At 42.5% G+C, this 138,549-nt stretch overlaps 11 protein-coding genes and 2 long non-coding RNA genes across 31 annotated transcripts; 6 read left to right on the top strand and 7 right to left on the bottom strand.

Moving 5' to 3' along the window:
- Window positions 1-20,259: 20,259 nt before the first annotated feature.
- On the top strand, window positions 20,260-24,268 carry LOC109639612 (retinol dehydrogenase 11-like). Its single transcript, XM_069512562.1, has 7 exons — window positions 20,260-20,430; window positions 20,992-21,107; window positions 22,145-22,300; window positions 22,386-22,490; window positions 23,286-23,495; window positions 23,614-23,806; window positions 23,900-24,268. The coding sequence occupies exons 1-7, from the start codon at window positions 20,417-20,419 to the stop codon at window positions 23,994-23,996; spliced, it is 891 nt and encodes a 296-aa protein (XP_069368663.1). The 5' UTR covers window positions 20,260-20,416; the 3' UTR covers window positions 23,997-24,268.
- Window positions 24,269-25,644: 1,376 nt separating this feature from the next.
- Window positions 25,645-33,836, top strand: fasn2 (fatty acid synthase 2). The gene is made up of 7 exons (XM_020103166.2): window positions 25,645-25,678; window positions 25,839-25,901; window positions 25,980-26,133; window positions 26,749-26,909; window positions 27,001-27,207; window positions 27,304-27,485; window positions 28,305-33,836. The coding sequence occupies exons 2-7, from the start codon at window positions 25,844-25,846 to the stop codon at window positions 33,834-33,836; spliced, it is 6,294 nt and encodes a 2,097-aa protein (XP_019958725.2). The 5' UTR covers window positions 25,645-25,678; window positions 25,839-25,843.
- LOC138405314 (uncharacterized) lies at window positions 26,974-28,242 on the bottom strand. The gene is made up of 3 exons (XR_011239034.1): window positions 27,603-28,242; window positions 27,394-27,476; window positions 26,974-27,209 (listed from the first exon to the last, which is right to left on the bottom strand). It is a non-coding gene; the product is annotated as an uncharacterized lncRNA (long non-coding RNA).
- A 1,217-nt stretch (window positions 33,837-35,053) lies between the features above and the next one.
- pks1 (polyketide synthase 1) lies at window positions 35,054-41,863 on the bottom strand. Its single transcript, XM_020103165.2, has 6 exons — window positions 41,686-41,863; window positions 41,446-41,599; window positions 41,206-41,366; window positions 40,914-41,117; window positions 40,635-40,816; window positions 35,054-40,537 (listed from the first exon to the last, which is right to left on the bottom strand). The coding sequence occupies exons 1-6, from the start codon at window positions 41,741-41,743 to the stop codon at window positions 35,054-35,056; spliced, it is 6,243 nt and encodes a 2,080-aa protein (XP_019958724.2). The 5' UTR covers window positions 41,744-41,863.
- A 435-nt stretch (window positions 41,864-42,298) lies between these two features.
- Window positions 42,299-49,217, bottom strand: LOC109639634 (ATP-dependent zinc metalloprotease YME1L1). 2 transcript variants are annotated; one of them, XM_020103210.2, is made up of 18 exons: window positions 48,834-49,217; window positions 48,126-48,245; window positions 47,480-47,648; window positions 47,244-47,345; window positions 47,033-47,142; window positions 46,794-46,944; window positions 46,561-46,668; window positions 45,916-46,089; window positions 45,639-45,791; window positions 45,419-45,551; window positions 45,255-45,317; window positions 44,945-45,057; window positions 44,547-44,702; window positions 44,206-44,357; window positions 43,991-44,117; window positions 43,584-43,657; window positions 43,266-43,352; window positions 42,299-43,183 (listed from the first exon to the last, which is right to left on the bottom strand). In XM_020103210.2, the coding sequence occupies exons 1-18, from the start codon at window positions 48,867-48,869 to the stop codon at window positions 43,043-43,045; spliced, it is 2,169 nt and encodes a 722-aa protein (XP_019958769.2). In that variant the 5' UTR covers window positions 48,870-49,217; the 3' UTR covers window positions 42,299-43,042. The 2 variants fall into 2 exon arrangements, with proteins under 2 accessions (XP_019958769.2, XP_019958770.2); XM_020103211.2 differs by having other exon boundaries at window positions 46,585-46,668.
- Window positions 49,218-49,463: 246 nt separating this feature from the next.
- Window positions 49,464-55,216, top strand: mastl (microtubule associated serine/threonine kinase-like). Of its 2 annotated transcripts, XM_069512736.1 has the most exons (13): window positions 49,464-49,736; window positions 49,823-49,960; window positions 50,068-50,207; window positions 50,313-50,401; window positions 50,487-50,593; window positions 50,695-50,854; window positions 50,959-51,107; window positions 51,236-52,273; window positions 52,516-52,657; window positions 52,793-52,813; window positions 53,573-53,686; window positions 53,826-53,927; window positions 54,386-55,216. In XM_069512736.1, exons 1-13 carry the CDS (start codon window positions 49,569-49,571, stop codon window positions 54,541-54,543), a joined length of 2,526 nt encoding a protein of 841 aa, XP_069368837.1. In that variant the 5' UTR covers window positions 49,464-49,568; the 3' UTR covers window positions 54,544-55,216. The 2 variants fall into 2 exon arrangements, with proteins under 2 accessions (XP_069368837.1, XP_019958768.2); XM_020103209.2 differs by lacking the exon at window positions 52,793-52,813 and having other exon boundaries at window positions 49,466-49,736.
- A 445-nt stretch (window positions 55,217-55,661) lies between these two features.
- Window positions 55,662-62,241, bottom strand: acbd5a (acyl-CoA binding domain containing 5a). 4 transcript variants are annotated; one of them, XM_069512560.1, is made up of 14 exons: window positions 62,104-62,241; window positions 61,640-61,767; window positions 60,412-60,532; window positions 59,760-59,832; window positions 59,535-59,652; window positions 59,410-59,442; window positions 58,894-59,151; window positions 58,600-58,803; window positions 58,247-58,341; window positions 57,944-58,160; window positions 57,620-57,822; window positions 57,208-57,267; window positions 56,969-57,078; window positions 55,662-56,887 (listed from the first exon to the last, which is right to left on the bottom strand). In XM_069512560.1, exons 2-14 carry the CDS (start codon window positions 61,740-61,742, stop codon window positions 56,875-56,877), a joined length of 1,608 nt encoding a protein of 535 aa, XP_069368661.1. In that variant the 5' UTR covers window positions 61,743-61,767; window positions 62,104-62,241; the 3' UTR covers window positions 55,662-56,874. The 4 variants fall into 4 exon arrangements, with proteins under 4 accessions (XP_069368661.1, XP_069368662.1, XP_019958747.2 ...); XM_069512561.1 differs by having other exon boundaries at window positions 62,094-62,217; XM_020103188.2 differs by lacking the exon at window positions 59,410-59,442.
- Window positions 62,242-62,474: 233 nt separating this feature from the next.
- abi1a (abl-interactor 1a) lies at window positions 62,475-100,183 on the top strand. Of its 12 annotated transcripts, XM_020103177.2 has the most exons (13): window positions 62,475-62,620; window positions 63,362-63,660; window positions 71,874-72,041; window positions 83,805-83,981; window positions 87,714-87,728; window positions 88,400-88,503; window positions 89,030-89,173; window positions 92,112-92,212; window positions 93,314-93,448; window positions 95,696-95,983; window positions 97,094-97,180; window positions 98,245-98,430; window positions 98,617-100,183. In XM_020103177.2, exons 2-13 carry the CDS (start codon window positions 63,544-63,546, stop codon window positions 98,790-98,792), a joined length of 1,698 nt encoding a protein of 565 aa, XP_019958736.2. In that variant the 5' UTR covers window positions 62,475-62,620; window positions 63,362-63,543; the 3' UTR covers window positions 98,793-100,183. The 12 variants fall into 12 exon arrangements, with proteins under 12 accessions (XP_019958736.2, XP_019958737.2, XP_019958739.2 ...); XM_020103178.2 differs by lacking the exon at window positions 87,714-87,728; XM_020103180.2 differs by lacking the exon at window positions 93,314-93,448.
- Window positions 63,114-66,073, bottom strand: LOC138405262 (uncharacterized). The gene is made up of 3 exons (XR_011238953.1): window positions 65,864-66,073; window positions 64,712-64,908; window positions 63,114-64,625 (listed from the first exon to the last, which is right to left on the bottom strand). It is a non-coding gene; the product is annotated as an uncharacterized lncRNA (long non-coding RNA).
- Window positions 100,184-100,227: 44 nt separating the features above from the next.
- pdss1 (prenyl (decaprenyl) diphosphate synthase, subunit 1) lies at window positions 100,228-104,984 on the bottom strand. The gene is made up of 11 exons (XM_020103192.2): window positions 104,754-104,984; window positions 103,726-103,790; window positions 103,501-103,633; window positions 103,165-103,295; window positions 102,848-102,989; window positions 102,649-102,760; window positions 102,442-102,551; window positions 102,257-102,337; window positions 101,812-101,925; window positions 101,625-101,705; window positions 100,228-101,352 (listed from the first exon to the last, which is right to left on the bottom strand). Exons 1-11 carry the CDS (start codon window positions 104,907-104,909, stop codon window positions 101,212-101,214), a joined length of 1,266 nt encoding a protein of 421 aa, XP_019958751.2. The 5' UTR covers window positions 104,910-104,984; the 3' UTR covers window positions 100,228-101,211.
- Window positions 104,985-104,993: 9 nt separating this feature from the next.
- Window positions 104,994-109,613, top strand: LOC109639617 (protein adenylyltransferase SelO-like). 3 transcript variants are annotated; one of them, XM_020103176.2, is made up of 19 exons: window positions 104,994-105,712; window positions 105,812-105,930; window positions 106,015-106,143; window positions 106,274-106,338; window positions 106,445-106,501; window positions 106,618-106,716; window positions 106,859-106,926; window positions 107,072-107,159; window positions 107,267-107,336; window positions 107,418-107,490; window positions 107,588-107,671; window positions 107,757-107,886; window positions 108,098-108,142; window positions 108,240-108,321; window positions 108,436-108,528; window positions 108,738-108,814; window positions 108,896-108,936; window positions 109,103-109,182; window positions 109,271-109,613. In XM_020103176.2, exons 1-19 carry the CDS (start codon window positions 105,487-105,489, stop codon window positions 109,391-109,393), a joined length of 1,749 nt encoding a protein of 582 aa, XP_019958735.2. In that variant the 5' UTR covers window positions 104,994-105,486; the 3' UTR covers window positions 109,394-109,613. The 3 variants fall into 3 exon arrangements, with proteins under 3 accessions (XP_019958735.2, XP_019958734.2, XP_069368656.1); XM_020103175.2 differs by having other exon boundaries at window positions 105,027-105,712; window positions 106,012-106,143; XM_069512555.1 differs by lacking the exon at window positions 109,271-109,613 and having other exon boundaries at window positions 105,340-105,712; window positions 106,012-106,143; window positions 109,025-109,130.
- A 226-nt stretch (window positions 109,614-109,839) lies between these two features.
- On the bottom strand, window positions 109,840-129,149 carry apbb1ip (amyloid beta (A4) precursor protein-binding, family B, member 1 interacting protein). Its single transcript, XM_020103174.2, has 14 exons — window positions 128,768-129,149; window positions 124,656-124,715; window positions 123,627-123,714; window positions 122,411-122,682; window positions 121,224-121,301; window positions 119,678-119,837; window positions 116,007-116,128; window positions 114,527-114,601; window positions 114,280-114,423; window positions 113,728-113,838; window positions 111,689-111,787; window positions 111,478-111,601; window positions 111,312-111,373; window positions 109,840-111,010 (listed from the first exon to the last, which is right to left on the bottom strand). The coding sequence occupies exons 2-14, from the start codon at window positions 124,713-124,715 to the stop codon at window positions 110,189-110,191; spliced, it is 2,217 nt and encodes a 738-aa protein (XP_019958733.2). The 5' UTR covers window positions 128,768-129,149; the 3' UTR covers window positions 109,840-110,188.
- Window positions 114,365-137,666, top strand: nell3 (NELL (neural EGFL like) family member 3). Its single transcript, XM_020103173.2, has 6 exons — window positions 114,365-114,500; window positions 132,069-132,209; window positions 132,300-133,004; window positions 133,477-134,036; window positions 134,217-134,283; window positions 134,440-137,666. The coding sequence occupies exons 3-6, from the start codon at window positions 132,329-132,331 to the stop codon at window positions 135,975-135,977; spliced, it is 2,841 nt and encodes a 946-aa protein (XP_019958732.2). The 5' UTR covers window positions 114,365-114,500; window positions 132,069-132,209; window positions 132,300-132,328; the 3' UTR covers window positions 135,978-137,666.
- Window positions 137,667-138,549: the final 883 nt, after the last annotated feature.

Raw genomic sequence — 138,549 nt, 5'->3', positions numbered from 1 at the left:
CCCCTGTTGCCGTTTCAGTGCAGCTTCCCCAGCGCTGTCTTTGTGTTGCATCGTCTCATCTCACTGGTTGTTGTGACAGCTGGAGAACTCCTGCTGGCTGCCGTCATGTAACACAGATGTGGCCACGCTTCTTTGCATGTTTTACTCCTGCAGCACATGCCTTCACAAATTAATGAGAAAATAACAAAGGACACTGGTCATTCATTCTGCAGCACGAGCGTCCGTGAAGGTCAGACAGTCCCAACACGTCTATATTAGTGAGTTTGAATGGATTTTATTGAGCATGTAAAGTGAAGGCGAACACATTTGGGCTGAATCTTTGCGGTCAGCGCGTAACACAGATTTGACACACACCACGGTCAACGTGTTACACATTTTTACCCCTCAGGCTCCTGACCAGCGCTGCAGCTCGTTGCATAATCGAGCATGTCAGGCGGGTGACATATATTAAGGCGACAGGAACCACGCACTCAGCCATTATCTGTGAGAAGACTGAGAAGACTGAGGGAGTGAGAGGAGGAGGCCGACATAACGCTCACCGCTGCAGTATGTGAAGCAACAGGACAGTGATGCAGAGTTGTAAATTTACAAGTCTGCATTTCTGTCTCAAGTATATCCTTTTAATTATTCAGATGTTTAAGATGCCTGAAAGAAAAGCACATGAAAAGAAAACATTGTGTGAATATGTGTGTTTGTGGTTAGTTCCTTGTGGCTAATCGTCAGTGTGAACTTGATCAGTGTCGTTTCCTGTTTACTTTTGTTTCTTTTAAAAACACTGATGTACAGATAAAACACAAAAGGAAATTCACTGACGTGTCATATCTGCCTCTGGTGCTAAACTCCTCGTTCAGAATTGAGTCATCGGCTCAAAGAACGTATTCAGGAAGCCGTCCACTTAGCGCCGGGCAGTTTTTAACCTGTGAGTAAGAAAGGCTCCATGTAAACACTTCAATAGAAGATTTCCTCCGTTATTTCCTGCCCTCTGTCTTCATTGGACTTTCATATAAACATCCACTTCTCAGTATGCGACAGATGTGAAGTCTGTTGTGTCAAAAGTGTGATTTAGTTTATCCTCCCTTATTGTTTGATTGGGAAATAAAAGTTTCAACACACGTGAGACGTGAGACGGATCAGATCTGAACAAATTTAATTACATGTCGGGGCCGAATCCTTTGTATGTTGTTTGTCTGTCCTCAAGACATATTGACCATCACTCACCCTGTGTATGACTCTGACTTATATACACTCACTTCCCCTGCAGACGTTTCAGTCAATAATCTAAAGCACAAAACTCATCTGGGAATAACAAACGTTTATAAGACTGTAATTATCTCCAATTAAAAATGCATAGTATAAACAGAGTGTTACGGCTGCGACTGCAGAGGAATGGATATTTGGATATTTGTCAGGATATTTGTCTCAAACATCAACAACAGTGTTTTCACATGTTAATCCATGAAAACACACTGATGATGATAAACAATGTAAAAGAAATTCAAATATTTGGGAAGTGGAGCCACTTTATTTAGTTTCTCATGAGGAGAATAAACACATTTATTTTAATCTCAAATCCAGATTTAGGCCTTAAAATTTGTCATTTCCCACATCGGTGATAAAAAATCTTCCCCACTCGACACACATGCATCTGCAGCATCTTCTCAAATTCTCAATAATATCAATAATCCACCACAGTCACAAGATCACAATTTACAAACAGGAATATAAAATATCATTAATATAATAATTCAAATCTTGTGAAGCTTCTCCTGCATCAGTGCGACGCTGCGTTTCGCGTGAAGAGTCTGACGTTCTGCAGCTCTACCTTTAATGAGCTCATGGGATAATCCCTGTTAACTGCAGGGTCAGGCTCCTGCTGAACCAATATTTACAACGATTACCCTGAGGGTCATTACAAACCGTCCACCGCCACACACGCATGTTTATCATCCGCTCATATGTCGTTGATTAATTACTCCTGATGTGGCTGATGGTCATCATCGGGGTATTCGTTCTTCAGCATGTTTTGTGAGGTCACATTGACCTTTGACCATTAAAATACAATCAGTTCATTCTTGACATTTCCAGCTGTAATGAGATTCCCTCAAAGCATTTCATATCACATGAGAGTGAGGTCACGGTGACCTGTGACCTCTGACCGTTAAATCTAATCAGCTCGTCCTCGTGTTCGTACCAAATTTGAAGATATTCCCAGAGAGTGGAATGGATGGACGGACGGATGGGGACAGAGTCCTCGTGGACATGCCTCGGCCACAGAGACATAAAACCACGCTCTCGAGTGGTACCTCTGGGTCGGTTACGCATTCCCCTGAACGGTGGGGAGCCGGTGAAGGATCGTCTTCCAGACTTTCATGAACTTTCCCCTCTCTCAATGAATCTTCTTCATGGCAGGTGAAAGGAAACATTTCCTCGTGTGGATCAGAGGAGCAACAGGATTGTCCAGTTTAGTTTGGAGGTGTGACGGTATCATGGTTCCTTCAGAGGCTGGCTGATGTGATGGCAGATGTGACTGAATCAAGATCACGTGTCATCAAGACTAGAAAATAGTTTTATAAATACAGACGATTTACTATTAGGTAAAATATATTTTTATCCATATATGTAAAAATATTGGCATTCTGAAGATCATTTGTATAATTATAAATAACTATTAGAAGAAAAAACACATAAAACTAAATGAATAGAAGCTGAATTAAGAAATGTTTAACAAATCCCAAAACTGATACAGTGAATCAGTAAAAACTAATTAAATGAAACAAACAAAAACAGTATAAATAAATGCAAATCAAACGTGTGATATATAAATCACAGCTACAGGATGTCATTAATCATTTAGTAGAGTGTAATGAGTGAGATCTTTCAGACAGAATCCTTCACGTCGTGTTTCAAGCGTCTGAGCTGTTTGGCGGCTGCTCCCTCGATATCTCCTGAATAACACGTCTGCGTGTTCGACTGATAACAGGGAGCGTGAGGGGCCGATAGACGAGGGGTGTGCCACCTCTGGGGTTCTGCCCCACGTATCTAGGTCAACTGCACAGGACCTCACCACCTCCTCCTCCTTCACCTCCTGCTGCTGCTCACACTGATAAGAATGAGTTTGAAAATCAGCCTCGTTGCGAGTGCACCAGTCATTTCTACGTAGTTTTTTCCCATTTCACTCTTTGTCCCTGACTTTTTCTCACACGGACACAAAGTTGTCGAGGTGAAGAGATGTTTCGCCTGAATGACCAACAACAGTCACTTTTTCATTCCCTCCTTCCTTTGTTGCTTCTTGTTTGCAGTCAGTCAACCTAATGAAATTCTTGTCTCCTTCTTCGTCCTCTTAAACTCTCTCTGCTGCTCTTCCTCCTTTTTCATTTTGCTCCTGAACCACAGACAAATTAAAGAAGCCGTGAGCCGGATTTGTCTCCATGCTCCTCTGCTCCCTCGCTGGCTTGCGTTACCCATGAGAGTTGGGTTTCCTGTGGAGCTGTGGGGGGTCATGTCTCTCACATTACCACCTCTGAGCTGGTGCTGGTGACGGTGCAGCAATGAAGTGACATTATTTTAATGTTTGCAGATCAGCTTATCAACATGAGTGATTTTGATTTTCCTTCTTCGATGATGCCACGGCTTTAATAATGTTTAACTTTGTGTAATAATTCAATTTAAGGTTGGACCCTGACCGCTATCAGTATTAAAAAAGGTGTGTGTGTGTTTGCTTTAGATTATATATTAAAGATCTAATGTTTGGTTAACCTGATATTCCAGATAGCAGGAGCTCTGTGACGATTACTGTAATCTACTTTTTTAATCATCATTCGCCCTTGTAAATTACGTTGGCAGCAGTTTATTTATAGATACCATGATTGCCAAGTACAATATTGTAAAGTACAAGATATAAAATCTGCCAGATGAATTCAGTGATTTATTTCTTCCTCTTTCTAAGTTGACATCTTCGGAACCTCTTTGTCATCCTCAGGTATATGTATTGAAATTCTCCTGATGTTTTCTCACGTGGACTCACTCCGACATTTGACTCAGGGGCTGGAAGGAAATCAGGGAAATGTTCGGTTTTCAGCGCAGGTCACAAAGAAATGTTGATGTTGAGGCACGAAGGAGGCACGAAAATGTAAAATGCGAGTTGCCCTCTTCAACGTACACACTGGAACATCATCAGATCTTTTCTGCGATGAAACGCTGAACATTGTTCTACGTGGAAATACAAAGATAGAAGCATCTGCCACCACTCCGTCTAAACATCGCAGCATCTGCCGATATTTCTAAAGAAACCCTATCGTCTCAAAGGCGCTCTTGTCTGGCGCCATGTGCACATGGGAAGGAAATTCCTTCAATGTAAACAGCAATGTGAGAGATCACAGCATTTGATAGTCTAACATAGTCCAAATGGTTTTCTTCAGAACTTCTCAAAGGGAAGGAAATGTGCGCTGCGAGACACGGAGGTGATGAGGTGATAAAGTGCAACAGCAGTGACCCCTCATTAGCTTTCAAACGGGCTGGAGATGGCAGAGATACTGAGAGTCCCATGACAGGTGACACACACACACACACACACACACACACACAAACAAAGCACATGTAACATTAGCTTCTATATCCAAAGCCTCAATGCAAATTCATACCCAAATAACTTTTTATGATTAATGAGCTGACCTCAGAAGCTATTACAGATATCTCAGTCTCGGACACTGTGACGTCTGATCCACTGTCACAACGTTGGATCTGTCCTGAGTAACTGAGGCGAATAAATCATTTGACTCCAGGATGAACATTTTGCATCTTTGGTTTTCTGAAATGTTGATGATGTTCATTTCCTTGTTGTGCTGATGGAACCGTTTGGGAGATATTCACTTCATACGAAGCACATGTTTAATGCTGCTGAGTTATTAATGTCAGAATGATTCCGCCCATGTTTGGATAACGTGTTCTTCAAACAGACATCGTGGTTGTTCTGTTGAGCTGTCTGACGTTTTTTATGTAGTGCACTCATTGTTTCCCACAATGCAACATAGGTAGTGTACAATCAATGCCACTAACTGAGCGATATGTTAAATACTTAAATAATGAAAACTCGCAACTGCTCATAACTTCCTCTTGTCTTTGTGCAGAAGTTGTTTCTTCATCATGAGCCACCACCTCTGTTTATCTGCAGCATCACTGAATCAACTCTGACTCACTGTAACTCATACGACACTGACATGTGAATGTCCACATGTTTTCCTTCCTGCTTCCAGAATATCTCTGTGCTGTCGGGGAAGCTGAGACGTTGTCGCACTGTCAGAGTGAGTGTGATGTGTGAGCTACGTGTTTGGATATGTGTTAAGAAACAAAAGGTCAAGTGTGTACTTGTATTAATAGAGTTATAATAATAGTCTAATAGTTCTTTTGTATGTGCATGTATTTACATATCATATAATATAATATGAATACATACACATATTGTATATATTAATTAGTAAATAATAATGCTTTTCATATTTGAGACCTGCTAATTTGCATTAGCTTTGTATTCTTGGCTATTTGTGTCACACCCTCTATTTAATAGAGGGTGTGACACAAATAATACAAAGTTGTGTCCCTGTTAGCAAATAGAGAGTATTTGCCTTCAGAACAGTGTTGTTCATAGTTAATGGTTGATCAGACTGACTGACACTCAGACTAATGTCGTGAAGTTAAAATGGAAAAGTTAAAACTGTGAGCGTCGGTTCAATACTTTGTAAATCTTTAACCTCTGTGTTGTTTTTCCAAACTGCAGAGAGATGCATCGTATCTGATGCTTCTGGGTGCGGTTGTGTTTTGTCGATTCCAGACTTCTGGCACCAAGTTGCATGTTGGTTCTCTGATAACATACAGCTCCACTGATAACACGCTGTTCTTTCAGAGACCCCCCACTCCCACAGCAACACTGAAGATCAACACACAATTATTTTGTTTGCTAAGCTACAGGAATCAAAAAGAAAAATCAACATCAGTTAGAGTACATATTACATGATATCCCTTAAGTTAATTTAATATCAAATAAAGTACCCATGGCCAATTAACACATGTTATGTTAAATAACATTATTAGTCTGATTTTTAAGTATTTTATGTGCTGGACCACAAATAAAAATCTAATTAAACTGAAATTGACATTTTCACATTTAGTTTCTCTTCAGAGCTTTCAAATATACCGGATCTCCCTCAGACAATAAAGCCCATGTGACCGCAGCCTGCACGCGTTCTTTATTTAACGTTAAAATTCATTTAACCTCCAGGCGGCTCCATGACAACTGATAAATCACCATGACGATCATGGAATAAAATCTTGGTACCAGATTGACCTGCTGGTAAATTTTAAAATTATAAATCTAAAAACACACTTCAGCCACGTTTTGACCATTTCAAACATTTTGTAGCGTCTCATCTCAACCCCACGTGCACATGACGTGATATCATTTTACTAAGTGGTTATACAAGGTCAATATTTCATCTGCACAATAAAAGCAACAGCTCTGCTCGGCTGGTTTTGCAGTTTGTGCTCATTCTACAAGAGATTCTGCAGCTTGTCTGTGCAGCCGAGCAAAAACTGAACACATCTCAAATGTCGGCGTCCACCGTCCCTCGCCTGCAGGCCCAGTGGCTGTAGGAGCGAATACGAAGCGACAGTCGTGAAGCACGACACGGGGAAAGACCTCGGGGGTCACAGCTGTTGACGCATATTGTGTATGTGTGTATGTGAATGTGAGGAAAGAGCGAGGGTTCAGACAAAGACCAAGATAGATGAGGAAATATCCGTAAAGTCCAAAGTGAGCCGTGCTTTCACGACAGCTGTTTCACCAGATGGGCAAAACATTCAAAATATTCCAAATAGATATTCTAAAAAACAGCTTTGCTAATTCTTAATGAGGAAAAATAATTTACAAACAATAATGTAAATTTGAGTAAAGCCAGAATGCACTCTTTAAAAAAAGGGTCATCTAATATTATGCAACAGCAGAAATGTGCCTTCTCTTGTCTGATCTGTGCAGATAACAATGATTGCAGTTAATTACCGTGCTGTAATAAACAGGAAGCTGGTTGCACTGGCTGCTGTTTTCTTTTCGCTGCCCCTCATGTGGGATACTGGTCGGCTGCGTGCGCCTGCTGACCTGAATTCAGCGTCTGGATGAATTTGACACGTTAAACCTTGAGGGTTCACATCAGCGACCAAAGATCAGATGTTGTGTTCCGACAGGAAACTGGTTTTATGCATTTATTGGATGTCAACACAAGGTCAATTCATTAATGGAGAGCAGACTTCTTCTGCTTGACGTTTCCCCGACGTGATGTCACCACAGTGGCCGTCTCATCAGCTCACAAACCAGATACGCACTGTGTCTGCAGTGTTGGCAAAGCAAACACGAGCCGCCTTCGGCATTTGAAGGAAAAACAGACACAGATCAGCAATCACACTTCCTCCCCAGCGAGGCGGAGCACGTGGGGGCCGGTCGTCAGGTCGTCTTATGCAACAACACACAATCTGTCTGGGATCCACCTATCAACACAAACTGGCACAAATACTGTGAAAGACGAGTTGTTCAAAGGACGATGAGCGCAGAAAAAATGTGTTTGTACATCACATAGTGCACGGAGGGGCCATCAGAGATTATGAGATGCAGACACGCACGTGTAACGTAGTTATGTGGAAAATAATAGAACATTAAACACTCACTAACCCTGAACCGCCTGATGAGGACTAATGATTTGAATTAAAGTAGATTATGATTAAAGGTCAGTTTTCACCCCCGCCGTCCATTTCTATGTTTGTCAGCAGGATTACACCAAACAAAGGAAGGAGGGGAGGAAGGAAGGAGGGAGGAAGGAAGGATCCTGGAGAAAGAAAGAACCTGTTCAGTTTTGGAACATTTCATCATTGTCATTGTTTTACCAGAGAACAATTCATGGATCTTGAATTTTTCTTGATCACCTTTGCAGGATAGGATATTTTGATATTTTCTAATTTCCCGGGTAATAATTAGTTGATCCTTAAAAAAAAAAAAATCTAATCTAAACAAAGTGCGACAGCTTCTACCCTGAACTTCGACTACAGACAAAAATATTGTGTGTGCAACTTGGTGATCTTTAAGTTTAGTTTAATATCTCAGTGTGTTTTTCTGTTGGGCTGCTGTTGGTTTGTCTTTTCATCAACCTGTCATTCCTCCTCGATGGAGATTTTAATAATGATTTTGACTGAGTGACATTCTGGTGAATAGTTTTATTGTTTTTAACATAAACAATAAAAAAAAGTCCAGTGTCGTTTGGACCTTTTTATGTGTGTTGTCATTTATAAAGCTAATGTTTATTCCAAAATCTAGAAATGCTCTTAATGTTTGCAGATAACAAGGTGTATTATTCCTCGGGGAATGTTAACATGAGCTGAAGGTCAGTCGAGCACAGTGTCAAGCAGCAGGTCAGTAAATGTATTAAAGGTATGTCAGTATAAACATAACGAACATCCAACAAATAAGGGAAATCTTGTTCTCATCACGAACAAGGTAAATATTTTGAGTCACAACAGAACTTTGTTTTCAGATTACAAAAGTCTAATTCCCTTCTGGTGCTAAAACCACCAGTTTTTTCTTTAAGTCGATTATCATGAACAAAGGTCTGTGTTTTTGAATAATTGAGGCAGCTTTAATTGTGTTAATTCAGTTTGCACCTGAGGCTTAGTTATGATTCGCAGGAATTTAACCTGATCCATCACTGCCGGATGTTTCCTGAGGAAACAATGAGAAACATTGTGTTGAGGCTCTGAGCTGCAGCGTCTCTGCCTCTCGCTTACATGTCAAGGTCTTTTCTAAGAAAGCAGATCTCATTATCTTTAACAGCTTTAATCCAAAGCCTCGCTGCACAACACAAACGGTCACAGTCAGACAGAAAAGCTCACTGACCATTTAATATGTGAGGCAGACGGGTTGAGCACGTTTCAGGCTTCACCTCAGAGCTGACGCTGCGGTTCTCTGACCTCAGAGACCGGACCGGAAACAAAGAGCTAAATGACATGAAGATGTTTGGACAGTTAAATGTTTCTGTTGTAGACTGAAGATGAACGTTGTGTGAAATTTAAACACAACATTAATGAGTCCTCAGGTTTCGAGCAGGAAGGAGAACGTATGGAAACAAAAACAATGATATCAACAGGAGAACTCCTGTTTGGTCACATCAGCTGATTCTGTCAGACACAAGGATGAATGTGTTTCTCTTTGGCTCAGAGTTAAAGTCGTTACTGTATTTTAATAGGGCTTAACTGTTAATGAATCATTAACAGCCCGTTACTTAAGCTGCTTTCAGACATGACCTGAACTCCGGCAAACCCCTGGACATTCTCCGGAGACACTCTACGTGAGAACGCAAATGTCGGAGTGAGAGAAACTCCAGAGAGGAGCTGACGTGAGAACCCAGCAAGAGATTCTCCGCAGGGTTCACAGAGAGCGAGGTGATGAGGACGGACTACTTAAGACTAGATTATTAAGATTAAGACTAATTTACGATTTCGAGACTTTTCCATCAATGCTGATTTTTTTAAGAGAGAATTTTGAAGCAGAAAAGTCAAACTAGTTTTTTTTTTTATCATATTTTGAAAATGGAAAATGTTTTTTGTTTGTTTAAATATTTAAAAGGTATTTCCTGCTGCTCCACAGTTTATCTCATCATGAATTGGTTCATCAGCCATGTTGCTGTGTGTGTGTTTGTCGCTCCACACAGATCAAAGTTCACCAGTCACCTCTGGACACGAACCAATGCAGCAACAACCGGTTTGAACATTTGCCCACAAACACGTTGAACCTTTTAACAAAAGCCTTGTTTGCCATATCAGAGGCCTCTGCTGCTACTACTACACCCAAATGAGTAACTAACAGTGGAGGATAGCGCCCTCAGTACCGAGCTCTGTGAACATAAGATAAGGTGAAACACTATGGAGCCACAGTCCCTCGGAAAAGCAGGTCACTGCACCAGCGGAGGGTTTAAGAGTCATGAGAAGATTCATGAGAAGAACATGAGACGACAAACGGACTAAATTCATTTAAATTCTTAATATAACGGTAGTTTAAACAAAACAGAGACAAACATGAGAAATGTTTGAATGTTATTAGATCGCACTTAATTGACTTCCTCAGTTAAAACCTGATTGAAATGAATTAATCGTATGTCTTGAATAGGCCAAATGGCTTCGATAAATAATTTAGTGGCAGTGATCCCAGTCATTGTCATCATTTGTGATTTGCCTCCTGCAGAGGAGTGCAACCATAGAGCTGATTATGTAAATGAGGGAAAAGGGGATAATCCATCATGTGATGGTTGCAACAATAGAACATTCCAGGAATCCGAGGGTCTGAGGTTTTCAGTGCTCGGCTCGTTTTCTCATTTCTGAGCTTCAATTTATCAGAAGTCACTTAAAAATCCATGCACCGTAAGGTGAATATTAAGAAACCCGTAATACTTGCGCCCCAAAGCTTTCATACCCAACCTCACTTAAAATATGCGATTTAATAAATTCAAAGTAGATTGGTGCAAACATTAAGATTTTCATTTTCAAACAGACGGTCGAGACAGATGGAAGCTCTCCGTCCTCATCTGAAGACCATCTGTACAAAAACGGGGTCAGAAAGCTGACGATGAATACGTCGACGTTATGTCACTTCGTTTTCCCCAATTAGTAGTTTAAGAAATCCTGAACAAGCGCACAAAAACACTCTTGTTGGTGATTTGGCTCTTGCCAGCAAACCGGAGGGACATGGGGGTTCCTGGAAGCCAGAAATGATGGTTGCAGGGGGTTCAGCCTTTGCATTGTGTTTGCCAAGTCCTCCCTCAAATAACACGGTTGTGCCTCCTGTAACTGGGAGGCCCAGAAACCAGGCCAGCTCCCCATTGTGTTCGAGAGGCTGAAGGCACAGAGGAACGTCCACAAAGCCGCAGAAGCTCTTCCACTTACTATGAATGATGACGAGATGTGAATATGGCGAGCGGAAACCCTCGAGTGTCTGTGCAGGTTCGTCTGCAGAGGACGGAATCGTTTTTCCCCTTTTTATCACCACCTGCCGTCCACTCATCGGTGGGAGTGACCGACTGCAGCAAAGATAGAACAGAACTGAGATGAACAAAGGACTTTAACATTTTCAACAGATGCATCCACCACCCCCACCCGCTCTCCATACACTGTAAAAAATATATCACGCAACCTTTAGTGCAGTTAAACATTAATAACAAAAATCATATTTTCATTTTATTTGAGGTTGTGTCACGACAATATAACACGAGGAGTTAAAGCAGCTTCATGTCTTTGTTCCATTGTTTGCTCTTGATCTGGTTAGTTTCACCTTTTGATTCAGTGAGCAGGCTGAAGACGTCCTGTCATCTCATCGTCATCCACTGATGAGTCTAAAAAAGTCTAATATTTAATTATTTCTTAGCCAAAAATATCACATACTAGGTCTTACTTACATTAGCAATCAACATTAGTTGCAGTTCTTTCTCAACAATAGAGATATTAGCACGTTGGAATAAAACTACAAAGAAGACCAACGTGGAACGGATCGTAAAACTCGAGAACTTTCACTGAGCGGCATTTGTGCATCCGGGAGCATTAACAGCAACAAGATCTTTGCAATAACGAACAAACCTGTGTGTTTCTTTTTGCCTTGTTGCATCACTAAAAGAGTAAAAGATTTAATTTGAGCAAGCAACTCATGAAAGCAGCAGAATACAAGCAGCCCTTGATCCTAAATACCAGTTTCACTCTTCTGCTGTTTGCTGCAGAGAAGCTTTAAACAGAGCAGTTTTCTTCCGTGTATTCCTGTAAAGAAAAGGGAGAAGGACCTTGTTTCTCGAGATGGTCAACAAACCTCCATGTGTTTATACAGAAGCTTCTTAGTGAATGTGTTGAAGCATCTGCTGAGGCCTGAAACTCAAACACTGCAGGACAGAGACCGAATATTAATAGTCCGTGGCCAGACCATTTTTTTCTCTTCTTTGCATGAATAGAACGACGTGTCAAGGATCTCATTATAAACCCACTTTCTTTCTCCCTCATTCAGATGCATATGAACCAGATTCTCTCTCAGCCTTTCTACTCCGGCTCCGTTTTCTTTAGAGCGTCCAGTTTTCTGTCCCTCAGGCTCCGCAGCTCATTTTCTATGAATAGCAGAGGGCTCCTCATGCTCCTTTTGTCATCGTCCACTTCGCCCCTTATGACAATGACAAAACTGTGCAAGAGGGAGACGTGATTTGCATGGAGACACTGACGTGCATTATGTATTCCAGCCTATTGATATTCTTACTCAGCATGTGGAGATTTGGATGATCCTCTGCAGAATGTGCGTAAACCTGGTGATTTATCGCCTTTTTTAAATGCTGCAGCAGTTGCTACATACTTGTCTGACAAACATGGTGCAATGTTTAACGGAACACACTGTGGTGGATTCACTGCAGGGGAGAAATATGGCAAATGTCCAGATTCTTTAAAAACAAGAACAGTGTCGCATTCATGATTCAAGATCCTCTCATGTCTCCAGTACAAGTCTGCTATCAAAATGAACATCTGATGACAATTTATTTATTTGTAAAAAAGAAAATATAATCAGATAAAATTAGGTTTTAAAAAAAGAATACTCACACATAGTATAATATACACCTTTCACTCCGAGGTTAGAGAAACAAACAGGGCCAATGTTATCTCCATCATTGCAGCAACATTCCACAGAACCATTTCCTGTTTAGCAATTAGTCGTAAAAACAGCAACAACAGTCACTTTGTTGCTGCAATGCTTCTTCTCATCGAGATGAATTATAAAGTTTTTATTTTGAAAAGTTGTGAACTCGACTGCTTTACAAGCCTCTGAAATGATCAACATACAGCTGTTCAGGAAATCATTCAAACAGACACGTGAACAGTAAAAAAGCAAATTCCTCTCATTTTTATAACTCTCCCATGCAGATAAACCAGGAAGGATGATCACAGCCTTTTCTAAGTTCTCTGCAGGTTAAGAACCGGTTCTACACCATTGCTGTGAATATAAGAAATAGATGTGCGTACTGTAACTCCGACACCCGGCTCTGCTCCGTCCGTGAGGGCTTTAAATCCACTTGATAATCTGAAATGTAGTTTAAACACAAATTGGGATTATGCGAGATCTTACATAACGTAATCCCCGAGAGGAAAAGGGACGAAATTAAAGCCGTGTCCTGGCAAACTTCATTGGAATTTCATTGAGCCCACTGTGGGAGGCTCAAACGGTTGAACTGCCTAAAAGGTTTTTCTCGACAAACACATATTACCCCCAGACAATTAACTGGCCGAGTGCACACACACTGACCAGATGTGAGACGCCTATACGTCATTGTAGAAGAGAACCCAAGAGAAAACAAAACTTTAATTTCCACTGTTTATTCACATAACATCCCTGAAGTAACACAATAACCCCCAGTGATTATTTAAAACAGTGACCCCAATCAACTTCCGCCTAATTAATCATCTGGACTCAGTTTGTGTATTTTTGGAGCTCGTCTGACGGAGAGAGGCCGGTTGGACTCAGGAAGAGAAGAGGTCACAGTCGACTGCTGCTGGAAGAACGAGCTGCACCGTCATTATTCCCCCACTCTCACGTTTTTTCCATAGTTGGTTTGATTTCATTTCTATTCAAAATCAAAGTTATTGTTCTCACTATGCAAAGTGCTTTGAGATGATGACAGCAGAGAGGCTAATGCTAAGCTAATTAACTGTCAGCCCCATTTTAAGTACTGCCTGGTGACTTAGACACCTTAGATCCACCAATCTAGAAGATATTACGTGTTTCAAATCGTCCAAAATGTGCAGTTGCGATCATTAAATGTACAATAACTAATTTGTTTTGGCCACTCGGGGGCAGCACCAACCAGCTGTGAATAAAACAAGGACACGCAGTATTATCACCATTTTAGGTTGATTGTCGTGTTTCTGGTCATCTTACAAATATTCCTCTGTTTTTGCTCCATTGTTGGTCAAAGTCAACTGCCAAGGAGAATATCTGGCTCATTAGAGACCAACAGATAATAATTCCTTTCTCGAAGCAATTAAATGCCTTTTGATTTGCTGTGAATGGAGGTGCACAGTGGTGCTTTTAATCTTCATGAGAAAGATTGCAGCTGTCACTACACTGCCACTCTGTCTACAGACCAGATACTGGTCCCTCACAGAAGACCGGAGGATTTAAAACGAACTTAAGGAAGATGTGAAAATAAAAAGAGGCAAAAATGTGATGAGAAATAGAAACTAGAAATCTAAAAATATATACCATGAATTTGCTCACTTCTTTCGTGCAGCTGAGCCAAAAGAAATATGAAGTAATGGAAAGCAACATCAAGACAGACGAATACACCCGTGCATCATTATTCACGTTGCTCATCCTTACGGGGGCCGGAGCCACAGTCCGAGGGACATTGGGCAAGAGCGCACAGCGAACAGGTCACCAGCTTACTGCAGGGCCAGCACACAGAGACAAACAAGCATTCACGCTCACATTCAAACCAATTAAGAGTCTCCAATTAACCTAACCCCAGTCTGCATGTCTTTGTTCTGTGGAAGGAAGTAAACTGGGAGAACGTGCAAGCTCCGCACAGAAAGACCCCAGCCTCACCGGCCCCTAACCCCAAATCTGAAAAATACAGGAGAAATGAGTTATCATTATTGTTGTTGTTGTTTCCCAGGATTCATTGTGCTTCAGTGACAAGCCATTTTTCAAAGAGTTAATGGCGCAGACACAGCGAGGACAGAGGACGTCATGACTGAAACAGATGTATTAATAATTTGTTTCTAAAAGTCTTTATAAACTGTGAAACAGGACAATCATTGTAAGAAATGAATCTGTTTCTGACATGTATTTGTATAATCAATGTTTTTACTTTCTTCAGGTCACAGGGGACTTTAGTCACCACTAAAGAAGTCCTGGCAGGGATCAGGTAATAAAACCTGATAATATTCAGTGTCGCTCAGTGGTGGATAAAGTTTACACATAGTAAATTAACTGCACCTGATACGTCTGCAGGAGGAGGAAGAGAGTTACACTTTAACAGAAGTAAAACACTCCGTCAGCAGTAACAGCAAAGAATATTGATGGACTTCCACAGCCGCGTACGAGGGGGCTGTGTAAAATAATAAATTAGGACCTGATGGCCGAGCGACAATATGAGAGAGCGCTGCTCCCACGCTACAGTATTTGGCAAAGGTGACATGTTGGATGATAAGGGGAGTAAATGTCTCAGGAGGCGAGGACATGTAAAGACAGATATAGATAGATACAGAAGATAGTGAAGGGTTATTAGAAAACGTGTTTTTAAAAGTTGCTGAATGATCATAAAGGAATTACACAGAAGATGAAGCATGTTAACAAACCAGTTAAATAATATTTGCTGAGGTTTGGAGGAGTTTTGGTGCCTTGAGAAAGAAATTAACTCACAAAACCAAAAGAAAAGAAAACAGGGACTAAACTTGTGACTTTATTATTTGCAGTTCAGTCGCTGCATCAACTCAGTATCAGTTAAGTCTCCTTAAAACATTGATGACATCATAATCAATGCAGTGGCAGCTCAATACATCGGTACAATCCACTAAACAACTCAAATACCAGCATGTAGTGTTCCATAGACCTGCTCCAGGAATGTCACACTGAAATATGACACTGTGCCTTGTGCTGCTATAAATGTCATAAAGCATCCACACACACTGCAGCCTAACCCTCCACAGGACAGCTCACAGCTACAGTATTGACTCCTTGAGACGACTCTATAAATAGCACCGAGCGCCTGTTTCCCGCGGCCCCTGGCGGATCCTTAATGACTGTCTCTCTCACCTTCAAAGGGCAACGCAACCTTAACTCACCACACCTCCATCTTACGTCCATCTTGAATGTTCTGTTTTGATGGACGGAGCAGAACACGTCGGCGTCGACACTGATGCTGCTTGTTTCCGTCACGTGAAGGTTCAGATGCGATGATGCACGATGCCGCTGAGATGAAACAGTGAAGATCAAAAGGTAGATGTGAAGGGAAGTGGTGAATCTGGCGTCATGGTGTTCTGGTTGTGGTTCACGTCAGGATGAATCTGATGAAATCTTATTTCCTCAATCAGGGTTTCACTATGAGTGACAGGGTTCTGGTCACTTTTTATTTCACATGAGAGACTTTTTTTATGTTTTCAGTTTGTGTTTTCGTGGATATGTCCGTGACCGAGATGTCTCGAGAACGCCTTGAGGGAATTCCTTCAGATTTGGTACAAACATTGAATTGTTCAGACTTTGAAGGTCAAAGGTCAAAGGTTGGCAGAGGCTTCCAGCCACAGTGTGGTATCTGTAGATTTTACTTCTCTAAGGCCACAGCACATTTTTTACCTCGTGAACACAAACTCTCAAGAATAACTTCTTCAAAACGTGTTACTTACATTTTGTTGGACTGAAAAGATGAACTGATATTTCTACTTTTAATTTGTCCGTGGTCTCGTTGGTTTAAGACAGGGTTATTTAGAAGTGATGCTTCTTGTGCAGTTTCAGTTCACTGCAGATGCCAGTAAATCCCTCAAAGTGAACCTTGTGCCCTTGTGCTTCATTTTCATTTGCCAGCTCCTCCCTGTTTAAAGGGACAATTCACATATTTAAGTGCAGACACTGTTCTGTGAAACACTCAGGACAGTTTCTGAAGGGAGAGGAAGCTGACTGCTGTTTTATAAATTTGGAATATTTTTGCTTGCTGCTCATACAGTAGAGACAAAAACAAGATTTGAGCCCATAATCAGGATGTGTTGTATAAGAGAAACCATCTATTTTTTGCTTTACTAACATGTTGTGTGATTTACAACCACGACTCAAAGACTAAGTCTGGTTTACAACAACCTTACTGTTTGATTTCTCCAGAGAAAACGCCAACGCTGAGAAAAAGCATTTGCGCTCAGTTATCGAGGGAGCCGGTTAGGCTGAGCTAAATGTTACAGTGTGTTTGAGTCAACAGTGCGGTGGTCAGATGAAGGGCTCTGTCATCTGGTGTACAACAGCACCGCTGATCAAAAAACAAGACTGTAATTACGATTTGTATCTCAGGGAAATGCTGTGGCAGTTGAGAAAGCCATTACACGTCGGAGATTGGATCAGCAGAGGAGAAACGACCTGAACAAAATGAATGGCAGTGTTTACGTGTTATGTAAGATGGTGACGGAGGCTAAAAGGGTGAGAAACCAAATACAGAGCCATGGCAGAGGAGGAGGAGGAGGAGGAGGAGGTGCAGCAGACAAAAAAAGAGACAGACTAAACAGAATGTGACTGATGGGTGAACCGGTGAGGACCGGTCTGCACGTCGATGAGGACGCTCGGAGATGTTTATCTTGTCCTGCAGCTTCATAACATTTGAGGTTGAGGTTTTTGTAGAAAAGAGGTTGATGGACGAGCCAGACCTGCATGAGTGTGTGTGTGTGTGTGTGTGTGTGTGTGTGTCAGGGGACGTGCCCTTGGAAAGATTGTTGTAATGTAAACATTAAGGCGGCGTGTTCTGCCAGCTTTGTGACTTGACCTGCTGCAGAGGGCATGAAAAGGAGTTTCCTTTTTTTAAACATAGTGATTCTCTAAATCACTACGTTCAGATCGAGGATTATTGAGCTCAGAGTCTGAGTCAAAGTCAGTGTTTAGAAAATCTCCTCCTCCGTATAAAATAAAAACCTTTAATTCAACTTATGACGACATTTAATTTTGACAACGGTTTTCATAGTCATCTCTCCATGGGTCACATCAGCTCTTTGCCTTAGACAGGAAGTAGATAAAGATGCTGGATAAAGATGATTTGAAATGTTAAAATAGAAAACATTATAATGCCCCATCAGATGTTCTCCTCCTGCTCTTGTTTGTTTATTTGTTTTTTTCTCCTTCCCTCTGTATAAAAATAAAAACCTGCATCCTCTCGCTCTCCATCTGCCAAAGTTAATAGTCCCATTATAGCTAATGGATTGTTCTCATAGTTTATTGAGTGCATCCTCCCGCCTCTCCATTGTCTTTGGCTTCGGGGAAGCTGCTGATGTGGCGCCGCTAACAGTTGAGGTAAACTGTTGTGTCTGATGTGTTCTTTGTCACTGATGAAAAAAATCAACAACAAACACAAAGGATAGAAATGAAATGAAAATAATAAACAACTATGGATACATAGAAACACATTGTTTGTTTGTCAGCAGCAAAACTGATTTTGTAAAGTTTGTTGAAGGATGAGATATGGGACAAGCGTGGACTGTAAATAAAGATGGATGATATGTCAGCTCCTTAACTGTGAAGCCAAATCATCTTGATCACCCCCTAGTGGCTGGCTGCAGTATAGGTACAACCCTATACTTCCTGCATGTTAGTAGCTGGGACATTGACCAAACTAGAAAGTCAAAATAAACGCTTAATATTTTTTGTCCAAAGATGGTTTCTGTCATTATCATATCACACTCATGTAAGTTCAAGTACTAAGGGCCGGATCCAGGAGTGTTTTTCATCAATTATCTCCAAGGCAACAATTCCTGGATCTTGAGGAAAAGAAAACAAACACTTAGGCGACTGATATTTAATGAAATGTGCAATTTGATCCAAATAAAAATCCGGATCTAGCAGATTTAAACGTATCATCTCCTGATCTGCATTGTTCTGATTGAGTTTAAGGGGACAGATGAATCCTAGTGGGGCTCTCACTGCACTGTAATGTGATCACACATTGTTTTATAGTGAATGAAAAATTAATCAGCTGCCAATCGTCTCCACTTTCTGCTCAAATAAACATGGAAAACTAAAGAGAGGGGGGGTCCTGCAATCAGGAGAAGTCCACACAAACTTTATTTAGATTTTTTATAACTGAGAGAGCACTGGGAACACACACACTGTATGAACACACACACGCACTCTCACACTGACTGATCCAGCAAAGGGAAGGAAATGTTTGCTTATGCACAATCAGCTGATGACCGCTGCAGTGTTTCCGGATCTAATGACCTTGTGTCCACAGCGTAAAACTACTGTAATGTCTGTGACATGTGAACGAACCGCGCACGCCGTGGTGTGACCTCTGCAGAAAGGCATGATGGGGGATTAGTCTTTCTGCGTGTCCTGCAGAATACTGAGCAGCACAGTGAGACCTCAGCCAAGGACGAGATTCACCCAAACACCAAGCAGCTGATCTGTCTACAGACAAAACACAGAAACACTGAGCTGCTGGGGTCAAAGGACAAGAGGCGCCAGAGCATTAAAGGTGGTGGGTGGTTAAAGGACGCCACCTGCTGGAGAAGCTGAGTAACTACAGTTTAACAATGTCAATAGAGGAGGAGGATTTTCATCATCAATTTATACTTAGGATGTGATTAGTAAAGTGGTTAAAGTAGATAATACACTAATAAAACAAATACCCTAAATAATATTAAGTACATGTTGGAGGCAGAGTTACACATTTATAGAATTGATTGAATTAAATGGCATTATTGTTTATTAAGGAAGAATTAATTGAATAACATTAAATTACATGATAGGTTGGTTTTGCACTGGCAAATTCTGAGGGATTTTCCCCTGTAGCTTTATAAAAAGTCTATTTACTGTTTAATCTTGACTTCTTTAAATCAGATTCTATGTTTTTGTAATTCAATCAATTCACTTCACAATAAAACCAAAAATAAGTTCATATTTAGTCAAAATTGAGTAGAGATCAGAATCTGACTCTGGCTTCAGTTTTACCTTGAAGTTAATAGTGATTATTGATTATTGTGTGTTACCATAATTTTTGATGGTTTCAGTTAAATGAATTGATCAGTTGATAAAATAAAAATAGTGCAACTACTTTGGTGATAATGTAAAACATGTCAGCATATCAATCCATTGAAAATAATAATAATACATTCCTAATAAATAGTTAAATACGAACAAACTGAACAGTTTTAATTTTAGGCTCATTTTCCTGATTGTACCATATATTTTAATCCAAAGAACATTTCTATGCAGTTGTTAGAATAATTTATTCTGAACATCATTATTAAACCTTAAACTCCTTCAAATACTTCTAATAAATACTTTTCCTACTACTAGTACTATTTCTCAAATAACAAATGAATAAATAAATTCCCCTTTTTAACATTTGACCCTATCCCAGGCATGGAGTCCCCGCCCGCCCGGCGCTGCCCGCATTCATAATCGAACACGAACTGGAGCGATGTGACCAATCGGTGTTGAGTTAACGTGACGTAATCGCAGCTGATTGGCTAAAACCCAGGCTATTCAACAGGAGTGGATTAGGTTAAATCACACTTCCGCATCGACAAGATTTCAACCTGTGGCAAGGTTTATGGTTCGATTCTCTGAAATTAAGATTCCCGGTTTGTTTTCAGTGTGTCAGCCTGAAAACAGGAAAAGATGCAAGCGATCAGGTGAGAACTGTTTTTCTCAGGTTTTTAAACTCTTTAGTTTTAGTTCGAGATAAAACAACAAATAAAACCAAATCCTGTGATCAATAGATCAAAGCCTGTTGATGACAGTCACTGTTGCTGTTGTTTATTTGGTCAAACGTGTTGTTTAACGTGTTCATGTTCAGTGTTCGTGGATTGTATGGTGGTTCTGCAGGTTGTATCACACCCATTTTGTTGAGTCACAGTTTAAAATCATTTATCAACATCATGGAAACTTTTTTTTTTTTTAATGCTTTATTGAAAAAACATTAAAATGTACAAACTCTTCCTATGTTCTCAATGCACGTGAATAAATTGTATAATAATAAAAGAAAATGAATATAACAGAAATGGGTGTATTTCCTTTATAAAGGATTATGAAAGAAACGTGTACATAAATAGATAATATGATAATAATTAAAGGAAATAAAGATAACATCAGAAATGGATTTCCTTCAGACGGGATTATGAAGATGAAATATAGCTTTCCTCTCATCAGTGTGCACGTTGACAGTTTTATTACTTGTTTTTACAACATGTTAGAAACTTCTTCCGGACGCCCTGGTCCTCTGACGTCAGGCTGGATGACAAGACTGTGGTAATCACCGGAGCCAACACAGGGATCGGTAAACAAACAGCCTTGGACCTGGCTAAAAGAGGTTAGACCCACCGAACACACAGCCCAGATTCACATGAAATCATCTGACTCGTTATCACAGCTCTTCATCTCTCTTTCTGCTGTGTCATGATGACTTTGGAAACCCCCAGTGTTTGGGAGCCTTGTGTTGTTCATTCAAAAACCTTACATGATATGTTTCTGGTCGTTTGACTTGTTCCTAATAGGATCTGGTTTCAAAATCCTCCTCCTCACCTTCACATTACAGATGTTGATCTCATCCTGATGCTAATACTGATACCTGGACTTTGCTGATCAGCTTATACCGAGTTCTGATCCGGTTTCAGTGCATATTCTAACTAGGAATAAATAAATAAAAATAGAATAAATAAATTAGCTCTGGCAAAAGCTACACAACTGGAAATCACTTCTTCTGCAACTGTAAAGTCACGAGATCGGTACATAGATTTGCACACTGGCTGATGAGCGACCTGATATTTTTGGCGGTATCTATGTCATGTCTGATGCTGGTATCAGAATATATCTACAATAAATATTAGGAATGTGACTGGAATTACGTTTTCTTTACACTTAATCATCTATAATTCGATCTGGGTGTGGAAATCATGTGAAGTTTTAGTACAAAGTCTCTCAATCAGTCCCTGAAATATTCACACAAAAAAAAAGATTCCTGAATTATTCCCTGGAAAATTGTTGAGAAATGTGAAAAAGAAAAAAAAAAGTCTGGCTCTTTAATTGGTTGTTTCTTGGCCCAGATTTTGTGTCATCCTGCTGACAAATGAAGTGATGAAGCAAAATTCCACCCACATTGTGAAACCCATTTTCTTTTTCACAAGACAAACTGTGCATCCTGTTGCGTCAGTTACTGGAAGTGACGCAAGCTGAAAGTCCAGTTGAGTAATGTCCACGTTTAGTCATGAGAGGGTGCTGTCTTCCCTTTTCTCCACAGGTCACTTTAATATCTATTGATTGTCTGGACCCTGCAGACAGACAGCTGTTATATTTATTCTGGCATCGTTTTCACTGTTGTATTTCACCGCTGTTTGTTTTTCTGTTCAGGGGCGAAGGTCATCATAGCGTGCAGGGACATGGAGAAAGCAGACGCCGCTGTTAAAGACATCATCGAAAAGTCAGGGAACAAGAATGTCCTCTGCATGAAACTGGACCTGGCAGATACAAAGTCCATCAAAGAATTCGCTGAAGCCATCAACAAAGGTAAAACTGTAGAAATCTGTTCAGATGAAAAGAATTTAAAAAGAAACAAAAACAGCAATTTTCATTTTCATGCTCTTTTCTACAGAGGAGCCGAAACTCAATATCCTCATCAACAATGCCGGCGTGATGGTGTGTCCTTATGGGCAAACAGCAGACGGCTTTGAGATGCAGATCGGTGTCAATCACATGGGTAAATAAATCCACGTTATCTGTGTGGTGAGGAGAAGATCGCTGACCCAGCACAGTTTCATCATGACATCAAAACTAACAGGGCCGGACATAAAACAAAAAGCTCTTCTTTTTCCAAATGATATCCTTAAATTTGATGCCCACGTTGTTTCCAGATAATTAACTAAAGAAAGCATTTTTAGCCTTTGTGACTAATTAGAATTGAAAAGGTCCCACTGGGAAGCTTGTGTTCTTTCTCAATAACACTGAGGTCATGCTGTTTGAACAGTTTAGACGTGTTCAGGGGGAAATTCAATCATTACAGACATTCCAAACAGCTGAACACTAATGTGTCCTCATTCACGTACTCTGTGATACTTGGCATTATATTTGGCAGTAGTATCGGTTTGCTGTGAAATATTGATTAGTGTTGATAGTACTAGTGTCCCTCGGGACAAACTTTTTCCTGCTAAAGTTCACAGACAAATGTTACCACTTAAAACTTGTGCTGGTTGGTTTGGACCTCACCACTGTGTAAAGCATTTGAACATTTTCAACAAAAGAAAATATTTTATTGGAAATAACATTGGTAAACATGGATAAATCAGTTTCCGGCTCACGTGTCTCATTAGCTCTGTGATCATTTTTTATCTGATGTGTTTCTGACCTTTGATAGGTGGATGATATACTCAACTACTACAGTGTTTGAACCTGATGACTGAATTTAGTGTGATATAAATGAGATTTCTTTTCAAAGGGAAATATTCCATTTGTGAAGTTTCCATTGAGAAGTTTATCTTTTCCTCTTCTTCTCCAGGTCACTTCCTGTTGACACATTTGTTGCTTGACCTCATGAAAAGATCGGCGCCGGCCAGAATAGTCACTGTGTCCTCCATGGCTCACTCCTGGGGCGCCATCAATCTGGACGACATCAACAGCGAGAAGAGTTACAACAAGGCGAAAGCCTACTCCCAGAGCAAGCTCGCCAACGTCCTCTTCACCCACACGCTCGCTAAAAAACTAGACGGTCAGCGCCGCACTCTTTTATCTGTGGGTTTCCATTTTATCTGAAAAGCTCCATATGGCAGCTCTGGTTTCCTTCACTTTTCTTAAAGTAACATGTTATTTACTTTCCTTTCCCTCAGGCACGGGTGTGACGACGTACTCTCTCCACCCTGGAGTCGTCCAGACAGACTTATGGCGCCACCTCAGCGGCCCCCAGCAGTTCATCATGAGGATGGTCAGTCCCTTCACCAAAGACTCTGTGCAGGGAGCTCAGACGACCATTTACTGTGCGGTGGAGCCGACGCTGGAGAAGGAGAGTGGTGGATACTACAGGTACTTTGTTTTAGACAGTACACAGCAATCCATACATTTCCTCTTAACAGAAGAACGCTATGAGATACATGATGTCTTTGTCTTTTCCAACAGTGACTGTGCTCCTGCAAACTGTTCAGCAGCTGGAAAAGACGACGACGTGGCTCAGAAGTTGTGGGACCTGAGCTGCCGTCTGCTCTCCATTACGTGAGGATGAGTCTGGATTTGAAGTGAAATCCGACAGTTTGCAGTCTGATGTGATGGTTTTTTTTACTGTTACTGTCATAGATAAATACCTATGTTTTCTTACACTTCCTGTTTGTATTTGTTTTACATACAAACATACAGTATTTTGTATTGGACTGGAAATATTTATAATAAAGAAACTATTAAGATAATTTACATTACAAAAGCACTACATCCTTCATGTCTGAAATTATTTTCTGTACAATTTCTTCTGAAATTAAACTCTCTTACACTCCATCACTTTGTTTCCGTTCTTGATGTGTATTTGTTTAAAGGACACATAAGTCTTCAATAAAGAAACATATTTTTTGGGCCATACACATGGAAAAAGTGCAAAACCACAACATGATAAAGCAGCATTATCATTTTATTGTTGTTATTGGTACAACCAGGTTTCTTCCTCATCAAGTCAGTCCTATGATTTCTTTTATTGCTTACTTCTCCTCTTACCTCAGGGTCTTTGTCATTGCTGTGACATGAAGTAATAAAGAGTTAAAACTTTAATATTGCCACATGATTCCAGTGTACCTGTGAAGGATTGATAAAGACAATAAAACCAAGGTTGCTCCGATGTTCATCAAGTTTTACAGAGGTAACTGCAGCCAAGACGACTATCGGAAAAGTAGACAAGTTCCTGGGAAGACAGCGTTCTTTAGAACTCTGTTTAAAAACCATAATAAACAAAAAAATGATGTCTTAAAATGAAATGCTGTTTTCATCAATTTCAGTGAAATCTAACTTTTATTTAGTTTTACTTTATTATTTATAGTAAATTAGTAATAATAGGAAAGTATATTTGTATTCACCTTTTACTTTTCAACAGATAGTTGGTGAAAGAAACATAAAATGCTGCAGGAAGGATAAGTTTGAGTAAAACAGTCATTTCTACATGTTTGCAGGGGCGTAGCAATAGGCAACTACCTGGGGGCCCGAGTTGAGGGGCGAGGACCCCCTGAAGTCCTGTGAAACACTCCTACATTTTTGCTCTGATTGTCCTGAGATTTAATATTATGAATATTTATTATTTGCACAAAGGTAAATTTGGATATTAGTTTTTTTTTACAGTATAGGTGTTAATACATTTATTATTATTGGATGTTTTAAAGACAAACATTTTTATTAAAAAGTTTTGATTCTGATGATTAATTTGTAAAGAAATCTTTTAGTGACGACCTTGAACTTAGCTTATTTAAACATTCGCTTAGTCTCACTCTCATTTAACACATGTAGTAAACATTATATAAAAGGTGTTGACCCATTAAGATATGGCCTAATCGTTAATAATGGCTGTTATTTAATGTAAACTTCTGTCATTTATTAATATTAATATTAGATGAATTAAGTTTGAGAGGAGAGGTTTCATGTTAAACTTAACGTCCTGATTGTTTTATTATGATACAACTGTGATAAAATGCAATGAAATGAGACCTGGAGTCACCCCCACACCCATTGTTGGATAACATATTGATTTACTTATTAAACTGGGTGTAATCATTTGCAAGGCGCCATAAATGTGTGCACTGAAGTCCTTCATCTCCATGGCCACATAAACAATTAATCATTAATCTTTTATAAAGAAAAGAGGCTGGCTATAAGAATCAGCTGCGGGTCCGGCAGTGATAGCATCACTGGGGGAAAAGACAAACGGTACGGATGTATGGGAGATCTGGTGCATGACTAAACTGGACTAAATACACACTCTCACAGTATATTAACCACTTTTATTTCTGGATGTGAGACGCCTGCAGGGACGAGTGATGTTGACATGATGGTGCAGTAAAGATTTTTGATTTTCTCTTGTGCACAGAGAGGATGGAGGAAGCTGAGGATGTAATCGCAGTTGTGGGCATTGGATGTAATTTTCCTGGAGGTAATATTTTAATAAAAAACATTTAACATTTTTGAAAAATGTTATTCTGTATAATAGAAAATGGATGTTTCCAAACAGGAGAAGGGCTTGATAATTTCTGGAAGGTTCTTGTTGATGGGAGAAACTGTTCTTTGCCAATTCCCAAAAAGAGGTTCGACTTGTCTGTGTGGTACGACCCTGACGAAAACAAAGCGGGTAAATCCCGCACAGCCAAGGCTGCTCTCATTGACGGGTATGGAGTTCAAATCTTATCATATTTAGATCTAGAAGTTTCTTTACTCTGGGTTTTGTGAATATCAGCATATAGATTTTCAGTATACTCTATAACATATCGTTTCCTCATCAGAAATAATAAAATGTTTTACCACATTTTATGTCTCAATATTATTTACTATTATTATTTTGTAATGGGTAAAAGAAACCAGGTCAATTTATTTTGATTTCATCTTTTAGATATTACTCTATGCACTGGTCTATTAAAATATTACAAAAATATTTTGGATGAAATATAATTCATATATTGAAATGAAAGAGTATAGTGTCATCTTCTCATTAATATGATCTTTGAACCTATACGTGGTCACTAAGTGACAACAATGAATATGGAAAGATTTGTGTTGCTCCTGATAAAAGTACAAATAAATAATGAAAAATTAAGAAGGAGCTATTTTCATATTAAAAACTCAGCTCTGGAACAACTGCAGATGTTGGTATTTTCCAAAACAAACCAAGAAATGTGTTAAAAGTGGCTTCTCCATATTTTAAATTAAAAATGTTATCTTATAATACTATTCAAATACTTATCTCCTAAATTGATTCAGCGGTTTCAAACTTTTCTTTTCTCCAGGTTTAATGATTTTGACCACAAGTTCTTTGGCATCAGCGACAGTGAAGTGGAACAAATGGATCCTCAACAGAAGCAGCTCCTTCAGTGTGTTTACAGAGCTTTAGAAAATGCTGGGATTCCTATGGAGAAGGCCAGCGGCACCAGGACAGGAGTGTTTTTGGGTAAGAGAATAAAACATTTCTAGCAACTATAAAACTTTTAAATAATAAGGAGGCATCTTTTGAGTTTCATGTTTCATTTATTTTTATTTAGGCCTAATGAACAGAGATTATGAAACAAATGCTGCGCACGTGCACCCGAGTGTGATCAACCACTGGACTGGCACAGGCCTCGCCATGAGCATCGCATCAAACAGAGTCTCATACATCTTCAACTTCACTGGGCCGTCACTGTCCATAGACAGCGCCTGCTCCTCGTCCCTCGTGGCTCTTCATCTCGCTTGTCAATCCATTAAACAAGGTCTGTGTGAAAAACATGTTGAACGTACTGCGGTAGCACTTCAGAGAGCAACAACATACTTTTATTACAAGGATGAAATTAGTTTTATCTTATCAGGTGATTGTGAGATGGCTGTTTGTGGAGGAGTCAACTGCATCTTTGAGCCAAGAGTGTTTGTTGCTCTGAGCAAAGCCAAGATGATTTCACCTGAAGGGACGAGCAGACCTTTCTCCAGCACAGCAGACGGCTACGGCCGAGGGGAGGGCTGCGGGGTCGTTCTTCTGAAACCACTGAAAAAGGTGAGAAATGTCACAACACTGAGTTTATGTTGGTGTCTCATTTCCTGTTCTGCCAGTTTGTACTATCACACGGGTAAAACGCAAAACCCGAAAGCACTAAAGCAAATTCAAGCTCACAATATTTAATGCAAACGGTTCGGTTCAGAGGAATCAGTCCAACAAGGTCAGAGGTATCAAAATCAAAAGGTAAAACTTTACTGGTCACACACATAAGAACAAAACTGAACGCTGAGCAGGAACTAGACAAACTGGCAACAAGGAGGGAAACAGAGACTAAATACTAAAGAGGGGACAAGACACAGGTGAGACACATTAACGCAGGTGTGAGTCATCAGAGGTGAACCTGAACAGAGATGAGAGTTTCAAAATAAAACTTGAAATGAGACAAAACATGAGGAAAGGAAAAAACTTAAATAAACTCAGGGATACTTTTTTATCAACATCAGACCAGTGTCAATTATTAACTGACTAATCATTTTCTTCTTTTAATCATTAACCGGACAAATTACCATGAAAGGTATATTAGTCTCTAACTTTCTGTAAACCCTGTTTGGCTCCAAAACAATTTAAATACAATCTTATTTCTAAAGCCCATATTCACCGAGGAGGAAAAACTACTAAAAAAAACAGTTTTAACATGGAAATTAACTGAGCACATCAACGAAATTCCAGTATTTAAAACATTCATGAGTAAAGCATTAAAGTACAGTGTATCAATGTTTAATCCTTAATGAGAGAAGGAAATGTCTGACATTCAAAACAAGTTAAAGATTAACATCACTGCAATGGTTTCATTTTTGCTTCATTTTCACTCTGCAGGCGTTAGAAGACCATGACCATATCTGGGGCATCATCAGCAAAACAGCCGTCAACCAAGATGGACGCTCAGTCACTCCGATCACCAAACCCTCCATGACGCAGCAAGAGGAGCTGCTGCGAGGAATCTACTCAGAGTCCGACCTTGCCAATGTTCAGTACATAGAGGCACATGGGACTGGAACCCCGGTTGGAGACCCAACAGAGGCAGGAAGCATCTCAAACGTCATCGCTAAGGCCAAACCTCCTGGTTCAGAGACACTGCGGATTGGCTCGGTGAAGAGCAACATCGGACATACAGAATCTGCAGCTGGAGTGGCCGGACTCATTAAGGTTCTCCTAATGATGAAGCACGAGACCATTGTTCCCTCCGTTTTCTACTCTGAAGAAACTGCCAGTGTTGATGCCAAAGCCCTGAACATTAAAGTTCCTCAGGAAGCAGAAAAGTGGGAAGCCTCTGGTGCACGAATTGCAGGGGTGAACAACTTTGGCTTTGGGGGTACAAATGCACATGTTGTTGTCAAACAGTACAAACAGTCTCCCATCAGACAACCGCATGATGAGACACAACCAAAGTACTTTGTCATGTCAGCAAATTCAATAAAATCTCTCTCTCTCATGATGGAAGACACCATCACACAGCTTGAGGCAGATCGTGAAGTGGATCTAGATTCTCTCTTGTACACGTCAGCTTGCAGAAGGAGCCATCTCAAACATAGATACCGAAAAGCCATCATGTTATCATCTGTAGTCGATCTTAAAGATAAGTTAAGGGCTGCTGTTGGCAAAGATATAAGCCAAGCCTACTCCGATCCAAGGTTAGTGTTTGTCTTCTGTGGAAATGGCGTCACTTACCATGGCATGTGCAAGCAGCTCCTCAAACACGAACCTGTCTTCAGAGATAAAATCATAGAGATTACACAACTTTTTAAAAGGCTGAGTGGGCTGAACATCCTGGACATGCTTGACAGTGAGTTTGAGAGTAGTGACTTTAAAAACCCAGAGGTTGTCCAACCACTGCTCTTTGCCATCCAGGTTGGCATTACCACCCTACTCAGACATTGGGGTGTCAAGCCAGATGCGATACTTGGACACTCTGTGGGTGAGGTTGCAGCCGCTCACTGCTCTGGCCTCTTGTCTCTTGAGGATGCGATAAAAGTCATCTATTTCCGCAGCACGCTCCAGAGCAAAGTCACCGGCGGGATGATGCTTGTGATCAGCAACATGGCTGTATCGGAGGTAACTGCTCTTCTCCCTTGTTACTCTGGTAGAGTTTGCCTTGCTGCTTTCAACAGTCCACAGTCTTGCACCCTGTCAGGGGATGCAGATGCAATTAAGAGCCTCCATACAGAGCTAAGTGCCTCAGCCAAAGGTCAGAATCTGTTCCTGCGTCTCCTGAATGTCCCTGCCGCTTACCACAGCCACATGATGGATCCAATTCTGACAGAAATCAAGGAAACAATTGGCCTCTTACAGGTGAACGATCTTGACACAGAGTTGTTCTCAACAGTGACAGGCAAGGAGGTCCAGCAGGGAGATTTCTGCACAGGTGAATACTGGGCTAGAAACATCCGTGAGCCAGTCGCCTTCGAGCAGACAGTGAGGTTGGCAGTGAAAGGAAAGAACACAGTCTTTGTAGAGATAGGGCCAAGAAGGGCTCTGCAGCGAAACATCATTGAATCTCTGGATAGTGACACAACTGTTCTTCCCTCAGTGCAGCCAGGGAAAGACCATGAAACAATCATGTCAGTAGTTTCTAAGCTGTTTGAACTGGGGGTTCAGGTTGATTGGAACACCTTCTATAAAGGATATGAGCAAATACCGTTGCCTTTCCCAAAATACAAGTTTGATTGCTCTGACAGAGACGTGATTATTGGAGCAGCACAAACAAACACAGCAAGTAATCATCCTGTGCTCTGTCAGACAGGAAGTGATAGCAACATATTCAGCCTAGATCTGAGGTCAGATTCTTCTTTCTACCTAAAAGAGCACAAACACAACAATATACCCATCATCCCTGGCGCCTTCTATGCCGAGTTGGGTTTAGCAGCAGTCATGGCCAGTGCCAAACCAAAAGTACCACTCAACTCACTACAGCTCAGTGTCAATTTCCACAGCCCATGTATTTTAACACTGAATTCACCTGAAATTAAGGTGAAACTGGAACAAACCAAGACAGAAACCAGTTTTACGGTGTTCTCTTCATCTGCATTGTATGCATCAGGCACAGTTGTCTCCCAAAGAGAGAGGATGATTGAGGAGCAGTCTCTTTCACTGAGCGCCATCTTCAAAAGATGCAAATCTGTTGTGAGCTCTCAGGAGTTCTATGGTCATTTGTCTCAAGGAGGCTTTCAGTATGGAGATGTCTTCAAGAATAAGGGGAATGTGCACTATGGAGAAGATCTCAAGGAGGCTTTTGTAGTTGTATCAGTTCCAGAGGAACTTCGACCACAGTTGCATGACTACTGCATCCACCCTGTTGTGTTGGATTTTCTGATGCAGCTTCTCCCAGTCACAGTAGAACACATCTTTGCTGGTAGACCAGGCTTTCCTGCCAAAATTGGAAGTTTGACCGTGTTTGAACCTCTGCAAGATGAGATGATTGTGTATTTGAGAGCAATGACTGTGGGTACTGATCACTTTGAGGTTTGTGGCTGTTTTACAGATAGAAACGGCAGAGTGTTGGTTGAGGTTAAGCATGTGCTATTGAAGTATCTTGGCAGTCACTCTCATGTGGTTGAGGAGTACTTCTACCATAACTCCTTCAGTGTCATCCCTGAAACTATCTCATCTGCTCCTCCTCCAAAGGCCTTGGTCTTCTGTGATGACATGGGGATCTCTAATGGCCTGGAACAACATTTGGACTCAGGATCTCAGTACATATCAGTCACACATGCAAAGGATATTTTGAGAAATGGCTTCCCCTCTCTCTTGGCAAAATTCAATATCCATGATAGCCAGGAAAAGTTTGATGAGGTGTTGTTTTTGTGGGGCAAAGAAAACCTCACTTCACAGGCAGCTGATGTTGCTCTGCAGAAACTTGTGAACTGCTGTGAGATTTTCCGTCAAATAGTCCTTGAGCTTAAGCGACTTAACTTTCCAGCCTCTATTAGAGCAGTAACCTACCGTTCATCTGATGTCACAGTAGACCACATAAATCCAGGTTTTGCAATCGCTGGCATGACCAGATCATTTGCTGCAGAGATACCAGATCTTTCATTTCAACTCATTGACATAGATACTGTATCTGCTAAGGACATTGCAGCTCTGTCTGAGGTCCTACTATCATTTCCTTGCAGCAAGTACCCAGAGGTGGTGGTAAAAGATGGACTGATTTTAAAACCTTCCATTGTCCGTACTCCGCCCGAAATAGATGACGCTTCAGCATGCAGTTTTACCTCAACAATGTCCGAGCCTTGCGTCCTTCAAACAGCCGATGCACATGAGATTACTCAAGTGAGTGCCATTCACTTTGAAGAGGGAGACCTGCCAATCAGTGACACATCAGTTGAAATCCGTCCCAGCACGATATGTGTCCATTCATCTGATTTCTTCCCCGTCAGTGCCTCACACTTGAAATTTGGCCAGACAATGTACTGGAATAAACATTCCTCCCAAAGTCACAAGCTGCTGGCTCTTGATTTCAGCGGTACTGTTACCGCAGTTGGAAAAGATGTGAGAAAACTGAAGGCGGGAGATCACGTTGCTTCCTGCTATCCTGTGTTGGCAGCCAGCAAGGTCAGGGTCCCAGAGGATGTGTGCTACAGCACAAAACAATTCCCATTCCTTCAAAAAACACCCTGTGTTTCCTACTATGTGCTGGCATGGGAAATACTGCATCGAGCCTTACCCAAAGCCAAAAATCATCTAGGAATCATATCCCCTGTTCCTGAGTCTGCTCTGACAAAAGTCTTGGCACTTACTTCCTACAAATCTGGCTGGAATGTGGTCATTGGAACGCAGTGTAATGGTTCTTTTGTACGTGTCGAACAAATTGATGCATTTGTTGTCCTGCCCCCATTTGAAGAATCCCTGATTGACAAAATTTGCAGTTTCCCAAGGGTCCAACATGTTGTCATCATCTGTGAATCTCAGATGCAATGTTTGCTTGCTCAGGACATGTTCCACAGTGTAAAGGAAAGTATTCACGTGCAGACGATTCTGATCCCAGCCATTTTGCAAAAGGGATCTTTGAGTGTGCAAAGGCCACATATTTATCACTGGCTCAAATCCTTGAAGTTGAGCAGGAAATGTGCTGTAAAAAACTTTACCTTTCAGAATGTGAAGTCTGACAAGAAACCAAAGTCGTACTTCAACTCAAAGAAACTGGCTGTTGTTGCTCTGGAAGAAGACAATGGCAGTGCTCTGTCGGAGATCCCACTGCTACCAACAAAAAAACTGCTCTTCCGAAAGAAAGCGGTGTACATAGTGACAGGTGGTCTTTCTGGTCTGGGCTTTGAAACTGTCAAGTTCATCTCCCAAAGAGGGGGGGGGGTTGTTGTCATACTATCCCGGAGCAAGCCCATACCAGAGCTGCAGGAAGAGATGCAGAACATAGAGAAACAGTGTGGAAACTGCATCACGAGCATGGAGTGTGACGTGTCTGTCTCTGAGCATGTGCACCAGGTTATTAGTGCCATTGGCCAGAAGTTCCCTGGTTGTCCAGTTAGAGGAGTGTTTCACAGTGCCGTTGTCTTGCATGATGGGCTGATTGAGACCCTTGACAGATCTCTGTATGAGAAAGTTCTCAAACCAAAAGTAAAGGGTGTATTAAATTTGCATCACGCAACACTGCACTGCCAGTTACACTATTTTGTGTGTTATTCCTCCATCTCAGCTTTTCTGGGAAATGCATCACAAACAAACTATGCAGCAGCCAACTCGTTCCTCGACATGTTCTGTCATTACAGACGCAAACTCGGGCTGTCTGGACAGTCCATCAACTGGGGAGCGCTGAACCTTGGTCTCCTCTTGAACAAGGAGCATTTCCAGCAATTTCTGGAGGCAAAGGGGATGATGGTGTTGGATGTTGATGAAATTCATAGAAGCTTAGAGCAGTGCCTCCTGCTCAATCAACCCCAACAGGCTGTTTGCAGGTTTCACTTCAGAAACATCAGGTTCAACATCCTCTCTCAAAATATATCCTTGACGATGCGCCTGTCCAAGTTAGTTGAAGAGGCTTTGAAAAAATCAGATGAAACAGATGCTCAAGCAAAACAAGCTAAAAGTGTCTCGCCAAAAGAGTACGTGACCTCTCTCCTCACCACAACCATCGGCATGGATCAGAGTGAGCTGAAAGATGACTCACTTCTCTCGTCTTTGGGCATCGACTCCATGCAGGCCATGACTCTGCAGAACGTGATCTTTCAGGAGAGAGGAGTGAACATACCTCTGGTGAAACTGTTGGACCCCAGCGCCACATTATCAACAGTGGTAGCTGTGCTGAGTGAAGGAGCCGAAGGTGACAATGTCAGTGATGACGCAGAGACGAGTAACTCCACAAATGAAATGGAGGATCTTTCAACCAGATTGTAAAAATGACAAATGCATTTATATGATATGTAAATACGTATGCAGAAAGATTTATACAGAAGTGTTTGTGTCGTCTGTCTTTTGTAACTTTTGTTAATTGTTAAGTGCTGCCCATAGATGCACTGTATGAATGTGTGTGTGAATGGGTGAATGGCAAAACTGTTCTGTAAAGTGCTTTGTGTGGTCATTCAGACTAGGAAAGTACAATATAAATACAAACCCTTTACCATTTTTGTAAATATGTATTTTCATTTTGAAATTGCAATTTTAAATAGTTTATATTGATGTGACCATGTACAATATTTTACCCACTTTTCAGCAGATGTGCCCCATTTTGAGTGTTTTCCACCAGTTTTATTAATTCACCTTTTTTATTTATTCATGTGAAAATATGAACAGAATTTAAAACAAAATGTACAATGTAATGCATTCAGTGTTTACAATTGATGTTGAGTATGTACATTATTTTTCATTTCATCAAAATGTAATCTTTCAAGTCTGTGATGGGATCAGACTGATATCAACTTACTCTTATCTGCCTGTTTTACAATCACTCGACGGGTCATGGTCTGTTCTTATCACCGATTGTCTTTAAAATGATGATGGAAAAAAAAAATCATGCGATACAGTATTCTGACACATCCTGTACATTTTTGATAAGCATGTGTGATCTCTGAGGCTTTTGCTATTTTAATTTATAATTTATTATCATGTAGACAAATAAAATGAGAGCAGATACAGAAACCTGTGAAAAGCCTTTACACCTCTGTTTTTATATTAAAGAAAAGTTACATTACAAGTAAAGAATGTATTACTCCTCTTAATTAATGATTTTACTATTCTGAGGTGTATTTACATTAACATTTCTGATGGATACTAAATAAATTTAACATCATAACAAACGTTAATGGTCATTGTTGGAGTTTGTGACAGTGAATAATAACATGTGTCTTTGGTGTTTTTATGACATTATAAATGAAGCTGCCAAATTCTCTGTGTACTTGATAAGGCTTGTTTATTTATTGATATTATTTAATGCAGGTTACACAATCTCACATTCATCAATAGCGTCAGAGGTCATTTCAGTATCAGGGAGTGATTGGTGCCGAAAAGCATATTAAAAACCAGATTTATGAGAAAGATAACGTATCAGTAGAACAGCAGCTGCTGTTCATATTAAATCCAAGCATTTTCATCATTCAAGGGATTCTGTGATGAAATTATCCATTATTCATTATGATAGTTGCTAAAGTGACCAGTGTACTGTTCGGGTCCAGTATTCTTACTAAAGGTACATTCACTCCTGTCTCCTGGAAAATCTTGTTTTGAAGAGTCATGGCCAACATTGAGTCAATACCCAGAGCACACAGAGCCGACTCATCATCCAGCTCATCTACACTAACGCTGCTTATGTCACTGACAATTTTTCTCACACTTTCATTTGTGGAATGCAAATGATGAACTCTGGGTTCACTGCTTATATCGTCTTTAAGCTCCATTCCCACTAAAGCTGACAGTCGTTCTCTGAGAGATGAATTTTGTGAAAGTACGTGAATGTTAAGGTTTTTGAAGTTGAACTTGCAGATGACTTGTTGAGGTTTGTTCATCAACAGACACTTTTCAAGTGCTTCGTGAATCTCGCACACGCTCAAGATCATCATCCCTTTTGTCTCTAGGAACTTCTGGAAATGGTCTCTGTTCAGCAAGAGACCAAGATTCAAAGGCCCCCAGTTGATGGACTGTCCAGCAAGTCCAAGGTTTCTCCGGTAGTGACAGAATACGTCCAGGAAAGAATTGGCTGCTGCGTAGTTACACTGGGAGGCGTTGCCAATGAATGACGAGATTGAAGAGTAGCACACAAAGTAATCAAGTTTGTTGTGAAGTGTTGCACAGTGAAGATTTAGAGCCCCGCTCACTTTGGGCTGCAGAACTTTTCGGAAGAGAGACTCATCAAGGTTTTCAATCAGTGCGTCGTGTAATACAGCAGCACTGTGAAACACTCCTTTGATTGGACGAGGAGAGAATCTTTGTTTAATTTCTGAGATCGCATCCACGACCTGCGTCAACACAGAAACATCACACTGGACATGAATGACACGAACACCATATCTTCTCTTGAGGAGTTCCATTTCAAACTGCGTCTCATTTGTTGGAACTCTCCTGGACAGTGTTGCAATACAACCGCCACCATTATGGGCGATGAACTTCACAGTCTCAACTCCCAAACCAGAAAGGCCTCCAGTTACAATATAAACACAGGTTTGTTGAAATAGTCGTGCAGGCCTGGTGAGCACAGGGACATCAGACACTGGACAATGAGAACCTCCATTATCGAAAACCACCTGCTGAACTGTTTTTGCAGTGAAATAAGATTCGATCTTAGGCTCTTTTGTTCTTGATGATTGAAATATCTCTCTTTTCAAAGGTAGGGATGTTATATCAAAGCCTAATAACTGTAGCCAATTAAAGAAATCCCTGCTCTGACCCTGCAGAGTGGCTCTCTGGAGAACTTCAGCCACATCAAGTTTATGTATGTGCATGTTTTCACTCTTTGATGCAAACATGTTTGCAGAGAGTGAGGATGACATGTGGCTGCTACATACAAAGATAACGTGTCTCTCGAGGTCACGTCTGTATTGGATTTCCTGCCAAGATTCATCAAATGGAGGCAGAAACACAAATGCATGACTCTGATCAAAATGTGAAGGTGTGCTTCTGAAATGTGGCCTCGAGGAAACGTTCCAGCCTGAGCGGTTTGCTGTCAGAGCTAAAACTTTAATCAGAGCAGAGGCGAGGTTAGAGGAGACAATGGTCAGCTTTCTGTGTTGCTGTTTTACTTTAGGCAGCATCCTCTGCAGGATCTGCCATGCCAGTATGAAGTAAGACACACATGGAGTCTCTTTCAGAAATGGGAGCCTCTTTGTACTGTAGCACACAGCTTCAGGAACTCTCATCTTACCCGTGGCTGGAATTGGGTAACATGAAGCAATGTGATCTCCCACTCTCACGTTTTGAACATCTTTCCCAACGGCTGTGACAATGCCACTAAAATCTAAAAGCAGAAGTCTGTGATTCTGCAAGGTGTGTTGATCCCAATACATCGTCTTGCCGAAATTTAAAAGCGGTGTGGTGACAGGAAAGTAATCAGACGAATGGACGCATCCGTTGGTGAGCTGGATCTCAACTGACGTCTCTTGGAGAGGTTTTACGTTTGTGTCGCAGGGACTGACAGACAAGCAAACCATTCTGTATAAGTCAGATGTCTGCAGTACAAAGTCGCTCAGATACACTGACTGCACATCACCTTCACATAAAGACTCGTACTTCAGTGGGGTGCGTGCTATTCTCGTTGCTGATGCCTGCCCTTTGCTGATCATGACCTCTTGTTGTTTGCAGGTGTTGATTACATGAACCAGCATTTGAACGTCTTCACTTGTCACAGAAGCGAGGTCAATCAGCTGAAAAGACGGACTCTCCATCTCTGCGGCACAAGCCCTTGTCATACCAGACAGAACAAATCCTGGACTGACATGGTCCACAGTCATTTCTGTTGACCTGTAGGTTATCACGTGGACTGTGCAAGATGGTCTTTTCTCTTTTAAGGCTAATAAAATCTGGCGAAATTGCTCACAGCAAGTAACCAAGGCCTCCAACGTCTGCTCAGGTGACAACTGACTGAGGTTCTCCACACCCCAAATAAAGAGAACATTTTCTAAGTCCATATCAGCGTTAAGTGAGTGAAACACAACATCTCGAAGTTGGTTTGACCTCCAGTTGTCTCTGACCTTCACAATGACAGACTCTGGGAGTAAGTACGGCCGAAGTCTTTTGGTAATGCAGAGTTTGTCTTCAAAAACTAGTGCTTTTATTTTACAACTTTGAGAATCTGGCTTGTCGTGGATTGTAATTATTTCATTGTGAAAGAACAGCGACTGAAGAACATTTGAGCAATCTCCCAAAAGTGAGATCTTGACTTTCTTGAGTTCCACAAGTACTCCCCCCTCAGTGGTGCAAAAGGAACCACACACTTCAAGGAAGTCTGGGGTTTCTTGAGTCGCTCGTAAATACATGACCATTCTCTCTTGTAGTGGAGCTGAAATAGTGACACAGCCTATAGCTGAGGGGAATCCCTGCTTGGCTGTTAGTCGTCCAATAGCTACCACTGCAGTCATCTGGAGGAAATAGTCCAGTAACACAGGGTGGATGAAATAGTCGTGAAGGTGTTTCAGAAGTTCTACGGGGACTTGAATTGTTGTCACAGCTTCTTTAAATTCATCCCCAAAATGCACATCATCGAGCTGTTTGAAGACAAAGCCGTATTCAAATCCTGCTTGAGAGAGAATTGAATAAATCTCTTTTTTCTTCATAACCAATCTGCACCGTTGATAGATCAAGTTGAGACTAATTCTGGGTTCCTCTAAGAGTGGTTGGCTACTTGCACTCATGTATGTCCCAGAGGCATGTGTTGCAACAGCAGACTGTATTTTAAAAGTTGCCTCATTATCCACATGCTCAAGTATTACTTTCAACTGATGGCAGTTTGAGCTGAGTGTAAACAGACTCTCAAATCTGACACTGAGCTGGAGCAGAGAAGCTGGTGTCTTTGGGTTTAAGCTTGCCATCACAGAGGCATAAGCTAGTTCAACATAAACTGCACCTGGTACAATGGAAACCCCGTTGTTCTTATGCTCCCACAGATAAGGTGCACTCTCCAGTGAGATGTTGCACACGTACTGTTTGTTATCCAGCTTTATTTTGGATATGAGTGGATGTGGAGAAAAAGCTGATGATTCATTCCCCTTTCTCACTTCTTCAAAATTCATATCTTTCTTTAAGCAGTCGAACTGATAGATTGGAAGAGTTGTGGGCAATGTTTCATAACCTCTGTAGACTTCATGCCAGTCCACGTTAAGGCCCAGTTCAAATACTTTTGCCACGGTAGACAAGATTGTGGCGTAATCTTTCTCTGGATGGACAGAAGAAAGAACTATGGTGTCATTTCCCAGAGCCTCACATATGTTTCTCTGAAGAGCCCTACGAGGTCCAATCTCCACAAAGACCATGTTTCTCCTTGTCTGCTTGTCTTTAGCAGCAGCATGCAGCGTTTGTTCAAATAAAACAGGCTCACGGATGTTCTTTGCCCAGTACCTGCCAGTGCAGAAGTCACCTCCTGAACACCTGTCTGCAGTCACTGTCGAAAACAGTTTGCATTCCATGCTATTGGCATCTAAATGATCTATGCTTCTCTCAATGTCTTCTAATATAGGATCCATCATATGGCTATGATATGCCGCCGGGACATCCAAGAAATGGAGGAAGAGGTTTTTATCTGTAAACATAGTCTTCAGCCTTTCATGGAGGATGTTTATCGTGTCCGAATCCCCCGACAGTGTGCAGGACCGAGGGCTGTTGACAGCTGCAACAGAAATTTTGCCAGAGAAGACGTCAAGCATTTCTAAAACCTTTTCTACAGCCACATTACTGACTACGAGCATTTTCCCTCCTGTGACCTTGCTCTGAAGAGAACTGCGGTGGTACAACACTTTCACAGCATCTTCAAGAGACAAGAGTCCGGAGCAGTGAGCTGCAGCGACCTCTCCAACAGAGTGTCCAAGCACAGCATCAGGTTTGACGCCCCAGTGCTTAAGGAGAGTGGCAATGCCAATCTGGAGTGCAAAAAGAACAGGTTGGGCAAAATCGGGTTTTCTGAAATCATCATTATCATATTCACCAGTGAGCCATTGACTGATGCTTAAGCTTTTATGACTCTGGAAGAGAATTTCAACTTCTCTGACCTTGTCTCTGAAAACAGGAACCTCTCTCATGAGCTGCCGGCACATGCCCCTGTAGGTAACGCCATTTCCACAAAACACAAACACAACCTGGATGTCGGACTTTGTTGACTCAACCTTTGATTTGAGTGCAGATGTCAGCTTGTGTTGTAAATCTGAGAGGGAAGTTGTGAGGAAGGCTTTCTTATATTTGTGTCTGCCATGACTCCTTCCACACGCTGAGGTATAAGACAACTCCTGCAAATCAACTGCATGAGCACTGCTAAGCCTCTGATGGGTGTCAGCGATTGTTAGGATCAGTGATTTTTCAGTGGCTGCAGATATCACAAAGAGTTTCGGACAACCTTTTGTGATCTGTCTGGGAACAGTGGTCTTTCCATACTCCCTTAAAATCGCATGTGCATTTGTGCCTCCAAACCCAAAGCTATTGATCCCAGCTACTCTCTGTAACGACCCATTTGTCTCCCACCTCTCAGCTTTAGATGGAATATTAACATTCAGAGCTTTGACATCTATACTTGAACTGTTTTCAGAGTAGAAAACGGAGGGAACAATGGTCTCGTGCTTCATCATTAGGAGAACCTTAATGAGTCCGGCCACTCCAGCTGCAGATTCTGTATGTCCGATGTTGCTCTTCACCGAGCCAATCCGCAGTGTCTCTGAACCAGGAGGTTTGGCCTTAGCGATGACGTTTGAGATGCTTCCTGCCTCTGTTGGGTCTCCAACCGGGGTTCCAGTCCCATGTGCCTCTATGTACTGAACATTGGCAAGGTCGGACTCTGAGTAGATTCCTCGCAGCAGCTCCTCTTGCTGCGTCATGGAGGGTTTGGTGATCGGAGTGACCGAGCGTCCATCTTGGTTGACGGCTGTTTTGCTGATGATGCCCCAGATTTTGTTGCAGTCTTTTACAGCCTTTATACATAAAGTCAAACCATTAGAAAAGTAGCTAGTATCCCCTATGTGATATGAAATGACTGCAACAAAACAAAAAAAACAAAGATGTTCTTACATTTTTCAGAGGCTTCAGGAGAACGACCCCGCAGCCCTCACCTCTGCCGTAGCCGTCTGCCCGACTGGAGAAAGGTTTGCTGGTCCCCTCAGGTGAGATCATCTTTGCCTTGGTGAGAGCAACAAACACTCTTGGCTCAATGATGCAGCTGACACCTCCACACAAAGCCATCTCACAGTCTCCTGGTTGAAAGAAAGAATGAAAATGGAATATTTAAAAGCAATTCCATGATAAACCCACTTAAGGAATGGCATTTGTAGGGAAAATAAAACCATGCACCTTGCTTTAGAGCCTGCGAGGCTAAATGTAAAGCCACCAAAGATGAGGAACAGGCACTGTCGACGGCGAATGAAGGGCCAGTGAGATTGAAGGTGAAGGAAATTCTATTGGCAGCCACACTCATGGCCGTCCCGGTGCCGTTATAGTGGGTGATTGCATTGGGATTATTACTTCGGAGCATCTCGTAATCCCTGTTCATTAGACCTGCAACACCACAATCAAAGTTGAGTCGGTTACAATTTCTGTATTATAAGATTGTGCTTAAAATGATTCATGGAATAATAGCAGTCACCGATGTAAACTCCAGTTCTGCTTCCGCTGATGCTCTCCATAGCCATTCCTGCGTCTTCTAATGCCCTGTATGTGCACTGGAGGAGGAGTTTCTGCTGAGGGTCCATGAAATCACTCTCTGCTTCAGTGATGCCAAAAAACTTGTGATCAAACTTGTTAAATCTGGGAATAATATACAAATGACAGATCTGTCAAAATCCAAACATCTAAGGATGAATCTGTTCATCAGTAAAACACTTACCCTTCTATCAGAGCTGCTCTGGTTGTTTGTGTCTTTCCGGGTTTGCAGTCGTCTGCATCAAACCAGAACGTGGTGTCGAACCTTTCTGCTGGAATATCTGCTGCACAGTTCTTTCCTTCCAACAGGACCCTCCAGAAATTATCCAACCCCTCGCCTGAAATAAAAACATCACAATACCAGTGATTCAGACAGATAAGAAATGTCTAAATAAATCCTTGCAACAGCATAATGACGTCATACCTCCAGGGAAATTGCACCCAATCCCAACGACAGCTATTTCCTCATCTGGGTCGTCCATTGTTCCTTTGAGATGAGAGTAGATTTGTTGCTTTATTCCAAAAGACAAAGAGAAATTTTCAGCCTCTCCATAGTGAAGCTTAATGTTTAGTCCTGGTCTGTGGTCAGAGCCAGAGCTGCTCTACCCTTTATAGATATTTAGTCAGGCTTCAGTGGAACAGCAAGAGGACACAACAGTGCGCTGTCTTGTTGGCTTCATCTGGAACTAAATGCACTAATCGCAGGTTAAGACGAGGCAGCATTCAGAACTCTTTTGTTCTGAGCAGGTTGACAAAAGAGTGTGTGTACCAAGAATGCAGTACTTGTAAGTCCTCTGATTGGCCTGCGTCTCTAAAAGGAAACAGAGCCAGCTCCCTGTTTTCATAACTCACACCTGCACATTATGATTTCATCAATTTCTTTATGTTTGTTTTAGTGTTTGTCTTATTCAAGTGAGTGCAGAGACAGATCGCTGATTAATCTTGATACAGTGCCAAAACAAAAAATGTTTTCTATCCTATTTTACATCTGAATCTAAAGTTACTAAAAGAAACCAAACAAATTTATGAAACTTGTGTGTTGTTTAAGTAAGAGTAATCTTTATTTGAGCTTCAAGGCCATTGTCTAAAGGAACAAACAGAAGCACAAAGCCAATCCTTGTACACTCTTACAGTATATATATATACATTTCCCCTCATTTACACAGGTGAGTTCAGAATAGGACATGATGGTTTATCACTACTTCCAGAAACAGAGGACACACCTTTGGGCACTTAAATAAATAAGAACATACAGTAGATAAATGCAAATAAAACAAATCATTTTGAGAGAAATTATAATATGGAGAATTAACCAATGAACAATCATCTGTATCTTGCAATAACTAAATGGGACATTATATTTTGAGGTACTTTATGGTCTCATGGTGATCACCAATCTGTACAGTTTTAAAATGAGACATATGATCTGTGTCCCAATATGACTCTGATGTATAAAACTACTACAGATATCATTGGCCTTCACAGAAAAGTATAAGCCCTTAATGCAACCTCAAATATTTGCTAATCATGTGAAGAACATGTTCATTTTTAACCAATTTGACTGAAGGGCTTTAACCATCACTGTGGAACTCAAAAATCCTCTCTACAGGAAATTAAAAATGACTATGAGGGGGTGAAACAATTCATTTCAGTGTCAACTTCACATTGATAATAAGAAGAATACAAACAAATGAAATAGAGAGGCCTCCAAAAGGCCCGTGCTCGATTTGCACAGCTTCATATATACATGATACAAGAGTCTAAAATGTCTATTGAGGTATCTAGTGGTCCAGTGATTTGCCCTCCAGCACCAGCTGAATCTCTTTGGCATCCAGAGTTTCGTGTGTTAGCAGGGCATCAGCGAGCTTCTTGTGCTCCATGTTGTAAGTCTTCAGGATGTTTTTAGCACGTTCATATGAGTCCTGGATGCAAGAGAAGAATTGGTGAATGAGAAATCAATGAAGAAGTTATTGATATTAAAGTTTGAGTTTTGGCGAAACTCACCTTCAGTAAAACCCTGACTTCCTGTTCGATGGCAGCTTGTGTCTCAGGGCTCTGCTTGGTTATGTCTCCGTATGTCATGACACCGAGCTACAACAAAATGACATCCTCGGGTTAAATGAACGTTGGAACTTCTCAAGAGTTTATAGAGGACAAGAGTTAGACAGAGCTTTCCATCGTCTCTGGTGTAATTAGGTGTAATTAGTCCTAATAAGTGTGGGACAGTACAAATAGTTTTAAGTCTTGATAAGGTCTTTGTTCTATGTGAGTGTAAAGGACCAAATCTTTGAGTCATCAGTCAAAGAAAACTTTAAGTTTTACCTTGTCACTCATGCCGAACCTGGTCACCATCATTTTTGCAATTTTGGTTGCACCATCAAAGTCACTGGAGGCTCCTGAAATGAACAATTACAAGAAGAGTGATATTAAAATAATGTCTGAAACAACCACATACAGCATTATCAGATATATAAACTGCATTATGTAAACAACGTCAAAGATCCTGTTTCATTCAAGGAATTTTACTTGATAAAAATGGAAATTATGCATTTATGCTCAGGACCACACAAACTCATACGAACAGCACAACAGCACAGATTTGTCTTTGCAGTAAAACACAGGTTAAGGAACTTTTTAAATAAGAATAAATACAAATACAAGCTGTTGTGTTGCAGGTACAATAGAATTGACAGACACATTAACTAAATCAATTCCTCTTAATTTCATACCGGTGGTAATGTAGTCATCTCCAAAAATGAGCTCCTCTGCTACTCGACCACCCATGCTGACGTCCATCTGAGCCAGCAGCTGCGCTCTGGTTTCACTCCAGCGGTCGTTCTCTGGCAGCATTGAGACCTGGACGACAGAAACAGACAACGTGGAGTTTGTTTTGGGATTGGCGAGGATGACTGGACATGCTGGTAAGGGACAGAAAGAAGCTCACATGGCCTAGAGTTGGTCCCCGTGGCATGATCGTGGCCTTATTGATGGGCATCGCATCTTTGGTGTAATAGGCCACGATGGCATGGCCGGACTCATGGTATGCAGTGATGGTCTTATTCTTCTTGTCGATATCAATGCTCCTCCTCTCAGGGCCTGGTATGAAAGAGAAACAATAGAAGGATTAGAGCTGTTTCAAACTTTTTTTTTTTTTTCTTCGCTTCCATTCATGTTATCTTATACTGACATTCTTCCTGTCTCTTAACCAGAGTGTGTCTCCGTAATCTGTCTCATGTGACGTGATGCGAGTGCTGCGGAGCAGATCTAAACGCTGTGTGTACTGACCCATGAGGATTTTGTCCTTAGCAAACTCCAGCTCCTTCATTGAGACCACCTCTTTCCCGTCCACTGCTGCCTTCAGGGCAGCCTGGTTGACAAGGTTCTCAAGCTCCGCACCAGTGAATCCCACTGTGCCCCGGGCAATGACTTCTGCATCCATGACTAAAACAGAAAAGAAATGCCTTCTTCATAAGGGTGATCAGAAGACAATGGTGTCCTTTACAGAAAGGGTGAACAAAAGTGTCCTCTCAGGTTTACAGCTTTGAATACTTTAAAAACGGTTTCAGTTGATGGGCTATTGTTTCTCCAGATGTGTGTGATATTGTCAGAAGTTGCCAAGATGAAAGTGGGAAAGATCTGCTTTCTTACATATTAGTGTTTCAGTATTAAAAGATGAAACATACCACTGTCCACTTTAATCTTGGACAGGTACAAGTTGAGAATTTCAGTGCGTCCTTTCACATCTGGACGAGGGACCGTCACCTGCAAGTCGAACCTCCCCGGCCTTACCAGAGCACTGAAAAGTAGTAACAAAGTTGTATTGATTAACACTTGAGTATTTGTAATCTTCCGTTAATATTAAATGTCGAAACCTTACTGTGTCAAGACTCAAATGCAAGTGAGACAACTGGGATGCTCCTTTTTTTTGTTCTAAGATTTGATTCAACAGTGATTTACTGAAAGTAAGTTTAGTTATTTGAAATGAAAACATACTTATCCAGAGCCTCAGCAAAGTTTGTAGCACCAATAACGATGACTCCTTCATTGGGTTTAAACCTGTAAGAGAACAAAACATTAACTGTACGGTTATAAAAACTCTCAACTGCAATATTTTATTCACAGTATAAGGTTTAAAATATCATTACTATAGTACTGACCCATCCATTTCAGCCAGCAGCTGGTTGATTGTTTGTCTGGAGTAAGGATGCATAGGAGACTCGATCCTCTTCCCTCCAACACTGTCCAACTCATCAATGAAGATTACACAGGGAGCATTTGCTTTTGCCTCCTCTGCAAAATGGGAAAAAAAAAGGTGAATTGTAGAGGGCCTTCATCCTTAACTGGTTCATCACATTTTCTCACATCCAGAAAACTTACTGAAAAGGTTCCTGATGCGGCCCGCACCCACACCCACGAACATCTCATCAAACTCTGATCCAGAGGCATAGTAGAAAGGCACATCAGCCTCTCCGGCTACGGCTCGAGCTAAGAGAGTCTTGCCAGTACCTGGTGGACCAATGAGGAGGATCCCTGTGACGGAAACAGAGGAAACAAGTGAACAAAAACCACACTACATTAAAAAACTGTAGAAAGATTGATGGATAATAAAAATCAGACAAAATAGATAATGTGGGGAATGTTAAGTTCCTTATACCTTTAGGCAGTTTTCCACCCAGAGCAGTGAACTTCTGTGGGTGCTTGAGAAACTCCACAACTTCTTGTAATTCGTTCTTTGCCTCCTCGACTCCTTTGACTTGCTCAAACGTCACATTCTTCATCTGGATGGGGTCGACGGCTGAGTCCAGACCAGATGTGGTGCGGAACCTCACTGTGACATCCCAAAACAACTAAGTCAGTACATTTCGATTTTAGAAAAACTTATCACCTATTTACAGCTTCTCACAATGATTACAAGTTGGTTGGTTAAAATATGCTCACTGCGACACACATGTAAATACGATGACCCGAATGTACGCTGCTCTTCCACATTTATTGGACTAGTTCCAGCACATCGACATGAACACATAACACACATTGGATGGATGGTTAAGTATTAGTACACTGTGGTATTCAGCAGATTTATCACTCACACCCTAAATGCACACCATCGAAGAGATACAGGGATCATGTCTTATTGACCTGGTGGTAAACACCACACATCAAATATCTAAGATGCCAGAGCATCCCATCTTTATTATACAAGCTTGGAGATGCTAACAAGCTCTATCTTATTTGTACTGTGCATGTAGGGTTGTGAGTCGATTTGCAAGAATAGGAAAGAAGGAAAACGGAAACAAACCAGCGTCAGAAAAGGAGCCTTTACCCGAGAGAAACGGGGTCCTGGATAGACCATAAATACCAACAAGTAGGAGGACCAACAGGATCAACCTGGTTCTCCTCAGCGAGTCTGTCAAAACAGCAGAGAAAAAGTTAGAGTCCTGTAACTCATTACTCAACATCCCACAAAAATTAATTATTTTATTCCTAGATGATAACTGTGGTGCCTGAAGGCTAAGAGAGTGAGCCACATGCCTTGTGTTCTCTGTGTATATGCCTGGGACCTCATGAACCCATCAGTGAAACCTGTCTTGAAAGCCTCCTGCTGGTTTATTGGAAGGTTCTTTTCTTTTACCACTTGGTCCAGCGATTGCACCTCTGGTCCCTTTTCCCTCGAGAGCAAACCCTGTGAGGGAAACACACGAAGAGTTGGTTGGTGACCTTCAGTTGTACAATATGATAAGACTTCTGGAACTGTGCAGTAACATGCCGACCTTCATGAAGGCTGGAGTGTAGGTCTCAGACTCCACTGGACCATCGTAACTGGACTCCGTTCGTCGAGATTTTGTTCTAAATGTCTTGAAACCTCGACTCTGCACCCAGACTGTAAACAGACACATGGAACAACAAAAATCTTCAATCACTACCCCAAGTGTCAAGTCCTTAATACACACAAAAATCTAATATTCAAATTGAATTTCTTACCAGGCAAGAATTGTAGCTGTGAGCAAGCTTCTTTTAGAGGACTGTGGTATTGTCTGTGGAATATTGGTGAGCCAAATACCCCCAAGCTCCTGTGCGAAATCCCTGTGAGACAAAAAGTGTAAAAAGGGTTTCACTTTACATTGTATTACACTGTTAAGTGAGTTATGTGTAAAATTAGTTTTTATTAAATAACAACGTTGTCCAAACAAAACCTTTCAGCTCAACACCACTCTCACCATGCTTGTTGTGAAAGAAGCTGTCTGTAGAAACATGACTCGTCTTCCATATTGAAGGAACAGTGGGGAGTTCTTCTGGTCCTAGTGGAGGCAGTAACCTGCCGACCAGCTCATCCAGCTGATTCACACTGATGTCCGAGAGGCCAAGATCCCTCAGACTCACAGTGGGCTATGAAGAAAGGAAAACCAAAGTAGGTTCATTTACACCTTTTAGAGGACAAATACTGAAGTGAAAAAAAACCATGAGTGTGGCATCCAGAGTGACTGATCGCTCTTTCACTCACTTTTCTAAACAGATATAGAGAGAAACCCTTTTATAATGTGTGGACAATTGGGTCTGGTCCTGGCCCCAATTGCCAAACTTCTAGAATCTCGTCAACATCTTCTACATGTGCTTTTTCATCGTGAGATATTTGTATTCTACTTGTTTTTTTCCAGTTTTGCGTTTGTTGCGTGTTAAAAATGTCATCAACACACAGAGAATGTCTGGAGTACAGTGCAGGTTAAAAGCAGCACTGTTGATCTATTTAAAGTGTGTGTGTGTTAAGATATTCATGTTCAGATCAAAGTCATTGATGATTACGAAGCGTTAACTCATGAACACAGTTGGAGAATGCATACATCACATCCCTGGTACCGAACTCACCTCTTTGAGAAAAGAACTGTGCTCTGGAGTGAAGTCTTTGTGCAGAGTCTGGACTGAAGCTGTGGCTGAGTTCTTCAGAGAGTGGAGGGCATTGATGAGCTGGCTGAGGGGCACTATCATCTGGCACATACATGACAACAGGGGAGGAGGGTGAGGAACAGGCTCCCAACGAGTGATGCTTCACACAATCTTACATTTAAAACACGCACAGAAACTCAGACAGCAGCATTCAAACACTGGTCATGGCTTCACGTGGATGTTCCAGACGGGGCAGGACTGTTACATCAGTGTTCATCAGAGGGCAGCATGGGCCACACACGTCAGAAGTACGAGTTATGTAAACTCGGCTCTTTAAAGAATAACTCAATACCCTTCCATTAACCTTAAACCCGGCTCTGCCCCACGTGTCATTAACTCATCACAGTGACCGCACGTTCGTGATCTTCTCCACGTGAGATTTCCCCGGGACGCAACGTGACGCCGCACCGATCACGAAGTAAGCTAGCCTCGGCTTGTTGACGCTAACGTTAGCCTAGCTAGCTTGTCATTGACAGCGAGAGGGCTAAAAGGCAAACGCAAGGACGAGCGGAGGCTGTCACGGTTACAACTCGCACACATTGCGGCTTAAATACAGAAAGTGGCGCAGTGACGTTAGCTAGCTAAGCGGTGGTGGTGGGGGGGGGGGGGGGGTTTACCCGGTATCTTTACCTGCTGAGGCTGAAACGACGTCGACAGCGAAAACATGTTTTTAACCGAACGGCGGCTGGAAACAAGAAGGTGCAGGGCGGATGTAGCAGGACGAGCCCTCTGTGGCTGCCGTGGAGAGATGGAGGACACTGTCGGGAGCGTCGCCCCTTTGTTTTGCTTCTTACTCAACTTCCAGCAGCTTAGCTAACAACAGCAAATGGATCCTCCGGCGTCCGAGGTCAAGTGGACTACAAAATGACGTCAGAGCGGGTTACAGTGGCGTGTTCGTTACATCACCCGAGGAACAAAAAAAATAAAAAAAATACGCATTTATAAAATTTGTTTAAAAATCATAAACACGAATTAGAGAAGGATGATGTCAGTGAATGTAGTTTGTTGTTCTGTGGGGAAATAAATAAATGTTATCATAAAACCTGACGACCCATGGGTGTTCTTTACTGCCTGATCAATAATATCGTTAAAAGCTCCGATTCAGACACCTGTTTTGTTTTATAAATCAATATGATGCGATTGTTGATTTAAAACCACAGTATAACTTCTATATCTTTTGTTTTTGTCTCATATTTCGGGCGTCTGTCATGATTTGCGCACAGGCAGTGGATTTGGCCCCAGCCAGAGGACCCCCCCCGCGGACGAAGGGCGGAAATTTTTCAAATTTTCAAAACAAACCGGAGACAGTTGTTTCTGCGATGTGAGTGTCTGTGGAGGACGCACAGCCCGGACACGAGCTGCACGATGGACGCGGGGGAAAAACACGGAACCGGCCGACGTGAGAAAAAGGTGGACGCTCCCAAAGCGCCCTCCATCGAGGACTTCGTGGTTCTGAAGCCCGTCAGCCGCGGAGCCTTCGGGAAAGTCTACCTCGCACGGAAGAAGTGCAATGCGCGGTTATACGCCATTAAGGTGAGCGTGTGTTGGGCCTCCAGCAGAACCGACGCACCGACCGAACCCTGTGCTCTTGTTCCTAACTGTCCGTGATTCCTCCTCAGGTGATGAAGAAAGCGGACATGGTGGATAAAAACATGACGGGCCAGATGAAGGCGGAGAGAGACGCGCTGGCTCTGAGCAAAAGCCCCTTCGTCGTTCACCTGTTTTATTCCCTTCAGACCTCCACCAAGATCTATCTGGTGAAACCCAACGACACAACACAGCCCGAGGAACTTTACTGCTGAACTTTACTGCTGAACCACTTCGACTTCAAGTGATTTAATCTGTATTCCCTCGTTAACTACAGGTGATGGAGTACCTCATTGGTGGAGATGTCAAATCTCTGCTTCACATCTACGGATATTTCGACCAGGACATGGCTGTTAAGTACATTTCCGAGGTGGCTCTGGCTTTAGATTACCTTCACCGACATGGTATCATCCACAGGTACTCTCATTTTATGTTCAATGTTTTTGGGCTCGTAAAATGAGTGTAACACTTACTGATGAGTCTTCTGTTGACATTTATTGTATCTGTCAATTCTCTTTTCAGGGACTTGAAGCCAGAGAATATGCTCATATCCAATGAAGGTCACATCAAACTCACAGACTTTGGTCTCTCTAAAGTCAAGCATGACAGAGGTGTGATGTATAATCATCTTAGATAAATTGTGATCATTGCTGCTACTTATTTGATTAATATTTAAAACTTTTGTCTATATTTCAGAGCTGAGTATTACGGACATCCTAACCACCCCATCATTGGCTAAACCAAAAAAAGATTATTTCCGCACGCCGGGTCAAGTCCTGTCCTTGATCAGCTCCCTTGGATTTGTAAGTTTTTTTTTTTTTTTTAATAAGGTGATGGCCAGTTTACATGCAGTGCGCATTGTTTGTATTGAAAAATAACTCTTTCTTTATCTTTCTAAATTCAGAATACACCTACAGGGGAGGGAAAGCGTCACTGCAGCGCATCTGCTGCGTCCAGTCCCATTTCCTGTGGCAGAGTAAGACACAAGAATAACTCTCTTGGTTCTCCCTTGATGAAGAAAAAAGATCAGATCTTCTCCCCTGCTCAGTACCCTTGGAAGCTGGGTATGTTGAAGTATTACAAACCTTCTGGAATGACTGATGTGTAAACTTCTAAAAAGCTGCATGTCTGATCGAAATTTTCTTTGTATTTGCATAATCTCCATTAGGACCTAACAACAGTGTGTTTAGTCCTCACAATCTGGCAAAAAATCTGACTCCCACGCTCCTGAAGACCAGAAAAAGGTTTGAGACGATGAGTGCAGGCAGCTCCACCGACACTGAAGGTGGCATCAGTCCACTGTGGGAGTTTGAAGAGGTCAGTGATCATGGAGCTTTGACTGTGTAAAATTACCTAATCATCTTATTTTGGGGGTGTCCAACTTTGTTTCCCCAAAACTTTGTTTTTTACTTTAGTATTATTTTACTTTTCCCTCTCTTCTTCAGAAAGAAAATGAACAAACCAGGAGAGGAGCTAAACAGGACTTTGCATCCACAAAACTGAGAACCGTCTTGCTCTCTGCTAAGTCCAGCAACAATCTGCCCAAAAAGTCAAATCCAGACCAACTTGATGAAAAAGGTTCTCATACCAACAAACTGCAGTCGGTTTTTGGTTCCACGGCTCAGGAGGATATTTGTCTTTCAGCAACAGGTGACAGTCAAACTGTGGTTCCCTCGTCTGTGAAGAGAACATTTTCAGATATAGAGAAGAGTCCGGAGCCCTCAGAAATCCAAGCCAAGAAGAGTAACGCAGACTACAGAAGATGCTATGATATTCCAGGAGAGACCACAAGGGTTCACAGCGGCCTGACAGGAACATTTTCCACTTTTCAAATAGGCGACTTCATGGCCTCCACAGAGGGGATTGAGTTATCTGATCAACGAGTCCCAAAGCGCTCCAGTCCCATCGCTGTGGCCAAAACCTTGTTCTGTGAACTGGAAGAGCCGGCAGAGGACTTGTTTGAAGATGGAGCCAAAGACTTGTCGCATTCAAGCTTCACGTCACCACTTTGTGGAAACAACGACATTTGCAGGAGCTTGAGTCTGGACTCTGACGGGTCAATGCACGAAACCTCTCTCACGATGGAGAGCCACTCATCTCTCAAACTGAGCATGTGCTCCAAAATCAGGAACTCGATATTATTTGAGGGTCAAGAGGAAAACCCAGACTCGTCCATCACTGAATCACTTCTGCACACTCCCTCTGCTGTTTCTACCGAAACACTCAAACTCAGTCATTTCAACCAGCTCTCGGATCTCGCCTGCCGTGCGGCGCAGTCTCCCTCGTTCCTCAAGCCTCGAAACGTTGTGGTTTTTCGTAGTTACTGTAGCTCCATCAACCGCTCCAACTTGTCTGGTGTTTCCAGACTTAGTGTTGGGTCTGTGGACGCCATGGACTTGTCCACATCAGCCTCTTATCACTTGGCCTGTGGCTCTGCAACACCAGTGCAGAACAGAGGCAGCTCCAACAGCTCTCACTGTCAGGTACGAACAGATTAAAGTTAGAATTAAGAAGATTCAAATTGAATAGACTCATAGTAACACTACATTTTCTGATTCTTAAAATGTTGTAGGTATTGATTTAACATGGGTAGATTCTGAGGACATAATTGACTCACAAATTATGGTTAAAAGAAAGACAATCAGTAAGATTGTCATTATTAGGTTAATTGATAATGACAAAAATAGTTTTGTTTGTGATCTTTGTGTTTCCTTCTTCTCATCAGACGCCTCAGGCCATGTCAACCTCCCACACCCCCTTCAGGACGCCAAAGAGTGTCCGCAGGGGCGCGCTGCCTGCGGAGGGCGCGCCCATCTTAGGGACCCCTGACTATTTGGCTCCAGAGCTTCTTCTGGGGAAACCACACGGTAAGAGAGGGACACTGTGAAAGGGCAGATATAACAAAGAAACGATTCATTATTATTAGAAAGAGCCACACAGTCTTGTGGTATTGACAGTTAATGCTTTATGTTGTAGCCCTTGTGACAGGCTCTCTCTTTTAGTTTCAGGAAGTGGTCAGTGTGGTAAGTTTGTAATGAAGGTGGCTGTTTTGTTGCAAGCGTCTTAGTTGCATGTTTGGCCCCCGGCTGCTAATACGCTACAGGAAATGAGCTGATTTCCCTGTTTTTCCATCTATTCCTGTTTCTACCTTTTGTTTTGGTGAACAAACTCTGGGCCTGATCTGAGGGAAGGGGACAACGTTTTCAAGTGTTTGGTCACAAAGGCAAAAAAAAAAAAAAAAAAATAAGAAGAGGGTTAACAATCAGCTAACATCACTGGTAACAGGCGGGTAATGAGGTTTTCTGAGGCTGAGATGCTTTTGACTGGGCGGGTTTGGCTGCTCTTGGTTCTGGTGTAATACGTTGTGCTGTGGCTCTGGATTGTCACCTGTCACACCCTGAGGGCAGTGTGCCCTGCCGGTTTTGCTGCTTTTGAATTCATGACCAGTCAAACTGCAACATGAATGATCCTGTTTGGCAGCTTTTAATCGTCTCAACCTGATTAGAGCTGCGGTAGATAATTTGTGGTAGATAATATTCACGGCCAGGCTCCAAGTAGAATTTGTTTCAAAATGTTATCCACCTGTTAAATCCACATGTGAATGAAATGTATTCAGAGTTAAAGTCCAGAAACTGACTCCCTCCACCCAAAAACTAACGCTGACCCTGCTTGTGCCACCGCAGTACTCTTAGTGAACACGTAGTGAACCCTCTAACAGGAATCACAGGGAGAACTGTGGCAGTCAGCAGCTGGATGAAACTTTTTCTTTCCCCCTCACCCAGACTGCATGGTGGACTGGTGGGCGCTGGGCGTGTGCCTCTTCGAGTTCCTCACAGGTGTTCCGCCTTTTAACGACGAGACGCCACAGCTGGTCTTCCAGAATATTCTCAACAGAGGTGGGTTCTCAAGATCGTGATCTTTCACGACGATTAAAACCTCAACCACAAAACAATGAATTTTGATTTGGTGAAGAAATGAGTTCGTTCGCATCCTGACGCTTTTGTTGTATCTTTTACTACCTCGACATAATGTCAGACATCCCGTGGCCCGAGGACGAAGAGGAATTGTCTGAAAATTCAAGAAATGCCATTGAAATACTTCTGATGATGGACATGACGAAACGGGCGGGTCTGAAGGGTGAGGACAACTTTTTAATTCAAAATGCACCTGATTGATTTAGCTTCTCAACCGATTGACAGCCTGGTTCTTTATATGGACGATAGAACCGACTTCAGATCTCTGGATTGACCCTCAGTTATTTTTAATAAAATAAGTTTGAGGCCGAAGCCAGAAAACAGTTTCTGGAATGTTTCTCAAAGATTTTCTGTTATTGATTATATGTAAATGTAGCTGGAGGACAAGGCCGTCTTTCTAATAACAAGTGTTAAAAAAAAATTACACAGGAATTGGTTGAGTAGTTTTTTTGTGTTATCCTATTCAAAAAGAAAGAAGCGTAGACAGAAACAAACTCCTCTGTGAGTTAACAAAGACTTCCTCATCATACTGGCAATTAACCTCTTGATTTATGACAAAACAATAGTTTCAGCTCTTCTCATCAGACAGACGAGAAATGAATTTGTTTTCACATCCACCAGAACTCAAGCGTCACCCCCTGTTTGACGGCCTGGACTGGGACAACCTGCCGAACCAGCCCATGCCTTTCATACCTCAGCCCGAGGACGAGACAGACACCTCGTACTTTGAGGCAAGAAACAACGCTCAGCACATTGCAGTGTCTGGCTTCAGTTTATAGAGATGCCAACACCGCGCGAGGTTTATGAAAACACAAACCCATCATACAATTAAACACCATCTTCATGTGGATTCTGCAAACGTTTTTAAAACATTTTAAATATGTGCAATCACTGGTCATGAGAATCAAATAAAAGCTTAATCTAACGTGTTGTATATTATACACAGCTCTTGAATACGGTTCTTTTAGCATAGTCCAGTTTGCTTTAGCTCACTACAGGCTTCGATTTCTGTGTTGTTATAGTTAATTAAACACAAAATAACTAAGTAAATTAATTGAAATGTCTTCCTGCCTGACGGTGAATTGAACTTTCCGTGCAGATACACTTCATTTGTTCGTTCTGTTCGTTCTGTAACGTTTCCCCTGCTGTCAGTGGACTGGGTGGGCGGGGCCCCTGTATTAAGTTTAGTACTGCTGAAGAGAAACATCTTAATATATTCATGAATAGTGTATTTTATTTGTAAATCTTGTGAATAGCATTTAGTTTTGTTTTAAGACAGGATTCTAACTGCTTTTATGTCACCTGTAATGTTGATGTGATCTCATTCGTCACTGTCCATTTGCCACACTACTGTTTTTTTTTTTTTTTTTTTTAATAAGTTCATTCAGACATTTTTATCTTGTTCACTTTAAGAAAAAAGGAAAATACAAATAAAATGTGTTTGTAACATGATGGACTTTGTTTCTTCTTCTGGAAAATAACTAAACCGGACAATTCTTAAAATCTCAGGTGTTATGATTGGTGTTGTTTTTCGTGCCCAACTTAATTCCAACTCATTACCACAGGTTCTACACTTTCTTTTGTGTGTTGTCTGGAAACTCTGGTCTTTATTTGTGAAGAACGTAATTTGGAACCATCTGTTATTTTTAGGATGATGGGAAAGAAACCTTGAAGAAGAAACAGGTCAAAGGTTTAAAAAACATTTGCAGATGATTCCTAAGATGTCGTTATCAAACCTTTACGAGGAAACGTAAGTCAGGCTTTATATTGTAGTTTAACCATATATTTTTAAAATTAGATTTTATTATAATGAATATGTAGAGCTTGAATTAATTATTTACTGTTGAGACATTAAAGTCTCGTCAATTGACAGTTTCAGAGAATCAGGACAAACTCAAACACTTTATGAAAACTTTATTTTAGGCTTGTTAGATGATCACATGCAGACACCGCTCTATCCACAGGCAGAGAGGGTGAGGAAGCCTTCGCACATTTCAGTAGAAAGTTAAACTTACTTTTATTAAAACACAGAGGCTCTGCAGACTGATGCTGCTGCAGATTCAAACCTTTGTAAATATGATATTATATTCTATGTTAATAATACACAGGGATGCAATCAAAATATTGCATTTGAATCATTTTAACTGTACAGCTATAGTATACAATTTGTACAGATCTTAATGCTTTGCTTCAACTCGATAAATCTTTCCACAATATTCATACAAACACATCACACATTTAAATTAGACAACAGACAGAACATGGCGGCATGAACAACACGGACAGTGACAAGTGTTAATAATCAGATATCTGGGCTCAGGGCTCACTAGGTAGTTTGATTAAAGTTAATTTGGTCCGGAAATACAAACAGACAATATGAGAATGTCTAAAATCATAATGCCACCGATGAATGTACCTGTGATGTTGAGGCACTTTTTCTATTTGGAAACAGATTGATATGCTGAAGGACGGGTGATGAAAACCACATGTAGCGTTCACTTTAAACATAAACCCACGCGGCGGGAATCTGGCCAGCGACGCCTTCTCTTCTTCTATCATTTGTCTAGAGGCAATAAATAACTTGTTCTCACAATTAAAAAGAATCTCACACATCAATATATTATTACATTCAATCCTCCCTTCTAAACTACAGTTATATTATAGCAGCATTTCCTGGGCAACTAATAAAAGTGAACAGTTAAAACGTATTTCACCACACCAAGCGCTATGCTCACAACAGCACAAAGTATCAGGCCTCTCTTTGTGCAGCAAAGCCTTGAGTTACGGGAATAACGGAGAAGCTGCTGCAGTTGGTGTCCGGACACGCAGACAATATCCCGACTGTGCCATCGTCCCTCGCGACACAAACCGTTTCTTTTACTTACAGAGAAAGAGATTCTAGTACGAGTGGCGTCAGGTTGTATGATCAAAGGCTCAGAGGCCGCACATTCACGTTTCATTTTCTTCCACTTCCACAGTGCAACTCACTCGAGAGACATCTTCCTCCCACTCGTTACTCTAGGTGCATTCTTCATAGTGCAAAAGCAAATTACTGTGCTGTGGGTCGAAGCAGGGGGGGGGGGGGGCGGGCGGTTTCCATGGAGGCAGCTTCAGTTGATTCGTCTGTTAAAGAAGAAAAACAAGGAGTTGATTGTGTGTTCGATTTCGTGGTCGTGTTTTTTATATTATTCTGTAGAATGTTACCTTCTCCTCCTCTGCAGGAAGAGGCGGATGAGCCACTGCACCACAAACGGCCAAATCACAGCGAAGGCCAAACTGGTTGGAGAAATGTCAAAAGGCCACCAGGATGGCTTCTGGGTAAAAAAAAAAGAAGAGAAAAGAATAAACATTATCTCAATGAAACTATCTCATCGAAGTTTTAATGAGTTAATGCTGGTGATCATTAAACATTAAGTTAGCCGAGGACATGACATGCAGTTTACCTGACTCCTCTTGTTCACTGGGGATGATGGGTAAGTTGGAGACAGAGCCACTGATCGCGCCTGAAGAAAGAAAAGAAAAAGGACATTTTATCAAGGTTTGTGAAAAAGCACAACATCAACATCAGAGCTTCAGTGGTAATCAGTCGTCTGAGCGTTGTACAGGAAGACAAAGTGCATTTTCCTTATCTGCCCTCGTCTACACAGCGACAACAACTCAACTGAGCCGGATCTGTTAATTTGTTACTTCGTTTATTCTCTTGACTGTGTGTTGTTAAACAGTAACATCTCAGATTCAAACATGACAGATCGAAAATCAAGGTTGCTGACGTGGGTTTTCTGAAGCAGCTTCGAGACAAAAGAAATGTGTTTTTCGACGTCTTTTGCTGATGGTGTGATGACACATCGTCCTGACCTGACTGGCAGATAGAGCCTCCAGCGTGTGGAGCCTCTCCAGGACGCTCTGCATGTCCTCCTGCAGTCTGGCCAGCGCCACGACGATCTGCTCATTCAGGTTCACTCCAGGTGTTCCTGCTCCTCCCCAGCGGCCCCGGTCCCCATCTCCACCACTGTGCGTGGGCATCAGAGCTCCAGAGCTGCGGCGTGGAGACCTGGAGCCTAACAACCAAAGAGAAGATTTATCATTCATATATTTGTAAACATCATTTACAAAAAGATATTTCTAATGCATTTCATACATTGTCGCAGTCGCCTCTGAAATTATTTAGATTTTCCGTACCCTGTCCTCCTCTGACCACTGAACTGTCTGACATGTCTGAATCCAGTTTCTGTCCCTGTGACATCGTCCCACCGGGTTCTCCGTCCTCTCCTCCACATCTGATGGCCTTTGGTGGTCCCTGAGAATCCTCCTGGACTCCCTGTGCTGCCTCCAGCGGCTGCAGCGCATGTGTCTCCTCTTGATCCAGGTCATCCAGAGAGTGGTTATGGTCGGGGTTCTGGAGAAGATGCACATTCAATGTATTAATTTACTATCGAAACATGAAGGATCTATATCTGTGGGTTTTTTTCTTGGGTTACTTGCCTCTTCTTGGCCAAACTGATCCACAGAGTCGCAGTAGACTTCACTGTCTGAGTCACTGGCCACGTGATGGGGACCAGACACGTCGGCTCTGGGATCTGAGACGAGCACAAAGGGACAGGAAACGGGAACAAAAAGCTCAGAGTCTCTCTGCATTGTACTGTGAATCAAACCTTCAGTAATTAACAGGGTCACATGGGGCTGAAAGCAGCGTTCACAATTCAGGATTAATTTACTCCATTGAAACCTCAGCAGGTGATGTGAGCGAAGATTTAGTGTCACATGATGCACACGTGGACAAACAGAGTCCAAACAGAACGGGACCATTTCGAAAAGCACAGCGAAGTTTTTCTTACCTGCATGGTGACCGTTGAGCAGAGGCTCGCTGGCTGGAGCCCCTGGGGAGTGGACACCGTTCAGAGCGACCTTGGGATGACTCCCATTGGTCAGATGGGCGACTCCGTTCGCCACTTTACCATTTGACAGCGGCGCCTTGTGTCTCCTGGCTGAACTCTTCTTCTTTGGCTGAGAAGCTGCTGGATTTTTGTCTGAAATAAAATCTGACACACGCCGACCCGCAAAGTCAGAGTTAAAGATTTAATCCTGACACACTTTGAAACTAGGTTGTTTTTAAAAAATAACTTTATTACCTTTTCTAACCTCCCTTATTCCTTCCTCCTCCTCCTCATCATCATCGTCGTCATCCTCCTCCTCCTCCTCCTCCTCATCATCATCATCATCATCCTCATCCTCATCCTCCTCCTGTTCTTCTTCCTCGGCCCTCTCCTTCACCTGCTTTGGTTTGAGCCTGGCAGGCCGAGTCTCCAGAGTGCCGTTCATTTCCATGGTTCTGACGATGCTCTTTGCGAAGCTCTTCGATGGCATTGAATTCAGCATCGTACCAATCCCTGCGCAACACAAGGGAACTTTTTACGAGGCTGAAAAACTAGAGGACAATAACCCTTCAAATTAAAGCAACCTGTTCAGAGGTGACATGAGGTTAAGGAACCACAGATTGAAAGTCAAACAAGCTGATGCTGAACAGTACTGCTGACTACAAATGGGTAACATGACTGCAAATAAGCACTAAAAGCATCTGAGCTACAACATCACGTGTACTAAAACTAAACCACCAGACTGGAGCACTGTCAGAGTCGTGTACTTGCCTTCCAGCTGCCTAGCAAACAGTGTCAAACGGGCTGAGCATATGACAGGAGGCAAATTAAAAAAAGATTAAGCACCACTTGCTGTCACAGAAATCGCAGACAAAGTGAACGAGAGAAGATCATACCTGTGCTCAGGTCTGAAATCTGCGTGATCTTTTTCTTCTCTTCAACCAGCTCGTAGAACGGACCGAGGACACGGAGGAGCTCCTCCACCTCGTCTGTCATGGGCATGCCCTCCAGGATCTACCCATCCAACACAGAAACAAAATGAAGAAAGGTTTAACTTTAAGATCATGTCAACAGTGTAAAATAAAATTAGATTGTCTATAAGAGAAAGTTGGAAAACAAACCAGTTTCATTTCATCGACATAGGCGACCATTGCTTCCTCTTTTGACATATTTCCAAGAGAATCCCAAGCGTCCCTGTTTAATGAAAATACAAATTATTATTATCAAAGAGATTTTCACCCTGAAAATAAAAGTCCTGCTTGGTGCAAAGTCTGTTTCAATTTGAATTTGTTTTGTGCCAGTTTTCCACTTTGTAAACAAGGTCAGGTTATTTTTGGAAAGCGTGCCAGTTGTTAACTGTGGGTCAAAGAGTTCACAGACGAGAATAGAGCTCTGCCCAACAGATTGGACACTTCTCTTGTAAAGTTGCAAAAAAACAAAACAATGATAGCATGAGGAAAACCACCCAGCCTTGTGGGTGCAAGGTCGCATTCCAAGTATGTCAAAGAGTCCAAAGATCAACAAACACGACCTGAGCCTGAATATGTGGAGGATTGCCAGGTCAGAAAACCCAGCGGAGGGGGTCTCTGTCGTGTTGTGCACAGGGAGGTCAAAGTGGGTAAAAAGCCAAATGTTACGCAACGTGCACAAGGCGAAATCTCCAGAATTTGATCCATGACTGTGCAACTTGTGCACATCATCTCGCTCTTAAGGGAAAACTATTATTCAACGTGACACCATGAAAAAAAAAGAAGCACATTGACTGATTGATACCATTTTGCTTTGCCAACCGCGTCCCAGAAGCCAGGCCGGGGTGTACTGCACACGCCCACGGTTGCTTGTTTATAATAACTGTAGAACTTCAGCATCATGTCATTAGACGGCTGGAAGGGACCTGAAAAACAGGAATTTCAGTTATAAACGGCAACATGTGCAACATAATCAATCTCTTACATGCCTGTCAAGCTTCTAGGGGAATGCTATGCTGATGCATTGAGTTGCAGACTGCTGGAAGAAAGTGTCTGCACGCTACGCTGAGAGTTAAGTGGATTAAACCTTTTAAATCGCAGGAGATCTCAGGCACACCAAGCTGTTGCTCTGCACCTGACTACAGTCAGAAACCATGCGTTTCAATTCCGGGTTGAACTTGTTAAACTGGCCTGAGGGCGTGTGGTGTAAACTTTGTTTATTTATTTTCATTTATGAATCTATTGCCTTATTTATATTTATGTTCTCCTGTCTACCTCGCTCTGAGCTGCCTGCTGCTGTAACAACTGGATGTCCCACGTGTTTGAATCAATAAAGTTTTATCTTATCCATGTTATTTTATAAAACCTATTTTGGTAAGAATAACTGGAAGTGCACTTTGAGAGCACAGAGCTCCTCTTGAGTTACCGCCACACGTCATCATGTTAAAGGGAGTTAAGAAAAATCCCTGATCTGCATGTTTACCCGGATCCTCTTCAAAATTTCAGTTCAGTAATATTTGTGCTGAGAAACAGACAAACAGCAAAATCAACACAACATAACCTGCTTTACAGAGGGGATTACTTAAGCCTGAAGAGAAACGAGTCAGAGTTCAATAAATGTGTCTAAATAAACTGAGAACTGTTCATTCAGTCACACACATTTTGTTATTAGTATTATAAAAAGCTTTTTTGTGATGCTGCTTTTACACTTTGCCATGTCCGTGTTGTTCAATAATAAACTTGTCTTTTAACTAGTTTCTATTATATATTATTAGACACATGATGAATAAGTTGTGCACTCAGAGTAAATATCCAACTTTCTCAAGTGTTATGATAGAAAAACACAATCCTTCTTTGTATGTGCAACAAATGAATCCTGTCATCGTCTGTGTGCAGGAACAAGAATCTCACTGCAGGTGAAAATCAAAGTAGGTCAGAGGAATAGAATCGTGTTGTTGTGATCGTAGGTGACGGACGATAATAAACAGAGATCGGTGGTGGAGGAGATGAACCGCTGCCGTCTTGGCACTCACCATCCGGGGGTAAACTCTTGATCACTCTCACGGCGGCTTCGAACCTCCGCAGGATCAGACGCGGCTCATCCTCCAGCTCCATCCTGGCGGTCCGCACCTCCATCGAGACGCCCGGAGTCAAAACAAACCTGGACACGGAAGACAAGTGACAACACACGCTAACACATGCTAACGGCTGACTTAGCCTCCGTGCTAGCTCCAGGTGGGGAATTTAAACCACACTTTTCTCAACGATTAGCTCAAGTGGTAGATTAGCTCCAGCGTGTTGTCAGCGCCGGTGGGAGGAGGAGGAGGAGGGAGGAGGAAGGAGGAGGAGGAGGAGCAGGAGGAGGAATCTGGGTTTTAATCTGGGACATGAACCTTAATGCGACACAGCTCCGGCTACATCGACATTTATCTTCACCTTCGTGGTTTTTCTAAACACGCGTGGACGGACAAGGCCTCAAAGACACACCGGCGCTCACCGTGATGTTCCCCGGGATCAGTTCGTCGGGAGGCGGCCTGCGTCCAACCCGCGACCAGACGCCATCAACAGGAGTGCAGCCAGGCTCCGGTGGAGGCTGGGGCTTGTAGTTTCCCACCCCCCTGCGGGGAATTCCACGACTTTCCTACAACACCCACAAGCCTCCGCTTCCGGCGGAGAGATGCAGTTTCGGGTCGACGCGAAGTTGAGAGAAAGACTCGCGAAGGAAACAAAGAAGAAAATGTCGAGTTGTGTTTGAGATGTTTTGTTTTTGTTTCCGCCGATTTAAAACGATCGTTGTGCGCCATGCTAACTGGGTACGAGTAGCACTACATGTCCCGGCATGCTCTACTCTGCTTTCAAGTTAGAACCGTGATAGGCGGGAGAGGCAGAAGAGCGAGAGGTCTCACTCTGTTTTTTTCCCTGCCAGATTTGATGAGATGAGCTGGATCATTTTATTTATTGATAAATTAACTTGAGTTAAAAGTTCAAGGAGAGTTTTCTCTCTTCTAAAAAGAGTGAGTAACATTATGAGTTCTATGAAACTTCTTTTTCATGAGATTATAACTTCATTCTTGAAATGTGATGACTTTTGTTTTTCCTTTTCCACATCATTACATCATGTTTTTATTATAGTAATACAAAAGCTTTATTCTCATTTATTTACAGCTTCATTCTTGTGATATTATCCTTTCTCTTTTTTCCTAAATTAAAACGTTTGTCTTTTTGTTTCACGACTATCTTCCTCATTCAATTACGACGTTATTCTTGTTATATTGTAACTTCATTCCTGTAATGCTTTAACCTTTGCTCATTAAATTATAAACGTGATCCTGTAATATCTTTTACTTTCTTCTCATTTCATTACAACTTCATTCTTCTATTACAACTTTTGTCTTTTAATGTTATCACTTTCTTCCTCATTAGACTATTATTCATTAATCTGGTAATATTAAAACCTTTCTGAATTTATTCTTCTCAATGAAAACTTTTTTCTAACGATGTTACAAATTTACTCTTGTACCATTACAACTTTATTACAGTCATGTCAGAGTTTCCTCTTTTACAATATGACCATAATACTCTGTTACAGTCTGAGATATTAGCATCAATAGAAATAAAACAGAAATATAACAGTGTAACGTCGTCTGCTTAGTGTTAACCACAATACAATAAACATATAAATGAATGTTCGGAAAATATATAAGATATAAAACACAACAACAAAGCAAAAATGTCTCCTGATATTCGGTTTGCAGGTTGAGACGCGGTCCCGCGTGTCGCAGTGACTCCTCCCCACGAACACACACGATCTCCGGTGTGAGCTCACACAGGAAGAGGAGCAGCGGGATCGAGGCTCAGATCCGCGGAGCTGGAGGCGGCTTCAGTCCGAGGAGGCAGCGGGAACACAGGCTCTGCTGCGGGGGGAAGACATGTAAAGATGGCAGAGCTACAAATGCTGTTAGAGGAGGAGATCCCCGCCGGGAAACGGGCGCTGGTGGAGAGTTACCAGAACCTCACCAGGGTCGCGGACTACTGCGAGAACAACTATGTCCAGGTACGTGAGCGCTGTGCCGGGCTGCTGCTCCTCCCTCAGCCGCCTTTTGTCGCCCCGAGCTCGGGTTGAGTGGTTGTGTGGGGGCAGGAAATGTGGATAAAGGAACCGGGGGAGTCGCCTGTTCCGCCCGGAGCTGGGACACACACACACACACACGCACACACACACCAGCCCGGTGCCGGAGCTCTCTCCACCGCGGTACATCCACGCACCCCGGGGTGTGTTGATCACATTTATCCGCTCACACATCGGGTGTGTCTACTTTTTTTTTTTAAATTATTTTTATTATCATGATGTTTTCCAAGAGCGAGGCCTGAGTGTGTTTTAACGGGAGGTCAGTGAACACATCTCAGCTGCTGGACAACAATAAAAGAAAAACAAGTCAACAATTAAAAGTAGTGAATCATCCAAACGTCCCAATGTAACAGTGTTTTATCACCTCCCATTGAACTCAAGCATTTAATATATATATATATACAGAACTGGATTATTCCCCTTGTGGGGCACTGCAGGAATATTCCACTGAGCTGCATTATAACCACTCAATGCATGGGCCAAAAATGCCAGTGCATGACTTTTACACTTTAATTTAACCATTAAACACTAAAAAAACGCCACTTTAACACGTAATATCTGCAGGGGAATGAGAGGAAAGCAGCTTTTCTAAAATAACTTTATACATAAATGAGCGTATTCAGTTGTGTTTGCAGGCTGTGAGACAGAGAGAGGAATGCAAATCCATTGTTAGTTGGAGGTATTGATTTTCTTTTTCCTCTCCTCCTCTTCATGTTCTTCGTGTGTGCTGGACTATATGGTCCATGGTTCAGTCTCTTGAGTGTTTTTAAACCTCGCTCTCGTGTAAATGTGGCCCACGAAGAACCGATCATCACAGTGCAACTTCACAGCACAGCCTGAAGACCACACTGTTTGAATTTCAGCACAGTGACGTCTGCGGGGAGCCGCTCCTTAACCAGAAAAAGGGACAAATTAAGTGACAGACAAACAGCGGCGGTGAGAAAACATTTCTTCTCTCAGCAGGAAGTCGACCCACCGTATCAGCTGCAGAGGGTGTGTCCGTTCCAGCTGTACTCCCACAGGACTCCCTGTAATTTTTGTTTTCTTCCTTTCGTCCTGCGATGATCTGGCATCGTGAGGCCTCGGCTCCTGAAGCTTTGTGCCAGCTACAGCCCACACGTGCACACCAGGACAGAGTTTAACCGTCTCTGACCCGTTGAAACTTCTCTCCAGCTGTAACATGAGATAGAAACTGGTTTCCTACGGCTTCGTATCAAACGTAAACATGAAGTGAAATGTGAGAATCGGGCTGGAAGCTGCCACTGAACGTCAGACATCAGTTTGTTCTTGAATTAACTCATCGTTTTCCTGACTTTATTCTATTTCATTGAGACTTGGTCACTGGAACTAATAAACCGGATCATATCTAATTTCTTGTTGCCCATATTTTCCAGTTTTTTTTAAAGGGATGGATACAGGATGTAAATATTGACAATAAAAACGAGTATTGAAACAGTGATGCCCGGTCAGATTTGTCGTTTCATCTTGTAAAAACTTCCTCTTGACTTGTAGTTCCAGACTTGAATCTTAATTTTTAGACTTTAAAGTACTCGTACACCTGCTTTTATTTAGAGAACATGATATAGCTCTTTGACTTTTTGTGGTCTAAAGAAAATTGTCAGTATTCCTCCAGTGCTGCTGCATGTTGGCATCAGCTGCCACGTCCGATTTGTTGTCCTGGATTTTTTTTGATTTACTCTTGAGTCAGATTATTTCACATTTGCTGTGATTTTCATGCAGTTGTGGATAAAGAGCACAGTGTTGATGGATGCTGTTGACAAGTCATGTGGAGAACTTGATTTAAAGTTTGTTCTAACTTTATTTAAATCCTGTGATACGTTCCGTTTCATGTGTCTGACGTGTTTGTGAGTCTGTCCTGGTGTTGTTGCCGAGCACTTTGTTTAAGGCACTGACGCGAAACAAAAAAAAAGAAGCAGGATTTGAGGCTTTTCGTACGTTAGCTCCGTGTGAAGTGGGAGTCAGACATCGGTGCACTCTTTCATAAGCCCTCTCTCTGTTTGCTGCAGATATTCAGTGTCTCTAGGAAACTCACACACACACATGAAAACTGTGCGCTCCCGCCCGAACCTTTCACATATCAACATGTCTCAGCTCGTATCAGCCCAACCTTTCTGCACGCCTTCACATTTCCATCCCTGCTCTCTCTCTCTCTCTCTCTGTGTTCTTGTAAGGGAGCCTCAGTGTGCGCTGTAGTGCAGCTCAGCAGGCAGAAGCAGATGGTGAAAGCTCTGTTCAACCAAGGACACGTCACTTTCTCAACTCGATAGTGACTTTGGTTCATGCCTGTGTGTGTCTGTGGTGTATATGACACACTGACAGGTCAGAGTTATGTTTCCTGTTTGCTCTGCTGACTCCAAAGTTTGGCCCCCCCTCCTCTCCGTGTGGCAGGAAGCAGCTTAATAATAGACCCCTCCACCCCTCCAAAAGAAAACAGCCTCTCACATTAAGACACAGTCTATTCGGATTAATATCAGATATCAATATAGTTTGGAATTTATTCTGCTCACATTTATTTTACATTTCATTGCCCCTGAGAAGCCTGTTTTTCTTAAACCTGTGTGACAAGGGCACACGTCCTGTATGCAAAGTGGGCCACCTGGCCATGTTGGCAGGACACACTGATGTCTGCTTCCCGAACGAGCTGCTCGTGGCTCTGCTGAATTATACCTTCACTCAGGTGTTACTGTTGGGTTTAGCTTTTGTTGAAGGACTCTCCCCTGTCCAATCAATTATTAATATCAATGATAATTTACTATAAAGTTATTATAATAATAATAATGTTATAATTGACAAAAGCAAAGCAGCAAATCCTCGCATGTTAACTGACTTTTAACTTCATTTCTTGATTTAGTTAATTAATACAATTTTATTTCCAATTAATCGATTAATGAACCATTTCTGTCTGAACCAGAATACTGTCCGTAGTGCGACAAGGTTTTTGTAAACACAAAAAAGGAGCAGTTCATCATCATTCCACTACCAGAGAAGTGATAATGCATATTACTGTGGGATTTTAACATGCGCTCTAAATGGTGTCTGAAACAGGTAGTTTGACTGAAAGCTAATGTTTTTACACTGATATTTATACATTTTGAATGAAATCTGGTGTCTCTGACCGTAAACAGACACGGGAATAGGGAAACAAAAGTGAGATGTGGTAAATCAAGATGTCCTAAGTGTTGTAAGCTCCAGACATGTGACAGGACGCACACTGGTACTTTTTCTATTTCGAATGGAAAAGTCCAAGCTGCCCCTAAATTAGCTGTTTTGAAATGTTGGCTGTTGTAATCACAGAGTGTGTTTAAAGATGGGCGACATGGCAGCAACAAAAAGGGAAGTCAAAACATCTCGCCCACTCCCTGGTGGCTGGCTCCAGGATAGGTAAACCCCGCCTTCTCCATGTTAGCATATTGGACATGAAGCACAATAATTACATGACTTCTTTGTCAGAGGGCAGTGCCCATATTCCAGGATAGTTTGGCTCAATGTTTGTACAGTGGAGACATGTCGTCCATCTCTATTGTAATCCATGCAGGAGTTTGACATAGAGAGAGGGATGTGCTCTTCATAGTTCTGGTTGTTTAACCTTCCTGTACCTGCCCGAAGCTGTTTTATTACTCATGTGAACATTTCCTCTAGAAGAAAGCCAACTTCACCTCTCTTTCTCTTTCTCTCCCTCTCTCTGGGTTTGTCCTGAGTCCTTGTTTCCTGTCCGTCTTTCTCCAACTCCCTGCTTCTCTCTCTGTCTCTCTGTCCCTCTCTATGTGTAGTGGCCTGGTTTTGCTCGCAGCGTGGCGAGGCCTAGCGGCTCTCAGCTTACCAGCCAGGCCCATTCATCCTTTTGACCACCTGTCACTCTTCCCCCTCAGCTGGCAGGAGTTGGTATGATCCAGACTATTGAACTGATCTGCTCCAAGCTGGTCAGAACGTGGGAGTCGGGGCTTGTTTATTGAGAAAAATGTTAAATATCTACTTTTATGTGAGGCAGCAAGCTGAAGCATCCAACACTGAGAAACACATCAGTTCACATGGGTGTTCTCAGCCACAGAGCAATGACTTTCTACCTTGATGAACCGAGTCACTCGAAGGTTAATGGCTCTCCTCCGTATGCAAACCTCCCCTTGGTGTCTCTGTGTGACACATTGAAGGCTTTTTCAGTTGTATGCTGGTGGTTCTTCAAGGTCAGGTGGACCTTATGGCCTTTCAGTCAGCCTCCATGTGTCGCACTGGAGGGAGAGCAATTATGAATTCATGTATCGTACAGCTGACTGTTTTCTTTTTTAAGACCCGGTTCAAGGAAGGACTGAAGCTTGTGTCGTCTGCAAGTTCTTTGTATTCCTCACACGATCCGGTGTCACTACCTTTTCTTTCTTCTCAGGTGGCTTGTGCTGGTGTTCACTTTCCCAAAGTTTCATAAATTTAACTGGTGGATATTTCCTCCTGTAGCCCATTAAGGATTAATAGATGTATGATGAGGTACCTGTCATTTTTTGAAATGATCAATACCTGATACCAGTGTTAAAAGATTTTCAAAAACTTAAATAAGCTGCATGGTATAGGTCTTGCCTACGGTTCACGTTGCTGTTTTACTTGTGAGAGTTTAATGTGTGAAATTTTGCCTAATTTGATGAAATTCAAGCTAGCTCTGGTAAACATCATTAATGATTAATATTCTTTAACGACCATCAGCATATTTATTTTCATTTGTTCTGTCTCACTTCCAATCAGCTGAATGTGAGACAGCCACATCAATACAACAACCCACTGAGCGTCAGCTCTCAGCTGCCTCCTGTCTTACTTATCTCACCGTGTCCGATCTGCAGTAATCAGCGGTCGATACATCACACGGACTGAAGTGCCATGTGAGCTCTACGACCCTCGAGTTGGATTTACAGTACAGTCATTCTGCTCTGGGTCGTAGGTTTCATTCCTGCTGAGGTTCCAGTTTACAGAAGAGAAAAATAAACCCATGGCAGCTCCCTTTCAGTGTTTGTTTTTTTTTTTCCTTCCTCTGAGTTCGTCCCTGACACTTTCGGTCCGTGGCTTAGCTCTTCAACAACACTTGGAAGTTTTGAGAGACGTATGACATCTCCCAGAATTCCACACATTCCTGAAAGTTGTTTTTCTTTTTTGTTCCGAGTGCATTTCCCCTGCGGACAAGTGGGAGCACATAAACTCAGCTGTACGAATGCAGGGGCAGACTGTAGAACTGCAGAAACACAGTTGTTTTATACAGACTCTTTATTTTAAGCTTGTCATGTTCCAGACTTTGATCGCACGGCTTGGTGAAAACCCCTCATGAGTCGTTAGATATTTTTACTACCTATATTTTCTATGACTCATGTCATGCAGTCAGGAGGAATACTCATTTTGTCCATTTCCTAGTTTTGCCCATGCAGGCTTCTGGGTGGAGGGGAAGCTACACCTCCTCTGACCCCTGAACAGCTTCTATCCTCTGGGAGGAAGTCTGGACTTTTCCTTCCTACTGTCTCAAAGACGCCTGACAGTAAAGCAGTGCACCACCTTGTTTTAAAAAACAAAAAGCCCTTTGGTGGCAGTTGTTGGCCGTTATCTTGCCAGACTGGATGGGTGACTGTGTGAGATTAGAGTATTAATCCAGTTTTGCACCTCAGGAGATTCAAAAACATCCCAACAAACGGATCCATTCTTGTGGCTGCCACTCCCTTATTGCTCCAGACTTTATATATTCCTCGATACACCCTTTATAAACCCAGCCAAGGTGTTGACAGCCTGTCTTCCACTGCCTAGATATTCTGTAGACTATTTCACTCAGTCATTACTCAGCCCAGAAATATGAGATAAAGTGCCCCAGGAGCGTTGAAGGGATTTCACCTCATTTTCTGCATCCCCTGCCGCAGAGTACACTCAGCTCTGCCGTGCTGTCATCTACCTTTTTGTATTGAGCAAGCACTCGCTTTGTTCCTTTCTTGGCAAACGTCTCAAACACCTGTTTGCTTTCATTCCTCCAAATATCCACTGTAACGTTTTCTCGCTGTAGCTGGACGTCATGGCGAGTGCAGATTCTTGGGTAACTGAACAACAAATCTGGTTAATCTGAGGATTTGTGCATAGCCGACCTCTGATGCGTGAAACAAGCAAAGGCTCTAAGATGCAGCACTGGCAATGCAATCAAGCGTCACATCTGTCCTCCCAGCGCTCATCGCTGGCCCCACGTCACAGCTAATGCAGTTTGGATCAGTTCATCTAGAAGTACAAACATTTCAATCTGCCATTCAACTGTTGCTGAATCAGTTTATTTCTTCCCCTATGTGTCATGCAACAGATTTACAGTTGTATAATTTAAGAGGATGCTAAAAATCAGCCGTAACCCGTTCCATTCAATATATGTATGTTCACTACTTAATTGTTGCAGCCACTGCTTCTTTGGGAAAAGTCTGGTTCACAAATTTTAAGGCCTGGTTTTACAGCTTTAGATTTGTAAACTGGAATGACACTCAGTAGAGAACAAGACCCAACCGCCCCCTTAAAGTCAATGAAGCTGCACCAAATTGATAGATTCATAGATATCAGATTTATTTTTGTGCAGCAGCATCTTGTAGTGGGTGCGAGACAAAATGTTCCCTACTGGATGTCAGGACTGTCCCCTTTTCAATGTTTTCTACAAAATCAATTTTCTAGGATCTTGAATGGATTTGGCCGTAGAAATAAAATCGTAATGCTAAAAAATCTCTGTGCTTTGCGTGAAATAACCACTGTCTCTGACTCGCAGCTTGATAGTAAATCTAGGCCAGTGGTTCTGCACAGGCAAGCATATGTTGCTCAGTAATCTGGCTGAAGTCTCATATCCCAACAAGAACTGCATCCTCCTGCAATTTAAAAAAAACGAATGCCATCATGGCTTCTTTTGTTTGTTTGTTTTTGTCGTCTTCACATATTCTCCCACATTGCATGTTGCCATGTCATTAGAAGGTGTCTGTGTGTGCAAACATTCAACAGATGGCCTTTTGCTCCAAGCCCTCTGGAGGAATCTCTCCTCCTTCCTCCCTCCTGAGGCTGTTATCACACAACACATCTGCTGCTCTGATTCCTGCTAAAAGAAACACCACCAACACTGTCACCTCCTCACCCGGCCGGAGTTTACCAGTAGAGCTTTTAGCTGAATGTATCGCTACTGGATTAAATACATGCTGTCATGGGGGATCAGTAATGAGGCATGCAGTGACATGGTCGCTCGCATGTCTTTCATCCATTCCTCCCATCTTCTGGTAACTTCCACCGCCAGTAATCATCTCCTCCACCATGTTCCCCATGCCACAGCAGCCTGTTATCAAACCCCAGTGTCCCCCCTCCAGGCACCGCTCTTTGGGAAGAGCCCACCAAGATCAAACGTGGTGGTCTCAGTTTGTAGCTCAGCTCCCGGCCTCAGTCTGTTTGATGTGATGTGAGGTGGCGTTCGACAACATGTCAATACCACAGTTTGTGCGGTTTGGTCACTTCCTGAACTTCAGTCTTTGAATGCAGTGGAAACGTGTTGGACAGGTCATTGTAAGAACATGTCCTCCGCAGGTTTTTATTCATGCTGTTCCATCACCTATGACTATGAATGAAAAAAAAAGATATTAGCCTTGTTTTGACATTTATTTTTCGAGCTCCCATTCAAGGGGGAGTTTAATACAACACTTTTTTGGTTTGGTTGTTTTCTATCTGGAGTGAAGACCAAATGTGTGAGACTATAATATTAAAGGTCTGCATTGTCTGGAGTTCTGGATAATTTAACGGTCCAAATGGTCAGTGGAGAAATTCATAATTTTATTGATGAATACATCAATAATGTATAATTATGTGGAGCTTTTAAGAAGTGCAGTTAGCCGCTCACTCAGTACTTCCAATATGGCTGCAGCAGGAGGTGTTACATCATCCAAAATCCCTCCAGACAGAGCATAGTATCAGGAGAAAGAGTTGTTGGGGAGTGAAGGTCTTGGCTGCTCTATTGGCCCGAATCCACCACAAACCTGACCTGGATCTGCAGCTCAAAGATGGATGAAGCTGTTACATGATATTTACAGTAATTGGGTTCTTCTTAAACCAGCGGTTTTTTTCATCTGTTTCCCTCTCTAATCCCTTTTTGTGCACAGGCCCAGGACAAGAGAAAAGCTCTGGAGGAGACCAAAGCCTACACCACCCAGTCCCTGGCCAGCGTAGCCTACCAGATCAATGCCTTAGCCAACAATGTACTGCAGCTGCTGGACATCCAGGCTTCGCAGCTGCGGCGCATGGAGTCCTCCATCAACCACATTTCCCAGGTCAGAGAACCACACACACACACAGATACACACACCACAAACCATACAGCTGTGAAGAATGGTGCCTCCCCATTTGCCACTTCTCCTCTCACTTTCACACTGACTCGGTTATTTTCAAACACACAGCGAGGCCTTCTGTAATATCCATGGGTCCTTTTATTAGCTTATCACTCTTGTCCAACTGCTGACTGGCTGTGTGTTTGGCTGAATGACTGGTTTTCTATGTGGCTATGTTTCTATGTTACTGTCCACAAACAAACACACTGCACAACTCTGTAGTAACCACAAAGTTTGGACATTCTGAATTTGTAATTATCAAAGCCTTGACACAGTAGGAACACAGTTGTTTTATGTGCATGTGTGTGTGATTAATTTACATTTTCGAACCTGTGCCTGTATTTTGTTTTTTATTTTTCAAGGTTTTGCTTCAGACACATCTTACCATGTCAGAATGTGTGTTGAAGCAGCAGCAGCAGTAGTAGTTGTAGTGGTAAAAGGACAATTTAATATTCTCGTCTTTAACCACTGCTCCAAGTTATTTTTGTCTTTAAAAGATTGTGATGTCAAGCAACAGGCAAAGTTTAAATCGTGTTGGATCACACTAGAACTCTCATCATGCCTCTGTGATAAACATCTATAGTGAAAAAGGGTTTTAACCCAGTACCACGTCACTCCAATGACTCCAATATTGTGGAATAAATCTCTTTCATTTCCCAACCTTTTCCCCTGTATAGCATGAGGCTTCTGCCATGTGCAGGTAAATCCAACTGCTCATCCAATGAAGGCATTAAGAGCTCAGACAAATCAAACAAAAAGCTCCAGCCATGTGGCATCACATAGATTAGATTCACAAAACCTGGATCCCACAGAAGACACTCCTGATTGAATCCAATCATTAAAAATTATTGTAAAAAAAAGCTATGTGGTGTAATGGTGGTATTGGTTTTAGCTGCTTTGGTTTCGTCTTTTCCTGTGCCCGCTATCTGTGTTTTTCCTCTGACAGAGCTTTCCCAGAAATCCTTTCAGGGAGCACTGAAGGTCAGATTTTCAGTCTAATGGAAGGAAAGAGAACTTGTCAGACTTGAGGGCTTGAAAGAGAGAGAGCGAGAGAGAGAGAGCGAGAGAGACAGAGACCTGGCAAATCAGAGAGAGGGAACTGCAGAGTGAAATGGAAGATGGATCATGACAAGCAAAGAAAAGGAAGAGCAGGCATATTTACACTTGTTCAGGTTTTGAGTCAATATCCTGACAAATAACATTCAGGCGATACCAAGGTCACCATGACGCCACCGCCTGTCTCAGTCACCATGACAACCCCTGTGGGCTACCTCAGAAAAGCCTTTGAAAGACAGTTAGATTCGGTGCTTTACGTCAGTCAGTAAAGCTGTTCCTTTCCAGTGAATTCCTTGGTTTAGGTTATGTTGTCTTACTTCTGTTGTTTTGATATGCGGACGTCCCTGTCTCTTGTCCAGCGCCTGGGAAATTCCATTCTTCCCATATTCCAGCCCATGCTTGTGCAGTTTTTTTGTCGCCATGGTGAACTAGATTGTGCTAAGTTGGGTCAGCTGGTGGTCACGAAGAAGTGTGCGCCCTCTTTTTTGGTTTGAGGAAATGCAGGACAGTAAATTTAATCTAATGATTTAATCTGAGGACGTCTCCGTGGATCCCAGTTTATCTCTGGGAAATATGAGTGATTTCATTCGGAACATCTTCATCACCGTCTCGTTGTTGTTTTATGCATCAGCGAGGGCTGAGGTCCTTGCCGTAATGAAGCGTATCTCTGTTTTAATAATAAAGAGGCAGGCTTGTCAGCTCTGCAGGCTGTGGGTGTGTTTTATTGCTCTCCACTGTCCTGTTCAGAGGTGGATCATTATCGTGTTGCTCTCACTGCTCATGGACATGAGATTAGCGTTGGCCCTCGAGGTCGGTGTTGCATTCTGCCGAACGGGTGAGGGAGAGGAAACTCTGCAGCGCGCAGGGTTCATGTTATTTTTATAGCGGAGAGGAAAGGAATGAAAGTTCTCCCGTGGCAGTTCAAATATGATAAATCCTCCCTAGCATGAATAAACACACTTCAGAATTCACTGGCTATACATAATCATACTGTATTCAAATCCTTTTTCTAGTTTCTTGTACCCGTCCATGCCTGAAGCTGGAGATGCCTCAGGATGCAGCTCGCTTACATTCACGTGTCAGTGAGTCAGCGGGGAGACGTTGTCTTGCGTCAGGCTGTTTCCATTGGTCTGCCCACACTGACGTGGGTGTCACTCTGGTCAGGGTGTGTCTGCATGGTGGTGGCCTTTCTCCGACTGAAACTGATGCATCCCGCTGGGTTGAATACCAAGTGTTATGTCGTGTAATACAACACGTCTTGTCTTGTATTTTACTTGTGCTGGTAGGAGAGACTGATGATTGGGTACAGGGAAGTGCTCAGGGACTCAAAGGGAACAAATGAGATGCAAAAGTTGGCTCAGTTATTGGTCGTAAGAGCACTTTAATTAATCATTAATCATTGATGAACCTCTTCAACCTCTGTCTGCTTTTATATAGTTTTGTTTAAAAAATGCATTTAAATAACTGTCAGGCGTGAACTAATGATTTATCCTGTTTGTCAATATATGTTTCTCTTTTTTGATTATTGCTTAATTGCTGGTTTCATATAATGTTCTCCAAGAACCCAAAGTGACATCTTCAAATTATTAACAGTGTAAAGCGAAATATGAATTAATTGCAATCATGTAAAAAACACAATATAAACATAATTAACAGCTTTGATGATTTACTGACTTTAAATATTGTCGTCAGTTAATTGACTGGCTGTGACCAGTTCAACCAATGGGGATTGTCGTCTCTCGTTTTATTATCCCAAAGAGTTTCACAGGTATGAAATTAACAACACCCACAAATAAGTAATTATATCTTCCTGCCCTTTTAACCTGTTAATCATTCATGACCCCTGAGAGTTCTCTGGTGGCCCCTCGGTGGGGGGGGTCTAACCCTCATGTTGGGAACCTGTAGGATAAATCAACTAATTATTTGAATTTTAATCACGAGCAGAAATGATTAAGCTTTATTTTTAATGAAGCCATTCAAAACTTTGAATCATATGTGTTATGATAAAAGTGCATTCGAACATATCATTTAAAGATATTGATATTCAGTGGGTGTGGGGGTCGTGCTACAGTCTCGCTGAGCAGCTTCAATGCATTTTCTTGTGTGTCGTCACTGATGCACAGATTTTGGAGCGTTTGCTGTCAGGTATTTGTTTACGTGTCTCCTCCCCTGCTGTCCGGCCATTCACAATCCAGAGTCTCTCTGCAGCGTTGAGGCAGAAAGGGCTGATGGGAGAATAGAGTGGCTCGCGGGGCTTCCACCTTGTGCTGCGTGTGAAGTGGCTGCTAAGCGGCTGCGAACAGGGAGCGCTTTGTCTGTCCGGCGGAAGAAAATGCCTCACATTGAGAACCTCTCTGTGATACCCTCGAATAGAGGAAAGACGGGGGAGAATACTGTGTGTGTGCGTGCGTGCGTGCGTGCCCAGTGTTCATTCTGCAGCTCCAGTGTCCTGATTATGAATGCCCCCCCCCCCCCTTTACAGAGCTCTGAGGTTTCGTGGAGTAGCAGTTTCCTCAAATGAGATCTGCACCACAAAGAGTTTTTTTTTTTGTGATAAAAACTAAACTCAGGGGTATAAATGTGCAAACCAGAAATAGTTATTGTTGTCATGACAACAAGTAGCAGTCGTTCACCTGAGACAGTCACATTATTGGAGCCTGGGACAGTTTCATCCAGATGGTGATGGCGTGAATGAGACATGACAGTGGAATAAAAGCAAAATGGACAAAATACGTTAGAAACTACCGAGTCACTTTCCGGCCACAACTGATCAGTGAAACCTCAAGTGAGAGTGACACGATGCATCAGCAGAAAAATACCACAACTGAAATCTAATGACCGTAGACAGTTAATGACAGTAAATGACTCCACAATTTGATAATTCACTGATTATCACTCAAGTGGACATTTAAATGCGCTGATGATGTGATAAAACAACTGTTGGATAAATGGGTGTGGCTGCATTTCACAACAATGCATTTGTGTTTACACTGATGTCAGTGGCTTAGATTTGGAGCAGGCCAGTGTGCTGATTAGACCCAGTGACCACAGGGACGAAGCTGCACAACAACGGGCTGGATGCACAAAGCAGCTCACACACAAACACACACACACACACATGCACACTGCCAGTTTGTTCCCACAGCTGTGTGCTTCACTAAGAAGCATTTACTACAATTACACAATATTCTTATCTGATCACATGAATCGTGCGTGTGCGTGTAAAATGGGGATTCAGTTTGTGTTTGTCAGGCTGGCACATGCGTGAGTTTTTTTTTTTTTTTCCATTTCATTTCTCATTGCTTGGAGGTACAGCTGCATGCCATTACACTCGTGTGCGTGCGTGTGTGTGTGCGCAGTACAGTGCTGTGATGAAAACACACACAAGCAAAGACTGTTGGGGTTGCCTCTGTGTGCTGCAGTGGCTGCTTTTTGACCTCCCGTCGAGGAAGAATGGCTCTCATCCAAACAGGAAATGAAGCCTTGTAGCTCTGTCTCTTTTGCCCTTTCTCTCTCTCTTTGTGTGTGTGTGTGTGTGTTTGTCCTGTGTGTGTGTTTCCTGCTGATCCCCCTGCTTGTCTGTGTATTTCAGTCTCTCTCTCTCTCCTGCCTCCCCTGGTGGTCTCTCTCCCACTTGCCTGTAGTTTGTCAGTATATATTTTTTATTCACCGTTGAATACTTACACTTATTCTACACACGTCTTCCTTTTTCGTTGGATTATAGCGACATGTCTTTCTGTGCAGCCGGGTCTCTGTGTGGTCTGTTGCCTCCGGACAACTGTCGTTCAAAGGCTCATGTTTGATGTTGGAAAGTTTGGATTCAGTCTCTGAGAAATATGGATTGCATGAATGAAAGATAAAATGTACAATGTTGTGATGATTTGATGGTAACAGAATCATAAAACAGACACAATCTGATTTAAAAACAAGATTAAAAAGATTTAAATTAAATTAGATTTAAAATTATTGATAGTGGGGTGAGACCTGATGCATTTAGGGTGAAAATATTGTCTGGTATAGTTTCCAAAAGACCAATTTAAGAGAAATACAAGAACAAAACAGAGATGGAAACAGAATGTCAGTTTTACTAAATATATTATTTAGATAATAAGTGACCTGTCAAAATTGGACTCTGTCTCTCGATCATTTGATTCTTCGTCTATGACATTCAGGATTATTACTCTTTAAGGCCACTGTTTTTATTTGTTCGTTCATCTGTTGAAATGCCTTGAATGTGTCGTGTGGCGGTGCACGTACATCCATCACAACTCGGCCCTGCATGAGTAGAGTTTAAATTGGATTGAGTGATGGTGGTGACAGATGTTTTTCAGTAAATCATCAGTCGTCCGCTCGGCAGCTACTTCCTCTCCTGCTTTTGCTTCTCCGACATCTTCCCAGCATCATCATCATCATCATCATCACCACCCTCACCACCACCAGTGCAATCTGTCCCTCTTAACAACACTCTGCAATTACATCTAATCAATACACCTCTGTTCTGCTGATTTTCCTTGTATAAGAATAATCTAGGCAGTTATTTGACGGCTCCTTGTAAACACGGCTGATGAGGAGAAGAGTTTGCAGCTGTGACTTTAGTGTTTGTTATCTCCATTGTTCTTAATCTGGCTTCTCTCTCAGCTTCTATGTAAACTACATAGATCAGTCAGAATGCTGCTTTGGCCACAGCCCAAAGTTAAATTGCCAAAAGTCAGCCGAGGTGTTTCCATATGTGCTGTGTTAGCAAACAAAGTGTCGACCTTGGCGTGCAGTCTTGTTTTTTTTCTCCCCTGGGAGAGTGGGAGAGAGACAATATTGCCAAGGTTTCACACTTGTCCAATCGTCACAACCTCTGCTCCAGGCTCAGCCATGACACACACGGGCTGTTAGATTTACCAGAGGAATCCAGCTTTTTTGTGGAACGCTAAACAAGAAGCTGCCAAACAGGGAACTCCCCACAGGGCGTTTGACCTCCCGCACTCTGGCTTCGAGTGCAAATGGAAGCTCCAACATGCTCCGTGTTGCACTTACAGCTCCGAGAAGCAGCCCCACTGAAAGGCCTCTTGACAACTGTTTGACTCTGCAGATGAAGGGCTTCGGTGGTAATGGCTGTAATCACGCTGAGAAACAGACCAGACAAAGAGGAATTCGCTCCAACAGCCGCTTTGCCTCAGTCTGGAGTGTTGGATTGCACTGCTCGTAGAGACGAGGCCGGCCACGGTCAGAACAAGCAGCTCAAGAAACATGCATGTGACTGGAAGAGTCTTTGTTGAAATGTAGAACAAGGTGCCCTCGAGCTGTGGTTCCTGGGGGTTGGGCTTCCCAGTGGGTCACAAGATTGAGCTGAGGGGTCACGGGTTGATTTACAGCAAAGAAGAAGAAACAAATGTTCATTTCAGGAAATAAACAAAAGGCCAAGGCCCAACAGTCTCCTTGTATTCAGCCACATCAAGTTTTACACACTTTTTTCTTGAGATATTAAATGTTGATTTTCATTTCCTGCAGACACCAACTCTATTTTTCAAAGACAACCAGAACTTCAATGTGCCATGTTTCAGTAATCGCCTCATTTTCGTTTCCATCGACCAGTCATACAGTCCAATGTAACCAAAGGAAGAGATGCCAACTTCTCCGCCAAGAACCTCAATACACTATGATGCAACACAGCCACAAGATGTCGTCTGAGTGATCACAACTCAAGCTTTTTATTGCCGCGCGTTTCCAGATCCCGCAAACGCAACGTGTTTAGGGCCAGCTCTGAAAAAGTTATTTCAGGAAATGTAGGAAATAAGTAGGAGCAGACCAGGCCAGGATGACATAAAGTAGTTTCAGCAGAAAAAAGCGCACTACAGCACTCGTAGCACTTCATCATAAAACAACTGCTGGAACACATCGAGCATCGCAAATTGTTCAAATCCGCTCTCAGGGGTGAGCAGGGTAATGGTGTGAGAGCGAAGCAGGGCTTTGCCAGAAAAGGAAAAATAACACTTTTAAGGTTTGTGTCCGCATCAGGCTGTCCTCACCTGTTAGCGGCTCTGACCATTGTGATAAATCCTCTTGCATAGTGAGCCGTTTGAGTTTCAAACGTGTTTAACAGACATGTGCTTCACAGTTTTTATCTCCTTGTAATCCCACAGAACGAGGATGTCCAATTCCTCGACTCCTGTAACGACAAGCTTATTTTAGCTCTCGGCCAGGAATAACGACCTTTTAATAAGAGCCATGTCGTATCTCAAAATCAAGTGTATAATCTGAAAAATTGTCCGTGTACTTGGACAGCGATACTGGAATGAATATTTTTTGGTGTTGTGTGTGTGTGTGTGTGTGTGGGGGCGGGGATCTCAGAGGAGCACGATGAAGACGTCTTGCTGCCAGTTTGTGGAAACTTTTTTTTTTTTTCAAATCTTGTAATCATCTACAGTGGAGCTCTGTCATTAACCATTGGCACATGTGTCTGGTCTGAGTAGCCGCACATGCACACTGACACGTTGGTATTTAGGGTGTTGTCTAGTAATAGGCTTTCCCCCTGTGTTGCGGGTGAGCACTCAGTTCAACCCTACTATGCCTACAGTACATGCTGTGCAGCTTCTCTGTTTGTTTGTGCATAGCTGGCATTTTATTGAGGGAACCATCCAGTGGCCAGTCTGCCAAAGTGCTGAAAAAGCTGTTTTCTTCTCTCCAACATGTGCTGAAGTGAAACCGGCTGTCTCTTCTTTGCAGTCTCCGCTTACCTCACTTTTCAAAACAGTGTGTGTCTGTGTGTTTCTCTGTTGGGAACTTACGTTTGCGCAAGGCTTCGAAATTCCATCCCTGACCCCTTGATTGGCTGACTCCCCCCCCCCGGGTCAAAGAGGATCAGTGGGGAAAGAATCCCAGCCCTGCTGCCGTAGGTCTGAAAAGATAGTGTCCGTGAATGGAAACAGAAACCTTTACTCCATACACCTAGTTTATTGTCTAACCTTTCAATCCAATTTTACATCTTGATAAAATAATTTTGTGGAGAGATCGATGAAATAACCAATCAGGAAAAGCTGTATTTAGCAAATTCAGTGAATAAAATACCTGACAAATTTAAATACTTGATCATATTGACATTTATATCAGGTAAAAAGCCAGTGTTGTCATAAATACAGATACTTAGAGCAACTGACAGAGACAGAAGAATTTTGGTACCACAAATAGCAAGATAATAGATTATCAATTTGATAAATCACTATTGAAAACCACAGAGCTACACACCATCAGCACAGAACTACATCACAACACTACCTTTGTCTCAGGTTTATCTAGTACCCGAACATTTTTCTAACTTAAGTTTGTTTATCAGTATATTCCCTTCTAGATCCCATTAAGGAAATAGACACATTTCCTCCTTAACTGAAACAATCTTTCTGCAAACTATAGCAGGATAGAATTACTTCCTTTGCCTCTGAATTTCAGGAATATAGCAGATAGAAAGCTGAGACCAAACACATTAAGAAACACTAGATCACATGCCACCATCTCTTCCGTTAGAGCAATCACTGACTGTCCAGGGTGGTAAACACGTCAATGGTTCACCAAGACACATATCACTTCTTTAGATTCCTGCGTGTTGAAGTCCAAACATTTAAAGTCGTTGATCCCCAATTGGGATTTACGTACTGTCTTAAGTACTGTCTCAACTAAAATAGCAACAGTCTGGGCTATAAAGAACGTAAATAAATCACACAACCGTAGGCACTTGTTGCCAGCACAACAATCTATCATTGTGGCAACCGCTGCTCACTTATGTCCTAAAATGGGAAGAACTCTCGAAGTTCAAAGTGATCTCTATGACTGGACTTTTCTCTCTCTGGTTACAACGTTTCAGTGACGCTGGTGGTGTTGGCACAAGTTTAAAAGTATGACCTAGATCCTCAGAATAGTCATATAGGTGGGTAACTCCTCTCTGGGTGTGGGATGTAGAAACCACTTCACTAAAAAGAATGTAATAACACAATCAAGCGGAGGGTGAATGCAATAAGTTAAAAGGGGTGTCCAATCACCAGAAGGCAGGAAGAAGAGGAGGAGAAGCGACCCTGTAAAGAAACGTCACAAACAGGAATATTGTTTCCTGTAGCAATGGGAATTTTAAAACTGTAAAATACCGGAAGTGGAACAGGAGGAGAATGCTGCCTCGCCCAATGGCAGGCTTATGCCCGCAGGCCATGTCTGATGTGTCAGATTAGTAAATCCTAAAAGCTTATAGCTGATGGAGAAGCCAAACTCCAGAGCCCAAAACTGCTCAGTGTTCTGGGAAACCGCTGCAGGCATCAAACATATGAGTGGCAGTGGTTGAGAACATATGTGAATCATCCACATTTCAGTTTGGCAACATGTATTCAGAGTTCAGTCTCTGTCCACCTAACAGACAGTTGGGATCAAGTAAACACCTTTTAGTGCCAGTTAAAAAAAATCACTAGAAGCATCCAAGGGAAAAAGCTATTGCCAAGATTAAAGTTCTTCATGAGGTCCGTCCAACGGGGTCTAACCAGAATTGACTTTTCTACGAAGACCTTTGCCTTTCTGTCAGATGCATTTAACGTTTTCTGGGTTTTGTTTTCTGACATCAGCCTGTGCTGTTACTATTTTTTGGCATACAGGAAGGAGATGAGCTCACACAGCACATTGCTCTCTCACTTCCCCTCTTTGCCCGCAGCTGTGATGTTTGTCCACACTCTGATAAAGGGAGTATGCTCAGCCAAGGCCAGATGCTTCACCAGTTTAGCCACATTTCAACCACAGTTCTCTTGTTTTGGAGGAGTTTTTTGTCTGAATTCTAGTGAAACATTTTCTTTTTGTTTTGGCTGTTAACACCCACTTCCTCATGATATCTTAGAACAATGCACATGACATAACGATGATCTGTATTCCTGAAGAAGTCTTCATGTTGGGGTCGTGGTGAAATCTTTCTCAGGATCTCACAAAGCCAATATTTCACCAGAATGGAAGCCAAATAGACTGAATAGATTTTGGCCGAGCTGTTTTCCAGATTATCATGATTTCTGACAGTGAAATTCGAGGTTTATTAGCTGAAAACCAGTCCCAGCGAAGCTCTTACTCACTGGAGATTGAAGAGCTGCTCTAACCTGCTCAGGTTAAAACTGATGACTGCAGCCTGCGCTTTCCCTTTTAAATTTGAAGTCTCAGTGGGAGCAAGAATGTACGAAAAGCTTTGCCTGTTGTGAAATATGAATTCCTCTTTTTCTGTCATTTTGAAAACTGCACCCATTCAGTAGTTAGCATATCGACACTGCTGCCTGCCTGTATCATCAAAAGCTCGTCTTTCCAAGGTGACATCTTCGTCAGCGTCTTTTACCTGTGACACACATGGCACCTATTTTTCTGTTTCTGTTTATTTTTATGTTCTTTTTTCAGTTAGTGTTTTAGAAACGTCACTTTTTTACTCCTTTACTGACAGGACGAGTTAAATAAAATGTCCTCAGCAACTGACTCTGACATTTGCAATCTCATAAACATCCCCTCTGGAAAACCTCAGGAAAATGTAGTTCAGTGCAAGCAGCTCAAGTTCTCAGCTCTCAGGTCTACGCCTCAAAAATGTCACAGCCCAGAGATTTCAGCTTGACCGCACAGTTTGACTGCATACAAGAGTGTTACTGGGGCACTCGACTGTGGGTTGAGTGACACTTGGATACTAAGTCGCCCATACAGTGGAACAGTGCAGCATAAAAAGACAGATCTCAGTCCAGCTCCAGATCCCTGCGATATGAAAGGAGTCCTCTGTTGGCGCCGGTCACTCACTCCTTCCCCCGTGTGAGAGACCATCGTTTTACTGCTCGGCCCTCCGCAGACATTGCAGCCTTTCATCTCTCAGAGGAAGGGCAGCTGCTCCTGAGCTCGGCTCGGCGGGAGAGAGAGATCGAAGCAGGGGACGTAAATGCAGTGGTTTGTGGGACATTCTAAAATGATGGTCAACATGCAGGAGCCGCATCGACTGTCATGGATTTGAAGCTGAAAAAAATTACAGTACTAACCAGTCTACTGGCAGGAAATTACCCGTCAGTTATTTTGATCATCAACCAATGTTTTCATTCATTTATGAAGCGAAATATTCTTTGGTCTATTTATGTCAAATGTGAGCATTTGATGCAGTTCTGAGGAACTGAATTTATCTGTGTCTGTTTGTTTTCCAGGCAAAAGCATCTTAAAGATGTTTCCTTGGACTGTAGAAAATTGGGATTGGCATTTTTTTTCTGACATCAAACCTTTATTAAAAAAGGAAAAGTCACATCATTTGATAATAGAAATAATGATTTGATTTAGAACTACACTGATAACTCAGTTGGGCCGTTTTAGATTTTGGGTCCCGTCCTCATTCATATCAATTACATTTTTAATTTCAGAAATGTTCAGTTAAACATGGTTTGGTCATGATTCAGTCCAGGATCTGGTTTGCACCGTGATCGATTTTTATTAGTGTGCACTGGCTGCTGTAAAAAGATTAAGACCCCAGTGATGAAAAGCACAACCTCATGATTTAATTAAATCTTCTCAAGCTGCTGCATGACAAGTTCATTCACTCCGAGAGGTCCCTGTTGGACTGGACGTCTCTTGTGTTGCCACTGTTGCAATCAATCACACCCCTTCTTCTGTCCTCGCTGTCATTCACAGACTGTAGACATCCATAAAGAGAAGGTAGCCAGAAGGGAGATCGGGATCCTGACCACCAACAAGAACACGACGAGGACTCATAAAATCATAGCACCAGCTAACATGGAGCGGCCAGTCAGGTACATCAGGAAGCCTATTGACTACACTGTACTGGACGATGTCGGCCATGGTGTCAAGGTGAGAAGGTTCCTCCTGTTTTTGTTCTCTAATCATTCAATCTCTGCTCTTTCACTTTGTTGTTCTGCTATATCTTGTTTTCTTCCCTTCCCCCTCAGCTCTGTCTTGCCAGAGGGATTCGTATCTCCCCCTTCTCCTCTCTCTCCCACTTTGACTCGTTCTCTCGCTCCATCTTTCGTGCTTTCTCTTTCATCTTCAGAAAGCACCCCCATCTGACCCTACAGGAATACGTTGCAGTGTGGGTTGGTGGGAAGGGGGCGGGGGAGTGGGAAAAGATGAACGAAAAAAAAACGATTACATCATGTAGCTTTCAGAAAACGTCTCTATTCTTGGAGCGTTGTGAAAGATGTTAAGACGTTTTTAAAAGCACTTAGGCCCCATCCGCTCTCGTAATCTTGTTCTCTAAAGTATCTCCAAACCTTAACAGAGGAATGATGTTGTTACAATTGGATTTATAGTTTATTTTCACATCTGAAAAGCCAAAAGCTGATTTTGATGTGATGATCCAACGGCGAGGTTTTCCCAGCCTCCCTGCCATTAGGGGCTCACTTTAGGGGTCACCGGGTCGTCCTGACAGTGGAGGTAATGACATCATTTCCTGATGGCTGCAGGCATTTTTTGCGATCCCCATCCTCTCCCCTGAGCTCCATCAGTCAGCCAATCAATTGCATCTGTCAAACAGATTGGATTAGAGCCCCGTCATTACCATCCAGAAGTGTTACAGGCATCAACGAGGCCGGATAAAAGCCATTGTGCCTCTTTCAATCTATTGTGTGGGGAATTATATAAACCTGTTCCTTCATGGTGAAGTGGTGTGATGCATTTTAATTTCCCACCAAAGATTTGTGCATATTATTATGAACATTATATACTTTTTTTAAACTTAAAAGTGTATCTTATTTTCCAGACTGAGGCGAGAAAGAACACACATATCTGATATCTGCATGCTATCTGTTTGTTTGAATCCAAAATCATCCAACAGCTGATTTTGGAAATAAGTAAATTGTATAAAATAATCATCGATTGTTTTTCTTTTATGTGTTTCTAAGCAACCAAAAGCTGGTTGAAGAGACTTCCTTTCTGCTTAAACATTGTTAAAGCATGTAGCTCACCATGAAAGTATTTGATGATTATATATGTTGTATAAATATTAATTTGCAGAAAGCAACAAAGCATACATTTAGAATCATGACATTCTTCTTATTATTATTATTCTCATACATACATGGGGATATTTATTACATTTTAAATGCTAAATATGATCATTTTTTAAATGATCATATGGCAAAAAACTAATACTCAACATAACTTAGTAATGTTGGTATTTGGAAGGTACGTTTTGTGGAATCGTGGAGCAGAAACTGAGGACCTGTGATGCAGGTATATGTAAATAATCCAGAATCCTGATTCCTGTGTCAAATTGAATAAAGAGCTTCCAGTGTTTAGGCTTCCAGAATGTGGTGTCAAATGAGTGAAATCACCGAGCTTCATGGCTGCTCAGTCTGTTTGATGTGTCTATTTTAAGAACATGAGGTATCACTCTGCGCCTAATCTCCGTGGATTTTCTCCTGCGTTTTAGACGTGCAGCGGTTACATTTGTTAGTGAATGTGTGTACGTGTGTAGTAAATACACACGTACACACAGAAGCCCCTGCACCAGACCTACATCACTCACACCCTATCACATGCATGTCACAGCCCAAAGAGGCGATCGATATTCACCGTCAATACTCCATATTAATTCATATACTATGCTGTGATGGCTCTGCTCAGATACCGGCTTGTATGGAATATCTATAGCCATGGTTTACTTACTGACCAGAATCAATAATTTAATGGGAGTTTAAATCAAGTCGACTGGCTCCAGTTAACTGTGAAGCTCACTGCCTGTGCACGCTTGTATTGGCCTGAATGTTGAACTGGTTTTATAGCCTTGTGCAGTGTTTGTGTAGTTAAACACCACACTGTGAGCAGCAGTAATAAAGAGAATAAACATCATGTAGCCCTCACATGCATTATTTAATAGGAGCTGTTCTCGGATCAGATCAGAGCGAAAAAGCTAAATAAACAGGAATCCAGAGAAATCAGAAGGTGAAATTCATCCAGCTAGATAATCGGATTCTTCTCTGGACACCTGCTCTGTTATGCCAGTAAATCAGCCGGCCACATCTGGGATCTCGCCGCCGACAGATCAGGGTGTTCCTCACAAGGCGTACTGACGGTGACATGATGCTTTTTAGCATTAATACGAGAGATGAGATTTATTCTTCCAGTCAGCTGATGCCTAATCTTGTCAGTGGGGCTTTCGGGAACCCAGGGATGATGATGTCAGGGGTTTGGATTGCGCTCATAAATATTGTGTCAGTTATGAGTTTGCGAGCTTGACTTTCAAACTCTTTTCTTGAAGCTGTAATTCTTTAGTTTTCATGATTGCATTGGTTGATACTACAGCAACAAGAAACGTTTGGTTTGTTCTGATACAGCGTAAAGAAAATGAACAATAGGAAATGAGGCTGATATCAATGGTATCTAATTAGCTAATTAATGAACTCACCAATCACATAATTTAGGAGCTAATTGTAAAGCAACCAAGCTGATTTTATGTTCCTGGAAACGTAAAACACAAGATAATTACACAGAAAAGGCTGTTATCTTGTACTGTATTCTGCACTTATAATAATAACTAGTAACTACGTTAGCTGTTTCTTTCCCCTGATGAAAAATACAAACTCAGGAAGTGTCTGTACCTTTCATACTGGATAATGCAGCGCTCATCTTTGAGCCCTCTGCTCCACATGAGAAGCCTCTTTGGACTTGACAATGATCTGTTTGTCCATAATTCGACTTGGACGTTGCAAAAGCATTTCCACACTGACGGTCTGGTTTGTGGAGCAAAAACAGAGATACGGCCGCTGCCAGGAAGATAAGGAAGGGCTGGAGCAGGCCTCAGCACTTCCAGTATGACCTAGATTGTGGATTGAATCTCATCTAGCTCTGATAACACAGGGAGTCCGGAAAATTTGGACATGAAATTTGCTCAGCTACACTGAAGGTGTTTTTTAAAAAGGGCAGAGGTCCCTTTATTTTTACCTGGGCTGTGAATTTCTCTCTGTGTTTTGATGCTACAATGCTTTCTGCAAAGCCCATTGGGGACTCTGCATTATAGATGAGCCACTTGACTCTGCAGTTTGACAACTGCAGATTAACCCCACTGCGAACTCGGCTCTATATTCTCTTTGACATTGGCCCATACGAGCACCAGGGTGTTTTTTTTTTTTTATAGTGGCCAGGAATTAAATAATCTCGATATGGCAAAAACAATATAAAGCAAATGATCACAAGTTTTCTCGGTAGAATTATAAATGCATTTTTCTGAGGCGGATTTTTTATGTCTTAATAACAGACCGTCTCAGACACCCTGTAGAGATAATTCCACTTGTGCACAATAGCTCTTCCCTCAGATCCCACAGATTTCCTTCCAGTCTGACTCTGCACCGGGTGTGGTTCTGTAGGTCTGAGTAATGGCAGCAGCAGTCGAAGCCACAGTGTTTTTCTCCTGCCGACCTGCCCAGGTCTTGCTAAATGTTAACCCAGTGTAAATACAGTGAGGAATCAGTTATCTCCAGCTCGCTTGTACTTTGACCTCCACTGATTCGTTCAGACATTTTGACATGCCCTCTTTCTGTCTCTCTCTCTCTCTCTCTTTCTTCTCTCCCCATTGCCCACACTAAGTGGTTAAAAGCCAAGGTAAGTCTGGTTTGTCACATGACCCATTTTGCTGTAATGTATTATTGATAGATGCAGTAAACCCCTTCTACATGTGATTATTGTCGCCATTTCCCACCTTATTTCCCATTAACCGACTCGTAGTCCTTTTAGTAAAAGAATCAGTTACCCTCTGTGTACATGTTGTCATCCTATTTGTGTGTCCCCATAATTGTTCTGTATTTCATTTAGAATATTTATAGGCTTCCCAGACAGCTCATTTATGTTATCATATAAATATACCGGGATTTACAATAATGCAAATCCAGATTGCTTCAAAAGCTTTTTGTGGTTCCCGGTGTTAAGACACCTTATGTTATTAACATGCCAGAGGTTTCAACTCTGCAAAGCTGCTATCAACCAACAATCATAACATTTGGTCCATGTCCAATCTGCTAACATGGAGGAGGCTGGGTTTATGACCTAGCCAGCCTCCAGGGGGCGATTGAGACACTTGGACTGTCGGGGAGCAGTCGTGTCTTCCATCTTTATCTACAGTCTATAAGTGTGGCATTATATAACTCTGCATCTCTCATCTGGGCAGCCTGTAACATATATAAATAATCTAATTCCTGTCACACATGTCGTCCTATTTCCCCGTGTCTCAAGTGATTAGTCTGTTTGAATAAAAACGTTTCTTCTTCTAACCACAGCAACATGGAAACAATCAGGCAATCAGAGGAGGAACCCTATCGAGGACCAACCCGCCGACACAGAAGCCGCCGAGCCCGCCCATGTCAGGGCGTGGCACACTCGGGTAAGATTTCCATTTTAGTGAGCATGGAAGAAAATGACTCCTGTAATTATCATAATGAATGGAGGAAAAAAAGACACGACTCTTGTGGGGGTTATTTTAAAGAAAATAATTGTTTGGTATCTGAACTTTTTTTGCTAAATAAATGTTTGGTGAGGAAAGTGAACAAGCCCCTCCCACTGAGCTCAGAGGTGTCGTCGTGATGCAGCTTTGTTGTTGCAGTGGAAAAGAAATGGAGTCTGGGAACTTACCTGAACTTTAATCTGATAATGTGAGAAATGTTTCACGCCCTGACAGTGATCATCTGATGCACAGCAGCAGTCTGTGACACTAATCGGATATTAATTCCAAGAGTAAACTGATGTGATGAGCTCACACACAGTCTGCGGCTCCCAGCATCCAGCTGTGTAAACTGATAGGATTTATGACGCTCCAGTGAATTCTCCCTCTCAGTTGTGATGGTTGGATATACACTGAATTAGCATCATTTTTGTCTTTTGATTTGCTTTTTGTTTTCCATCCGCTGCAGACGCAACACGTCCTACAAGACCCTGGAGCCGGTGAAGCCGCCCACAGTGCCCAACGACTACATGACCAGCCCTGCCCGAATAGGCGGCCAGCAGCACAGCCCCGGACGCACGGCATCTCTCAACCAGAGGCAACGCACACACAGGTAGAAAAGTCATTCACACAAAAGCCTCTCGCTGTTTTTCTCCTTTTTTACGACTGTAAATTCACTGCCTAACAATGTTCAGATAGACCACAGCACCGAGTGAAGAAATACAGGCGCCTCATTAATTTTAATGAGATCACTGCATTGTCGCCTCAGAGGGCAAAAGAAACGCAGCCTCATCCGGCAGAAAGAGGAAAGATTATAGCTCGATATTTTTCTTTAAAAATCAATGATTGCAAAGGAACAATGTCATCCAGCATCCAGCACTGCACCAGCCAGACAAATACTTAAAAGACGATCTTGTAGAGCTCAGAACATGAAGTAGTTGTCACAGTGAGGACAATCCACAGCTGTGGTTTATCAGACATATTGATCTTGAACTCAAACTGGTTCTCCTGGATCATTAAATAACACGTCTCAACTGCACGGTGCCCTGAAGACATTACCTGATGATATCCAATTTAAATTGATTAGTAGGTAATTATAATAAAACAACAATAGTTGCAGCCCTGATACACAAAGAAACATTCCCTCTTGTAAAATAAAAGACACAATCACATCATCATCAGAGTTACAAGTTTACAGGGACACCCGAACAATACCTGTTTTTCCTCTAAAACAGACGAGTTACTTTTCAAATAAAGTGTACATCTAATAATTAAGCTAATGATGATATAAAAGTGAGCAGATAATATGGAGTCAGGATTGGCCTCATAATATCAATTAGATCTAAGTCAAACACTGTTGCCCCCCTGCTGACACTATAGTGATGAAGTCATCCTCTTGCAGAACTCATTTAAAGTGCAGATGATGCAAGTTAGGAGAAAGTAAAATTATTATTCCAACTGCACCTTATAATTGAACGCTGTTAAAAAACAGCATTTCTCTAACAATTGCTCAGTGCTGGAAACTTCGAATCTGTCTACTTAACCCAGTAGCTTAGTTAACGCCGCTCTCTCTCCTCCACTTCGCTAAATTCACAGTTTGTCTGACAAGGCTCAGAGAGTCTCTCACCGCCGCCTGAGTCACTGATATTAATATCTGTAAAAGCCCCTGATATAAAGTGCTGTTTCTAAAAAAAACTCCAAAGTCAACTTCAGCATTCAAACACAACTCGGACTCGAGGTTTGTTTTCGCCCCAAAGAAAAATTCTCAACGTGCTGAAAGCAAAGAGCGTTCGTCAAACGTGAGTTACGAGTGAGTGAAGTCGCCTAATCAGCTAAAGAGCTTATTATGCTGACTGTGATGCTCATAAATATTACATAACTTTTTTTTATTTTTTCCTCCCTCAGCCCGACTTCTCCTGCAAACTCATGTATGTTTGCACAAAGCTGCTCATTCACACGGTTTCTGGTTTATCAATTCAAACCAAACTCCAGGTCTTTTGTGTTGTTGTAGCTCTGCAGCCTTAACACAAACAAAGACACCGGTTACACAAACAGCATCACTGTTACTCATCCGTGCTTTAAAGCCACTCTAATGTCCCTTTAACAAACAGATGCCATCCTCAGAGTCAGACTGCTCCTGCCCTGCTGCAGCTAATACTGCTGTGGCATCACTATTTGATTATACACTTGGCCGTTGCTTATTCAGCTCATCAGTCTCTGCCATCCTCAATTGAGGCTTAAATTCAATAACAGTGTCTCTGTGTTCCCGCTGCTCGATGCCTTATTGTTATGATCTAATCTCTTTCTGTAGGAGAGGTTTCATTGTCACATGCAGGTATCATTGTTTTTAGAGCGTGTGCTCACTGCAGCGTCCTGGTAATAAAATCTGTTCTCAAACGGTCTGTGTGAGGTTGAACATCCTATTCTCCCTCTTCTGTCAAGTCATAACATTTCTTAACACATTTAACTCTTTTTATTTTATGACACGCTTTGTTTTTTTTTTGCTTCTTTGACCCTTTTAACAGAGACTTTACTCATTAGCTGCAAGGACATTTCTCTGCTGTGAATAATTGAGCTGGAACTTTCTTCCTGTGTAGTTAATTTGTAAACGACTTGGAACTGGAGCTTCTTTAATTCCGCAGCGAGCATTTTGAAACAAACAAAAAGCAAAAGCTGTGAAAGTTATCAAGGGATTAGAATGGATAAATCCAAAACATGCAGGAGGGGGTTGAATTAAGACGCTGCAGTGTGATATTGTTTGGCCTCTATCCCTAAAGATACTTTGCTTCCATTGCCACCAACATCCTTCAGAGGGGTAACCCCTGCTGTGTGTGCCTGGAGACCCCCAGGGATCCACTGACATGGATCACAGAGGAGAAGGGAGGAAAGGGGGATGATGAGAAAAGGGATAAAGAGATGTGGAGGAGGGGGGGGGGGGGGGAGCGCGGGTTCAGTGAGATGGAAGGAATCAGAGGAGACGGGGGTGAGGGGTTTGGGAGTCGAACAGGGGAATCACTTTACAGCCGATGAGGAGATAAGAGGACGAGGTCGAAGCTCGGTGAGAGGGAGGCAGGAGGATCAATGGAAGAGCAGGGATGAAAGAGGCAGAAAAGAGGAGAGGTGGGGCTGGAGTGTAAATGAGGATCGAGGCCAGAGAGAGAGAGCGAGCGGGAGGTGGGTGAGATTTAGTCGGTCAGGCCATTGATCTACACGCCCTCGGGTCAAATACAGGGTGAAACAGCGCTCACACAGGCCACTGACACACATGCAACATCCACATGTTCTACATCATATGGACAAAATCCAATATTTCCAATATGCTCAATAGAGTCAATGGCATTTGTAGTAAGCTGATTGATTTATTGATGTTCTTTAATAGTACATTTATGTTAACTGGCGTTACACAATTATACAAAAAAATAGTTAGTTTTACAGTCGTATCCTCTAAATAGGACAGAAACTCAGAAGCAGTGGAGTCGATGCTTCTGTAGTTTTACCTCTGAGCAGGTTTGCCCTAAATAAAGCCATGTCCTCTTTCTCTCCTCCTTCAGTGGAAGCAGCGGGGGCAGCAGTAGCAGGGAGAACAGCGGCAGCAGCGGGATTGGCATTCCCATCGCAGTGCCTACACCCTCCATTCCCAGTTCTGGACCAGGTGAGCGTTGATAACTGCACAGCGAGCAGCCACAGCCACTGTGTCTCTCTTCCTACTCTTATAAGGTCGGAACAGGATTGTTGCTCAAACAGCTTCAGGCATTTTGAAAAGCCTGCAATAAAAATCCAGCCCCTCCCTGACTCACACAGCCACACAAATTAGGTTTCTGAGTTATTTTTCTATCCTGTCCAAGGCTCCAAACACTGTTTTAAAATTCTGATGCGAGAAATATTCTGAAAGTTAAACCTGTTTTCGCCCTCAGAAACTCATATCAGTTGAATTCTGGTGGCTTTGACCTGAGGAGAACGAGATAACACTCTTTAAACACTGATAGGCAGAAATGACAACATGGGTCTGTGCTGTTTGCACAATGCAAGTAAACCACTATGACTATGTAACATCACATTCTGCAGCTACACATTTTTAACTTTTTAATCTAAAATGCATGTCTGTATCTACATTCATAAAAGATATTACTGAAAAGAATCCACTTAAATCTGCAGCACCAATGTTTATGTGTTTAAAAATATAATATGCATGGGTATATTCGAATGGCATGCACTACGAGACAAGGTGTAAATTTAATGGCGTATTTGCAGATTTTGAGACGACTCTACACAAAGCCTATGTTTACCAGACAGGGATTATGCTGGCCCATTGTGTTCTAAGCACAGCTGATTCTCTAGCCGACTGTGTAAATAGGCCAAGCTGTGTTAGGTCTGCTGCTTTACAGTGGTAACAGTAAGACACACACACACACACACACACACACACACACACACACACACACACACACTGCAACACAAATTACTGCATTACACACACGCTGGTGCTGTGAGGAAATATTTTAGTTTGTACGAGCAGTTTTGCCTCAGTAACAAGGAGCAGGCCTGCAACACTTGGAGACTTACAATGGCTCTCCATTACAAGCTGGTCGCCATGGAAACACTGGATTCATACCACAGAGAAGTGTGTCAAAGTCGAAGTGCTCCCCGAGCTCCGCAGGGTTCTCGAGCAGAGCGATGTTATGTAACGGTGTAGAGGTGCGGCAAGAGGCGGCCGAGCTTCAGTATCAAACTAATGTAAACACACTCCTTCCAGTCCCTCCCATGTTCGCTCCCCCCCCACCCCCTCCTCCTCCTCCTCCTCCTGTACCTCCACCTGCTCCTCCCATGGCCGGGTTTGCCCCCCCAGCACCTCCACCACCTCCTCCACCACCACCACCAGCACCCATAGGTGAGACTCCTCGAACCTCGAGGCCACTCCCGTCGTCTCTGCTGCTTGGCGGGTGGAGAAATCAGCACGTCTGTTATGAACAGCTCATGGCAGAGAGGGCACGAATGAGGGGGTTGTGGGTATTGATTGGTGTCTGTTTGTACGCACTGCGAGCAAGGAGACTCTATACAGAAGCCATCTTTGAGAAAAATGTATGTACTTTTTGTTGAACTTGAAGTTTATGACCTATACTGCAGCCAGCCACCAGGGGGCAATATAGATGTCTTGGCTTCACTTTAACGGAGCCGTCACACCGTCCATCTTTATATACAGTCAATGGTAGAAACTACTTTAAATCTGGTTTCTACTAAAGTACTTTAAATTGATAAGGAGACACAGTTGCTAAAAAGCATTAATTAAGTATTGGAGAAAAAAAACTTTTGCTTGTTTGGCAAATGCAAATAAATGAAGTAAAACAACATTATTAAGGAAACGAGGACGGATTCTCAGCCAGTGAACTTGTTGACCTGAACTCAGGGGCCAAGATTTCCTGTTGTTCAGCTCCGTGGCGTCTTGCAGTGTGAACAAACTGTGCAAATGCTTCTGGCCCAGTTGAACTATTCCGTGGGTTTTTATAAAGAAAGCTTTGGCTTTTATTTTTTCTCTGTTCGGGTCAGTTTTTTTTTTTCCTTATCCTCAGTGGTGATGGTTCTGAGCTTAATTCTTCATTTGTCTTATATCTGCTAATAATGAAGTCTCATATCACCTGAGGTCTGTCTAAAGTTAATTACTGCCTGCAGAACCTTAAACCTCATTAATTTACATTTGATCCCAAGCTGCTGAATATCTCATAAAATACCCAAACCTCATCCATCACATTTACAATGTTTACAATCTTAAAATTCAAGAATTCAAATAAAAAGTTAGTTCACCTTCATGGGCTATGAGACTTTTTTAGCACAGGTAAAGTCATTTGATTTCTTTTATTGCTTTACTTTTATTTTGTATTTGAATCTATGAGAATTAGTCACATGTGGAACACAGATTCAATCAATATGGAAGCTTCTTTCACACATGCACTGAGATCTGGGCATTTTCCTGAGGGGCAGTTTGAGAGAGCAAATATCCGAGTCAGCTGCTCGCCAGACATTTTGTGGAACTTCCTGCCACCCCCGTAGTAATATGTCTGGAAAATGTCCAGAAAATTGGGTCTGGAGTTCCATGTGTGAAAACCATTTTGCATGTGACTAATTCAAATTATCTATAATTTCTTTTTCAAGTAAGGTGACCGAGGTTAAAGCTGCATCAGGAAGAACTTTCATTCCATTCCAGTTGAGATTACAACCAGGGATGTGACAGAAAAGAACCCAGACGCATGACTCAGCTGTCAATTTCACGACCAATAGCTGATGTCACGTGATTTCTGGGTAATGGATTTCCAGAACATCCAATATCCCCTGATGCAGCTTTGATCTTCATGTTGCATTGACTCTCGGTCGCAGAGTGGAAGCTGCTGCTCTTTTCTCACCGACTCCGGTGAACTTTAAATTCTCCAGCAGGTCGATCACTTGAAAGTCGGCAGATTCTTCCACAGGACATCGATTCACGCTGCAGCTGTAATTACCTCGGCCGAATCTTCACTTCCTCTGGTTCCACCCATCCCTATCTGAGAGCAGGGCCTCCCAGGAGACGCTGTGTGATATCTAGAAATATGAACAGGAAATACGCCGACAGGCCCAGAGTTTAACCCCTTCTGCCCCTCACGCTGCCTTTCGTAATCTTTTGTCGTTTGCTTCACGTGAACTCTCCCTGCACGAGTAGACGTTTTTTAATCGTGTCCATGAAAAGAGTGTGAAAAGTTATTCTGCTGAAACCTGGAGGATTAGTGAGTTCTGCTGCTGCTCTGATCTTTTCCCTGCTCCCTCACCTCCTCTGCTACATCTCTAAAGAACCTTCAAGTGCAGGATTTATTCTTATAACCTCTCGGGAATCTGTGTTTTCCATTTTACCCTCATGAGATATCTGAGGAACGGTTTTACCAATTAACAATCGGTGTTGCTCCCTCTGATTCGTTATCGATTGTGTCTTCTCCGAAGGTGCGGGGCTCTAATCAGTGTTTAAAAGCTCTTGTTATCCTTTAGCTGTTGATGATTCATGTTTTCGGTGCTTTTTTTTCTCCCTCCCTCTCTCCCCCCCTCTCCGTCTCCTCTGTCTAATCCCCCCTTCCCTCCTCGGTTCTTCCTCTCTTTCTTCCCTGGGTGTTTCTAGTGGTGGCCCCTGGGCCTGGTCTGGGCCCCGCTCCCATGTCCCAGTTTGGAACCATCTCGCGGCAGATCTCGCGGCACAACCCCTCCAACTCCTCTGTCTCTATGGTTTCGGCCACGGGCACCTACCGCCGGGCGCCGTCGGTCACTTCCCAGTTCTCCTTGCAGCAGCAGCAGCAGCTACAACAGCAGCAACTACAGCAGCAGCAGCAGCAGCAGCAGCAGCAACTTCAACAGCAGCAGCAGCAGCCTCATATAAACGGAGGCACTCCTGGCTACGGTCAGAACTCAAGTAAGGCCCTTCTGTCTCCAGTCCCAGCCTGATTCACACAGTCCTCCAAATTATACACCGTCACAAACCAAGGACAGATAACGTCTGTAGCCACGGAACAAGTTTTCTGAAGGTCAACCTTGAATTATTGACGTTTCCCGTCACTCTGAAAGTGCAGGTTAAGGCCTTTTCTATCTAACCGAGGGAACGTTTAGTATTCATGCAGAACGCCCGTCGCCTCGTCCTGGAATTCCAGAGTAGATAAAATGAAGACAATCGACGTTAAAGTTTCACGTATAGATGTATTTCACTCAAGATACAACAAACTGCAATCTTTTTATTAGAGACCGATCGATGAGGCCGATACTAATGTAAACTGTCGTTATCAAACTCTTATGACAAAGAGAACGTAATTGAGGACAAGACTCTCTGCTGACACTAATTTGCTGCTTGAGATAACTGAAAGATTAAACTCGCAGGAGGTTTTTATTTTCCTCAAGGATTTAGTCTCGCTGTATAAATCACATTTGCACCTGGTTGAGATCAGATCACAGACAACGTCCAGATGTGGACGATCACGTTCAGATAATCGTGAGTTCATTGAGTATTTGCACCTTGAATTTCTCCCAAACCAGATGTGGGTCAGATACAGAGCGCACGTCAAATTCTCGGCTTTTTGAATGTGGCTTGTCTGCACAGCAAGACGAACATTAGTCAAATGATCTGGGAAAGTGAAAGCAAATGGAGATGAGCAGCAAACAGTGCCCCCTTCTGGCTGTTGTCTTTACTTGCTGATTTCAAAGCCACGGTGACAGAAAGCAAACATAATCCGCGGTTGATCCTCCGACCTCAGTGATCCCAGATACTGTGTGAAAGCTCGTCAAGTTTCAGGCGTACAACACTTCAGAGACGCTGCAGCTGCAGACGTGTGACTGGATTCATGTTTTAGTCATTATTTCTATAACGAGCGCTCGTTTCCTCGGTGTGTTTCTTTAGTGTCTGTGTTTGCTTGGGATCGTGGGTTCACCTTTAACTGTCTTCTGTACGATCTTGGTGACTGATGGGCTTTCTCTCTCTTTATTTTTTTTTATCCTTTCTTTCTCTGTCTCTTCTTCTCTCGCCGGCTTTCAGTGTCTATCGCTCCTCCTCCTCCCCCCATGCCCCAGCTGACTCCACAGATACCTCTGACTGGCTTTGTGGCCAGGATGCAGGAGAGCAGTAAGTGAAGAGGAACTGAGACGTACTTTCCTTTTATCTGCGCCAGCGATTCCCAGCACCCAGCATGCATTGTGTCTCTCCGTCCTTTCCCCCTCTTGTCTGTTTAGATCAATGACGGCAGACCTCAGCTGCAGATGAACAGACTGTATTTATTTTTAACAATGACACTGAATAGTGAATCTGAATGAGGGACTTTTTTTAAATATATATATTTTTATGTAGATATTTAGATCATCTAGTTTATGTCTTATTATCTAGAGCTCATTGCTCCGCCAAGGCCCAACAGTCCAGAGATCCAGATTTTTATTTGGCTCACACACTCGTAGATGACGACAGATGAAATCATTTGTTCATCCAGATTCAGGAAAATGTCTAAAATCTCAATGTTCCAGAAAGTGAACAGAACATTCCTGCATCTGCCCCCTGATCTGGATCGATACCAACATTTTATGAGTTTGTCCGTTAACTAAGCCACATCCTTCTACCGAGGTTTGTGTGAATCTGTCCAGTAATTTCTGCTGAATTCTGCAACAGAGACAAAAAAAACACAGAGGAAAGGTCAGTGCAGGGCAGGGCAGGAGACGACTGGACACTTGGGCTCCCCCTGCTGGTTCGAACCGTGAAATACATTCATGTTTCAAATCAGCAGGTTTAGGATGTCGGGGGGGACATTTATTAACAGATTAGGTTTAAGGATTTATAATTTTAGACAAAACTCAATAATACAACAGTAAAGCCACCTGTTTTTCTCCTAATACACCACATAGCATGACTATGCATGTAAGATGAATGAAGTGTTAACAAATCAATTGTAATTCGCACGTTCTGTGTACGTGTGCTGTTATAGATTCGGAGCCACAAGAAGAAAAGCACAGTCATCATTTCATTTAGCGATCGAGGACCTAACAGTGATGCAGCCGCTCGACCGATTTAATCTTCAGGAAATGCATGTTTTGTTAATTCTGCATGAATCAGCCGCCGCCCTCTCCATCGCAGGCTCACGCTGAAGTGACCTCAAACAGGAAACTCCTCCGTCGTCTCACTTTCCGTTTCTGTCCAACCAGTTGCAGATACTCCTACTCCTCCCCCCCCTCCACCTCCGGATGACCTGCCCCTGTTCGACGACTCCCCTCCCCCTCCGCCGCCTCCGCCAGTGGATTATGAGGAGGAGGACGCTGCTGTGGTGCACTACAATGACCCCTACGCTGATGGAGACCCACAGTGGGCACCCAAGAACTACGTGGAGAAAGGTTGGTTCCTCCGCTGAGGCCCAGCAGTCCCCTCATGACGCCACATTCAAATCCACCAGATCCTGATTTTTATTTGAATCTGCATCGTAAATATCAGTCCCCTAAATGTGCCTGATTGTTTTCATCCTGATCCAAAACTTATTCTCTTCCATTAGTTTCTCAACACAAACGTTTTTCTCTTTTCAGTTGTTGCCATCTACGACTACTGCCAGGACAAGGGCGACGAGCTGAGCTTCATGGAGGGAGCGATTATCTACGTCATCAAGAAGAACGACGACGGCTGGTACGAGGGCGTCAGCAACGGCGTCACCGGCCTGTTCCCCGGCAACTACGTGGAGTCCATCATGCACTACGCCGACTGAAGGGACCCGGCAGCGACAGTACAGTCTATTTATTCAGTCATATCATAATCCACCGAGAGACAGACAGCAGCGACCCCTCCCCCCCCCCCCCCCCCTGACTCCTGAGACGCTTAGACGTAACTGTATGATTCCCCCTTTTTTGATATGACAGAATGTTCTTTCCCTGAATGATTGCAAATAAAATTTAAAGTAATATCTATTTAGTTTATTTTGGTGTTATATGGGCGGGTGGGGGACATTAACGGAATATGTAAAGAAAAAAAAACAGCGACAAGAAAAAGGTTTGGACTGCACGTGCTCTCGTAGGCTGAACTAACAAAGACGAAGCTGAAGGATGTACACTCTGCCCGGACAAAGATTCTGTGTTTTAGGTTTTTAACAGAGCAAATGTTAATGTCATGTACGCACCCTCGGGTTGAAGTGTTGGTTGTATATAACGTGAGCTGCAGCCACTTCCTGTAATGTAAATTCAGTGAATGTCGATTATATAACTTTTCGCCCCGAGGCCCATTTGTACGGGAAACGAACACAGACGCCGTGTCGATAATTTACAAATTTAAATACTGTAGAGAAAAACAAAATGACTCCTCCTGGCGTTACAGCATGCTGAATTTAAAGAGATATAATGTAATCTTAACTTTGTTGCCATTATGCTTCCATTATATTGTAAGTGTATTCACCTTTTTTTTTGTTTTTTTATTCCACTGTTGTTGTCACTGAACTTTTTGGACCCTGAAGTGAATTTCAGGTCGAATCTCACCTCTTTAAAATGCTCGTTTGCATTTGAAGCTAAAAGTGAAATTGAGTTTTGCTCTGACGCACATTTAGATCCAATCAAGAAAACACATTCCGCAGTTTCTTTATGTCACATCACTGTCATTAATTAAAAACTAATCACAAGTCTGTGCGATCCTTTGGTGACTGGCAACAACAAGCGCCGGCTCTGATGAGACAGCGGGTGGCGTGCGGGGGGAGGGGGGTGGAAAGGAAGGGGTGAGATTGTCGTGCCTAACACTGCCATGTGACAATTCAGACCAATAAACAACTCTAATACCTCCTCCGTCTTCTCTAAGCAACGACCCGCTCAGGGTTCGCCACAGGTTTACACATTTAACACTCAAGTCAAATCAGCCAATCAGCAGTAGGTTTCACTCAGGTCTCTGAATCATCTTGATGACATCGTTCTTCTCCTGTTTGCCCGCCCACACTCATCTAACATGATCTCGCAGCTGAAGCCTTCATGTTTTACCCATTTGTGTTATTTCCAATTATTAAAGTGTTCCGGCTCAATTTCATGGGTAGAAATATTGAGATCTCTGTCTGCCCTTGTACATACGAAATGATTGAAAAATTAATGTACAGTCTTTTATAATAAACAATTCTATGTACGACATGCACGTGTGGTCACTCGGAGGAATCGAGACAGAGCGACGGGTTAAATAAAAAACAAAAACTGTTGGTTTTTATTGAGCACACGGTCGTTCCAGAAGTTAAGGCCTGGGTTGGAAAACGGCACTTTGCTTTACAGAAGTTTCCTCAGAACACTTAAGTCAAAAAAACTAGATGTGACTTTGGCCTTCACGGTGCGGACGGATCCGGACGAACTCCCGCTGACGATTATGCATCTTATTTGGAATTAAACAGAATTAAACAGAATCTGCAGCAACCCCACACTGAGGCGTGGGAGGCGGCCGCAGGTACAGTACTGTGATGCGGTGGCATCCGGTGATTTAAAGCAACACTATGAAACTTTACCTTAAAACAGCAGCTTCAGAAGGAATTTGATGTTTCATTAATTTTTGAAAATTGAGAATTTTTCCTCTTTCATTCGCTCAACTCACCCTGGACGTCTGTTCTATGTAACCGTGGTGAGTGGGTACGTTTCCCTGTGAGGAGTGTGGAACTGACTTCAATTGTCAGAATCAGGTCCAGCAATGAACTGGAGATCAGTTAAAAACACTTTATCGTGTGTGGCTGCAGGGGGCGCTGTACTTCAGTCAGTTACATAGTGTTGCTTTCAGCTTAATTTCAAAACCATCTCTTTGATTCCACCTGAAATCTAAAGGATGTGCACGTGTGTATTTATATGACAAAGCATTACGAGGTGACTCACCCTCGTGTGTATATTATCAGAGTTTATGTCGAGTCATGAAACGACAGGTGTCAGTTCAGACAAGACCCCCGAGTGCCGTTCTGATCCCGTGATTCTGATCAACTGCTCGGAAACAATCGAGCTCACTGCCATTTTCATTTGGCACAAAAACCAGCAGCAGGGGTCCCTCTGAACCAAATGTCCATCGCTTCTCTCTTTCTCTCTCTCTTGCCGTCTTCGTCCCAGCCTGTGCAGACTCACGGGGGTGGGGGTGAGTTTGCTTTTCCGCAGGTAGCTGCCTGAAGTGAAGCCCCGGGCACAGGAGGTTCATTTGTCTCTGGTGAGCACCATCTCAGTGAGCCTGATGAGGGCGTCTCTCTCTGGGGACGGCCGGAGCATACGGACGTGTCTGATGGCTTCTTGACCGTAGCGCCGGGCCAGGAAGTTGGTCTGTTCCACGCCGTCACTCTAAGACAGACAGAGAAGAAGATGGGGCATAAAGTGTCTTGACATTTTCACCAGTTTCCCAGGGAATGAGTGACGGTGAAAAAGAATCTGGTGTTGTCTGACTGAGTTATTTGGCTCAAGTGAATTTAGGATGATTGTTGGGCGGAGGACTGAGCTCGGCCTTTGTAGTTTGAGGATTTAACCATCTGTGACTAAAAAATTAGTAGAAATGTTTGGAACGTCTTTAATCTGCATTTTAAAAAATAAACTTGTTTAACTTTTACACTTTTTACCTGAAGGACGTATTTCCAGGCTCGATCTACATCTCCATCAGAGCTGAACCGTCTCATGATCATCGCATGAAGCTCAGGAAACTGAAAACAGGAACATACACTGTGGGTAAAGACGCTCATACATGATGTATGTTACATGATTTCGATGTTCAGGTTCAGTGAAAACCAGTTTAAAATGATCGCTGACCTGCTGACAGGCGAACAGAACTGGTCCAGTGGCTAAACCCAGTTTGAGATCTGCGGCTGAAGGTTTCCCCAGCTGACTGGCTCCTGATGTGAAGTCCAACACGTCGTCCACGAGCTGCCGGACACACAGAGAAACTCACAACTCTGTAACACTGACATCTAATTTCATTCAACTGGGTTTACATCTTAAAAACAATTAAAACAATGAGAAGCTACTTCAAAATAATATTGAATTATTAAATTAAAATGTTGAATAATAAGTAAACTTTTTAAAAGTTGGTCATAGGTTTGATGATTTGATGTTATTTTCCACCTGAGAAGATTCTGTTGTTTCTCATTTGAAGATGTTTAATACAGATTAAATAAATGATATATAGCTGATGTGATTTATCAGGTAGAGACAGAACAGAAATAAACAGTCAAGCTGCTACGACATCGGAACGTACCTGAAATGCGATGCCGACATTCTTGCCGAACTGGAAGGCGATTTCATGAACTTCAGGATCAGGGTTTACCAGAATGGAAACCTTAAAAAAAGATCAGGACAGGCAGTCAACAAAAATAATTACATGCAGAAACTGAGTCTTCACTCCATGTCTGTTTTATTTGTGTGGAGACAGAACGTACATACTGCTTTACAACTGTTTGCAATGAGACTCGCCGTCTTCTTGAAAGTTTTCTCGAGGTAGTGCTTGAATCGCTCGTTCTCGTTCTCTTTGGAGCCCAGCTGCATGAATTCCCCTGGAAGCAGGACGGGTTTTGACAATATATTTCTTAATGTACATAAATGGTTTATACAGTTGTTAAATCTTTCAGTAATTTGAGTTCTTTACTTTACCTCTGACCAAGTCTTCTATGACTTGCGACAGAACTTTAACCACAGTGATGTTACCAATACGAGCCAACGCCATGGAGGCGGCTGAGAGGATGAAATCTCCAGCCAAGATCGCCTGGAAGAGAGGACACATACTCATATATGCACATCTTCAAATAAAAACAAGTGTTATTTTGAGCTGGTTTCATTTCACACCAGTTACCTTTCTTTCACCCCACACATCATTGATCGTTCCCTTTCCACGGCGCTTATCTGACCCGTCTATGACGTCGTCGTGCACCAGACTGGCAGTGTGAATCATTTCTGAGATCATGGCGATGGCCCTCTGCCCCGGGAGCAGATCTCTGCAGGGGACACGACAGATTCCAGGAAGTGAGACGAAATAAAACCCTGGATGATTCATACTTAACAATTTAAAAGATCCTTTAACAAGGTGTGGTGCATCTTCACGGTATCAAAGGTCAGTTGTGGGTGAGTTGGTGAAAACACTAAACATATTGTGTTGAAATAAAATCTCACCCTGCTCGGTCGCTGTGGATGTTGAGAGCCCGCGCCATCAGAACTACAATCATGGGTCGGATTGCTTTTCCTTTTCCATCGAAGTAGTAATCACATAGAAACTTCAGCTCTTCTTTAGACACAAACAGCTCCTGTAAACAGAAGTCGTGAAAATGTCTGATATAAACATCTGCCAAACACCATGTGACAGTGAAATGACTCCAGGTCATTTTTTAACCAGCGTCTGTTTCAACACAAACTCAATCACTGTCTGTTATTGAACTGTCACTGCAGCTGCACGGTCAAATCAAATGCAAATTTGACTGATCGATACTTTTAGCTGAAAAACAAACACACCTTCTTGATATCGTCATATAAACTCGTCAGGTCTTTCTGGGCTAACGTGAACGGGTCCTTGACCTTTGCGTCGCTGTGTATCGTTCTGCTGCAGCACAGATGTAGTGTGGGACACAGCAACCGTGACTTGTGTCTGAAGAGAGAGACACAAAGATGTTAAAATACACTGAATCATACACATCAGAATATATCATGTAAGAATCAAGGCTTCTGGTCACAACTCACCTGTTCAGAGATGAGGTAAAGTTGAATATTTTCAGGTTTGTCTGTGTGGATGACGACGGCTGTGCCTGAAAGTAAAAAGAGCAAAGAGACGAATAAATTCAGGAACCGGCTGCAAATCAAACAAATGCTAATTAGTAATAATTTAATATACTAATCTGTCAAACTGAGATCATGTCATCAATTTTAGAAACATAACTTATATTCTATAGATGACAACTTGCACACATGTGTATTGTATGGACCAATTTTAAGAATTAAGTTCCCGGCAGCTTTCATATATAAAAAGAAAACATATTTTCTATTATTAACTTTTGCTTCTGAATTCCATACGATTCTGTCTATTTTATGCTTTTGTCTGTTTTAGTATATTTTTGTGTATCGAGGTTTTTTTTTTAATTACGTGAACAGTAGCCTGCTATAATACAACTTGAACAATCTGAATAATTTAAACAATATCTGCATCAAGTTTTGGTTATTTTTCTTCAATAATTATTATTGATATTAATATTATCAGTAGTATTAGACATATATTTATGTTGTGCATATGTGAACCAAGTCTGAAATGTTTAGATTTATTAGAATTTTCTCAAATTCAGTGTTTTGTTGTGGAAGTCTGGAACAGCACACACATGGATGAATGAATGAATGAATGAATGAATGAATGTTGGGATAGAAACGTCTAAATAAAACGTGAACTCGCTCAGGCCCTGGTGAGAGTGTGTTGGTCAGCTGACTGGAGGTCAGATCTCAGTGAAGGATCTCAGGTTCGGATCTTGACCTTTAGCAGAAGTTCAACATGTTCTCACTCAACAAGTCACGACTCATTCCAGGAAACGTCTCGTAACACGGGAAACAAGAACACACGCACTTATGAAATCGGTTGTTGCGAAACGGACACTGGAGCAGAAGCGGATTAAAGCACCGGTCACCGGAACCCGCCGGAGCCTCGGTTGCATGTTTGACCTTCCCGAGTTTGACAGCCACTCTCTCCCCGCCCCGGTGTCCTCCCGCCCGGCCGCTACACTCACCTCGCTCCCGAGCCCGGAGCTCCAGCACGCCGGCCCCGGGGAGGACGCGCCGAGAGCCGCAGACCTGCCGCTCGCACGCCGCAGGGTTTCTATCACACCCGCCCTCGTACAGTTTGTGCCCAAGCTCCGACAGCGGATCCACCACGGACCCGCCATGACACCCGCTGCCGCAGCGCACGCGTCCGCTTCGGGTGACACCTCCGAGCGGAACCGGAAGCTGAACAGCGGGCGCCGGTTGATGACGCCGCGTAACACGGAAGTAGCGTTAGCGGCGTTAGTGAACACGGCGGTCTGATGGCGACAGACGAGTTAAAACATGATTCATTTCCTTAAAAAATATTTATCTGAAATCAGAAACCCGGCAGTAGATTCACATGATAGTTGTTTCCACCAGAAAACATCCAACTGGTTGTGTCTGGGATCAGGCTAACAGCTGTTAGCTAACATTTAACAGAACTACTAGCCGCAAGTGTTTTCAGAACAGCTAACTTTTATTTATTGGGACATTTTCACGAATTAATCGACTAAACTACTTAATTTACTCAGTATAACTGTGATACTTTATGTTTTACTTTAGTTTTTATCTTAAGTGAACTTAGGTTCATGAATTGTTTACATTAAATAGTTAAGTACGTTTACTCAAGTACTATTGTAGGTGCGTGTACTTTTCCTGAGTACTGACATTTATTGGTATTTAACACTAACTCTGACAAGTACTGCACTTCCTTTGGACATGTGGAGTATCTACAGACTTCTAGTCTTTGCTGCAGCATCAGGTTTCACACCTGTACATGTGCTGGAGTTCTGTCACAGCGATGGACCAGACTGTCTCAGTGATGGAGACGCAGCATCAAACAGTCGGTCGTCCCAACGCTCTGTCAAATCCAGGTGGAACGCAACTGTTTCAAACCTCATTCAGGACCTGGACCAGTTCCGAGTGTCCTGTAAGAAGATAATCGGTAAACCTCATTCTGGGTTTTGTAGGTCAGTGCAAAAAAAAAAAAAAAAAAAAAAGGCACAGAACCGAAATAATGTCATTTTTCATGTCCCCTCTGCAGAAGCATTCCCAATTGAGGAGGTCAGCGGAGACTTTGTTCACACTGTGAAGAACTGCATATTTTCCAAATCCATCCCAACTCCTCTGAAAGGGCCGCTGAGACTGGCAGCAGTTTCTAAGGTGGTGATGTAGTGTCATCAGCCGCATCCCAAATTTCACCATAAAATAATATAAATGAATTTATATCGGTTATTGTCTCAGCAGGATGTCATCGAGGGGAACTTAGATTTAGATGTGGCTGTAACGCAGTCCGATGATTTCCTGCTTTATGCCAGTGGGGGCCGGCTGCTGTCAGGATCCGTGCCTCTCGCACACAGATACGGGGGTCATCAGGTAAACGTTCATTGAAATCTTTTCTCCTGAGAATAAACTCATCAGCAGCTGTGTATGATCTGAGGTTAAATCTGACCACAGTTGGTGTCCCTGAGATTTGTATGGTTTTTTCCTTTTCCCTCCCCAACAGTTTGGTTACTGGGCAGGTCAGCTGGGGGATGGTCGGGCACACTTCCTTGGTCAGTATTCCAACAGGTGAGAAGGTTTTTGAATTATGCTTCAAGTACTGATGTTCAAGTTGCGTTGCCAGTTAAAACTTTTACATGTTTTATTTTCCTTATGACATTTTTCCATTTAATAGTAAGGGAGAAAAATGGGAACTGCAGCTTAAAGGCTCTGGAAAATCTCCATACTCAAGGTTTCTTTTCCTAATTTTTCCTCTGTACATTTTCATTTACCGTATATTAACTCAGATGTAAAATACAAAAATCGTGCAGCTATCATAAGAAATTTCATTTTTGAATGTTTCTCCAGGTCAGGAGATGGTCGAGCTGTGATCCGCTCTTCTGTCAGAGAGTTCCTGTGCAGCGAGGCGATGCATTTCCTGGGTGTTCCCACCAGCAGAGCTGCCAGGTAAGATCAACACTGATGAATGAAACAGGCAGTGCTTCATTATTTTTGATTCCTGTGAAATAGCAGAAAAAATCAGAATCCTTGAAACACAGAGTAGAAATGTTTCCTGTTGTGAATCTGATAGCTTCTTGCTTTATTTCAGTCTGATTGTGAGCGAGGAGCCGGTGATAAGGGATCAGTTCTACAATGGCAACATGAAGACAGAGAGAGGTACAGACAAGATATGCAAAACCTAGATTTCACTCAGTATAAGCTTCCTTTAATTTCTCATTACATGCTTTACATTGTGATATTTTACGCTGTTCTTTCCAAAATGTTTTGAATTATAAGTTCCACATTTTGTGTTTGACTCCAGGAGCTGTCGTTCTGCGGTTAGCAAAGTCGTGGTTTCGGATTGGATCGTTAGAAATTTTGTCTCAAAGTGGAGAGATGGCTCTTCTGAGGTGATACTGGTCACATGATATAATATAAACATAAGTGTTATCTGATCTTTATCTTTCTATTCCAGTTTACTGCAGAATAACAATCTTTAATTGTCTGTTGGTTTCAGGAAGCTGCTGAACTTTGTGATTGATGAACATTTTCCCTCAGTCAGTTCAAATGACCCTGATAAATATTTGGTGAGTAACATGAATACAGTTTCTCTCAGTACACCCATGTACATGTATAATGACGTACTGTGGAATTCTGTGTATTTGTAGGTGTTTTATTCCACGGCTGTAAATGAAACAGCACATCTGATTGCCCAGTGGATGTCTGTTGGGTTTGCACATGGTAAGAATCTGTTCTGGCTGAACATTTTACCACAATGTTTGTATTTACATTTACTCATATATATATATATATATATATATCATGTGCCTTTTAACAGGTGTGTGCAACACAGACAACTTCAGTCTCCTGTCTATCACCATCGACTATGGACCGTTTGGCTTCATGGAGTCGTATGACCCCAGTGTGTTTCATATATTTCAGTTTTCATTCAAACATCTCACTGCCTCGGTTTTTCACAAAATTCAAAAAGACCTGTAACGTTGCAGATTTCATCCCAAACACGTCTGATGATGAGGGCAGGTACAGAATAGGAGCTCAGGCCGACGTCGGACTGTTCAACCTGGAGAAGCTCCTCAGTGCTCTCAGTCCTGTGTTTACACATAAACAGCAGGAAGAGTAAGAAAACTTGTGATGGGCAGTTAATTTGCTTTATGGATGCTTTAAGTGACTTATATTGATCTCCATTAGCCAACAGTGGAAAAAAACATGCACATCTTTTCTGCTTTATTTGTTCTGTAAAATAAAGGTTTTCACATCTGCATGTTTTCAAAGAACAAGTTTCTCTCATACAATTGAATTGCTAACCTCCATCCCTTTCTGTTTTCAGGGCTAAAATCATCTTAAAAGGATTTGCGGATATTTACCAGATGAGGTGAGCTCCATGTGAATCTGTCTGTTCCACATGTTCATCCTCATCCTCAACCCATGGCACTTATAATAATGTTATTTATTTAAACTTATTTGTTCAGGATTCACCAGATATTTAAAGCGAAACTGGGGCTTCTTGGTGAAGAGGAAGAAGATACTTACCTTATTCCCTTCCTGCTTCAGGCGAGTAGTTTGCAAAGTCAATTTAAATTCATTGTTTGGTAACTGCTTCTGTGCAAATGGTGTTTCCCCCCCCCCCCCCCCAACTCTCAATATAATTTGTGTTGGTCTTCCCAGATGATGGAGGACACAGAGTCAGACTTCACCATGACCTTCAGACAACTTAGTGAAGTTTCACACCTGCAGCTTCACAATAAGAACTTCACACAGGTAGAAGCTGAAGTGTTAAAATTCTGCTTCTAGATTTCATTTTAGAGTTGTGACAAATAAGAGACGTTAGAATATTTGCCCCTCCAGGACACCCCAGAAATTAATATTACATTTAATATAACATGATTTACGTAAAGAGTTGATAATAATTTCTGTTTTTGGATATCACACAAAAAGCCAATGTTTTGATTTTGGTGTGTTTGCATTAGATGTGGGCTCTTAATGATTTATCAAGGCATCAGCACTTCTCTGATTGGCTCAACATGTACCTCCTCCGCATCAGCAGGTGAGCACAAAGAGGTCAGACCGTGTGTTAGTTTGGAAATAAAGGTTTCACTGAAGGCTTGGTCTCTCTCTCTTTCCTCAGACAAAGTGATGGTGATGTGAATCGTCAAAACAGAATGAGAAGTAAGACACAGAATCTTCAAATTAATGTTGATGAAAGATTACGTCTATGTGTGGAGTCACGGCACCAGAATAAGGAATTCACTTTTAGAATATCTGACATGTTACGATGCTGAGACTTGAAGAACCTGGAAGATCAACATCTCGTCCTGTAAAACCTCTCAAACAGATGTAAACCCCAGATACGTGCTGAGGAACTGGATGGCGGAGTCGGCCATAAGAAAAGCTGAGATGAATGATTTCTCTGAGGTACATAGATCAGTGATGACACGTTTTTTTTTTAAACGTTGCTACAGTTTATTTACTCTAACCGGCTGTGACGTTAAACTCCCACTAGGTAGAGCTGCTGCACCACATCCTGTCCTTTCCCTTTGTTACACAAGAGACTGCAGAGGAGGCGGGCTATGCAGCAAGACCTCCGCCGTGGGCTCAGAGGTTAAAGGTCAGCTGCTCCTCATGAGTGGATGAAGCAAAACACTGAAATGAAGGCGTCACAACTTTCCCTGATGTTTCGTGCGTTAGGTTAGTGGAACATATTTCCTCCAAAATGTCTGCGGAGAAAAACCCACTGTGTGTGTGGATACAGTGACCAACAGAGATCAGATTATTTTAGCTGATGATATTGTATCCATCCCTTTTGTCTATTTGACACCGAAATAAAGAGGAAGATGCTGCTTTGAGAGGCTGTTCTGTTGCATTCTTATGGATCTAGGCTCATCTACAGTGTAGTTCCACTGTATTCACACACAGCAGAGGTACAACATGGAAACTAGGTCCTGTACTTTAGTTCTGTTCAGTTATCACGATAAGAAAAGATTTTAAAGAGGTCAGTCAAGTCCAAAGATTCAGTCCAGTCAGAGACAATGTTCAGTTTGTCTTTTTCTTATGCCACCAGGAATCAGAAGATATTTGTTCAGGAGTTTTTATTTAGATGACAGTCATTTGAAAAATAACAACACTCTGTATTCTACCAGGTAAACATGACAATATATACAACTCTATAAAAAAACTATGATGACAGCAGCAAGATTGAATGTTTTCTTACAGCTGTCACTGATTTCTAACCAAGTTTAAAACAGTTACCAGGCTGGACTACAGATGAATCACCACAATGCTCTGGATAAGTGGATCAATGTGTGTATTGATCTCCAGATGTGACATTAGAACAGCTGCGGATGGAAAATGCAGATTAAGTTTTAAATTACTCTTCGTTCGACAGAGTTCTTATTTATTCTCCACAAATGACCTGCTCAGACTAATGGTCGCCGCGCTTCTTCTGCATGGCTAACATCAGTTCTGACATCAAGTCCCCACCTCCTCCTCCTCCTCCTTCTCCATGCAGCGATGGTGTAGTCCTCTTTGGTGGAGGAGGAGGCCTCTTCTTCAATGATCCAGAAGACTGCGCTGCTCCTCTTGGGGCAGCGGTAGGAGCAGAGGGTGGAGGAGGAGGAGGTGGTGGAGGAGGAGGAGCCCCAGCCCCTGTGAACACTGGCTGAGGTGGAGGAGGTGGTAAAAAGCTTGGGTCGGGTGGTGGAGGAGGCATAGACTGGTCCATGCCCCTGAAACAGGGTGGTGACGGTGAGAGTGATTTCATTGACGCAGGAGGAGGAGGTGGCAATGAACCAAAGGACCGAGGAGGGGATGGGAGGGATTTCGCTGACAGAGGAGGAGGTGGCAATGAACCAAAGGACCGAGGAGGGGATGGGAGGGATTTCGCTGACAGAGGAGGAGGAGGAAGTGGCATTGAACCAGAGGATGGAGGAGGAGGTGGCATTGAACCAAAGGATGGATGAGGAGATGGGAGGGATTTCACTGACATTGGAGGAGGAGGAGGTGGGAGGAAGTCTGGTGGTGCCTCTGAGGAGTCGTCGACAGGCGGAGGCAGGGGCGGAGGAGGAAGGTCCATTGCAGGTGGAGGTGGAGGGAAGTTGGTTGGTAGTTGTCGCTGGGGCAGGGCGGGTTTCGAGGCAGCTAAAGGAGGCGGTGGAGGAGGGAATGATGGGTCCAGAGGTGGCGGAGGAAAAAACCCGCCTGATGGTGGAGGAAGAGGAGGTGGAGGTGGGATGCTTCCAAAGTCCTGAGGATAAATGTGAGATTATTTTTCAATTAAACGTTTATCGTGTAAATTGACAAGGTGACAGAAAAACAGCAAATACATTTGCAAAGCTGAAACCAGAAAATATTGATTATCATACACACACACATTATATATATATATTTATATATATATATATATATATATAAATCAAATGATTGAAACAATTAAATTAGCAAAATAAAATTGCCAAAATCGAATGACTTCTTTCACGTCCCAGCCTTCCACCAAGTTTCAGGTTGAAAACACAACCTCCTTAATGAGGTAACGAGGAGTGGCTCACCTCGGATGCAGGTCCTGGTTCGGGTTTGGGAGCGTGACCGTTTGCCTGACTCTGTGACTTGGCTGGAAGAAGAGAATTTTGCACGAGTGAACGTAATGAACAAGAAAAAAACATAGCAGTGTTACTAACACATCTGGGTCGTGTCACTGATCGCGTGTCGCTCTACCTCTGATGGTGGGCGAGGGCGTCGATGGATTGGAGCTGGAGGGAGTGCTGCGGTTCATCCACACAGAGTTGACAGCTGCCTTCTTCTCTGCCGTTTTAAAGTTCTCATACAGAGACTTGCCGTACTGGAAGTGTGAGGAACACAGATCGTGACCTTCGTGACTTCTGCTTGAGTTTATGTTGTTATTGAAAGCACGGTTGTTCAAGTTTACCTTTGCAATCCGTATTCCAGTCACCCACAGATTCATGCTCCAGGCGTCATCGCAGCACAGGTACTTGATGTACTGAGAGTCCTTCTGGATCTGAGGATGCTACACAGACAAATCCACACAACAAACATGGTAAAGAACAAGTTTACCATTTTAAAACAGCAGCTTTTTGATACTCATGTGTCTGACTGCAACTATTTGCTGCCGTTTGTCAGTCTGATGATCGTCAACTGAACATATTTGGAGTTTTCACTGTTATCGGGACAAGACAAGCAATTTAAAGATGTCACCTTGGCCTGTGGGAATATGTGACAGTCTGTCAGGCGGCGAATTATCTCTATTTACTGACACTTGATGGACGAAACGATTAATCCTGAAAATGATTACTACTTGCAGCCACAGCAGAGTTATGTATAGGATACATTACGTGTATTCTGTTATCATGATTTAATATGTTTTAATTAAGGATTGCTTTGACCTGTTTTTACATTTTGGAGATAGAGATGAAATGTATGTATTTATTTACATATTTTCCACAGATCCCTCCAGAAGTATTTAATCTAACAAAGCCACATGATACATTTACATCCTTCTATCAAAGTATGAAACACCAAAGTAGCGTCTGGGGGGACAAAAAGTATTATGACACCATTGTACAGTTTCAAAACTGCACTGTACCATATTCAGTTTAAGACGCAATGTGTTGTATTTCATTAGTGCACAGGGAAACAAAATCTATTGACTCTGCCTAAGGGCTTAAACCAACTCAATAAAATGTTTTTAATTATTCTATTACTCCTCGATGATCTTAAGGATATCACAAGGTGCCACAAGGGGGCAGAGTGAGTCTAGAGTCAAGAGTGTTAAATAGATTTTAATTTCCTGTTATTTGAAATAATCCAGTCAGTATCAGTGAAGACAAACAGAGAGGGAGAGGCAGAAAACAGAATCTCACACAGTCGTATCTTCACGTGCACTTTTATCTTGCTTGCATCAGGAGCAATAAGAGTTTTGAGTTTTTCTGCTCACGTCATCTTTGTTGGTTTTATCCGAGAAAAGTGATTCCAAAAGTATTTCTTCTATGTCGTGGACTTTAAAAGGACTTAGAGTCAAATGTTGAATTCCCTCATGACGTCAGGATATCAGTTGTAGATAATGAGGACGGTTTCTCAGTATAACTGTTAAATGCTGAAGCTTAAATTGCAGCAGTTTCCGTCAGCTCGTAAACACCACCCATGTAATGTCTCCAAACGCCCTAACACCCTAATTTAACATCAGTTATCATCATATCACATTCATACAGTCTGCAGTTTGTTCTGTACGAGGCCTGAACTGTGAGGACAAGAACCCGCGTGAAACCTATAGTTTTCCAACACGTCCACGCCGACAGTCCCTTGTTCCTTTGCCCTTGGACAAACAGCACCTTTTCCTCCTCCCTCCGTCTAAAACCTTGAGGGCTGTTTCTTTCACCGGTGGGCAATTCAGTTTCTTTGCCTCTCTAAGCTCTTTTCACTTTGATCCTCACCATCTACTCTAATGGTATCTGCTGATTCTAGTGTTTCCCAGATGAGATAGGGGAAAGGAAAGAAGGCAGACTTTCACATCCCTTTAAAACTGACCCACCAACCCATCTAATTCTTTCCTTTATTTCCACATCAGCACTTCTCACTCTCAAACGAGCGCTGTACGTCCCATCGTTGTTAATATTCTCAGTTTTGAAGTACTCTTAATTAAATGCAAAGTGCTTTTACTGTAACTTTTTTTTACATTAAATCTCATCTAGCTCACCACTTCTTCACTCAACTCTTTTCACTTCTTCAAACTAAACTATTTATTGCTTTTCACGTTTCCAGTATAGCATTACCATCTTCTGCTTCGTTATTCTGTGTTAACCATCGTAGCAGGGACCAGTGAACCAGTAATAAACCACGGTTTGTGTTTGATAGCAGAGTTTAGGGAAGTTGCTGCTTCTCTGTAAAATAATTCCACAGTGAAACGTGTGACTGGTTTTGACTAATGGATAAAACATATTTTCAGCTTACCTTCAGAACAAAGCAGAAGTCCGTTGGGGCCTTGTATTTGGTCTTGAAGTCTTTGCCGTAGTAGACATTTATGTTGTCAAACTGTTGAAAGCAAACAAGGTCACGGGACGACTGAAAAAGAAATAAAAAGAAGGATCGCATTACATCAGGGATCTGTAGCATCTCTGGGTTTGGTTTTCGTGTCGACTGAATTGAATATCTGCAGTACAGATGCAGTAGTAATACACTGTGTGGAGGTGTGTATGGGAGTAGTAGCTGCTAAGACATCTGAGATATACAGCGAGTGAATGTACTATCCAGCAGGGAGTACAAGATGTAGTTATATTCAGCCGTGCATGAAGCGAGAGCGGGGTTGATAAAGTAGAAATACAAAACTCTACATCTTCGTAGGACAATGAATGAACAAACTGCTCTTACATTTCATCAGTGTTTCATTTGAAATTGCAAAAAAAAAAAATGTCCACATGTGCAGGATTTCGATCTCCATCATGAATGAATGTTTCAGAGAACCAGTGGATGTGGTGTTTGGTCTTTTGTCTTTTGACCCCTGACCTTGGTCTTCCCTTTGGGCACATAATAAATCCCAGAGGCCCTCAGCTGGAAGAGCCGCTGCTTCCAGGACTTCTTTCCATCCTCTCTGAGGTGCAGCACCCCCTCCAGGTCGGGCACGATGATGGACGTCCTGCAGAAATTCTCCTGTGGACGTGAAGATGGGATGAAAGAGGAGGTGAAGAGGAGAAAATTAGCACCCCCTGGGAAGACTGCCTTCACCGGTGAGTTTGTGTGCATGTTTCTTTACCTCTATTAATATCTCCTTGTCTTTGTCCTTTATTTCTTTGAGGGCTTTCTTATCCTTTTTCCAAAGATAAAAGTTCTGCAGGAGTAAAACGTAAAGTACATAAATGAGTGCGACTGATGGCTATTAGAAGTTTTTAACATGTCAGCATTAGAAACTGGAGCATATCTTTTTGTGAGAAATGTTTAAACAGCTATTGAACACAAACGTTGGTGCACATATTCAAATCCTCCTGAAGAGGAACTGTGTTACCGTCAGCCTCCGCTTCACTGTGTATGGTGTAAACATCGACATTTTTAAAGTGTTATAGTAAAGTCACTTTAGTTAAAAGAGCTAAACGCCAAAGTGACTTCTAAACTACTGGAGCAGGTTCACTTGAGCATTTAACTCAAAGAGGTAAACGCTCTCTAGCTCAAGTTGCCAAAATGTAATTACGGAAACATGTTCACATTAACATTTAGCACAAACAGCTGCTGTGCCTCAGTGCAGACTCATGGTTTTGCACATTAGAATATCTGTGTTCCTTCACACAGTCATTGAAATACCCGATTTTTGTGAATCACTGACAACCACTGACACAAATCGACAACAGAACAACACAAACCATGGGATTTATAAACATTAACAGACATATTAAACAAAGTTAAACTCTCTGGTTGAGACACAGTGAAACCAGCATCCTCACGCTGGAAGCCTGAGCCTGACGCAGCAGCTTTTAAAGGCACCTCAGTTCCCTGGTCAGGTGCAGCTCATGATGCCTGATTGGTTGAACGAGAGAGGAGCGACAGGGGAGAGGAGATAAAGACACAAACGGGGGACGCATACAGGGACACATAACAAGCACTTGGCTTCAGAAGTTGTAGCTGGTGAGAACAGCACATATTTGAAACTCAGTGCTTCCAAACCCTGATTCTTTGTCCCTGTGTTACTCTGCGAGTTTGATTTCAAATCAGTTTGGGCCTAAATCTTTCCATCGCCAAAGTTGAAGCTGTAAATTGAAAGGGACATTCTGTATAAAATAGATCTGTCTTGTGTTGGAGGATGTGGAAGACATGATGGAGTGTTTTAAATATGAGAATGTCTCACCAGGTTTCCAGACCGGTTATTTGTCTCTGCCAACAGACCAAGTCCATTAAATACCCTGAGATTATTAATGGATCCGTTATATCAACAAACATGACGGAATCTCTCCGTCTTTTCCCAGAAGCTGTTTTGTCTGATATATTATAGCGAGGACATAAATGTAAGAGGTCATCCTGCGTGGAGCAAACACATCTCATAATAAACAAGCAGTGAAAAGAGCCAGACGGCGCTGAGCTGAAACAACGTGGAGAGAGATTTGCACAAATCAAGGCCAAGAATAATGAACTAGCCAGTGCTATACTTTAGAGATATCACATGCACATCCCCTCCGATCACTCAGTACGCAAGCTACAATATGTAATGACCTGAAAGTGTTGATATGTGCAATAAGGGGACAAACCTGTGGGTTTTTGAAAACCTCAAATTTTTCCCCACGCTCTTTGAAGAGGATTTTGTTTTCGGTGTCCCTCGCCCATGCTAGGAGCGGGTCCACGAGGTTCTCATGGTCTTCAAATGTCCGTTCTGCAAAAAGAAATCAAACTAAATGTCAGTAAAGTCATTATGATAGGATCCGTATCATTGCCTTGACGCCATATTGTTTAAAACCTATATGAATATCACATATTTTAAATTAACCTAATTGCACATGTGTTAGTCGACAGAGAAAATGATCCAATAGAAATGTTTGCAATCCAGTGTCAGTGTAATTGTTGATGGTTCCATTAATGCTAAACATATAGGCTGCAAGCGGCTGTGTCGAAGTACTCGTGTAGAAATACAAGTTTTATTAGTATTTTTAAGTATCTTTAGGTGTTGGCGTTGTTTTTATCAATGTAGTATAAGTTTTGTGTAAAACTTCTGCAAAGTGATATTCAGTAACACTGTCAACAAGTCACATCTTCACTACAGGACAAAAAACTCTTCAAATAAGAATTTTGTCATTAAATGATTTAGTTTCTCCATCAACACTCGTAGTGCACGTGACGATTTTATTGTGAGACAACTGGATTTCTGCTTTGGAAGCAGTTTGTGCCCGATAGGAAAATAAAAGAATTTGGTTGAGGTTCAGGAACTGCAGCAATACTGTAGTTCTGCTTTTGTTCCTGAGAAATGACAAGCCTCATTCGCATGACCATGAATGATCACTTGTTTGAGTGATGATAACAAAAGTTATTTCAGACGCCATAAAGACAAAAGACCAGTGGTGTCACTGTCACGGCCGAGGGTCTTAAAGTGGGAATACTCGAATGAAGTACATCTAAATTTGACTTTGCACGTACGTTCAGTACTGTACTGCCTGTATTCGCTCTGTGATCAGCCGTAAAAAACTTTTTTCTGCAAGATAAAACACGACTTCCTCTACTCTGACATTTGGAAAAATACAAATACCTCCAGTTTGTCTCAGAATGAGTCAAAATAGTTGAAACCAGAATCTCTTTAATCTCACTTGACATTCTCTGTTTTAGCTTTGCACTGCGTGTGGACATACTTCACTCTGCCACAAAATCTTTAACTCAGCTGAGCCTGGTTCCAAGTCACAGCTGTGGAATTGTCCATTTCAAATGGGCCGAATTAAGGAAGGGATCGATAAAATACAACCCTCCCCATTTGCTGGAAGAACTTTAAATGGCACCGAAGCTCGAAAACACATTAAAAGTACTTTCCATCTCCTCCTCTGCCCACCCACACAATCGGTGCCATAGATCTCAATCGTGTACCGGGCATTTGACTGGAGTTTAGCCACGCTCCCCAATTACAGGTTTCCAGCCGAGGCAGAGGTAGGCATTAAATAAATTGCTGCCAGTGTTCCAGTTCATAGTTTGACTATTACAATCATTAAATGGATGGTGTGACTTTTCTGCTGGAGTGAGTTATTAGGGGTAAAACTCCCTTTGAAGTCCATTAACCACACAGTGTGTCGCGGCGCTGGAGTGGATGGCGAACACGTGGCTGGATCAAGATTTGTTTGATGCTGTCGAGGTCCGTGGGTGTTTACTACGCTCCGAGAGCCCTGGACTTTTTTTTTTTATTGATTAAAACACACATTGAACGATGAATGAACAGTTTCCATTGTGAAGCTGCTCAGTTAGTCAGAGATGACCCTGTCCGTGATGCCTCTGAGTCAAGTTACACACACAAAAGGATTTAAAGTTAGATCTGTGTCTCGGACATTATTCGTTTAAAAATAAACCGTGTTGACTAGAGGGAAACACTCATTTCCTCATTTGTTTTTGCACAGGCAGCTTTGAGATCTATCTACAGCACTGATTGGACTCCTACAGTGTTTAATTGTGCATTCACACTCTCGTCGGAAGGTCCCATTTCCCAAACTGTAAAGTCGGTGTTCCGACTATACGTTGTGTTCATGCGCCCAATGAGGAAAAATCCTGGATACTTTACACAAAAGGTTTTTGTTTGTGTAATAGAATTCATATACATCCACGCCTCTTAATAATATTTGCTTGTTTTATTAGTTGAGGCGGAACTTCAAGTGAATTTTCGTCTGATTATTCAGACACCGTGAGGATACAGCACAGGAGCCCTCTGTCATAAACAGTATTACAGACTCAGTCCATCCAAAAGGTAAATCTGTAAATGTTTTCTGTGAAAAGATATTTAATCAGACAGATAATCTATGTTATTGTCATAATAACCAAAACTGTCAATGTATTTATCCGCTACTGAAAATAACAAATATGAAAACTGAGTCAGAGCTCAGATGTTTTAGGAAATGAAACTTATAGCACGTAACTGTGAATTTATTTCTACTTTCATTGGAGTCGTGCACAGACAGATTAGGGAAGTTTTGCAAAATGAATTAACGCATTCCTTGGTTTTAGTCAGATTTAGTTAAAATAAGAAAAAAGCCCAATATTTCTTGGCTTATCCTCTAATTTAGTGCGTCACAGTTTAACTTAGCTGCATATAAAATTACTTGAATATAATTTTTAAGCAAAACAACATTGGCTTAAGTTCTGTCGCTCGCAAAGGTTAATGATTTTACCACCAGTGTTTCATTAAAACCCTTTCACCATGGAGCACAATGACCCCTTGTCTGTGACATATAAGACTGTTTCTTTAAAAAAAAGAAATGAATTCAGCTCTGCAACAATTTGATGAAGTTGTTAGAAAACAGAGAAACCAGATGGTAATGAACGGCTGCAGAATCTGAGGCCGGCAGCTGAAGTAAATATAGCACCGAGCGCTCAGACAGAGGATTGAGATCATAAGGCTCCCATTTCCACATGACAGGGAGGATGACTGACAGTGTCCGACGCAACAAATTAAACCCACCTGTCTACACTGTACGCATGTGTGTGTGTGACAGAGGGAGTGATAGAGAGACTGCAGGAAAGAGAGGAGGGGGGAGATGAATGGGAGAAAGATCAGTGTTTCATTGTGAGCTCGCTGCAGTGTGGCCGTCATGCCAATAAAAACACAGTCCATCATCTGGACCAGGATGAAAAATCCCCGCCTGTACATTCAGTGTGTGTGTGTGTGTGTGTGTGTGTGTGTGTGTGTGTGTGTGTGTGTGTGTGTGTGTGTGTGTGTGTGTGTGTGTGTGTGTGTGTGTGTGTGTGTGTGTGTGTGTTAGCTGACAGTTCAGATAAAAACACATTGAGGGCTTATGTTGTTAAAGCTGAAATCTACCGCTGCTGTGTTTTTCTTGTTCTGTTGATATATCTGCTGCTCAGTTAGTGCTTATTGCTGTAGCGCTCCTGCACTATATTACCCAGAAATCACTTCCCATCAAAGCAGTGTCCCCGGTCTGAAGACATCTTTCCGTCAGTAAAATAATGTTGGTAGTTCTGAGCAGATTTATCTCAAACTAATCCTGGAATTGCATCACGTTCTGTTCCTCTTTTATTTCCTCACCTGAAAATATTTAACCACAGAATGAGTCTGGTGCTACATCAGCCGGTGGCAGCACGTTTACAGCCGTGGTGATTGTTGATAGATTTATCATTGGTCATAAAGCCTCCTCAGCCTGTGTGCTATTGTTACCTCCCAGGTTAAAAACCCAGTCGTGCCCCTGCACAGAATCACTATATATTTACTGCGGTAACTCACCGAGCTGCAGTTCGGGGTTTGTCTCGCACAAGCTCCAGTCCACGTTACAGTCGCAGTGAGTCTTCTCAAACATGTTGTCCAGAACCTCCCTGACGGTCTGCCGTTCATCCACCATCAGGGTTTTAGAGCTGCCGTCGTTCATCAGCACCTTCACCACCAACTGTCCGGAAAACATTTGAATTCAAACAAATGCAATATTAGAAATTGCTCATATAATGGCTATTTATTCATATGTATATTTATCAATCAATATAACAATCACATCATTTGTATTTATTAACATGTGCATTTAGGTTCCTTATTTATTTTCTTACTGATCTTAAATTCCCCTTTCTTTTGGTTCCTACCTGCTCTTGTTTACGGGGACGATTGTGAAGTGTCAGAGATAATTAATAAGAAAGTTCCAGTCACAACATGAGGTTTTGTGTGTCTGTGTGAGTGCAGTTAAAAGTTGTGTGTGCAGCAGCAGCAGCAGCAGTTCTCTCTGCAGTGACGCATCGAATCCACACACATGCAACTTGTTTATTTTCCAGTTAAATTACAGGATACAAACACTAAATAGCTGTTTCTGCCTGTTAATGTTAGTTCCACCGGAGGAGGCCGACCACTGCCACTTGTGTCTCAATGGCACTTTCGTACTTCCAGCTCCTCCCAAGCTGAAATTAATTTTGCTCTGGAGCAGACCAGCGCTTTCCTCACGGGCTCATATGGCTTCACACTTCCTCTCATCTGGAGACAAATCCAGATTTGGAGGGTTTAGCAGTTTCACAGAACCAAGGTCAGCCAGTCGCTCGCATTGTGCCAAAAAAATGTGAGTTTTCAGAGATGTTATCGCAGGAGGGTTTAGAGCGTTAGCCCACATGTTCCTCCGTCTCGACCTCGCCTTCAACACAATATGGTTTTGGAGTTTGGTTGAATAAACTTTCACTGGATGGCAAATTATTCTTTACCGTACTTCCTCATGCAAGGTATCTTCAAAAATACATGAGCCATGGGAAACCAGTGGTTTCCCTGAAACTTGAAAAAATAACGTTCTGCCCAAACCACCGAGAGTGCACCTTGCTCTTCTGTGTCAAACAGCTGGGACAGATGTTCCTCTGAAAGCTGCAGGTTTTTTTTGCCGTTTCCGTTTAGATTTTATATAATTTATATCTTTCCTTATATCTTAAGGAAACAGGCCACTAGGATGGTTCCACCTGCACCAAGAGAGGAAGTCTAAAACACCTTATCTATCATAACATCCATGAAAAAATACAGACCCTGAGGTGAAGCTTTGCATTTTAAAACATGTTTCCATTTTTGTGTGCTGCTTTGAAAATTTGAGAGTGACCACATATCACCCACAGAGGAAACTGTGCAGTTCAGCAAGACATTGGTTCCTTGAACGTCGTCACCATTTACTGCGATTTATGGTTTGTTTTCAAAAGCACAAACAGCCGAGCTATGTTTGAACATTACGTCTTTTACAGTGAAGTCCTCGTAGCCGTAAGTCAAAATCTCTTTTAAGTTTATTGTTGGCAGCGGATGTTGATATTGGTCATCTTACCTTTTTCACTTTAGCCTCCTTGAGCTTCTCGAGAGCGAGTTTGATTTTGTCTGCTTTCATCTGCGCCTCGATTTCCTCCTAAATAAGACAATAGCATTTAATGAGACAGATGAATTATAGTGAAGAATAGATTTTCAATTGCATTTCCTCCAATCTAAGATTGCCTTACATTAGCTGGTAGATGCATTTTGTTTTGGGACTCAAGCCATGCTTAGCTCTTTATGCTAAGCTAACCACATTGCTTGCTTATACCTTTACATTTATTGCACAGACGTATCAGTCTTCTCATCTAACTCTCAGTAGTAAAATTAATGAGAATTATTTGCAAATTTGGAAGTACTGCTTTGAATCCATAAAAAGTGTTTCGGGTAAACGAGGAGCAAAATCTGGCGTCTCCATTTCTGTGGCCGTAGCATCTCAGTCCTGCTCAGGAGACGCTTCCCATTCTCATTAGTTTCATTCAAGAATTTAATTTGTAAATTCACAATAACTGGATTAAGCAGGGACCACACGTCAGGTGTGGTTTTAGATTTTAAAAAATCCTGCCCACAGCGCAGTTTAAATGAAGTTGTACGGCTCGACCTAACAATGACGCATTCACTGCCTCAGCACAGCTGGTGCTTTTACTTCAGGAGGATGAGGTAACAAATCTCTGCTAAAGCAATAAGCTCCTGTCTGGTTTCACCCCCCTGAACACTTCCACATCTTACCTCCCCTATTCCAACCTGAGGTATTGATCCTGTTTCTCTTTCCTGCCTCGTGTTTGATCTGTTCCAGACGGTTTCACCTCAGATACTAACTGTAACAGATGCCTCAGCCCAGGAACAACTTCGTCATGATCTCACCGCCCAACTGCTGTAAGAGCAATACCACTCTTAGCGGTTCCACAAAGATGAAAAGGACCAGAAATATATACGCTGGGTTTTGTAATACTGTCTTGTCACGAATGGCTTAGACAGCACTTCGTCATCAGTAACTATTCCCTCTTCCTCATATAAGCAGTATAGCAACGCAGAGAAGTTTTCTTTTTTCAGATTTGTTCTGAAATACTTTTATTATTATGAAAAACCTTGATAAAACTCTCACTTCCTAAATGTTTGACCAGCTACAGGCTGTATAGAGGTTAAAATATATTAACAGAAGTTACTGTTATCACGCTGAAAGACTGTGACCGCACCGACACACACCTTTGTAGGCTTTGCAGCCTGAGGGGGCGGAGGTGGTAGAGGGGAGGTGGCCGAGGTGCTAACATTGCTGCTTGTGCTGCTCGCTGGAGATGCTGGTGAAACTGGCGACGCATGAGAGCTCAGGCCTTTGAGCGGCAGATCCGCTGGTTGCGGCGACGGCACCGTCAGACCTTGTATCTCTGCTGCGAGTTTCTCTTCTGTCGCATTGAGATCAGCGACCAAATCAGCCATCAGCGCATCCAGATCATTATCCTCCAGTTCATGGAGAGACTCTGGTGTTAGAAGCAGAAACAGTTTAGTAAAAAAAAAAACTCAAGTGTGTATATTTAAGAACAAAGAATACTTCTGCTGTTACAGTAACAGTTTTAGGTGTAATTGGGTTTCTTCTAAACACTTAGAACTTTCTTTTTCATTTACAAGTTCCTTTTTTTGTTTTGTTTTGATGAAGTAATGCAATAACTCCATTACGCATTCATCTTCCCTTGTCTTCTGTTTGCAATAAACGTTGCTGGTACTATTAGGCAGAGCTAAACAATTGCTGTGCTTATTCATTGAGTGAATTACTAACTAACCATGATTAAACCAGAATTTATAATTTGGTGATCCCGTAACATTTCATCTACATCATTATAAACCACATTCTCAGTTTCCTGTTTTATTTTGTGAGTCTGTAGCTTTATTTCCTGTCTTTGTCCTGTTTCCCTCCCTCGTTATTGTCTGCACCTGCTCCTCATGTGTTTCACCTGTGTTCAATCATCCCTGTGGATATAAGTCTCTGTGCTTCGGTTTGTCTTTTGCTGTCGTGTTCCCAGAGTCTTTGTTTCTAATGTTCTTTTCAGTTTAGCTGTTCTGCAGTTGTTTCTGGTTTCTAGTGTTTTTCTGTTGACTTTGTTTTCTTTTGTTTTTTGTTCTTTTGTTCTTTTGTAGTTTATGCTTTATTTTACTGGCTCCTCTGTTTGGGTCTGACACGTACAGCATTGTTTAAAGTGATGCCCGACTCTGCAGCAACAGTCACTCTGAGTTTTTACACTTATTACGCTCTCAGATGGGCCTTTTTCATAGTAGTGACCTTCATTTTCAACTTCCTAAAACTGATATTAGATATGTGATAGATCCTCATACAATGAGTGGGTGTTATAGGAAACGTGTTGCAGAAGTACAACACCCTGCTCTTTGTGGTGTTTCTTCACTCATGGCGGACAAAGTGTTAAGTCACCATTCAGGTCGGTGAAGCCGATTGAGAAGTTGACTTCCTTGTTAGTGGGGGGGGGAGGCTCGGGAGGTCCTGCCTCCTGTTCCAGGCTCTGCAGGAAACAATGAACAAGGCGGTGTGTTTATAAGAGTATGAATATAATGTCTGTACAACACGCACTGGACCCCGAGAGGCTCAGAGAGTTAATGCACAACACATTCTGAGTTCACTGAAACATAAACAGTCCCCAAATATCATACGAGAAAGTACAACATTTACACTTTTAATGTTACATCTGTTTCCAGGTATGACACCTAACGGGGCTTCTGTGTGATATGAACTGGACCTCATCCCCCGGGGAAGTGATTTTAAAATGACTGGTGGCCCGGAAAACAACATCAAAGTGATCAGCAGGGCTTTCCACTCAGAAAGAAATGTGTAATCTCGTGCTGGCTCATGCGTTTGCCATTTGACCTCCCCTCTAAAAGAAAATGTAATTTATGGTTGTTAGATGACCACAAAGAGTTCCCCCCCGCTGTGTCTGTTGTGCTTGCCAGTCTAGAGTGTCCCGGTGATCGATGGTGGGTTTTAGTGGGTTTGTCATATGTCTTTGAGGGAGAAAAGTCTATTTAAGGTATTGGAATTAACCCTGGGAAGTCTGCAGAAAATGTGCAGCAGTTAAGATGTGGCCCTGTATAATTCCTTTCAGGCACAAATTGTATTTTAGTTGTTCAAACAAAGAGCATCTGATGCACTTAGCAAAAAAAAAGGGGGTTTTCTTTGCAGAAGAAATGCTGAAATTCTGCCTGAAATATTTGAATAACATATTTCTGACAGGAAGTGATACTGAAAAAGTAAATGTACGTTCCCGCCAAAAGTAAATATAGGATTCTGAATCATCTATTCTGTAATATTCACTTTAAATTAATGAGTTCTATTTTCTATTTAATTCAAATAAAAAATGTAAATGTATTTAACAGTAAGTCATGATAAATACTAAACATGTTAGATAAATAAGATTACACAGTTGTCATGGGAACTGGTTGAGCTTACCTGAGTGAGGAGGTCCATCTCCCCCAGCAGGTCACTGAACATGGCGTCAATGTCGTCCATCTGGTCGAAGCAACAACAGAAATGTCAGACACAGAAAAAGCTCAGAGATCAGACTCTTTTCTCATGCAGCTATTAGAGCACAGTGTTTATCAATAGACTGTAGCGATTGGTGCAATTGATTGGATTCGGTTGTCGTGACAAGTGATGGTGAAGGAATGTATGGAATGAAGAGGTGAATCCATTTGCATGGAGACGTGAATGTTAAAAATGCAGCGGGTGGCTTGTGGTAGAAACACAGTACTGCTGCTGCTTTACTTTGAAATGCGTGCGATTGTAATCTGTGCCCCGAGGCTCTGCTTTCCTGAAACATCTCCAGCCAAGATCGAACGGAGAAAACTTTGAATGCATAACTTGCAGGCGTGTGTTTTTTTTTTTTCTTCTGTTTTGCTGGATCTTGTCACATCTTGTAAGCTGAACTGGGGAAGGGAATATTATTTCATTTTCTCAGAGCGTCAGGAATAAAATGTACAGTATTATTTATGGATCTGGGCCTATTTCTGTAGTTGTCTTCATCAAACCATCGTACTAATTGAATTTTGACATCTTCTAACCTTCCCTCTTCTGAATGCTGCAAGTTACAGGTTATTTTAAGCCACACATTGAGTCCCATGATGACATTAACATGCTGAATGTTTGCACAAACACTGCATAATTACAATTATTGCATTAAATCTAACAAAACGAATTATTTTCTAAAGCTTAATGCAACAATAAAATTCAAAACTCAGACATGTGAGGGTAATATCAGCATCATCAAGGTTCATTATTTCAATTTGGCGGCACAACACACTGAGGGACAACAATAGTAGCCGTGTTATCTCTGAAAACAACTCCTGGAGATTCACTCAAGGTTTCCTTCTTAGATTATGTGAGTAATCTGTCTCTCATGTAACATTTGAAGCCTCATTTCTCAAAGCAAATGTTATGATGGGCGAGAATATGCAGTCAAAACAGAGTCCCTGTTTTCTTACAGTGGAACATAAGCAGTAGTAGTCGGGAGCGTGACTTCAGTGAAGGTGTGAGCGGGAGTTCAGTCAGTGTCAGTATTAGATGGGGAGCAACTGTGCACGCTCCACCTTCATCATCCTCCTGTAGGATTGTGATGGTGAGTTTACGCAGAGCAGGTAAAGACAACTGCCCGGTGAACATGAAGGTCTCACCTTGTACCGGTGCTTCTGCAGCTGTTACTGGACTTTACTGGACAACTTTTGATTCACGATCGTACAAAAATCAATTTCCTTCTGATTGACTTTGCTAACTTGGACCTGTCAGAACCAAAATAACTTTGGAACTACAAAAGAAAATTTAGTTTTTTGTATAGTACCTCTCAACAACAAGGTTATTCAATGCAGTACAATACATATGAAAAGTGGAAGGTTGGCACACTGATTTAACATTCATGTGTTCATATGCTTTATGAAATTGAACAGAGTTGCGTTCAGGTTTGTTTTGGAAAGAGTTTTTTTTTGTAATGCTGTTCATGCTCGTTCAGACATGTTTGAATAACTCTTCACGTTTTGTTTTTTTTTTGCTGCTATGATACATTAGATATGAAAAATATTATCTTTAACAAAGTGGCTGCACATGATTCTCAGTGTGGACTCATGTGCAGTAAACTGTAAGATCCAGCAACAGAAGAGAGAGAAACGCTTTGCAAGAATTTAATCAAAAGACACCCGAGGCAAAAACCTTCGGTCACAGTGTGGAGACGAGTGTGACTGAAGCTGTTCCAGGCCAGAGCTCAGAGGCTGTTGTGACATGATGTTTCCCATTTGAATGTGAAATGGATCAATATTGTTCCGACTAACAGATGACGTCTGCATGTGTGGTTGAATGTGATGATATAACACAACTCTGTGATGTGTACGAACGTCTTGGTGTCAAGCCTTAATTTCCATGTGACATATTCATGAGTGGGTTTCGTACTCTTTGAGCTTGTGCGCCTCCACCCTTTTTACACAGATGCTTTACACTTTGGGAGGAAGTGGTGAAGCGTAAACTTCCTGCCAATGTGCTATGTTGAAATCGAGCAGGAAATGATGACATGAGCCACTTCCAAACTTAACGTAAGGGTTTTACCTAACTGGTATAACGTCACATTTTAATTTAACTGGTTTAATTGTGGTTCATAGATTGATCAAGGAATGTTTCTCTTTTCAGAGAAGGAGAAAAATGCCTGTATGCTTTTAGAGTCCAAATACATTAAACTGAGCTCTTTCAACCCTCATGTGGCAAAGAGAAGTCGGAGGGGATCAGTATTTCATTTGGTCAGATCTTGAAAACTGCCTCATCTCATCTCGTCACCGAACTCTCAGCAAGAGAGAGAGGGAACAAGCTAATTTCTCCAAAAGTCCGACCATGTTCATAAAAACATGAATAAAACTCTTCAACATCTTTGGCACAAGAAATCGGGTTTGACAGAGATCTGTTGCAAAATCATTCAAAAGATTCTTATCAGGAACTTCGGAGAACGTCTTAGTTGGAAGTGGAACACTGGCATGACTAATGCTATCTGACAGAAATATATTGATGCATCCAGTTCTCTAAAGGGCCACACTTTGTTGGACAGGATTTTCTAGCAATAGCTGCAGTGCACAACAATTTTCATGGACGTGAACTTATGATTCACATTATTTTTGGATGAAGAAATACTTTCACTAAAGAGTTTCACTGCCTTTTTGCAGAAACGGCCCTGAGAATATGTGATTTGTCAGCATTTTTAAATATTATTGGAAACACTCAGGCATGAATACTGGCAACTCTCCAGACTCGCACGACGCATTGTGAGAACACACCACATACTTCTGGTATTCGCTGAAATTAAAGTCTGGACATATACAGTATATATATATATGCAAGTGCATTCCTCCAGAAAACAGTTTCCCCTCCTCCCTCCTAAATAAGCTCAAATATATGTCTCGGCCTTTTTTTATAAGCCTGCACATGCATAAGTCAAGAAAATGGAAACCAGACAATAACACAAGGCAAAGAGTGTTTGACATAATGTAGTGAAACTCCTTCTTTCACTCAGATTGAGAAACTGTACTCTCATGCAGATGTGTTTACAGAACTGGTCGAACGCTACCGTGAAGAAGAGAAGTCAGGGACTCTGAAACAAAGTGCTGGAGGGGATAAAAATCCTCAAATCATAACTGGCATTTAACAATACACAAGATCATATCTGAGATTGCTGAAGAGGGTTTGTCTTAGAATCAAACTGGGCCGTTAAAAACACAAGACCTACAGTAACTGAGTAACAGGGATATGTACTTTTTTTAGTGCAAATGAGTCAAATAGTCCATAGGAGTCATTGGACAGTGTGTATAAACATGTACTGAGGTGTTTTATTGCTTGACGACGCTCCAAAACAAGAAAAAAACACCATCAACTAAGTGGTTTTAAGTCCATCCTTTGAATCAGACATGTTCTGTGATACACCATGTAAGTGATTCAGTGTGTTCCTCTGTGATTACGTCTCATCTCAGAAGCCAAATGTACAAAATGTTCCAATCATCAGTGACAAACTGACAGCACTGCGAGCTTTAAAAATAAGAGGCCAGGCCTATCGGTTTCTCGTGGTCATTGAGTCATGTCGCAGTCTGACATTAGAGCTGGCTCCACCCTGTTGGACCGTAGACAGGAACACAGATGAACTAACACCCGTCTTGTCATCTTGAAATACGCCTAATGTATTTTTTATTTGTGGTACAGCAAACTAATTTAGATTTATCTCACCAGAACAAAAAGATCGTAGAAAACTACCATGACAGTTTTTGGACATTTTTTTGATCCTGGTTTGACAACTTTTTTTTGAAAAAGGAAGCTTTAGAATCATTAAATCTGACAGAATGCCTCGGATGTTCAGCCACAACAAACACTAACTGACATATCTGCATATCTGCTGTGACTGAGGCAGGGAAACAAATGCTCTGTTTGACAGCGCCATCAACTGAAAACAACAAACCATCGTACACAGAGTAGTCAGAGTCAGGAAAGCAGCTCTGGGTGTTCACCGTTAACTGAAGGTACAGATTAACAGAGCCGGGACTCACCTCTGCAGATTGTTTTAATCCTTGTTACTCCAGTTAGTTTCAAGATAACCGCTTCATGGACCGAATATTACCCTGTGATGAAGCTCTACACCAGTAAAAAGCAGTTACATGCAGGGTGTGCTGATTTGGATTGCATCTGGCTCTCTGACTGTTGATTTTCTTCCTGCTCAATGCGGAAGTTCAGGTCTAGACCTGTCACTGCATTCTTGCAAAGAGCCTCCACACTTTCACAACAGTCTTGTCAGGGCAGCGCTAGGCTGCCACCCCCCCCCCCCCCCACCTCACAGTGCTTCTTATCTGCACTGCAACTGTTTCAGTCTCACCAGGAGAAAACTCTCATTCACGACCATGTCGGTGATTGACAACCGCTTGAGCAGATGATTGAGTGTGTGGAGAGAAATGAAATAGTATTGGTGAGATTTGAAGGGAACGCTGACTCAGCACGGAGAATGTGACGGGCCTCGGTTAATAATTCACCTCATAGAAACTGATTTACTGCAGGTCTGTGGACAGGAGTGGTCATGTGGCACGTCACAGCGCTGACGGATACCAGAGCAGAAATAAAGCACACATCTTCCGTGCAATTAAAAAATGTACAACCTTCTGGTCTTGAAATCAGGAAGGAATATCTTAAGACACTGGTGTGGTGCAACAAGGTCATTTATCTTCAAGGGGGGGGGGGGGGCCAAGGAAAGTCAAGCTGTCAAGGTATGAATAGCCTCCAGCTCTTATCTGGCCATGCAGACACAGATAGCTGTATTTATTTGCATTTCTCCTTGAGTCAACCTGGGAGGCCAAGAATCAAGATTTCACATCTCTTTGTGATCTTCCTTCAGCTCACAGGGCCTTGGTGTGCAGCTCAAATCAACAACATGTCAAAATATTAGGAAACTGAGGGAATAATTAGCATTATGATGCCCTATGATGCTGATTCCGTCATTTTCCAGGAAAACATTAGTCTCTGTCTGCATTATTTCACTATTAATAGCACTTCTGTGTCCTATTTTGCCTCAAGACACCCTCAGCTCCGAGGGGAAAGGCCGACCACTCTCTCTCTGTGTTGAAATCCTGTCATCATACAGCGAAGTTGAGCTCCATGGGGGGGAAACCAAATAACCTTGAATGCGTTGGAGAGCCTTTCATGACTCGTGATGCATTAAACAAACACTCCATGTGTCCCGACCGCCCTCATTTCCTCCCTCTCTCAGGGGTTGACAAACACATGGACACCAAAAGGATCAGAGACCAGAGAATCTCCCAAACACGAGCACGCTGGTGCCTCAGAGAACATTTCTCAAGTGCGGGGTGATTTTCTTTTTTTTTTTTTTCCGCTTTGTTGTGTCTTTGCAGCCGCGCTTCACTGCATCTGAGGGTGGTCCAACAGAGGGGCACTGATGTTGTTATCCAACATGTGTCACAGCACACAGTCAAGAAACTGAGTGTTATTTTTAGTCACCTTAATACAACGAAGTAGGAACTGGTTGCAAAGCCAAGACCTTTCTTAACAAAGAGCAGTCTGTTAGATTTAAGAAAAAAATTACAAACCCCAGATGTTAAGGTGAGAGATGTACCAGAGGGCATATTTTTAAATCATTATTCTCTGTCATGTTGAATCTGAGCGCTCCAACACACCCTCTAAACACCTTCCCTGGGCTCGGGCACAGAGAAGAAAATGGGGTGATAATGACAAAACCAGTGGGCACCTTGCAAAACGATAGAGCGTTAGGTAAATGTAATACTGCAGAGGACAAACTGTCACTCTGATGATGTGAAAAGTGGGAGTGTTGCAGTGCCCTCTGTTTGTACTCTGCTGTACTGTACATGCCAAACACCATTGAACTCTATGGGTGGTGTGGAGCAGCTCAGACCGGCCGCAGTGCTTTTTTTATTTTTTTTTTTTGCGGTGAAATAATCCACGCTGCTCTTTTGCACCAGAAGAATAACGACCAATTAACTGGATGTTTTTGTACGTATGCAGCTGATTCCTCAGAGCCCCTCCGCTCTCTTTGGCAGCACTTATTTACCAACAGTTTCCAGAAAACAAGAAAACTGAGGTTTGTTTTGTTTAACAGGAGTGAAACTTCAATGTGGAAAAGAAAGTTAATGGAAATAATGAGAGATCATAAAATGTCAACATTAAGGGAAATCCACGTCAAATACAATGAGTCAAAGTTCAAATTGTGAGATAAGAAATGTCAAAGCTCTGAGATTCAAAACAAGATGAATCATGTTTTTGATATTATGATGAAACGAGTTTGTAAAAGTTGGAGGATAATCAAAGTAAATGGGAGGAAATAGATGTCATCATTTCAACTTTTCTGTACTTGGCAGTAATTGACTCCCTACCTGACCTCCACATTTTCAAACAGACATTTACAACATAATCTGCCAAACTACCCCACACATCAGCCTCAGATAACCCCCCCACCGGACCTGAGGTTGGAAACACTGAGATGAGATTTATTAGGAGAAAGCAGCTGCGGATTTCACATTCCTGACTTCTGCCACAAGTCCCTTCAACAAAAGTTTGACCTTTGTTGGCTTTGTCTATAACGAGGGCAGCTCGGTGTTGACAAGGCCTGTATAACATGGAGAATACAGGGTTGAGGACCAGCAGCTGTCTCAACAATCACTTTCTTTTTGGGAGGAAGGAGAGTCAACAGTGAGGGAAATGAAAAGTGACAGTCAGGAAAGTACGGAAGAGAATTAGAGCAAAAGTGAAGAGTGGTGGGCGTAAGAAACTAAATGACAAGAAAATTAAGGTGAAATGTTGAGAATAAACTTGAAATTTCAAAGAAAAAAAATGAATTTTATCAATAATTCAATGTTTTTTATTCAATTATTTAGAAAACACCAAAGTTTTTGGACGTTTTTCTTGACATTTAGAATTTATTCTTTGACATTTAGAATTAATTCTTTGACATTTCCACTTCCTTCATTTTTGGCATCACAACTTTATTTACAACATACAAGAAAATCTCCCCCTCCTGCAGTTGGATGTTTCTTCTATATGCTTCAATATTTCCAAAAAATGATGTCATTCTCAAACTGTTGACTTTATTCTGGAAATGCAAAAGAAAAATAAATCTGCCTCATTTATTCTTAGCATGACTCCAAAACTCTGCCATAAAGCATGACACTTTGAAAAGAGAACAGAGGGATCATTTGAAATAAATAAGTGTATTCTGTCTTTCTGTCTTCATGGGGAGGTCCTGTGTGGAGATGCAGGGAAGCTGAAGGGTTAATTCGGGGCTGGGGAAACCTGATGCTAATTAAGCTTTGGAATTCCTCATCCTGACAGTGCAGGAGCTCAGAGGCTCAGGAGGCAGCAGCAGTAATGTCCAATGTGTTTATTCCTCACTGACACTCAGGGAAGTCAGTCTCACCAAACCTGCAGCTGGAGGTGATGTCGTGTCAGGAGCTGCACATCAACTGAGATAAAGTTTGTTTTTTTATGATTAACTTCAGCTTTTTCCCAGATTTTCCATTTGGTTAACCAATAAGCTTAAACGTGCATTTTCTGCTTTTGCAGGTAGAGAAGGATTTTTTTCTCATGCAAACATGGTTTTACTAACATCAGTGCTGCTGCTCTCCTGGGTTTCGCTGCACAACACCGCGCAAGCTGCAGCAGATTTTTGCCGGGGGACGCACTGCTTCGGCGGGGACGCGAGCGATCCGAGACCGTGCACCGGAGAGCACTGTCCGGGGGGCAGATCCTCCAGGCAGCCGCGGCAATTCAACCCCACCACGCAGGGGAGAGCGGCGCAGATAGTGGCCAGCCAACATCACGCGTACCCGGGTTCTCCGAGAGCTGCGTCGCAAGCCTACCCGGCCGCGCAGCCTCTACGCGGGCGACACGGAAACATCAGCGGCGGAGGAGGAGGAGGTGGAGGCGCACGGATGAGAGCGCCCGAGGTCCTCCCTCTACCTGCAGGGTGCACGGACGCGGGCTGCGCCGCTCCTGTCAAGCAATTTCAACCCACTAACGACACCCGAGACTGCAGAGGGATCGAGTGCAGACTGCCCCCGAGGATCCGGCCAAAAGCTCGGGCGAAGTCCTGTGTGGGTGAGGGCTGTCTGGCCGCTTCAGAGGAGAGCGTCTCCAGCCAGCGTCCTCCCGTGCATCTGTCCGACAGAGCCGCGCAGTTCCTGGGAGACTTCCCGGAGTTTGGATATTCTTCGTCGGAACTTGGCGGCGCGCCTCTGGGTGTCCAGCTCACATGTGACATCAAGCCAGGTCTGCTATCTCCATCATCAGCATCATCTGTTGTGTGTAGACGATCTCAGGCTGATTTACTTTTTCCAAATGTCCAAAGAGGACACAAAGGAGTCAATCATCCAAAAAGTATTATTTTCACTGAATTTCCTTTAAATTCACCTCCTGCACTTTATTGGCTTTAACCTCCTCCACCTGTGATCAGCCGTGGGGGTTGTAAACCAAGGTAGGACTCTGTCGACCTTTAGAAGTCAATGTTATCTGCGGGGCATCTAGAGCAGCTCAACTGGAACAATGTCTCAAAGTCAATTGTCCAGAAAAGCTCTAGTTCTTTCATGTCGGCGGGGTCACTGGGTGTTCACACACTGGGGGCCAGCACCTCACTGAAATCAGACTTCTGCTACAGACTTAATCTCATTTAATCATTTCCTCCAGTTCACTGTTTAACAGCAAGTGTGTTCCCGTCTTTCACTCTGCATTATTTTCATCGCAGGCGAGAATGAAGTCCCCTCAGAGGACGCCCTCATCCTGCACCTCCAGCTGGCCAAGGGGCAGGAGAAGCTGGTGGAGGCCCTGCGCGCCCAGCAGGTGGTCATCCGCGACCTGCAGCAGAAGCTCGTGGACCAACAGGACGCCCTTCTGTCCCAGCAGCGCGAAATCCTGGAGCAGCAGCGGCGCATGTACGAGCAGATGGACGTGGTGAAGGCCCAGTACAGCCTCCTCTCGGACACCGTCAAACAGGTGTCCTTCCAGGGCCTGCAGGGCGAGCTGCAGAGCTACTTTGAGAGCCACTTGGCGGGGCTGCAGAGCCAGGCCCGCAGCCACCTGCAGAAGTCCTACGCCGTCCACAAAGTGGACATGGACACGAAGGTGATGGACGTGGTCGGGGAGGCGAATTTCCCTCAACCTCTGCTGGGATGCCCTTCGCCCTGCGGACCAGAGGAGTTCTGTGATTTTCAGAGGGACCCGCCTCAGTGTGAGAAATGCACTATGTGTCCACCTGGCTTCTTCCTCATCTCACAGTGCTCATCCACTGCAGACCGCATGTGCCAGGTACTGACCTCTCAGAGACTGAATGATTGATCCTTGTCTTCAATTTCAAACACAAACACAGAATGTCTACTTACAGCTTCAGAACTTAAGCAGATATTGGTATTGCAGGTTTTTGGAAAAGATTTTTTATTAATATCAGAATGTTTTCATGAAGATAAAATGAATCTGTATGAATTACAGGACAGAGACGAATGCCTTGAGCTACCAAACATTTGTGGGGAGCGAGTGAAGTGCCTGAACACCCCAGGTGAGTTTAAAACATGGCGCTGATGACAAACACAAGTTATTCTACGATCATGGACAGATTTTATCTTAGAATCCATTCACACCAGTTTATTTAAAACCAAAAGAATCTAAGTATTTTTCATCCACACAAAACAATCATATTTTCTCTCTGGCTCAGGAGGCTTCAGGTGTCTGGGGGTGTCTGAGAGGGAAGTGGAGCTGGGCATGTGCGGCCACGACTACTTCTACAACCAGGAGCTGCAGGAGTGCCAGGCCTGTTCGGACTGTGACGGAGAGCCTGTCTCTGTCCCGTGCACGGCCGTCAGCGACGCTGTGTGCAGCCAGAGTTCAGAGAGCCGACTCTCTCAGTCCTGGGCGGCGAACGTTGCAGTTCCGTCTGCTCGGACCACCGGCACCAACATCTTCCAGGGGCTTCAGCTGAACATCCGAGGGAAGGAGAGCAGCGATTTGCTTTCCAACGAAGCGGGGCAGGTGACCTTCCTGCAGCACGGCCTGGTGTGGTTGGATCATAACTTTGCATTAAAGCACAGCTGCAGGAACTTCCTCCAGGTTGGGATGAGGCTCAACGGCAGCCAGGAGGAGGAGGGTCAGGATCTCAGTGGCGTCCGCATCGAACAGCCCGATGGGAAGTACTTTCAGGGGGTGAGCGTCAGCAGCGGAGTCGAGGTTGAGCCTAATCACACCCTCACCCTCCTGCTGAAGAGTCCGAATCAACACTGCAACCAGAGCAAGGATCTTCATGTGTACGACGTCACCGCTCCCTCTTTGAGTCTCCTCTGGTTGTCTCATGATACCGGCGCTGTTGCCATGACAGCTCAGATGTCCCTGTTGGTCCACTACCAGACCAGCTACCGCCCGACGTTCCGTATGACCTCAGTGTCTGACCCGTACATGATCAGCCTGACCCACGACAGCCGCGGCGTGCGCTTCACAGAGAGCGGCGTGGTGAAGTTCATCCTCCAGCAGGCGCTGTACTCCATGGGCCACACCTGCATTCGAGAGGGTTTCTCCCTGATCGCTTACACTAACCGCAACGGGACGGGTGTGGAGGCGACGCAGGCCTTCAAGACAGGCGTCAACTACAGGGACACCTCCATCACCCTCTCTGGCGCCGTGAGCGTGGACAGGGGAGACACACTCAGCTTCGAGATCACGTCTCCCTCCCAGTGCAACATCCGTTATTTCGGGGACAGCACCGGCATCAGCATGCTGAGCCTCATCTGGATTCCTTCAGCTGTGTCGTCGGCTTTGACCGCTACCGTGTCCAGGACCGGTCTTCCCTTCGGAGCGGTGAGGAACAAACCGCTGCTGTTCCAGCAGATCAGCTCAGACACGCCGCAGGTTCACTTGGCCCGCTCAGGCGCGCCGAGCGGCCGGAAGAACTTTATATTCCACGAGAAAGGGACAGCGAACGTCGCGCTCAACCTGAAGCTGATCCACTCCTGTAACATAGTAAAACTCACGTTGCAGCAGGTGGCAGGCCCAGGTCAGAGTGGGCAGGCGGGTCCTGTGGCTCAGCAGGTGTCTGGATACATGCCTGAAGGCAGCGAGTGGGCCAGCATCGGGCTCAGGGCCTCATTTCAGGTGCAGAACGGCACAGCTGTGTACGTGACTCTGGACTGTATCCGTGGGCGTGTTAACCAGATAACACACGAGGGAGGCACTAACATCTCGATCCTCTGGGTGGCGGTGTGAAGCCTCCCGGAGCCTGAATGTCACTAAAACAGTTGGTCAAAGGAAAGAAAGACAGTTTTGCACATTATTGAATTGCAGAGCAGATTCAACAATTTACCAAATCCAGGAAAAATACTGGTTGATGAAAAACGTATTCCACATATTTTGTCATATTATTGTTTTAAATGTATATTTCATCTCTTTTTTTAGATTTTTATGGTGAAATGTTTTTTGTGTATGATTTAAATAAGTACTGCTTTTGCTTGAAGTACTTCGGCTGGTTGAGCAGTGACCAATTCTTTATTGAATGTCTAAGTGTGTGTGTGTGTGTGTGTACATCTGTGTGCACTGGTGCTTGTATAGTGTGTGTGTGTGTGTGTGTATGTGTGAGACACAGTGGCATGCCTACTTCTGCATATGTGTGTGAGTCTTTTGATATGTATATCCCTGCATACACTTAACATACATACTGTAAGTAACAAGCCTTTTTGTATTATATAATGAAGCAGTAGTAAAAGCAGTAGTTTGGTACTTTGGGAAATCTGTTTATTCATTTCCTGGTTGAGAGTAAAGCCGGAAATATACTTCAGTCACGTGTTCGCATCCCTACAACCAGACGTGTAAAATCAATGACGTCATGACAGAATAGACTTCTGCTGCCGTTCATGTGCGCATTGCATCTTTTGGATGTGTAGCGTTGACGTGCACAACCGACGCACAGATGCAGTCGTGATACGTGCGCGTAATTTAAAGCAAGTGTGTCTCCGGCCTCAGGGGATCGATACCACACTCCAATTAACTGGTGCTAATTTTTTTTACTTTGGGACAGAGTCAGGCCGCCCGTTTCTTTTCAGCATTTGTGCTAAGCTAAGCTAAAATGCTGCTCTTGACAGCTTCATCCCATCGTCCATTATCCGTACGGCTCATCCTTTGAGGCTCGTTGGAACTAATCCCAGCTTGAGATTGGAAAGGCGCGGTACACCCAGGACAGGTCGCCCGTCCATCACAGGGTTGATATACAAAAACAAACCACCACTCAGGCTCACAGAGAGTCTTCAGTTATGACCTGGTCGGCCACTGAGTTCAAACACAGGACCTTTTTTGCTGTGAGGCGACCGTGCTGACCTCTTTACCACTGTGCCACCCATTGCTTCGTATTTAGCGCACATGTGAGAGAGTGGTATCAAACATCATCGTCCAACTTTCTGCCAAAATGTGCACGTTTCCCAAAAGCTGAAGAGTTTTTCATGAACACAGTGTCATTAAATTTCAATGAGAGTTTTTGTACTTGATGTTTTTGATGATATTTATTTGCCTTTCATACAACAGGACTTTTGTATTGACTCTATTGAATGCTTATATTTGGTTTAGACGGTAACGCACTGAGTAGACAGTGTTGATATTCAAGTACCTGCAGTGACAGCCTCTGTCATACACTTATCTGCACAAGTATAACAGTATTATGGAAAGTGCAAACATCATACTTTGTGAAGAGCTGCCCATGCATATCCTCCCTAATTGCCTTTGTGTGTGTTCTGTCCTCTCAACAATTAGACATTAATAAGTGATTCGGGAAGCTGGCAGTGAAATTCTTCTGCTTTATTCTCACATCATTGTGTGTAATGAATTTCTTTGTTTGTGTTGCCGGGCTCTCTGCACATTGAAGCATGTATTCTCGTTCAGCACCAAATAAAATGTACACGTACTGTGGTTTTTGCCAGAGAAGAACTATCACTCTTACAAATATTATTGTTGGTTTTGTTCCAACAGACGTCAAGTTATAGGGTGAAACACAAGACCTCAAGTTTCACTGGATGCCCTGAACGATCGCTGATGTTTAATGATTAGCATTTCTGTTTTTTATCGAGCGAAATGTGCACATAATGAATTCCTGTCAGGCCACATGATTCATCCTCTCTCGTGAGCTTTACTTTACAGTGAACTTGTGCAACATGACAATCAAAATTTCATACTGAATGCCCATTATTTTCTATTAAGTTAAAAGACATACCTCATTCCATTTAATCTCACACATACTGAACCTATTTTAAAAACAGTTATTCAGCAGCAGAGGTGCCAAAATACCCGACATTATACCTGGAAAATCATCGTCTGCATTTTCCCCTGAATTGGTCTTAATCAAGTTCAAATTATTCTTCCATCTATTACCTATAGGAGAGACGTTCTCTGGCTTAAACATAACAAACACACTGAGTCAATGAGAGAGAGAAAAAAGTGTCTGCTTGTAAGAAACAATCAAATGTTTCTGTCGGTTGCTCGGATTGAAAACAGGTGTTTTTCGGCGGAGCAGTGCTCCAGATGTCTGACGCTTTAGATCAAATGAGAGCAACAGCACATGAAGAAGTTCAGACATCAGACGGAGGAATGGGGACAGAGAGTCAGAGCAGGAAGAAAAGTCTATTGAAAACTTTGTCTTTTAAAGCTGCTCGAATCAATATATTCTATTCTATCGACGCTGAAACAAATGGGCTCTCTTGTAGTGATGAAGCTGCAGCCAGTCTCCACCGAACTTTGTCGTTCCCCCCTTGCGCTGCCATGCTTTTTTAGTTTGCATCTTTTAGCTTTGGTTATA

This window comes from Paralichthys olivaceus, chromosome 17 (assembly GCF_024713975.1).
Source record: "Paralichthys olivaceus isolate ysfri-2021 chromosome 17, ASM2471397v2, whole genome shotgun sequence".
Lineage (NCBI taxonomy): Eukaryota > Metazoa > Chordata > Actinopteri > Pleuronectiformes > Paralichthyidae > Paralichthys > Paralichthys olivaceus.
This window is presented reverse-complemented; position numbering and strand designations above follow the sequence as displayed.

What these genes read in the sequence shown, in the direction of transcription:
- LOC109639612 (XM_069512562.1), top strand. An exon ending in CTTGGACCTGGCTAAAAGAG is followed by an intron (nt 21,108 to 22,144) that starts GTTAGACCCACC and finishes TTTTCTGTTCAG; the next exon opens with GGGCGAAGGTCATCATAGCG. An exon ending in GCTCGCTAAAAAACTAGACG is followed by an intron (nt 23,496 to 23,613) that starts GTCAGCGCCGCA and finishes CCTTTCCCTCAG; the next exon opens with GCACGGGTGTGACGACGTAC.
- fasn2 (XM_020103166.2), top strand. Translation starts at nt 25,844, where the DNA reads ATGGAGGAAGCTGAGGATGTAATCGCAGTTGTGGGCATTGGATGTAAT. An exon ending in TGGATGTAATTTTCCTGGAG is followed by an intron (nt 25,902 to 25,979) that starts GTAATATTTTAA and finishes GTTTCCAAACAG; the next exon opens with GAGAAGGGCTTGATAATTTC. An exon ending in TTGTCAATCCATTAAACAAG is followed by an intron (nt 27,208 to 27,303) that starts GTCTGTGTGAAA and finishes TTATCTTATCAG; the next exon opens with GTGATTGTGAGATGGCTGTT.
- pks1 (XM_020103165.2), bottom strand. Translation starts at nt 41,743, where the DNA reads ATGGACGACCCAGATGAGGAAATAGCTGTCGTTGGGATTGGGTGCAAT. An exon ending in CTCGCAGGCTCTAAAGCAAG is followed by an intron (nt 40,817 to 40,913) that starts GTGCATGGTTTT and finishes TCTTTCAACCAG; the next exon opens with GAGACTGTGAGATGGCTTTG. An exon ending in TCCTGAAGCCTCTGAAAAAT is followed by an intron (nt 40,538 to 40,634) that starts GTAAGAACATCT and finishes TTATGTATAAAG; the next exon opens with GCTGTAAAAGACTGCAACAA.
- LOC109639634 (XM_020103210.2), bottom strand. Translation starts at nt 48,869, where the DNA reads ATGTTTTCGCTGTCGACGTCGTTTCAGCCTCAGCAG. An exon ending in CAAGATTAAAGTGGACAGTG is followed by an intron (nt 44,703 to 44,944) that starts GTATGTTTCATC and finishes TTTCTGTTTTAG; the next exon opens with TCATGGATGCAGAAGTCATT. An exon ending in GGGGACCAACTCTAGGCCAT is followed by an intron (nt 44,118 to 44,205) that starts GTGAGCTTCTTT and finishes TCTGTCGTCCAG; the next exon opens with GTCTCAATGCTGCCAGAGAA.
- mastl (XM_069512736.1), top strand. Translation starts at nt 49,569, where the DNA reads ATGGACGCGGGGGAAAAACACGGAACCGGCCGACGTGAGAAAAAGGTG. An exon ending in TAAAGTCAAGCATGACAGAG is followed by an intron (nt 50,402 to 50,486) that starts GTGTGATGTATA and finishes TCTATATTTCAG; the next exon opens with AGCTGAGTATTACGGACATC. An exon ending in TTCAGGAAGTGGTCAGTGTG is followed by an intron (nt 52,814 to 53,572) that starts GTAAGTTTGTAA and finishes CCCCTCACCCAG; the next exon opens with ACTGCATGGTGGACTGGTGG.
- acbd5a (XM_069512560.1), bottom strand. Translation starts at nt 61,742, where the DNA reads ATGGAGGTGCGGACCGCCAGGATGGAGCTGGAGGATGAGCCGCGTCTG. An exon ending in GTTTGCTAGGCAGCTGGAAG is followed by an intron (nt 59,152 to 59,409) that starts GCAAGTACACGA and finishes TGTGTTGCGCAG; the next exon opens with GGATTGGTACGATGCTGAAT. An exon ending in AGTGGTCAGAGGAGGACAGG is followed by an intron (nt 57,823 to 57,943) that starts GTACGGAAAATC and finishes TTTGGTTGTTAG; the next exon opens with GCTCCAGGTCTCCACGCCGC.
- abi1a (XM_020103177.2), top strand. Translation starts at nt 63,544, where the DNA reads ATGGCAGAGCTACAAATGCTGTTAGAGGAGGAGATCCCCGCCGGGAAA. An exon ending in TCAGGGCGTGGCACACTCGG is followed by an intron (nt 88,504 to 89,029) that starts GTAAGATTTCCA and finishes CATCCGCTGCAG; the next exon opens with ACGCAACACGTCCTACAAGA. An exon ending in CAAGAACTACGTGGAGAAAG is followed by an intron (nt 98,431 to 98,616) that starts GTTGGTTCCTCC and finishes TTCTCTTTTCAG; the next exon opens with TTGTTGCCATCTACGACTAC.
- pdss1 (XM_020103192.2), bottom strand. Translation starts at nt 104,909, where the DNA reads ATGGCGGGTCCGTGGTGGATCCGCTGTCGGAGCTTGGGCACAAACTGT. An exon ending in ATGTCGGCATCGCATTTCAG is followed by an intron (nt 101,926 to 102,256) that starts GTACGTTCCGAT and finishes TGTGTCCGGCAG; the next exon opens with CTCGTGGACGACGTGTTGGA. An exon ending in TTCTGTTCGCCTGTCAGCAG is followed by an intron (nt 101,706 to 101,811) that starts GTCAGCGATCAT and finishes TCCTGTTTTCAG; the next exon opens with TTTCCTGAGCTTCATGCGAT.
- LOC109639617 (XM_020103175.2), top strand. Translation starts at nt 105,487, where the DNA reads ATGTGGAGTATCTACAGACTTCTAGTCTTTGCTGCAGCATCAGGTTTC. An exon ending in ACACATAAACAGCAGGAAGA is followed by an intron (nt 107,887 to 108,097) that starts GTAAGAAAACTT and finishes TTCTGTTTTCAG; the next exon opens with GGCTAAAATCATCTTAAAAG. An exon ending in GCGGATATTTACCAGATGAG is followed by an intron (nt 108,143 to 108,239) that starts GTGAGCTCCATG and finishes TTATTTGTTCAG; the next exon opens with GATTCACCAGATATTTAAAG.
- apbb1ip (XM_020103174.2), bottom strand. Translation starts at nt 124,715, where the DNA reads ATGGACGACATTGACGCCATGTTCAGTGACCTGCTGGGGGAGATGGAC. An exon ending in AGGAGGCTAAAGTGAAAAAG is followed by an intron (nt 119,838 to 121,223) that starts GTAAGATGACCA and finishes TTTTCCGGACAG; the next exon opens with TTGGTGGTGAAGGTGCTGAT. An exon ending in AGGTTTTCAAAAACCCACAG is followed by an intron (nt 114,602 to 116,006) that starts GTTTGTCCCCTT and finishes TTACTCCTGCAG; the next exon opens with AACTTTTATCTTTGGAAAAA.
- nell3 (XM_020103173.2), top strand. Translation starts at nt 132,329, where the DNA reads ATGGTTTTACTAACATCAGTGCTGCTGCTCTCCTGGGTTTCGCTGCAC. An exon ending in CACATGTGACATCAAGCCAG is followed by an intron (nt 133,005 to 133,476) that starts GTCTGCTATCTC and finishes TTTTCATCGCAG; the next exon opens with GCGAGAATGAAGTCCCCTCA. An exon ending in GAAGTGCCTGAACACCCCAG is followed by an intron (nt 134,284 to 134,439) that starts GTGAGTTTAAAA and finishes TCTCTGGCTCAG; the next exon opens with GAGGCTTCAGGTGTCTGGGG.